The sequence below is a fragment of the Carcharhinus amblyrhynchos genome, chromosome 12 (assembly GCF_965287045.1).
Source record: "Carcharhinus amblyrhynchos chromosome 12, sCarAmb.v2.hapA, whole genome shotgun sequence".
Lineage (NCBI taxonomy): Eukaryota > Metazoa > Chordata > Chondrichthyes > Carcharhiniformes > Carcharhinidae > Carcharhinus > Carcharhinus amblyrhynchos.
The window spans coordinates 66,523,601-66,667,779 of record NC_137335.1 but is presented as its reverse complement, the minus strand read 5'-3'; the positions used below and the strand labels follow the sequence as shown (position 1 = coordinate 66,667,779).

Genomic DNA, 144,179 nt, shown 5'->3' with positions numbered 1-144,179 from the left:
TACTTTCCACATAATTAATTGGTCATGATTTTCCAGCCACATCGCGCCCAGCACAGATCACATTGGGGCAGCGTGGGATCAGAGAGTTGCAGACGAGAGACCTAGGAATGCCAGCACAAACCCCTGTTGACATTCTCCCAGCCACCACTCCCCAACATAATCTGGCTCCCACCCAGTGAGGGTGGGAACCAGATTAGTGTATTTAAATATGCTTAGTCAGCTTCAAGCAGGATACTCCCTGTTCCTCGGGTGCAGCGGGACCCCGGCAAGAATCACTGCTGGTCTCCACAAATGGACAGGAGGCATTCTGGCCATGCCGGTGGCTCAGAGGCCATTGAAATCCCCAGATGGTCTTGGACATGGCTGGGCAGTGCCCACTTGGCAGTGTTTATCTGACACCCTGGCAGTACCCACCTGGCAGTGACCACCTGGCAGCGCCCATCTGGCAGTGTCTACCTGACACCCTGGCAGCACTCACCTGGCAATGTCCACCTGACACCCTGGCAGCACTCACCTGGCAATGTCTACCCAGCACCCTGGCAGCGCCCAACTGGCAATGTCCACCTGACACCCTAGCAGTGGTCATCGGGCACTATCTACCTGACACCCTAGCGGTGGCCACCTGGTGGCATCCACCTGACAATGCCCACTTGGCACCCTGACAGTATCCACCTGGCGATGCCCACCTGGCCTGCCATTACATGAGAGGTAGTTGAGAGAAGGTTATTCGGTTGATTCCTGGGATGAAGGAGTTGGCGAATGAGGAAAGGTTAAACAGATGGAGCCAAAGCTCACTGGAATTTAGATGCAAGGAGATCTTTTTGTAATGTGTGATTCTGAGGGATCTTGCCAGGCTTATTGCTGAGAGAATGCTTCCCCTTGTGGGGGAATCTAGAACTCGGCAGAAGAGTTTTAAAATACAGGAGGTCCCATTTAAGACACAGTTAAGGAGGAATTTGTCCTCTCAGAGGGTCAATAATTTTTGGAATTCTGTTCCACACGGAGCAGTGGAAACTGGGCCATTGAATATATTGAAGGCTCTGATAGATTTTTGATGCACAGGAGAATCAAAGTTCTGTAGCCAGGCAGCAGAGTAGAACGGAGGCCACGATCAGATCAGCCATGTGCTTATTGAATGGTGGAGTAGGTTTGAGGAGCCAAATGGCCAACTCCACTTAATAGGTTGTCTCCCCAAAATCACCCTTATCGTTGGCATTTACGAGCTTTTAACCTGCATTTCACCCCAACAGCAGGATCAGGGCCCAGGCACGAAAAATGTGTCCCATGTCTCTCAAATGTGGGAGGCATGGTGGCACAATGGTTAGCACTGCTGCCTGACAGACCCAGCGATCTGGGTTCAATTCCTGGTTTGGGTCACTATCTGTGTACAGTTTACACATTCTCCCGTGTCTGTGTGGGTTTCCTCCGGGTGCCCCGGTTTCCTCCCACAGTCCAAAGATGTGTGGGTCAGGTGGACTGGCCATGCTAAACTGCTCCTTACTGTCAGTTGGACTAGCTAGGGTAAGTGCATGGCGTTATGGGGATAGAACCTGGGTGGGATTGCGGTCAGTGCAGAGTCAAATAGGCTGAATAGCCTCCTTCTGCACTGTAGGATTCTATGAAATCGAAAATGCTGGAAATATTCAACATGTCAGGCAGCACCTGTGATGAGAAGACTCTAAAATGTTAACCCTACCTCCTTCTCCTCATGATGTTCCTTGGCCTACTGAATGTTTCCTGTACTTTTTGTTTTTATTTCAGGTTTTCAGCATTTCTGTTATTTTGCGACTGGATTAGTGGATTTTACTAATTGAGCAGTAAAATGTACAAAAAAGCATGTTTAAGATTCATTTACTTTCTAATATGTATGATATATGCATGTCTTGAAAGATAATTTCTTGAGGTTCTGAGATTATACATCTTCAGTGATTCGTGGGATTTTTTTCGCTAGAGCACCAAAGGCAAATAAGGGAAAAACCCTTGCAGACTGAATAATTTCACGTATATAAGCACATTCTTCATTTCCCTGAAGATTTAAATATAAATTAATAACATTAACAACTTTTACAGGGAGCTTAATGAGAATAAAAATTTAAGGACAATACACAATGATGCTTTCAGGGGAGCAATTGGACCAGATGTATTGTAAGTAATTGCAACTTATCTACTTTTCACTTCATATAGATTGTAAGGAATATTCATTTTAAACTATGCATTTACAGTGTGTGTAATAACTTAATTTAAAAAGCCTTTTTGTAAAATTTACTCATCAAAACTACAAATTAAGCATTTGAATTGAAAATAAACTTAATGCTATACATATTTCCTCCATTTTTATGTAATTTATTTTCTCCATATTTCCTCTTTTATCATGTAGAATTCTTTAATTAAGAAAAGCACAGCTGTCTCACAACGCCAGGGACCCAGGTTCCATTCCCGGCTTGGGTCACTGTCTGTGGAGTTTGCACGTTCTCCCCATGTCTGCATGGGTTTCCTCCCACTGTCTAAAGATGTGCGGGTTAGGTGGACTGGCCATGCTAAATTGCCCCTTAGTGTTAAGGAGAGTAGTGAGGGTAAAAGGGGATAGGGGCCCAGTTGGGATTGTGGTTGGTGCAGACTCAATAGGCCGAATGGCCTCCTTCTGCACTGCAGTGGTTCTATGATTCTATTCTATGATCACTGACTGAATCTATTATATCAGAATTGGTGATATCCAATATAAGATACTTTAGAGCGATCATTACCCCAGTGGGAAAAGAAAAAAATGGACTGAAATTAACCTAATTGATATGGGCTCAGGCTACTGGTTGGAGAACTGGTGGGAAACACGTTTCGCTTCTGTGGGACAGTCCCAATCATAGAGTCATACACTGCAGAAAAGGCATTTCAGCCCATCGAGTCTGCAAGTCAGCCCATCAAGTCAGGCTTTCCCTGGGATTCAGGACGCCAGACCAATCAAAAGCCAGCAGCTCTTCACTACAGGCAATGCCACCAGGAGCAGCAGCTGCTGCAAGCCAGAGTGGGATGAGGGGATCACTGTAGCACCCAGGTTGTGAGTCAGGGTGGGATGAGGCCATGGAGGTATGGTCACTGGGTGTGGGGAGGCAGGGGTTGGAAGTAGTAGCGTTGGATGCAAATGATCTAATGCAGGGTCCCTCTTTGAAAGAAACACATCCTCCTCCCCAAAACATGCACTCCCTTTACTGCTGATGTACAGTGGCAGCTGTTTATACCATCCACAAGATGCACTGAAGGAACTCACCAAGGTTTCATAGACAGCCCCTTCTAAACCCATGACTATTACCACCTAGAAGGACAAAGGCTGAAAATACATGGAAACACCATCACCTGGAAGGCATTGCAAGCCACTCACCGTCCTGACTTGGAAATATATCACTGTTCCTTCACTGCTGCTGGGGCAAATTCTGGAACTCCCTCCCTAACAACACTGTGAGTGTAGCTGCAAAACAAGGACTGCAGCAGTTCAAGAAGGCAGCTCATCACCACCTTCTCAAGGGCAATTAAGAATGGGCAATAAATGCAGCTAAAATCAGTGACACCCATATACCATGGATTAAAAAAAAAATCACCATGATGGTATTAATAGCATAGGTAAAGATAAGAGAGGTTGGAAACTAAGGCAACATATTTTGTTTCTTGTACAGTTCCGATATAGGTCACCTGGGCTTTGATAAATGAAGCAATTTCACTAAACAAAGGGCAGTGAAAATCTGGAACTCTCTTTCATAAAATTGGAATTCCTTGGTCACCAGGGCTGGAAGAAAAGAATATCCCAACTTTTCTTTTTGTTATAGGGATGTTTCTTCAACTGCACTTGAGCATCTTCCGTCTTATGGGTTGGAATTCATTCAGAAACTTACTGCTCGCTTCACGTACTCCCTGAAAAGGTTCCCGTCACTGGAAAAGTTCGTCAATCTGATGGAAGCAAATTTGACATATCCCAGCCACTGCTGTGCATTCAAAAACTGGGAAAAGTCGAATGGGTAAGTTCTTGTGATTTTATCAAGTTCCTGATCTATGTGGTGCACTGAAGGACTAACAAAGCAGTTACAATCTTAGCAGTTAGCTGTTCTCCAGAAAAACAAGCAGAAATGAACGAAACTAAGAATGGCCATGAGTGAAGTCACTCGTATTTTAAATGTACACCACATTAGTACAGGAACAGTTATTCATTGGGCAAGAAATGTATGTTAATGCATTACGATTCTTTTCTCCTATCCTGAGCAGCACAGTGGCACAGTGGTTAGAATTGCTGCCTCACGGCGCCAGGGACCCGGGTTCAATTCTGGCCCATCTGTGTGGAGTTTGCACATTCTCCCTGTGCCTGCATGGGTTTCCTTCAGATGCTCCAGTTTCCTCCCACACTCCAAAGATGTGCAGCTTAGGTGGATTGGCCATGCTAAATTGCCCCTTACTGTCAGGGGGATTAGTAGGGTAAATATGTGGGGTTACAGGGATAGGGCCTGTGTGGGATTGTTGTTGGTTAAGGCTCAATGAACTGAAAAGCCTCCTGTAAGGATGCAATCATTCAAATCTTTTTCTTTTCAGTTCTCCTTTCCTGAAGGAAAAGGACCGTGGTGTAATGCCATTGGCAAAAGAGACATTTAGTGGGTATCATATTAGGGATGCTATGTAGCTAATCTAGCTGATGGGAAATGATATGATCCTAGCAGTCATCTATTATATGTCGCAACAAATATTACTTTGCATTGTGGTCAATGAATAGTAAAATTGAACAAGGCATATCATGAGTGGCCAACTTCGTCCCATCAATTTCCTGCTGGGCATGTTAGATTAAAATTAGCCCCTTTATCTTCTCCAGTAATTTTCCATATAGTCATTTGGTAGTACAGAATTTGAGTATTGCTAAAAAAGGACACGTTGTCAAAGTTTTATGTCTTGTACTCATCAGGACAATTCACAAGAGTAGCAAATTGTAAAGGGAACAAGCTATACTTCATGGGAAAAGAAAGCTCATTGCTTGGCAAGTAGATTCTGAACAATAGAGACATTGCTATGGAGAAAGCATTATTTAACTGATGACTGACAGTTAACTGCCAAGAAGAGGGCAAAACGAAAAACTTATCTTTTTTTGGCAATATTCAATTTCCCATATGATAAAGTGTGTCAGTAGCTTTCGGCAAGGTCATATACACCAAATATACTGCGTTTGTAGTCAACTCCTCAAAAAACTCCTACCAGATTTGTCAAGTAGCCTTCGTGTTTGAATTCTGTGTCAGCTGCTTCTACTTATTTTGTCTTCATCTAAGTATTTTGTAGCTTTAAATTTATCTAACAACCCTAAATTTTCCCTAGAACATAAGGCTAACTGTAGTTACCAAGATATTTATAACAGGGTTTTTGTGCTGAAGTCAATTAAACGCCATTTAAAACCTCCAACACGGCAAAGCTAAAAATATTCAAGGTGCCCTGCTGTAAGTTTAGTTTCCGATTCAATAAGTATTCCTTGATCATCAAGGACATGAGAATTTCAGGAAGCTTTTTTTGAAAATTTTGTCTGTTGGTTACCTCCCTTAGAACAGTGGGAATGGTGAGGAGTTCATGATAGGTTAGATTAATCCAACAGACAATAAGCATTTTCCACTTCTGAAATGTTATCCCTTCGCATTATAAAGTCTTATCTTCCCTAAACTAAAGCCAGAGAAGTAATTCTTGGTAAGCTCATCAATGTTTTGTGATCTTAGGTGGCAAATATAGCTGATGCCATGATATTACCAAGTTCTAAAGTTTATATCTTAGTGTCAGAAGTAGGCTTACATTAACACTGCAATCAAGTTACTATGAAAATCTTCTAGTCACTACACTTCGGGTACACTGAGGGAGAATTTAGCATGGCCAATGCACCTAACCAGTACATCTTTGGGACTGTGGGAGGAAACTGGAGCACTTGGAGGTAACCCACGCAGACACGGGGAGAATGTGTAGACATCACACGAACAGTGACCCAAGCTGGGAAGTGAACTCAGGTCCCTGGTGCTGTGAGACAGCAGTGCTAACCACTGTGCCGTTATAGTCTGTGCATTGATCTCCGACAGAGGGGCAATAGGGCTGTAAAATTGACTCCCTAATCAAGAACCAGGGAAAGAACATTAATCAGCATTCTCACTCCTCACCCTACATAGCAACACCTTGCAAAACATGTCCTGAGTGATTCTGGATGAATATGGGATTGGCTCAGCAATTAGACAGCTTGCTGGTGTTTACTATAAAGAATCACATGCAAGGACTGATCAGTGAGTCGGATAGCTGAGAATATTTGGCCCCTACTCTGCCAGGAACTTGTTGCCTTGAGGTGAGGAGGAGGAAAGAAAACAATTCTGGACACAGTTGATTGTTCCTTTCCCTTCAGACAGAATTCCACACCTATACTTTTATACAACTTTTCGAAGTCATGCGAAGTTGCAACAAGAAAAATAACTGCAGATCAGGATTTTGTCACCAGCAATGAACAGAATAAAATATAGTAAGTATCGTTCTAAACATCAAAACATAAAATATTGAATTAGACCATTTGTGACCTCCAGTAATTTATCTTTTTAGGGCCAATAACATCATTAAATGTATGACAACTTTTTTGATACATTATTGATTTTTCCTCATACTTGCTTCACATTCCAGCTATACAGATTGGGATCAGCTTTGTGTGGCAACATGCTTCAGGAATGCTGTCATTGCTATACTTGCAGTTCATTTTAGCTTTTTGTTAATCTTCCCTTCATTTCTCTGCTTTATAAGTATCTACTGGATGATAGATGAAAAAAAACATTCATTGTTCAGGAAAATCAAATTACCCAATTTAGAATCATAGAATCCCAACAATGCAGAAGGAAGCTATTCAGCCTATCGAGTCTGCAGCAACTCTCCGACAGAGTATCTTACGCAGGCCCAACCCATCCTCAGAACCCCATTTACCCTGCTAATCCTCCTAATACATTTTGGACACTAAGGGGCAATTTAGCATGGCCATTCCAACTAACTTGGGCATCTCTGGACTGTGGGAGCACCTGGAGGAAACCCACATAGACATGGTGAGAACATTAAAACTCCACACAGACAGTGACCTGAGACTGGGATTGAACCCGGGTCCCTGGCGCTGTATGCAAGTTGTTTTGGCTACTATAATGAAACAAAGTCCTAAGGAGGACAAACCTAAAAAACATATTGCACATGATGATTAAACTATGAGATGGGATAGAAGTGGCACAGAATACATACACTGCAGAAAGGGGCCATTCAGCCATCGAACCTGCACTGACAACATTCCCCTTCAGACGCTATCCCTGTAACCCCACATATTTACCCTGGCATCCCCCTTAACACTAAGAAGAAATTTAGCATGGCCAATCAACCTAACTTGCACATTTCTGGACTGTGGAAGGAATCCCAGAGGATCCCACGCAGACATGGGGAAAATGTGCAAACTCCACACAGACATTGACCCAAGCCAAGAATTGAACCTGGGTCCCTGGCACTGTGAGGCAGCAGTACCACCTACTGTGCCATAATGCTGCCCTGGCAAGAGGCCAAATGAAGGAGCGCAGTGATCTTAGAGGATCTTAGATCTGTGGAGCTGGATGTAGGAGGGCATAGAGAGATTGGAACCAAAGATGAGGTTTTTTAAAATGGAGACATTGCTGGACTGGGAGCCAATGCAATTAACCTGAGCAGGGCTAATGGGTTAAAAGGACTTGATGCAAGTCAGCATACAGGCAGCAGAGTTTTGGCTTAGCTCAAGTTTATGGAAGGTCTAATGGGAGACCTATCAGGAGAGTATTGGAATATTAAAGAGTAGAGGAGGTAACAATGAAGGTTTCAGTGGGAGATAAGCTGAGGCAGGTGTGGAATAAGACAACGTAACTGAGATGTAAGTGGGCAGTCATGGTGATGGCATGGGTATGTTGTTGGAAGCTTCTCTGGTGTCGGAAATGCTTCTGTCTTCTCAGTACTGAGATCATTGGAGTTCTGTAGAGATTTTCTGGATGGATAAATTAAAATGGGCCAAATGACTGTCATCATCTGTAAATACCTTATGATCCCCTGAGGTTAAATTAGGATAGTCAGTCGATATTTATTTGGGTGCACTTTGGCTCAGCATTTAGCACGAAGTTCACACTCAGAAGACATCTTAAGGGTGTTTTTCTGAGGAGAAAGTATCATGTTGATCAGAAAGGAATGCTTTTCAATGATTAAAGCACATTATTAGACCAGTTTTAATACATCTGATGCAGAGAACCAAGTTAAAGGCTGAAAAAAATCATTGCCTGACACTGATATTTTCATATTCATAAATATAAATGTTTCATCCCAAATGGTTTTAAATAATTATGGTTCTCTAAAAGAAAGATTAAGAACTACTAAAATTAATTTGCTTTACATTTATACTGGTTGAGAAATCTGCCATCTGGAAGCCTACCTTCACTGGTTATAAAACACTTTGGGATTCCCACAGTTCCACACACTAGGAAATTGACCTTATTGGCAACCTTAAGGATACATCCCAAGCCATTTGTTCACTGTGCAAGCTTATTGCTGAAATAGGATGATCAAAGCCATTCTGCAGGAAAACTGTTACCCTGATCAGATCATTGCTCTTGTTGTATATCACGCAAACACATAAATGAGCATAAGACTGCCATTTTTGGGCCTGATAGGTGTCCAGTCAATCTCAGGTTACTCTGGAAGGGTAAGGCACCTCAAAATATAAGCAACAGGTGAAGCTGGCCATTTCACACCGTCCTATGCAGTTGCAACTCGAGTAGTATTGGCCACTAACAGGATGCTGCTGTTAAACCAAATAAGCCTATCATGCAAATGAGTAATGTGATATTTGAATCTCAGTGCCAGTGTGATGCCAGGTATGTAGGCTGTACATCCCAAGGACTGGCAACAGATTGTATCAAAAGGATGTCCTTTGACCAAATTGACATAGGGAAGGACAAGGTATTAGAGGTGTTGGCAGCCTTAAAAGTGGACAAATCTCCAGGTCCAGATGAATTGTGGCCTAGGCTGCTATGGGAGGTAAGACAGGAGATTGCAGAGGCTCTGAACCAAATTTTCAATTCCTCTCTGGCCACGAGGGAGGTGTCAGACAACTGGAGAACAGCTAATGTGATTCTGCTATTTAAGAAGTTTTATAGAGATAAATCAGGGAGTTACAGATCAGTCAGTCTCGCATCAATGGAAGGGAAACTATTAGAGAAACTTCTGAAGGAGAACATCTATCTCTACTTGGAGAGGCAAAGCTTGATCAGGGGTAGTCAGCATGGCTTCATCAGAGGTCATGTCTAACAAATTTGAGTGAAGTTTTTGAGCAGGCGACCAACCATGTAGGGGGTAGGATTAGTAAGTTTGCGGATGACACGAAGATTGGGTGAGTGGATAACAGTGAAGCAAAGCATCTTGGGCTACAAGAAGACATGGATGAAATGGTCAAATGGGCAGATAAGTGGCAGATAGAATTTAACCCTGAAAAGTATGAGATGATACACTTTAGAAGTAATTTGACAAGGAAATATTCAATGAACGGTAGGACACTGGAAAGTTCTGTGGAACGAAGGGACGTCGGAGTGTTTGTTCACAAAACTTTGAAAGTGGAAGGGCAAGTTAATAGGGTGGTAAAAAAGCATATGGGACACTTGCCTTTATCAATCAAGGCACAGATTACAAAAGTAGGGAAGTCATGTTGGAGTTGTATAGAATTTTGGTGATGCCACAGCTAGAGTGCTGTGTGCAGCTCTGGTCACCACATTATCAGAAGGATGTGATTGCACTGGAGGGGGTGCAGACGAAATTCACCAAGATGCTGCCTGGGATGGAACATTTAAATTATAGAGAGGTTGTGTGGGCTTGGATTGCTTTTGTTGGAGCAAAGAAGACTGAGGGGTGACCTGATCAAGGTGTACAAGATTATGAGAGACATGGACAGAATGGATAAGGAGTAGCTATTCCCCTCAGTTGAAGGCTCAATTACGAGGAGGCATAGTTTCGAGGTGAGGGGCAGGAGGTATTGGGGGGATGTGAGGAAAGATCTCTTTACCCAGAGGGTGGTCACGGTCTGGAATGCACTGCCTGGGATGGTAGTGGAGGCGGGTTGCCTCACATCCTTTAAAAAGTATCTGGATGAATACTTGACGCATCATAACATTCAGGGCGATGGGTCAAGTGCTGGCAGATGGGATTAGGTGGGAGTTCAGGTGTTTCTAATGTGTCTACGGACTCGATGGGCTGAAGGGCCTCTTCTGCATTGTATGATACCATTCATCTGATCAGATGCAAAAGGCAAAGTGCCGCCAGTACTGAAACAAGTCTGTGCTCGCAGGATGCAAATCATAGGGCAGGATTTTCTGGCTACGCTCGCCCCAAAACCAGAAAATCCCACCCGAGGTCAATGGACCTTTGCATGGTTCATTGCCCCCTCCCCCAATGTCCGCCACAATTCCTGTGGCAGGTGAGATGGGAAAATTCTCCCCAAACTGTCCAACTTTAGATGTCATTCCACAATTTGAATTTGCTAAATAATCCCAATTGTGTGAAGAATTACACCGACAACCAATTTAAGAGCATCAGTTGGGCACGCAGTGTGGCTCACTTAATGTGTGTTAGAAGCTACATATATTCACACACAAGGCACTGTCCTTTGCAGACAGAAAGAACATGTCCACACATTGTGACTTTTGCAACTAAGAAAATAGTTGTTAGACAATCCCTGGTCATTCCTTCACCAATCAGAGTCAACCTGCCTGCTTTGAATTTGAACAAAACTTGGCAGTTAACTGTCAGTTTTCAGTTAACTGGCACATTCACCATGGCAACACCTCTAACAATCAGAATCCACTTGCCAACCAACCAGCTCTCTTCTCGTGCAGTATAAACAGTTGTTCCCTTCACATTTATCTATTCTTGTGATGAGTGCAGGATAAAAGTTTATTTATTTATTAGTGTCACAAGTAGCTCTATGTTAACACTGCAATGAAGTTCTGTGAAAATCCCCTCGTCACCACACTCCAGCACATTGAGGGAGAACTTAGCATGGCCAATACACCTGACCAGGAAACCAGAGCACCCAGTGGAAATCCAAGCAGGCACAGGGAGAACGTGCAAACTCTGCACAGTAACCCAAGCTGGGAATCGAACCCAGGTCCCTGGTACTGTGAGGCAGCAGTACTTTTTAGCACAGTGCCATCATACTGCCCCAAAGCAGCAGATGTCCTTTTTCAGCAATACATTATAATTTACCATTCCCTTAATTTATTTTTTTGCAAATAATGCTACCTTGCAGTTACAATGTGATGGATGAAGGAAACTCTGAAACTGTTTGGTGTTTTTGAAACCTGTAGTACCAGGATTATGATATGAAACTGCAAGCCTAAAGATGTGTGGATTAGGTTGATTGGCCATGATAAATTGCCCCTTAGTGTCAAGGGGATTAGTGGGGCAAACAAATGGGGTTACAGGGATAGGACCTGGGTGGGATTGTTGTCAGTGCAGGCTCAATGGGTCAAATGGCCTCCTTCTGCTCTGTAGATTCTATGACTTGTTTCTAAGCGGATTTTCCTTGCACAAGTTAAATAAAATCCACTGGTCCTAATAAACCATCTCTTCTCTGTGTCTGCTTATAGTCTCGGGAATGACTATCCTCATCTTGGTCTGCAGCCACTGCAACTCGGAGACAGGAGCTTACAGAATGTTTCTGCTGGAGTGAAAAGGCACCCTTCTTCACAGAATGATTCAAACTTTCCTGAAAGTACCCCTGATGATGACTATGAACCTTTAGAAGAAATATATGAAAATTCAGTGTCATTTGATTATGACTTTTGTCACTCAAAGGTAGACCTCATCTGTACTCCAGAACCAGATGCCTTCAACCCATGTGAAGATATAATGGGGTACAATGTCCTCAGAGTGCTGATATGGTTCATTAATGTCCTTGCTATTGTGGGTAACTTTGTTGTGTTTATTGTTCTGGTGGTTAGTCAGAATAAGCTGACGGTCCCCCGTTTCCTCATGTGCAACCTGGCTTTTGCCGATCTCTGTATGGGCCTCTATTTGCTGCTTATTGCATCAGTCGATTTGAGTACCAGAAGCCAGTATTACAACTATGCCATAGATTGGCAGACAGGTGCCGGGTGTGCCAGTGCTGGCTTCTTTACCGTTTTCGCCAGCGAGCTCTCTGTGTACACGCTGATGGTGATTACCTTCGAAAGATGGCACACGATCACCCATGCTATGCAAATGGACAGAAAGCTCCGATTAAGGCACGCTGTTGTGATTATGGCCGGAGGCTGGATATTCTCCCTTATTGTAGCAACACTGCCACTTGTAGGAATCAGCAATTACATGAAAGTTAGCATCTGTTTGCCCATGGATATAGAAACGCCCATCTCCCAAGCTTATGTTATATTCCTACTGATGCTGAATGTTATTGCCTTTATTATCATTTGTGTTTGCTATGTCAAAATATATTTAGCCGTGAAAAACCCTGATTTTGTTTCGAAAAACAGCGACACGAAGATTGCAAAACGAATGGCGATTCTGATCTTCACAGACTTCACGTGTATGGCTCCAATTTCATTCTTTGCTATTTCAGCGGCTTTCAAGTCACCTTTTATTACCGTGACCAATGCGAAAATCCTGCTGGTATTGTTTTACCCGCTCAACTCCTGTGCAAATCCGTTTCTCTACGCAATCTTCACAAAAGCGTTCAGGAGGGACTTCTTCATCCTGCTGAGCAAGTTTGGCTACTGCGAAATGCAGGCGCAAATTTACAAAACTGACAACTCGAGTTCCAAGAGCGGCACCAAGGAAAACTCGGGGGCAGCGGTCAAGCTGGCGACGTTCAATGTGCAGGATCTGCCAGTCAGTGCAGCCACTGAACTGTGTTGTAGGGAATGCTGAGAACATTCATGCTGCACATTTTCTCTCCTCCTCCGCCCCAAGGTGCTGACACGCGCTGGGCTGAACTTACAGGCCGCAACAGCAACCCCAGGACCTCAACAGCCCACTTTGCAAGTATGAACCCCCGGCAGTGGCTGTTGATGTGCCAACTAAGGGCACCAGCACTGATCCGGATGCAGCGCCCACCCTACATATCCAGGCAGAGGAAGGAACCCTGGTTAATTTATCACCTTTTAAGCCCAGGAAAGTAGAGGCTTAATGCTGTGGCATATCGTTGACCCCTGGCTGAGATTTGTTAAATCCAGCGATCATATCTGGAACATTCTGGTTTCAATGGCTTCTTTACCGCACCAAGAAGCAAATTTAGCAAATTGGCCATTCTGGGGAACGATGTAAAAAGTTTCAATTAAAATAAATGTATTCATTTTTCTAAAAATTAGAACAGAAGTTAGGAAATAAATGTTGTTCTTTCTGTAAAGTTTATTTATTAGTCATAAGCAAGCTTACACTCACACTGCAATGAAGTTACTGTGAAAATCCCCTAGTTGCCACAGTCCAGTGCTTGTTCAGGTACACTAAGAGAGAATTTAGCACCTAACTTGCGCATGTTTGGACTGTGGGAGGAAACCAGAGCACCCGGAAGAAACCCACACAGACACGGGAGAATGTGCAAATTCCACAAGACAGTGACTCAAGCCAAGATTCAAACCCAGGTCCCTGGCGCTGTAAGGCAGCAGTGCTAACCATTGTGCCACCATGCTGCCTCATAGGTTATAGTGCATTTACACTCCAGAAGGACTTTTGACCCTAGGATGGGCAATTAAACAACATAGCAAATAGCCAGCTCTGGCTGGAGTGCCAGCTGAAGGCCTGACCCATCTTATGTTACATAAGAACTAGGAGCAGGAGTAGCAATTCAGCACTGAGCCAGCTCTGCCATTCAATATAATCATGGCTGATTCTTGTTTTGGCCTCCTCCACCTTCCTGTCCAGTCCTCCTAACCCTTCATCCACTGCTAATTAGAAACCTATCTATCTCCTCCTTAAACTTATTTGGAATTCCGGCATCCCCTGAACTCTGGGATAGACAATTCCACAGGTTCACGACCCTTCGAGTGAAGTACTTCCTCCTCATTTCTGTTTTAAATCTGCAACCCCTTAGCCTAAAACTATGACATTTTGTTCTCGAACATCCAACACGGGGAAACGTCCACTTTATTTCAATCCCTTAAGCATCTTATGTATGTTAATTAGGTCTCTTTTCTCTCTTCTAAACTCCAGCAAGCATGGGCCTAAACTCCTCACTCTCTCTTCATAAGACAAGTCCTTCACCTTGGGATCAGGGTGGCATAGTGGCTAGCACTGCTGCCTCACAGCACCAAGGGGCCTGTGTTCGACGCCTGGCTTGGGTCACTGTACAGATTTTGCACATTCTCCCCATGTCTGCATGACTTGCCTCCGGGTACTCTGGTTTTCTCCCACTGTCCAAAGATGTGTGGGTTAGGTGGATTGGCTATGCTAAATTGACCTTTAGTGTAGAAGGGAATAGCTATGCTAAATGCATGGGATTATGGGGATAGGGCCTGGGTGAGATTGTGGTCAGTGCAGACTTGGTGAGCCGAATGGCCTCCTGCAGAATACTATGATTCTAAGAATCAATCTAGTGAACCTTCTCTGATCTGTCTCCAATGCATTTACATCCTTCCACAAGTAAGGGGATCAAAACTGCGTGCAGTACTTCAGTTGGGGGTCTCACCAATGCTGAATACAGTCGCAACAGCACCTCCCTACTTTTATACTCTATTCCATTGGCAATGAAGCCCAAAATTCCATTTGTCTTCTTTATTACCTGCTATACCTGTGTACCAACTTTCTGCAATTCATACATGAGGACACCCAGATTCCTCTGCACAGAAGCATTTGCAAGTTTCTCTCTATTTACATAATAAGTCGCCTTTTTATTGCTCTGTCCAAAATGGATAAATCCATAATTATCCACATTAAATTCCATATGCCAAATGTTGGTGTTCTCATCTATCCATATCCATTTGTAAACTTATTTCCACATTGCAACTTGCTTTCGTAGAACCATAGAATCCCTGCAGTGTAAAAGGAGGCCATTCAGCCTATCAACTCCGAAAGAACATCTTACTCAGGCCCACTCCACTGTCCTGTGCCCCCTTACACTTATCATGACTAATCCACCTAACCTACACACTTTTGGACAGAAAGGGGTAATTTACCATGGTCAATCCAGCTAATCTACACATCTTTGGAGTATGGGAGGAAAAAAGTTAAAATTTATTTATTAGTCACAAGTAAGGCTTACTTTAATACTGCAATGAAGTTACTATGAAATTCCCCTAAACTGGAGCACCGGATGAAACCCACGTATGTAGGAGGAGAACATGCAAACTCCACACAGTCACCCCAGGGTCTAATCAAACCCGGGTCTCTGGTGCTGTGAAGCAGCAGTGATAACATTGTGTCACCATGCCACCGGCTTTCCCGCCTACTTTAGCATCATCTGCAAATTTGGCTACGCTGCATTCTATGCCTGCATCCAAGTCATTATTATAAATTATAAATAGTTGGGGCCTGACAACCGAACTCTGCAGTATCCCACTCATTACAGCTCGTCAACCAGAAAAAGAACTATTTATCCAGTCAAGTGTTTTCTGTTGGTTAGCCAATCCTCTATTACCCCCAACCCCCTTGGATTTTACTTTGTATGTGTCACCTTATAAAATGCCTTCTGGAAGATCAGATACACCAAGTCTACAGGACCTCCATTGTTCACTTTTCTTGTTACATCTTCAGATAACTCTAGTAAGTTAGTTAAACATGATTTATCCTTCATAAAACCATGCTGACTCTGATCGACTGTGTTTTGACTTTCCAAATATCCTGTTACTCCTTCCTTAATTATGAATTCCAATAATTTTCCAATCACAGTGGTGAAACTAACTTCTCTATTATCTCCTACTTTCTCCCCTTTTGAACAGGAATGTTACATTAACCTTTTTCTAATCCACTGGAACCTTTCCAGAATTCAGGGAATTTTGGAATACTATAATCTCCATTATCTCTGCTGCCACTTCATTTATGACCCTAGGATGTTGGCCATCAGGCCCTGGGGACTTGTCTGCCTTTAATCACAAGAGTTTACTCAGTATTCTTCTCCGGGTGAAGACCATTATTTTAAGTTCCTCCTTTTCAACAACCTCTGCATTACCTGTTACTACTAGGATGGTTTAGTGTCTCTGCCATTTCTGTGTTCCCTGTTATTAACTCCCCAGGCTCATGTCTAAGGGATCAATACTGACTCGAGCTACTGTCTTCCTTTTCATATACTTATAGAATCTTTTGCTATCTTAACAGCAGGGCTTCATTACCATGCTACTGATTGATAAGCCATCTAAACAGGAAGAGCATCAGGCAGCCTGGAGGTCATCTGCCATGCCCAAGGTAGGTTAGTGGAGGGGTTTGGTGGGAGGGAGATGAGAGTCCTGCTGAGGTTAGCAGCTCAGGAAGGGGAGAGTGTCACAAATGATATCCTGTGTGACTGTGACAAAGGTAAAGTAACCTTCCTTATCTTTCTTGACCTGATTTCAGTTTTTGACATGCTTGTCCACAAAATTACTCTCCACCGTTGCTCAGCTGGGTGCAACCTCACTTCTGTCCCATCATAATCAAAGAATCACTGCTTCCTGCTCTCGCACCATTACCTCTGCAGTTTCCTAAGGATCTGTCCTTGACCCCTTCGTTTTTGCCATCAGCATTCTGTCCCTTGATTACACCATCTGAAAGCACAACACCATTTCCACATGTAGGACGACAATACTCAGCTCTGCCTCGCCTCCACCTCTCCTGACCCTTCAATGTCTCTGAACTGGCATCTGTCCAACAATCAATACTGGATGAGCAGAAATATCTTCCTACTAAATATTGGTAATACAGAAGACATTGACCCAAATTTTCACTGCATCAGTCTGGCTCGGGAGATCTTTAAAAATGGCAGGCAGGGCCCAATTTCTGGATTCTTACCCTCCATTCCCTCTTGCAGCAATTTTTACTGGTGCTGGATAAGCCAGCATTCCCTCTCTTGTCAGCTCCATTGCAGGTATAAGCTGTTCAATACCATCATCCCCCCTCCTCCAAAAAAACCTAGCCATCTGTTTTTCCAGTTTCGATCAGCATCACTGTTTGGAGCAGTAATGGTTTTGTTGGGCCAGCTAACCCCATTATAAATGCTAGACTGCACTCCAAAAGCTACAGAACCATTTACCTCATCAGATGGTTGTGTACACCACTTGAATGACAGTTTTAATAGACTATTCAGGGATTATCTGCCTTTTATGGGATTACTGAACAGATTTTCTCAATGACTGAATGATCACTTGAGGGAATTTAACTTTTTCATTGAGCCCGGAGATTTTTCTGTATGAAGTGTGCCTGAGTATTAAGTAATTACAAACATGATAGGAATCCCTCACTAAACCTCTCCAGTTTCTCTCTGGAATTCCCTCACTAAAATTCTCCGGTTTCCTTCTGGAATTCCCTCAATAAACTTCTTCGGTTTCCTTCTGGAATTCCCTCACTGAATCTCTGGTTTCTCTCTAATTCCCTCACTAAATCTGTCCATTTTCTCTCTGGAATTTCTTCACTAAACCTCTCCAGTTTCTTTCCGGAATTCCCTCACTAAACTTCTCCGTTTTCTCTCTGAAATTTTCTCACTAAACCCCTCCGGTTTATTTCTCCTTCTTTAGGGTGCTCCTGAAAAGTTATATGTTTGACAAAACTTTGATCACCTGTCCCAGTGTCTTGTTACGTGTGGTGAATTTTGGCTAGTAACAATTCTATGAAGCATTTTGGGATGTTTTACAAAATAAAAGGTGCTATAAAAATGAAAGTTGCTGGCGTTGATTTTGCCGGGTAAAGCGATGGCAGGGAGGTGGGTCAGAGACATTAAAATTCTCATATACTGATTCTATCACAAAAGAACATTCTGCACCACTTGCAAAAATGTTCTGTATTCACATTGATGCAGTAACTGCTTTAAAAAGAAGCTGGTGCTTTTTTCCATTCTGATCTTTGCCTCTGCATCATAAGGGAGGTCACTGATGGTGCTTGTAGTTTCTCTTTACCCACAGTGACAAGGCTGACTGAATATTCCCATGTTTGCAGCAACTGTCAGGGACATCCAGTCCTATGGTTTTCAAGTCATCTCCTTCAAAGGCAAAATCATTAAAGACAGTACATGGGCATTGCAGAGTGATAGATTGCAGATGTGATTCTTGGTCTATATTGACTTACCTGATCTACAATAAGGATGCTAGAATTTGCCCTTGAAATCTGTATCCTGGCATATTGAGAATGAGGTCAGGATTGGGCTAGGATAACCAGCCAACATTCACCCCCTAGCTCATACATGGAATGTATCCATTTGGATTAATGTCAGTGGGGAACTAATGTTTGTACAACCGTATTCTATTTAAATTATTTCTTAATGAAATGGGGAAGAAAATTAGAGGGGAAAGCATAAATAAGAAAAATATTTTAAATACATTGCATTATCATTATTATTTAATAAAGGAAATAAACTAAAACTGATGCTCAAACTCAAGAATCCAATTCTTCTCATTAAATTCTCTGTACAAATTGCCAAATCTCCACTATTTTTCTGTTTAGATCAGTGTGTTCAGAGCAGTAAGTGTACTTTTCATTTTTCTACAACCTCTGACAGGTTTCACATTGCTTCATGAAAATACTTTCATCTCACTTGCCATGGATACAAACAAGTACAGGTCGAGTATCCTTTATCTGAAAACCTGGTGGACGCTTTCATTTCAGATTTCAGATCATTTTGCCTTTTGGATATAAATTTACATGAGAATAAACTAAGCCTCATCTAGCGATAAGAGCAAAGAGCAAAGAAAATTACAGCACAGGCCCTCCAAGCCTGCACCAACTATGCTGCCCGACTGAACTAAAACACCTTATTCTTTCAAGGAACATATCCCTCTATTCCTATCCTATTCATGTATTTGTCAAAAACGCCCATCAAAAATAGTTTAATGTTAATAAAATGGATAGAAAAGTTGTATCAGTGAATAATAAATACAGGGTTACCTGCAATAATTTTCTTTTTGACATGTTGAGGGTTTGAGTTTAAGAGCCGTGGGGTTATGCTGCAATTATACTGGACATTGGTGAGACCACATTTCGAATATTGTGTTCAGTTCTGATCACCTCACTATAAGAAGGATGTGGAAGCATTGGAGAGAGTGCAGAGGAGATTTACCAGGATGCTGCCTGGTTTGGAGGGTAATTCTTATGAGGAAAGGTTGAGGGAGCAGAGGAGGATGAGAGGCGACTTAATAGAGGTTTATAAGATGATGAGGGGGATAGATAGAGTGGACGTTGAGAGATTATTTCCTCGGGTGGATGTAGCTGTTACTAGGGGGCATAACTTTAAGATTCATGGTGGGAGATATAGGAGGGATGGCCGATGTAGATTCTTCACTCAGGGAGTGGTTGGTATATGGAATACACTGCCTGCTGTGATAGTGGAGTCGGACACTTTAGGAACTTTCAAGCAATTATTGGATAGGCACATGGAGCACACCAGAATTATAGGGAGTGGGATAGCTTGATCTTGGGATTGGACATAGCTTGGTATAACATTGAGGGCTGAAGGGTCTGTACTGTGCTATACTGTTCTATGTTCACCACACTAAATGCAAGATAAACTGTGCAACCAAGCCATTGGACTTCCCACACTAAAGGTCGATGAGGTGAAAAAAGATGTAGTGTTTGAATATGTTCAATTTTTGGATTTACAGATAAAGGATACTTGTCCCCTTTAACTTTGAGATTCAAAGCCTCAACCTATCCCCTCCCTATGTATTGCTGTCTTGGAATTACCTTAATTTCAAACACTGTGGCTTTGAGCTGTTCAATTTACTTGCAGTGGATGTGGAGGGGCAGGAATTTGATGCAGAGCCCATTAATGAACCTTTCAGAGAAACAATATTCCAACAATCCCTCTTGTTGCGTTGTTTTCGGGAATGGAACTAAAGGGATGCCAAGTTCAAGCAGATATCATAAGGTAATTTGGATGGCACGGTGGTACAGTAGTTAGCATTGCTGCCTCCCAGTGCCAGGGACCCAGGTTCAATTCTAGCCTGAGGTCACTGCCTGTGTGGAATTTGCACATTCTCCCTATGTCTGCGTGGGTTTCCTCCTGGTGCACTGGTTTCCTCCCACAGTCCAAAAGATGTGCAGGTTAGGCTGATTGGCCATGATAAATTGTCCCTTACTGTCAAGGAGATTAGGAGGTAAATACGTGGGGTCATGGGCTTAGGGCCTAGGTGGGATTGTTGTCAGTGCAGGCTCGATGGACCAAATGGCCTCCTTCTGCACTGTATGATTCTATGAGATCTATCTGATTCACCCAATCTTAATCCACACAGCTAGAGAGATCGTAACATCCTACAGCTCTCACAAATTATTGTCATTGTTTCAGATGTTTTACCCCCACTAATCATCCTTATTTCCAAATCCATCCATGGCCTCTCCCCTCTCTTTCTGTACAATCTCTTCCAGCCCCACAAACCATCAAGGTGTCAGTGCGTTTACTGGAATGATATATAAGCCAAAATTCTCCAGCCATTCCAATGGCAAGGCATCCTTGCCCGAGGGTTTCCTGCCAGTATGGGATGACATCAATGGGAATTCCCATTAACAGTGACGGGACCAGAGAATCCCGCTGCTAGCAAACAATGCGCCACCTCCTGCCAGTGGGAAACGTGTGGCTGGGAGGCCAGAGAATCTCGCCCATAGACTCAAAAGGTTAAACTGGCCCTTCAGCATTCCTATTTTAACTGCTCCACAATCTATGACCAATCAATTGTAGAATAGTTCTCCAATCTTCATTTGCATACAGAAGGATTTCCTACCATCATTCCTCTTACCCCGGTAGCTTAACCCTTTGAGTCTATGTATCATTCTGGTAAACATAAAACATGTGCTGCTTCCATCCAAGGCCATTATACCTTTCCTAAGGTGTGGTCCCCTGAAGTGATACACACTTCAATGTGATCTCATCAGCTATAATATAGCCTTTATGATATTTTATTTCAGTCTTTAAATATAAAGACCAGTATTCCATTAGTCTTTTTGATGAGTGGTATGGTGACACAGTGGTTAGCACATAGTTGCCTCACAGTGCCAGGGACCTGGTTTGATTCTGGCTTCTGGTGACTATGTGGAGTTTGTACAATTTTTCTTGTGTCTGTGTGGGTTTCTTCTGGGTGCTCCAGTTTCCTCCTAAATTCCAAAGATGTGTGGTTTAGATTGATTGACCATGTTAATGTTAGTATTAGGCAGGTTTAGCAGGGTAAATATGTGTGTTTATGGGGATTGGGTCCTGGTGGGATTGTTGTCAGTGCAGGCTCAATGGGCCAAATGGCCTCCTTCTGCACTATAGGTGTGGAATGATTCTATGATTATTTGCTGCACTCATCCATGACACTTTAATCATGTATGTACCTGGACCCCCAGATCATGTTGGACCTCGACAGTTTCTAGCTTTTCAACATTTAGAAAGTACTCTGTTTTATTACTTCAGATGAAAAGTAGATGATTTCATATTTGCTTATTTTGAAATTTGCCAATTTTCTCCAATCACTGAATCTATCAAGATTTCTTTATATGTTCAGCTTCCATCTACACCGCTTACAATGCTGCCTCCCTTTATGTTTTTTGGCAAATTTGGGCTTTCTGACCCATTATCTAAGTTATATTAATAAATGCAGTGATAAAGTTGAGGCTTCAATATAAATGCCGGCCATTGTCTGCTAGATTCTGTTGACCTTGCACAGCACAGGAAGAGCAGAATCCCCAAGAATGGGCAGGGCATATCATGTTTTTGTTGGTATTTGTTGTTGGAAGAAACTACAAACAGCTTGGACATGTGGAGGATTTCCTGTTGCCCTTTCAATAGCACTGTGTGACCTTTAGCATCTAAGTGAACTTGCTGGAACAGCCAAATGAGCCTTTAGTTTGACATCTTATCTAAGAATTGCATCTCTGACAATAAAACATTTCTTTAGTATTGCACCAAACAGTGTCCATGTAGGGTATAAGCTCAGGTCCTGGGAATGAGGACCACCAACTGAACAGGCTAAATATGGCAAGGGGATGTGGGAAAACATATTAGCAGCTGCTTCTTATAAGATGCTTCTCATATCATGGAAGTCACTGACCAAATCTGAAATACTGCTCCAAATAGTCAGAAGGTACTATCAAGTGAATAAGAATCATCTTGGAATCCCTGGAGTGCAGAAGAGGCCATTTGGTCCATTAGGTCTGCACCAACTCTCTGACAGAGCAGCTTGCCCAAGCCCTCTCCCCTGCACTATCCCTGTGACCCCACACACATTTCTTATAGCTAATCTATCTAACCCACACATCTTTGGACACCAAAGGGCAATTTAGCATGGCCAATTCACCTAAGCTGCACATCTTCAGACTGTGGGAATAAACTGGAGCACCCAGAGGAAATCCATGCAGACACTGGAAGAATGTGCAAATTCCACATTTGAGTTTTGTAAAATTTACATTTCCATTTACCACTCAAGCATTAATTTGGAATATTGTGATCCAATTCCATTCTCCCGGTTCATGTCGAGGTTAAAGCAGATGAAATTTTCTTTGCCCAGGCTTGCAGCTGGGAGTGCTGGGGTTGGGCAAGGATCTTGGTGGGAAACCATGTCAGGACAGTTCCCTGATGCATTCCCCTTACTGGGGAACTATCCCCTGGGCAGGTGATGACCCAGGACTGCTGCCCATTGAACTGAGGCAGCAACCACTTCTATTTTGCCAGTGGCGAAGCAGCCCCATGTCGCATGCTAATGGAGGCAGCTTCCCTACAGCAGGCCAGGGCAACATCAGAGCCCCAAGGTTCCATCCCCCCAAGCAGAGAGGACCATGGGCATCAAAACATGCAACTACAGTCCCAATGATCCAAAGGGGTTTCCCATCCAATCCAAGATACCGATCAACTGGCCCCCTTCTCAATAAATATTCTCACTACTCTGAGGGAATCCTCCATTTTGAGGCATCTTTGCATTCTTGTGCCTACCTCAGCAGCACTCATCTTGCCCAGAGGGGCTGCCAAGGCTCTAGACCTGCCAACATTCTGACTGGATCATAGGAAATCACAGTGCAGAAGGAGGCCATTCGGCCCATCAGGTCTGCATCGACTCTCCGACAGTGCATCTTACCCAGGCCCTATCCCTGTAACCCCACATATTTATCCTACTAATCCCTCTAACCTACGCATCTTGGGACACTAAGGGGCAATTTAACATGGCCAATCCATCTAACCTGCACATCGCCAGCACTGGATTGCTAGCACGGCGCTGGTCAATTAGAAGGCCCCCAGGCTGGCATGGGCAAGTTTGGGTCCCCCATTTGATCTCAATGTTGGGAGTCTCAAAGCCTGAGGGCAATTCCTCTCGAACCATTCACCAATAGTAAGTAATTATTGCGTTCAGATTTCTGGCGGTGTGGATGCTGTATAGCTGCGATTTTGCAAACCGTGGTGTCATTTAATTCCTCAATCGTTCAGCAAGAACTGTTCTGAAAGCAGGCTTTACAACAGCAGGACCTGGATTTGCAATTTTATAATCTAAAAATTAAAGGTCCGATTTCTACTCCATAACTTTTTGATATCAGAACAGAGAATAGAGAGCCGTGTTTCACTAGAATACCCACAGAAAACCTCTTAGTCAGCAACAAACATTTGGACAGCAGTCTCTTATTGTTTAGACTGCAATAAAAACAACCCTGTCATTCACTGGAATTATCACAAGCAGGGTCCATTAGAAGGCAGATAGTGTTATGATGCAGATAGTGCTGAGGAATCTTTGAACACAACATTAAAATACAGATTTTACTCTGCAGTCTAAACAGTGGAGTTCTTTTCCCCCCATCTGGTTAAGATACTATTCTGAACGTCCACACAAAAGTTCCTTCAATCCCCATTTCAACAGATTTTAAAAGTTTCTGCTGCTGCCACCTTTGCCTGATCAGGGAGTGCTAAGTAATTGGTTTTATATTGACCTAGTGTTATATTGCAACACCATGTCCTAGCGCCAACAACAGGCAGGCTACAATCGATTTAACAATGAGTAATGAGCCAGATTTAGTTCATGACCCAATGATGCATGAGTGTTTATCTAATAGTGACCATGATATGAACGAATTTAATGTTGTACTTGAAAGGGAGAAAAGTTGGAACAACTGCTAAAGTTCACGATTCAGATAAGACCGATTTCAATGGGGAGGCAGAAACTGTCCACAGTAAACTGGGAAGATCTGTGTTGGTGGGCCAGGTATTGCTGAAATTTCACTCAATACAAGATTCCTGAAGCCAGTGTCTCCGTTTAAGGACATAGGGCGGGATTTTACCCACAAGTCCACCTGAGGTTCAGACGATCCTACCCGAGGCCAATGGGGAATGCCATTCTCCGAGCCTCGGGGTGGGCATGCTGGTAAAATTTCAGCCATAACCTTTGTTTTGATCTGCAGCTGCTTGGAGAAATTATCGAAGAGTCCTAGCCCCAGGCATAGAGCAGCCAGACATTTCTAATAAGTTCTGATGTATACTGTTCAAGATAGATCAATTATACACTCTTTTTTAGCAATTACTCTTGTCTTTCATTTAGCTTTAAATCAATCATCTTCAATATACAGAAATCAACAATAATACCTGTCATATACTTTACCCAATCACACTTATCTTCTGGCATAATGGTATTTCATTGGTCTATAAAGTCCGGACTTATCTTCCCATTTTGGCTAACTGAACATCCTCTGTTGCTTAGTAACTCAAGACTCTATCCACAAAGTTCAAAGTGAATGTCCCCATAAGTTCCCCTACAGGTTCCCCTGCCAAATCAGACTAACACATGATTCTAAGCATACATCCATCTTATCTGGACAGTGAATAACCCCTATTCATAAAGTTTGATTAAGTATCCTGAATGTTTTTGCCATTAGAAACTCTGCTGACAAAAGTTACATACTTACAAGGCTTTAATACTCTCTTAGAATATGGCTCTGTCCTAACACCCTTTACCATGATGCTTTCCTGCAATCTGCTTTGGCTAAAGTGAATAATGATTCTTAAAAATACATTAATACATTCAAAATATCAGCAAATGTCTTTTTAAATTATAGTCACTTGTTTAAACTTACTTTATTTTATATGTGTGTAAACTCCATTCTTGTTAGCTTATAATCTGTTTAATGTCATTTAATTCAATGCTGGTAGTTCTGTTAGTGTCTTAATGTCCAATGGCTTAAACATTTTTACTAACCAATTAGGATTTCTCACCTTGCAAACTGTTCATGGGTAAAATGACACAAGATCAATGGAAGGTGTTCAAACAATAATTTAATCTGACACAGAACTACTTTATCCCGCAACAGCTCTACTTGTCAAAAAATGCCACAGGTTTGGATTCTCCACCGCTGTTTTCAGTTGGCGAGAAAGCACTGGGGGCAGAGAATCCAACAGGAGTCTCCAAACCACACTTACGCTGGTGATATTTCCCATTCTGATTGTCCCCGCCAATGATGTAATGGTGTTCCTGCCATGAAAGGTCAAATGTCCCATTATCGTACATTCACATATCATTAGTGAGCTTCACCGCTGTATGATTCCCCCCATATTAGGATCACATCGTTGCGGTTTACAACAGGCCCTGACAAATGGGGACCTGGCGAAGACAACCCACGGGAAGGGAACGCATGGTTAAGTACAGCCCCCAGGGAGAGAGGCTCATGCCTGAGGAGTATCCTGGCACTGCCTACATGCCAGGAGGCAGCACCAGGTGCAATGCCAGGGGCACTTCCGGGGAGTGGGGGGCTTCCACTGAGGAGGTCCATGAGAGGGGTTCCCATGTCCTTTGTGTGTGTGTGTGTGTGTGTGTGTGTGTGTGTGTGAGGGGGGGTGGCATGTTGGTGAGGAGGAATTTTAAAAAACTTTTTCTTCAGTTCGGGGCATCTTTGCCCTTTGCGATCACTTGACAACCAAGGTTCCTGGTGGGATGGGTTTATTCAGAACCTGTCCCACTAGCGTAATGGTGTGGGACCTACCTCCAGCACTTTTTATAACTCAGGGCCAAAAGGATGGTGAGAAAAACCGTCAGTGGAGCCAGCAGGCTACACACCGCTTTTCCTGCCTGAGTTGACACTAAGGCAAAGAAAGAGAAAAATTCCACCCAGAGATAACTAAAGAGGCAAGAGGCAACATCAAACTAACGACAAAAGCAGACAAGAGATAAAAACTAGCTTAGATGAATTGGAGAGAAACAACAGCATAGGTGACAAAGAAAACAATCACAAAAAGCGAGTATGAAAAGAAGCTTTATAAAGTTTACTTATTTGTCACAAGTAGGCTTACATTAACACTGCAATGAAGTTACTATGAAAATCCTCTAGTCTCCACACTTCAGCACCTGTTCTGGTACACCGAGGAATAACTTAAGATGGCCAATGCACCTAACCAGTACGCCTTTCCCACACAGACAGTGACCCAAGCCAGGAATTGAACCTGAGCCTCTGGCGCTGTGAGGCAGCAGTGCTAACCACTGTGCCACCATTGGAATGGGAAAACTTGCAAAGGATGTTAAAAAAAAACACGAAACACTTCTACAATCATTAAGTTTCAGAGGGTGGTTAAGAGCAACGTGGGCCTCTTAAAAACAATGTTGATATAAGTAAAAAGGAAATGGTAGATATATTGGGTAACTACTTTGTGTCATATTTATAGTAGAAGAAGAGTGTTAGCGTCCCAAGAAAAGCAATATTAGTGCAAAGACGGGAACCCACCAAAATTAACATGAGCAACCAATGGTACTAACGATTGACCAATCCCTAGAACCAGATGGTTTTAATCCTCGGATTTTAAAGTAGGTGAAAATATTGTAGATGCCCAAACTATAATTTTCCAGTCTTCGGGATCAGTTTCTTGTACATCACTGCAGGAAGGAGGAAAAGTGAAACTAAGAAATTACAGAAGTTTTCCATCTCTGTCGCATCTGTTCTGATGGTGCAACTTCCTACAAGAGAACTTCTGATAAACCTTCATTATTCTCAATCATTCTCCACCACTGTGATTGACCGAGCTCGCAATCTGTCCCACCTGTTTCCTACAATTCTGCTCTCACTCTTTCCCATCCCTTCCAGAACCTTGATATGGTTACCTTGACCTCATCTTCCATCTTACTGACTTCCACAGCCAATGGATCACCCACCACCATTCCCACTCCCTTCAGTGTGAAGTCACCACCAAATCTTCCCCTCCCCCCCGCCCCCCATTCCCTCGGCAAAACTCTGATCCACTCCTCAATCACCCCAATCTCACACTCTCCCTCCCAAGGCACTTTCCCATATAATCACAGATGCCCTTTTATCTCCTCTCTCCTTACTACCCAAGGCCCCAAACATACCTTCTGGGTGGAGCAGCTGTTTAGATGTACTCCTTGTAGCTTAGTATATTGTCCTCGCTGCTCACAATGTGATCTCCTCTAGATTGGGGAGACCAAACAAAGATCGATTGATGCTTTGTGGAACACATCTTGTCAGTCTGCAAGCCTGACCCTGACCTGTCATTTTAATTCACCACTTTGCTCTGACATGGACATTCCTGTCCTTGGCATGCTGCACTATTCCAGTGCAACACAAGCTCAAGGAATAGCACCACATCTTTTGAGTAGACACTTTATAGCCTTCTGATGTGCAAACACCATATCGGATTCTTTAAGGCTAGCAGACAGGAAGACTAAGTAAAATTTAGGTTTTCTGGCATACTTGATTTACTGTAAGAGGTGTCTCTGCTGCACGTGGCCAATGATTCAAAAGCACAAAAGAACATCAACATGCAGTGATACTTTGATCAGCTGGATATCCGGTGTTGAGATAATAGCAGTCATATAGTGTTATCAACAGGGTACCTACCTGCTTCCCCACCCAGCCTCTCATTCAGGGTCATAGTGTATAACTTTGGAAAACGTTAGAAATTATCTTACAAAATACAGCACAAAAATCAAGGTTGAAAATCCAGTAGCAATACTGAAGGACTGCAGCAGTGTTGGAGGTGCTGTCTTTTGGGTGAGGTGTTAAACCGAGGCAACGTCTGCCCTTTCAGGGCATTATTTTAAAGAAGAGCAGGGAGTTACCTAGGCCAATATTCATTCCACAATTAATGTCACAGAAACAGAGGGCGGAATTTTCCTGTTCTGCCCATCAAGGGAATCATCGCGGATGGGGCAGAAAATCCAGAGGACCATGCAAATGTCCATTGACCTCGGGCACAAATTTCCAGCCTTGGGGTGAGTGCAGCTAGAAAATCCTACCCAGATTGTTTGGTGATTAGCAGATGGATGTTTGTGGAATCTTGCTGTATGCACATGGACTACCACGTTTCCTAATTAACAATAGTAGCTATAGTAGTTATGACTTTTATTTTTGAAGACGATTTGTGCAGTCCCTTTGCATCTCTGATATGCCCCAGCTATTCAATCAAAGGTTTGAAGAATTCACATTTATCTTTCTGTGCTCATAGTCTGTAATCTTCTTGTTTCTGGAGTGTGGCATCACAATGCCTCTACTTTCTCAGAAGACTAAAGAAACTTGGCATGTCAGCTATGACTCTCACCAATTTTTATAGATGCACCATAGACAGCATCCTTTCTGATTGTACCACAGCTTGGTACGGCTCCTGCTCTGCCCAAGAACGCAAGACCAGTTCATCACTCAAACCAACCTCCCACTCATTGACACTGTCTACATTTCCACTGCCTCAGAAAAGTTGCTAGCCTAATTAAGGACCCCACCCACCCCAGGCATACTCTCTTCCATCTTCTTTCGTCAGGAAAAAGATCCAAAAGTCTGATGACATGTACCTCAAAAGTACTTAATTAGCAGTAAAGCTCTTTGGGACATCTGGTGATCATGAAAGGGGCTATATAAACGCAAATCTTATTTCTTTTAGTGCTTTGCTGAATATGGAATTCTTGACTACTACACACATGTTAAATTTGTTGCTTTAGTCAAAATCATAAAATTAGGAAAATAATCTCGTATGGAATTGACAGTGTAGATATACAAGTCTGCCCCATGTTATATGGTTATTCTATTTCATAAATTGTTTGAGAAAGATGCAGTTTGTAAAGAGAGCAAGCCAGAATCATAGAATCTCTGCAGTATGAAAGGAAGCCATTCAGCCCATCAAGTCTGTACTGACCAGAATCCCACCTAGGCGTATTTTTGTAACTCCACACATTTACTCTGCTAATCCCCCTGACAGTAAGGAGCAATTTAGCATGGTCAATCAACCTAATCCGTACATCTCTGGACTGTGGAAGAAAACCGGAGCACCTGGAGAAAACCCACGCTGGCACGGGAGGAACATCCAAACTCCACACAGACAGTGACCGGAATTGAAATTGAGTCCCTGGCGCTGTCAGGCAGCAGTGCTAACCACTGTACAGCCTCAAAAGAACATGACTGAGTTACTCGCTTTAAGGAGCTGTGCACAGAAATCACCGCTGTCTCTTACAGGTTTAGTCTCAGTGCTTCATTCACTCTGCTATGATAGGAAAAAAAAGTTCAACATGAAAATTACATATTTGCAAGAAGGGGAAGTGGAAAATAAAACACTGGAAGAATTTATTAATATCAAATTAATAAAATATTTTGAGCTGGTCATATTGACTGAAGTTAAAATTGCTGCAAATACAATTGCCTTCAGAGCAAATGTGTTCAATGAGATGCGCCAATAGAGAATGTATAATTTACACAGGAAATGGCATTTCTTGAACAGCATCACAAAAAGAACATAAATGGCATTAGTCATTTAAATGTTTGCTGGTCTTTTATTACGAAAATTGTGTATGTTCTGACGTTTTTGTTGATCACAATGAGTATATAACAATTGAAAAAGAAACATCCATGCATATTGAGGAAACTCAAATTGTGGGAAGTCGTGTTTTGGAATTTGTGATTCTTTGCAGAATGGGTTATGTTGAAGTGTTGTGTGTTTAGACAGAACAATTTTGCAAAAATTTAAAAAGTGGAAGGTTTATGCATTATAAGGAAAGGGTTTTTGTGTTAAAAACAGAAGAGCCAAACTGTGGAGTATTGTGGCTAATAGATCATGTAAACTGAGCATTGAGGTTCAATTGTCCCACCGCAGTGCAATGAATTCAGGTAACCCCAGTTATTCTGGGATTTTGGGATTGATATTTTCATTATATATATGGAAAACAGTAGGTGGGCTGACCACTCTGCTGCCATCAGCATAGCAGGCCAAATCAATTTAAGTAGAACAGAAAACTAGACCAGTACAAATCAGGCTGGTTATAGTCAACTAGCTGTTTTCGGAGGATAGGATATGCCACTGGGCAGCTGTTCATTACCCTCCACTTCAGAGTGCCATCAGCACTCTGAAGTGGAGGATTGAAACATTCAAAGTGAAATAGAGCAGCAGAGAAAGGATGGCATGGTGGCAGAGTGGTTAACACTGCTGCCTCACAGCTCCAGGGACCTGGGTTTGATTCCCAGCTTGAGTCCCTGTGTAGAGTTTGCACGTTCTCCCCATGTCTGTGAGGGTTTCCTCCAGTTTCGTCCCACAGCCCAAAAATGTGTGGGTTAGGTTGATTGGCCATGCTAAGTTGACCCTAGTGTCAGGGGGATTAGAAGGTTAAATATGTGGGGGTTACGGGAATAGGGCCTGGGTGGGATTGAGGTTGGTGCAGACTCAATGGGCCAAATGGCCTCCTTCTGCACTGTGGGGATTGTGATTCTGCAGGGAAATTTTAGCAGCAAAACGTGCAGCCAGGAAACAGAATTACAGAAGGCTTTAAGGCTGACGATACTCCAGGGGACAAAAGGGTGCTAGTTTTTCCTGTTGGCAGTGAAAGAGACCTTTAGATTGCTGCTGTCAAACTCCCAATCTGCAACACCTACAGATAGCAGGTAGTTTAAGGGAGTTGCTGTTTCAGACAAAAATGGTGTTTGGGCCTGATGTTAACCAACTACCATTTTTGTTCATATTAACAAGACCTCCACACGCATCTGACAAATCATTGGCTACGAGCTACACCTGAAAACCAGAATGGGAAGTCCTCAAGTTGAAAGTCAGAGATAACTTTCTTCCCCAATTCTTCTTTCACTATGCGCCAGCCACCCCATAATTTATATATTGAATTGGCTGGTCACAAGTCTAAATGAGAAACCAGATGGGGGTAAGAATGTGGTCTGTTTCATTGGCTGGCAATCTGGCGAAGGACTGAATGAGGAAGGGGCTGGAGGAACTACCTTCCCACTGGCTGGGAAAACATGGAGTAGTCAATTGCTGGATCTAAGGAGAAAAATAAGCTTAGTGAAAGGAAACTTGCTGATTTAAAGCTCCCACTCAGTGAGAATGAAGAGGCTGACCAGGAAAAGTTGGTATAGCATATATTCTGTTATTTTCCTTGTCCCCGAGGGATCTATGGCTAAATGAACCAACAAGAGAATTGATTCCAACTCTGGCTCTGTACATGATACCTGTAAAATAAAGCAGTTTAACCCATTTGTTTCTGATCTTGTCTCAACTCTTATCTGCAAATTTCAGAAAGGTTGCGTGAAGTCAACCTGCAAAAGATGTGAAATGCATTTCCTTAGCGTTTCTCCCACCCCCGTAATGTATCTTCTGCAGGAACCATATCCACACGCATTCAAGGAGTTTTCAATTAAATTTGCTGGTGGGGAACTGCAAGGAAGTCCAAGAAAATTTGCTTTTATTTTATTCAGTTGTGGGCACCGCTGGCTGGCATTCTTTACCCATCTCTCGTTGCCCCAGAACAGTTGAGAGTCAACCGCAGATTGCTGTGACTCTGGAGTCACATGTAGGCCAAATCTGATAAGGACGGCAGACTTCCTTTCCTAAAGGACGTTCATAAGTTCATAAGATACAGAAGCAGAATTAGGCTATTCGGCCTATCGAGTCTGCTCCACCATTCAATCATGGCTTATATGCTCCTCATCCCCATTTGCCTTCTCCCCAAATGCCTTCAACTTGTTATCAATTAAAAATCTGTCTAACTCCTCCTTAAATTTACTCACTGTCCTAGCATCCACTGCACTTTGGGATAGCAAATTCATTATTGAAACAGATGAGTTTTTCAACAATCGACAATGGTTTCACAGTCATTAATAGATTCCTAATTCCAGCTATTTTTTATTGAATTCAAATTCCACCATCTGCCATGGCAAGATTTGAACCCAGGTCCCCAGAACATTAGCTGAGTTTCTGCATTAATAGTCGAGCAATAATTACAACCAGGTCATCGCCTCCCCACATAACATCCAATGCTGATGACAATGTTGTTATGTCTCTGGATTAATCTGTTGGACAATTAAATATTGGGCAGTATAACACAATTGCAAGATGCTTTGACATCTTATGGCAGTGACCATATTCTGATAGATTACTGAAGACCCAAAACTTGCAACAGGTGAGATTTTGCTTATAAACCAGTTACTAGGATCATTGCACATTTGCAGAGCTATCAACCAATGACATAGGTTTCAAAGAATTCGCAATCGTACCTGGATCAATTTATCATTTTATTCATGTTATAATTGCCTATCTCAGTCAATAGTTGTGAAACCATACAAAACCAAGAACACTATTACTTATATTTCCATTGGGTTCAATTTATGGAAAGCTTAAAGGGTGAAATTTAAACTTTGGAGTCTCAGTAAGAAATAAATGGTTAGGGCTTTTGTTTAATTAACATTTATTTCTTTTACTTTCTCTTATTGCAGGCTTTCCCTTTATTTGTATTTTTGTACCACATTGGACTCTAATTCACAATGACCAATTCAGTGGTTTTCTCAATTTCTTTCTTCTGTGGGACACCTACAGATCCTAACCCACTTGCTTACCAGCCCAAAAAAAGCTCATAAAGAATGATACTCCTTCTGATGAGACACTAAGCTGGAGAACTTCAGTCTCGTGCTGGACTCTAAGTTCAGCTGGTTCTTTGCCAGTCACCAGCCCCACGAGGTATCATATATCTTGTTTCTAAAACTATGTTGTCATTGTTCATAGAACATAGAACATAGAACATAGAACACTACAGCACAAACAGGCCCTTCGGCCCACAAGTTGCGCCGATCACATCATCACCTACCAACCTACAGACCTATCTATAACCCTCAATCTCATTAAACCCCATATACTCATCCAGAAGTCTTTTAAAAGACCCCAGCGAGTTCGCCTCCACCACCACTGACGGCAGCCGATTCCATTCACTCACCACCCTCTGAGTGAAAAACTTACCCCTAACATCACTTCTGAACCTCCCTCCCTGCACCTTAAATCTGTGTCCTCTCGTAGCGACCATTTCAAACCGGGGAAATAGCCTCTGAGAGTCCACCCTATCTATTCCTCTCAACATTTTGTAAACTTCTATCAGGTCGCCTCTCAACCTTCGTCTCTCCAGGGAAAAGAGTCCCAGCTCCCTCAACCTAACTTCATAAGGCATGCCTCCCAGTCCAGGCAACATCCTTGTAAATCTCCTCTGCACCCTTTCAATAGCTTCTACATCCTTCCTATAGTGAGGCGACCAGAACTGCGCACAATACTCCAAATGAGGCCTGACAAGGGTCTTATAAAGTTCCAGCATTACCTCCCGACTCCTAAACTCAATCCCTCGATTAATGAAGGCCAGTACACCATACGCCTTCTTGACCACCTCCTCCACCTGCGAGGCCGATTTAAGAGTCCTGTGGACCCGGACTCCAAGATCCTTCTGCTCCTCAACACTACTCAGACTTCTGCCCTTGATAGTGTACTCGTTCATCCCGTTGGTTCTGCCAAAATGGACGACTACACATTTATCCGCGTTGAAGTCCATCTGCCACTTCTCCGCCCAGTCCTGCATCCTATCTATGTCCTGCTGCAACTTTTGCCATCCTTCCAGATCATCCACAACACCACCGACCTTCGTGTCATCAGCGAACTTACTTACCCATCCCTCCACTTCCTCATCCAGGTCATTTATGAAAATGACAAACAACAAGGGTCCCAGAACAGATCCTTGAGGCACTCCGCTGGTGACTGACCTCCATTCAGAAAAAGCCCCATCCACAACCACTCTCTGCCTTCTGCAGGCAAGCCAGTTCTGGATCCACAAGGCCAAAGGCCCTTGGATCCCATGCCCTCTCACCTTCTCAAGAAGTCTTGCATGGGGGACCTTATCAAACGCCTTGCTGAAGTCCATGTACACTACGTCCACGGCACTTCCTTCGTCAATGTGTTCAGTCACATTATCGAAGAACTCAACTAGGCTTGTAAGGCACGACCTGCCCTTGACAAATCCATGCTGACTATTCCTGATCATGTCAAACCTCTCCAAATGTTCGTAAATCTTGTCCCTCAGAAGCCTCTCCATCAGCTTACCAACCACTGAGGTCAGACTCACCGGTCGGTAATTTCCCGGGCTATCTCTGTTCCCTTTCTTAAAAATAGGAACTACATCCGCAATCCTCCAATCCTCTGGAACCTCTCCCGTCTCCATTGACGACGCAAAGATCATCGCCAGGGGCTCTGCAATCTCTTCCCTCGCCTCCCACAGTATCCTGGGGTACATCCCATCTGGTCCCGGCGACTTATCTACCTTGATAGAATTCAAAAGTTCCAACACATCCTCCTCCTTAATATTCACGTACTCAATCCTTTCCATCTGCTGCAAATCCATAACAAAATCTCCCAGATCGGCTTCCACCGTGAATACTGAGGCGAAGTACTCGTTAAGCACCTCCGCCATTTCTTCTGGTTCCACACAAACCTTTCCCCCCTCACCTTTTATAGGTCCTATCCCTTCTCTTCTTATCCTTTTACCTTTCACATATTTATAGAAGGCCTTGGGATTCTCCTTAATCTTACCCGCCAAGGTCTTCTCATGACCCCTTCTGGCTCTCCTAATTTCCCTTTTAAGTTCCCTCCTACAGTCCTTATACTCCTCAAGATCTTTAACATCTCCTAATTCCCTGAACCTCTTGTACACCTTCCTTTTCTTCCTGACTAGGTTCAACACATCCTTTGTGCACCACGGTTCCCTCGACCCACCAAAACCCCCTCGTCTCATCGGAACGTTGTCATTCAGAGCTCCAGACACACATTCCTTGAATATCTGCCACCTTCCTTCGGTACTTTTCCCTAAGAACGCCTCCTTCCAGTTTATTTGTCCAAGTAACTTCCTGACTTCTTCGTATCTCCCCTTACCCCAGACAAACACCTTCCTAGCCTGCCTGATCCTATCTCGTTCCAACGCAATTGTGAAGGAGATAGAATTATGGTCACCATATCCAAGATGCTCTCCTACCAAAAGATCCATCACCTGCCCTGGTTCATTTGCCAGTACCAGGTCAAGTACAGCCTCTCCCCTCGTAGGCTTGTCCACATACTGCGTCAGGAAACCTTCCTGAACACACCTAACAAACTCCTCCCCATCTATACCCCTTACCCTAGGGATATTCCAGTCGATGTTTGGGAAATTGAAGTCTCCCATCACGACAACTCTGTTATTAAAACATCTCTCCAGAATCTGTTTCCCTATTTGCACTTCAACTTCCCTGTCACTATTGGGCGGCCTATAGATTACACCCAGCAAAGTTTTTGACCCTTTGCTGTTCCTAACTTCCACCCACAGAGATTCTGTAGACAATCCCTCCACGACATCCTCTTTCTCTGTAGCCATGACACTATCCCTGATCAACAGTGCCACGCCACCACCCCTTCTGCCACCCTCCCTGTCCTTCCTGAAGCACCTGAAGCCTGGCACCTGAAGTACCCAGTCCTGTCCCTGAGACATCCAAGTCTCCGTAATGGCCACCACATCACAATCCCAAACAGCTATCCACGCCCTAAGCTCATCTACCTTATTCACTATACTCCTTGCATTAAAATATATACACTTCAGCCCCTCAGTCTGGGCATTTCCCATCTCCACCACCTGTCTAACCTCCCTCCCATACTGCCTGCGGTCCTCCCCTACCTGGGAGCGAACCTCCTCCGTCCCAGTTTCCCCATCACAGTTCCCTCCCCCCATCCTTTCTAGTTTAAAGTCCCCCCGGTAGCCTTAGCCAGTCTTCCCGCCAAGATACTAGTCCCCCTGGTATTTAAGTGCCACCCGTCCCTACTATAGAGGTCCCACCTACTCCTAAAGAGGTCCCAGTGATCTAGGAACCGAAATCCCTGCCCTCTACACCAGTCCCTCAGCCACGCATTCACCCTCCACCTCATTTCATTTCTTCCCTCATTCTCCCTTGGCACAGGCAGCAATCCTGAGATCACTACCTTTGCTTTTCTCTTCCTCAGCTGCCTACCCAGTTCCCTATAGTCCCTTTTCACGAGTGCCTCCCTCTTCTTACCTACATCAGTAGTACCTATATGTACTACTACCTCCGGTTCCTCACCCTCCCCTTTCAGGATGTCTGGGACCCGCCCAGAGACATCCCGGATCCCAGCCCCAGGGAGACAAACCACCATCCGCGACTCCCTTCTACGTCCACAAAAACGCCTGTCCATGCCCCTCACTGTGGAGTCCCCTATTAATACTACCTTTCTGCTTCCCTTTTTGATTTTTTGGCTCACTGGCTCAGCTCCAGAGAGCTGGCCATCGCTTCCTCCCTCAGATGAGCTGTCCCCCCCAGTAGTACTCAGGCCGGAGTACTTATTTTGAAGGGGGACATCCACCGGAGTGCTCCCCATCACCCGCGTTTTCCCCTTCCTAATGGTAACCCAAGTGCCCTCATCCCGTTGCCCTGGTGTGACTACCTGCTGGTAGCTCCTTTCTATAACCTCCTCACTCTCCCTAACTAGCCGAAGGTCCTCGAGCTGCATTTGCAGCTCCTTAACCTGGTTTCGTAGGGCCTGCAACTCCACACACCGAGCACAGGTGTGGATGTCTGGCAGGCCAGGAGCCTCCAAGACCTCCCACATGTTGCATTGGCAACAACATACAGGTCTCACACTCATATTTACCCCTTATAGCAACCCAAAGGAAAAAGGAAAAAAAAACTTACAACTTACCTTATCCCTTTGGCCCTGTGAGCCAAAGCACTTACAGCACACACAAATACAAAAGCAGTCTTACCAGCTCTCAGACAGAGCCCCTCTCTCTCTCTCTCTTTTTTTTAGGTTAGGGGAGGGGGGAGGGCTGGGATACTCTACCCGTGTAGAGTATCGGGAAACCCCTCCGGTCTAATTTATAGTCGGGTGAAAAAAAAACATGTTTTGACTCGTGCTGCACACACAGAAACTGGTTTAGGAACATAAGAACTAAGAGCATAAGTAGGCTAATTCAGCCCTTCAAGCCTGCTCCGCCATTTAATCAGATCATGGCTGATCTTTCCCTGGTCTCAAATCCACCTCCCCACCTGTTCCCCATATCCCCTTATCCTCTTTTTTTATTAGAAATATATCTATCTCCTTCCTGAAACCATTCAATGATTCAGACTCCACCGCACTATGGGACAGCGAGTTTCACAAATTCATCACCCTCTGCGAGAAGTAGTTCCTCTCCATCACTCAATTCCTTCAAGAAGCAACTCAGTGTTCCCAGGGATGCCTGGATCAACGTTTTACATTGGTGGGAGGCCACTGTTCCCCCAAAACTCTCAATTCAGGAATTGCCTCCTTGGTTTGGAAAGCTGCCAATGCACTTCATTATTTAAGAATGATGGGAAAGATAAACTTGGAAATTATAGACCTATTAATGTAACATCTGTTGTTGAGTAGTTAACACAATCTGCCATTAGTCACAGAGGGAATGAACTCTTGGACAAATAACTTCTTTGGTGCAGTTTTCTGTACAACCACATGTCCTTAAAATCAACTCTGCTGGCTTGGACAATTATTTGCCAACCACATTGGTTGCATGTCATCTCTGGTGTGAAATCTGTTCCCTGAGCTTCTGCCAGACTTAGTTGGGTTAATATTCCCAGGTTAGTCATACCCTGGGTACGCCCTAATGAAGGAGATGATCTCCTGTTGCATATCACTGAATCACTGGGAGCAATTAACTGATACAGGAAACCCCCCTTAAGGTAGCAAAGGTGTCTTGGGAGCTTGGAAGGCACACACTACTGTTTCCCCTCTCCTGCAGTGAGCCACCTGGCTATTTTGATACTTTCTCAGGTAGGATAAACCTTTCAGGTCTGATGCTAAGGGAAAGTCATTAATTCTGTGATAGCAATACAGTCAAACAACTGAATACATGATGCAATCCTGTGGATACACTGATTGTGCCTTGAATCTCCTTCTGGATAATGTCCACTCATCTCATTTCTCATCCTGCACCTCTTGAAACTCAATTCCCTGGTAATCACTCACTTCCCTTATAAATCTTTTGGCCTCTATCACCTCAATTTCTCAGATCCATGGCTTTTCATATTAAATGTTATTATAGAACATATAATAGGGTACCTTGCAAAATTCCTTCCCTCACAGTCACCAAGGCCTCTGAAGCTTGAGGGACCACACAACTTTCTGAGTCATTTGAGTTAATCATTCAGACTGCTAGTCTGATAAAGCTTCTAACTACTTGCTGATAGCTTGTGGATCAATTGTTTCACATTAATCCATTCAATTCCTTAAAAGGTTGTGCATTTTTTCTTTTTAATCACAGCTTCCAAGAACTTAGCTTTTTTACTGCCACTTTATGCATGAGCTTTCAGTCTTTTAAATTTACACCAGTAAGACGCAGGCAATTCAGAATTCATACTCTACAATGTGATAACCAATTACATGGACCAAACATATCTGCAAAAGTACTGTTGCCTCACAGCACCGGGGACCTCAGTTCAACTCTGGCCATGGGTCTTTGTCTCCATGTCTCCGTGGGTTTCCTCCAGGTGCTCCAGTTTCCTCCCACAGTCCAAAAGACATACAAGTTAGGTGGATTGGTTATGGTAATTTGCCCCTTAGTGTCCCAAGATGTGTAAGTTGGGGTGATTGGGGGGGGTGGGGGGGGGGCGGTAGGTAAGTGCATGGAGTTGTCGGGATAGGACCTGAATGGGATGGTCTGTTGGAGAGTCGGTGCAGACTCGATGGGTCAAATGGCCTCCTTCTACACCACTGGGATTCTATCATTCTATTCATCAACATTTCTGCGTCACCACAGTTCCTATACTGGCAGATTTTTAATTGAACCATCCTCTACAATTACATTCATGCACCAATCTCCTCACCAAAAGTCCCCAAAAGCCCTTAGGCCTATTAGGCGAGTGTATTTCAGCCTAAGCTACAAGTTCACAGCTACCTGGATGGAGCACATTGCATTGCTCATCCCCAAAACCTACATGATCTGTGCTCCTATTGTGCGCTTTTCATTGGTTGACACAGCTCAGAATTGACCGCCAGATTCCCGGATTCCTCGGTCATACATAAGAACATAAGAAACAGGAGCAGGAGTAGGCCATCTAGCCCTTCGAGCCTGCCCCGCCATTCAATAAGATCATGGCTGATCTGTCGTGGCTCAGTTCCACATTCCCGCCCTCTCCCCATAACCCTTAATCCCCTCTCTTATCAAAAACCCATCAACCCGCGTCTTAAAAATATTTAGCGAGGCAGCCTCCACCACCTCAACGGGCAGAGAATTCCAGAGATTCACCACCCTTTGAGTGAAGAAGTTTCTCCTCAACTCTGTTCTAAACTGCCCCCCTTTTATCTTGAGGCTGTGTCCTCTAGTCCTACTGTCCTTTCTGAGCGGGAAGAGTCTCTCCACCTCTATCCTATCCATCCCATTCATCATCTTATACGTCTCAATGAGATCTCCCCTCATTCTTCTAAACTCTAACGAGTACAAGCCTAGTTTATTCAGCCTCTCCTCATAGCTCAACCCCCTCAACTCTGGCATCAGCCTAGTAAACCTCCTCTGCACTCCCTCCAAGGCCAAAATATCCTTGCGTAAGTACGGCGCCCAAAACTGCACACAGTACTCCAGCTGCGGCCTCACCAATGCCCTATACAGCCGCAGCAAGACCTCCCTACTTTTATATTCAATCCCCCTCGCTATGAAGGCCAGCATCCCATTCGCCTTCCTGACCACCTGCTGCACCTGCAGGCTGGGTTTTTGCGACTCATGCACAAGGACCCCGAGGTCCCTCTGCACCGTCGCCTGCTGCAGTTTTTCGCCATGTAAGTAATAGTCCTTCCTACCATTATTCCTACCAAAGTGGACCACCTCACACTTGCCAACATTAAATTCCATTTGCCATTTCCTGGCCCATTTGCCCAGCCTATCTAGATCCTTCTGCAGACTCTCCACACCCTCCACGCAATTTGCCGTCCCACCAATCTTGGTGTCATCAGCAAATTTCGACACCATACACTCGGTTCCCTCCTCCAGATCATCTATATAAATGGTAAATAGCTGAGGCCCCAGCACCGACCCCTGGGGCATCCACTAGTCACCAACCACCAAGTGGAGTGCCCCAGGCACTCAACATGAGTCATCAACATTGAATTATGCTGCTGGAATATCCACTACGATTTGGCTCCCATCGCTCTGCTATGTAGGATTGCCGACTCTGGTTGAACATATTATGGAGCTTTGATCATGTGATTTAACATCCAGTCATGTGACATTTTGTGCAGAACAAACATGAATAATGAAACCTTGCGGTGCTAACATACATCTGCTGATTGGGTAGATCCTGTTAGCATTTTCTTGACAGGTTTGAGGGGGATTCGATTACTGACACACCAGTCGAGAATATAAAAGACCAGAGGGCAGCCACCATCTGAGATACCCTGTACTGTTTGTAAATTAATCTTGCTTTTCTGATTCTCAAGAAAATTGGATTGAAGAAACAGTCTTCAAACAGGAAGCTGACATGTACTTTGCCTTGGCAGCAGTTTCTCAGAGTAACTCATTGTGTAAGAAAAGGATGCAGCCTATTAAACACTACAATCAAAGAAACTTTCTTCAGAATTTAGTACCCAACAACTTAGCCAACATGGGTGTAAGGAGACATTTAAACACAATGAGAGCTCCAGTCAGCAAGAAAGAATTGCACTATAAATACAACACCTGAAATTCATTTCAACTTTGAGTTTTGTGTCTCTTGTAGCTATTTTGCAAAGGGTAATTTAACATAGACCGGTGATAAGTTACTCCCACAATCTCTTGCTTAATGATTTAAATGTGGATCACTATCCTAATGGCCTGGCAGAATCTGATAGACTGGATAGAGAACAGGATGGGGTGGCATGGTAATTAGCACTGCTGCCTCACAGCGCCAGGGACCTGGGTTCAATTCCAGCCATGGGGGACTGTCTGTGTGGAGTCTGCACGTTCTCCCCTGTCTGCATGGGTTTCCTCCCATTGCTCCAGTTTCCTCCCACATTCCAAAGATGTGCAGTTTAGTTTGATCGCCTCTTAGTCAGAGGGACTAGCAGGATAAATAAGTGGAGTTACAAGGATTGGGCCTGATTAGGACTGTGATTAGTACAGACTCAACAGACCAAATGGCCTCCTTCTGCGCTGTAGAAATTCTATGATTCTACGAATTGAAATTCTGTGATGAGGAAATTCCGTGAGGCTGCTTCCACTCTACGCTGTAATGTTGCCGTGACAGCCACTTCGGCTCCTCAAAATAATGATTGGGCAAAAATTGGAAGTAAAAGTAAGAGCTGTTGTAGCCATGCAATGCAAACCTTGGCGACCGTCCTAGTTTATTGTTCAGTTAAATCCCATACACTGCAGCATCCAACAGTCCATTCAAACCGAACTTTCATCTCATTCCCAAAATCTACTCTCTATGTACAGCACTGTATAACAATCATTGGTCACATTATGAACAAATAGAAAGTATTTATCTGGTATTATTCTTATTTCATATCTCCCCGAGGTCACAAAGGAGATGAATACACCAGAGGCTGGAAGCCAGAATAAGAGCTGGGAAGGGAGGATTTGTGGCCCTACAGTTACTGAGGTTATGAGTGAAGGAGAAGCAGGACCTGGGGTCATAAAGGATAAAGTATAGCAAAATTTCAAATGAGTGGAAGTGCTATACAGCATAGAAAACAGGAGAAGAGTGCATTGGAATAATCAAACTTGGAAGTATTAACATGGAAAAAAAAGATTCAATCTTAATAGTGGCAGCACAGTGGTTAGTCCTGTTGCCTCACAAAGCCAGCGACCTGGGTTCAATTCCCGGCTTGGGTCACTGTCTGTGCGGAGTCTGCATGTTCTCCACGTGTCTGCATGTGTTTCCTCAGGTGCTCAGGTTTCCTGCCACAGTCCAAAAGATATGCTGGTTAGGTGCACTGGCTATGCTAAATTCTCCATCATTGTATCTGAATAGGCGCCGGAGTGTGGTGGCTAGGGGGTTTTCACTATAACTCCATTGCAGTGTTAATGCAAGCCTACTTATGACACTAATAAATAAACTTTAAATGAGGTAAATTTGGAAATTTTGAACTAGAAGTAGATAGATTTTTATGAAGAAATCGTTGAATTGGAAGCTGAGCTTGGGATTCAATAGGAAGCTATGACTGCAGACATAAAAAAATGATCAAGGAGATAGATAAAGTCATTGGTGAGGGTGTGAAATCTGTTGCAAGAGCCAATGATGATAGCTTCAGTTTTCCCAATATTTAGCTGGAGCAAACTGCAGCTCCATCCAGACAGAAAGTCCAACAATGCATCTAACATGATAAAGGCACTGGAGGAGGTCAAGAGAGATGGGTGAAAGGCAGATCTAGGTATCATCTGCATAGATTTGGAATCTGGATCCATATTTGCATTTGTTATTAAGGGGCAGCATGATAGTCAACATCTTTTCCCAAAGGTAGGGGAGTCTAAAACTAGTAGGCATAGGTTAAGATGAGGGTCCAGAGGGGCAACTTCTTCACTCAAAAGGTAGTGAGTATCTGGAACAAGCTGCCAGAGGTGGTAGTACAGACGGGTACAATTTTGCCTTTTAAAAAGCATTTAGACAGTTACATGGATAAGATGGGTATAGTAGGGTATGGGTCAAATGTGGGCAATTGGGAGTAGCTTAGTGATTAAAAAAAGGGCAACACGGACAAGTTGGATTAAAGAGCCAGTTTCCATGCTGTACATCTCTGACTCTATGACTATCACTCTACGTAGGTGAGAAGAGGAAGCAGCCCAAGCTTGGGAACTCCTGAAGTGATACTGTGGGGTGGAAAGAGATGATCTGGCAACAAAAAGAGTGAAATCAAGCAACGGTAGATTCACTGAGTTGGACAATGAAGAGAGGCAAGAATTGTCTGTTCAGGCATGTCAAATCCTGCAAATAGACAATGATGAGGAAGAGGAACAAGGTATCAGAGTTGCAGAAAATGCAGTTGGCAATTGTTAGTGACATTGCAGTGCTGTAGAAGGGGTGTAAATTTAATTGCAAGAATTCAAGGACGAAATTGCAGCTGAGCGGTCAAGGGGCCATAGAGGGATTAAGAGGGTAATCCTGATTTTACATGCCAGGAGAGTTTAGGGAGCTATGTTTTGGCTGCTGGCAACTAAACTTCAATACTAGTCTTAAAATAGCAGTTTATGTCCTTATAAACATACTCTCTCCAACCCCAGTTGTATGAAAAAGTGTTGAGAAGGGGTAAAGGCAGAATATTTGCATTGCAGCGACACATTTAATGGAGAAAGAATAAACGTGCATACACTTTGCTACTTTTGATACTAAAATAAATCATTTTTAATTTGATACAACAGGTACAACACTTTACTTTCTTTCCAATATAGTCATTCAGCATATTGGCCGAGTACGGTAGCACAGTGATTAGCACTGCAGCCTCACAGCTCCAGGGATGTTGGTTCGATTGCTGCTTGAGTCACCGTCTCTGTGGAGTTTGCACATTCTCCCTGTATCTGCTTGGGTTTCTTCTGGTGATCCAGTTTCCTCCCACAGTCCAAAGGTGTGCAGATTAGGTTGACTGGCTATGCCAAATTGCCCTTTAGTATCCTGGGATGTACATATTAGAGGGACTAGCAGGATAAATATGTGGGGTTTCGGGGATAGGGCTTGTTGTTAGCGCAAACTTAATGGGCTTTCTGCACTGTAGGGTTTCTATACTACTACTACTTTATTCAATATTTTCCTCCTATCCAGCATAAATCTTATTTTATAAGCTGCCTGATAGCCAAAGTTACTTAATTGCATTCCTGTGGCAGTATTTTGACTGCTAATAATTGGTAAAATCCACTTTAAGAATATATTTCCATGAGAAATCCATTTTTTTGTGCACAGGATTGGTGGAGGGAGTTCTGTAGCTCCTGAGCTTTCAAAATGTTTTGAACATATCTATTATTATCTGGATGGTGGTGTTAAAATGACAGCATTGTTTCCATGAGCATGAAATGTCAGTGAAATTGTACCCTGGTGTGAGTCACTACCTTCAGGAGAATAAAGAAACAGGAAACAAGCTGAAGATGGTAAATAAAAGTGTCTTTTGGTGAGAAGAGATTACTGACATGTGAAGTTTCACAAAAGCCAGTTTTGAAACCTCTGATTTTTTTTATACTGTTCTTAAATAATTTAGCTGAAGGTGTGTTTAGTATTAAAATTAATGATTAGCATAATCTATTTGGCCTCACGAATAAAGCAGAATAGCAACTTATTTTTAATTAAAAAGTACACTTCATTCTACATTTCATTGCAATGGCTCATTTTCAGTGCATTACTTCCAAAATGGTAAAGGAATGATGGGTGAAGGAGAATGCACATCGAACAGGGGAAAGCCTATATTACAATATGAGTCACATGGAATTTTCATATGGAACTAAGCTCAACCCCAAGAGAAAAACCAAGGAGAGGTATTAAATGTTCATGGAGGAGTGGCACAAAACTGATCTTAGATACAATCTTAGCACCCGTTTAGGCCACGCTCCCGTTGCAACAAGAATTTGGCTACCAGCCAAATCTCCGTTCACTGCTGCAGGATGGGAAAATCCCATTAGCATGAACAGTGTTAAGACTGCAGCCAACTTGCTTTCCAATCAGAGTCACTAATTAGGAAACCTAACAATGGATGAGAGCCTGCAGGAAAAATAATGAAAAGGAAAATGTCGATACACCAGCATTCATGTGAGTCCATTATCGATGAAATTCATCAAATCCTCTGTGCATTTCAATATCATTTGTCTGCAAGGTTACTTTAATCATGTGTAATTTATACACCATTTAGGGAGGAGTGAACTGAATGATTTTGGAATTCAATAGGAGAATAAAAGAAATGATCATTACAACTTTAAATTAAATTAACCAAAGAACAAAACACAATATTAACAAGATTTATCTAAGACTAAAGAATAGGAAAAAGGTCTTCCTCAGTGCAGTAGACATGTGGAATTAGCTACTTTTAAAATCTGATTTGAATTAAAAAAAAGACGCATGATTATTCAGGTAAGACTAGAATTGAACTTTAGATATAGACCATCAAGTGTGCAGAACATTATGACTTCAGCACTGCTGGCTGTAATATTAGATTGATTCACTGATGTTTCACAAGATTATTGAACAGGTTAGTGACAAATTACAGAACATTTTCTTCTTGGAGGTTTTACAAATGGTTAATCATCTCCTTCAGGAGGCTGAATAAATTGGATCAAGTCCCTAATAGTGCAAATGGTACATGGTCTGAAAGAACTGAATCAACTTAAGTGAGTCAAACAATCCTTTCTCGGTTGCTATGGACAGGAGAGGGGGGGGGGTGTGTGTGATTTGAACTGTCCTGAAAAGACCTCTTACCACTTGTCTGTTAACAAAAAGGTGTTTTGATTTTGATTTCCCCTTTTATAATTGGTGGTGTTTTTCCCAACCCCTCAGCTTAGGCGCGATCCAATTCTCTTAATAATTCCACACCAAACTCAAGATAGGAGGAACTGAAAGGGTTAGTTTATTTGCACACACTCAAATGATGGAGGAAGGTAACGAACGATGAGGTAATGCATTTTGGAAGGTCTAATACAGATAGGAAATATACAGCAAATGGCAGAACCCTTAGAAGTACTGATAGGCAGAGGGATCTGGGTGTACAGGTACACAGGTCACTGAAAGTGGCAACGCAGGTGGAGAAAGTAGTCAAGAAGGCATACAGCATGCTTGCCTTCATCGGCTGGGGCATGGAGTTTAAAAATTGGCAAGTCATGTTGCGGCTTTATAGAAACTTAGTTATGCCACACTTGGAACAGTATTCAATTCTGGTTGCCACACTACCAGAAGGATGTAGAGGCTTTGGAGAGGGTACAGAAATGATTTACCAGGGTGTTGCCTAGTATGGAGGACATTAGCTACGAGGAGAGTTTGGAGAAACTTTGCTTATGCTCACTGGAACAATGGAGGTTGATAGAGGGGCATGGACAGAGCAGAAAGTCAGAAGCTTTTTCCCAGGGTGGAAGAGTCAATTACAAGGGGGCATAGGTTAAGGTGCGAGGGCAAGGTTTAGAGGAGATGTACAAGGCAAGTTTTTTTTTACACAAAGGGTGGTGGGTGCCTGGAACACTGCTGGAGGAGATAGTGTATTCCCTGGAATTTAGAAAAGTGATGGGTGACTTTATTCAAACATAAGATCCTGAGGTAGCTTGACAGGATAGATGTGAGATGTTTTCACTAATGGGAGAGTCTTGAACAAGGGACCTTAGCTACCAGTCAAAGGGCCAGTCATTTAAAACTGAGGTGCGTAGAGGTTTCGTTTCAAAGAGACAGGTGGATCTCTGGAATTCTTTGCCTCAAAGGATGGTGGAGGATGGATCATTAGAAGCATTTAAAGTAGAGGTGGATAACTATTTGATAGATCAAGGAATAGAAGGCTATGGGGAAATGGCACAGAAAAGGATCAGCCATGACGACATTGAATTTCAGGCAGGCTTGAAGGGCCTGAGACCTATTCCTGCTTCCATATGTTGTGTGTATCCCCCATGAGTTCCCAAGATGGTTAAATGTTCCAACAACTAAGACACGGTCATTTTCTGGGGACTTGGGTTCAAATCCCATCACAGGTGGTGGAATTGGAATTCAAGCAAAAGGAAATCCGGAATTAAAAATCTAATGATGACCGTGAAACCATTGTCGATTGTTGTAAAAGCGCATCTGGTTCATTAATGTCCTTTAGGGAAGGAAATCTGCTGTCCTTAACTAAATGTCTTAAATGTGGCTCCAGGCCCACAGCAATATGGTTGACTCTTAATTATCCTCCAGCTGATCTAGGCACCAGAAATGACAAAGGCAAAAGCAGCCCCCTCAGCCCCAGAAAGCCCTCCATACTAAACAGCTGGAGGCTTGTGACAAAAATGGGAGAACAGATTCAGAGACTAGTCAAGCAACAGCCTGACATAGTCATATTGACGGAATCATACTTTGCAGATAACGTCCCAGACACCATCATCACCATTCCTGAGTATGTCCAGCTCCCCGGCAGGACACACCCAGCAAAGATGGCAGCACAATGTTATACAGTCAGGAGGGAGTTAACCTGGAAGTGTTCAGCATTGACTTTGGGACCAGTGAAATCATCATCACCAGGTCAAGCATGGACAAAGAAATCTCCTGCTAATTACCATGTACTGTCCTCCTTCAGCTAATAAATTAGTATTCCCCATGTTGAACACCACTTGATGGAAGCACCAAGAGTGACAAGGGCACAGAATGTACTCTGGGTGGGGGATTTCAATGTCCATCACCAAGAATTAGTAGCACCACTACTGACTAAGCTGATCAAGTCCTAAAGGACGTAGTTCCTAGACGGTCAGTGGCAGGTGGTGAGGGAACCAAGAGGAAAAAATAACTTGACCTCATCCCCACTACACTGCATGCCATAGATGCATCTGCCCATGGTAGTATCATTAGCAGTGACCGCCATACCGTCTTTGGGAATGAAGTCCACGTCTTCACGTGGAGGATACCCACCATTACATTGTGTGGCACTGCTATTGTGCTAATCATAGGAATGCCCATAGTGCCCATGCCACCATTTAATACAATCATGATTGACCAGACACTTCAATGCCTTTTACACGCACTACTGCCATAATACTTTACATTGATAGATATCTGATTAACAATCTCTGCTTTAAACATACTCAAGGCTGAGCTTCCAGAGCCCTCTGGGGTAGAGGATTCCAAAGGTTCACTACCCTCTGTGCAAAGAAATTTCTCTCTCACCCTAAGTGGCATCCTCTTATTTTGAAATTATGCCCCTTGGCTTTAGACTCCCCAATTATGGGAAACGTCTTACTTGCATCTACCCTGTCTATTCCTTTAATTATTTTGTAGGTTTCAATGAGATCACCTCTCATTCTTCAAAACTCTAGAAAATGCAGGCTCAGTCAGTCCCACCATCTCTGGAACAAGTCTGCTGAACCTCTGCTGCACTCTACATGGTCATTAATTTCCTGAAGGGGACCAAAACTGCACACACCACTCCAGTTATGGTTTATCTAAGCTCCTATGCAATTAAACCAGGTTCTCAAATCCTCCTGTGATAAAAGCTAATATTCTTAATAGCTTGCTGTATCTTAATGCTAGCCTTCGGTGACTAATGGAGAAGGACATCCAGGTCCCTTTGTACATGCACAATTGCTAAGTTCTTACCATTTAGGAAACATTCTGCACATCTGTTTCTTCTATCAAAATGGATTACCTCATTTTTTCACATCATTTTCCATCTGCCATGTTCTTGCTCACTCATTAAGTCTGTATGAATCCTCCTGTAGCCGCTTTATATCTTCCTCACAACACACATTCCTGCCTAGCATTGCATGATCCACAAACTTACCATTAGTACATTTGGTGGTCTTTTAAGGCAGCAAACAAGGAAACAAACTCAAATTAACTTAGGGACAAATTAAAAGGGGCAGCACCCCAAAAAGGAAGGGGGAACGGCCCGAACAAAATCAAAGTCTAAAGGAAACTTAAAACATTAAATCAAAATGTGATTGTCGGGGTCTATAATGCACCCCAGCCCCTGCACCGGGCACGGAAGGCTTTAACTGCGCCTGCAGACACCGAATGCTCCCTCTCCAGGCACACCTGGCCGCAAATGTATAACCACGGTAGAGGGGCAGGCAGTCGGGATGGAAGACCCTGTCGATAGCCCGCTGCCTGGACCTGTTGATGGCACGTCTCACCAGGCCCAGGAGCAGGTTCACGAGGAGACCAGTGTCCCAATACACCCCGCTCCACACCAGGTGCCTGAAGATCAGGAGCGTGGGACTGAAGTGCAAACAAAACATCAGTAAAAGGTGTTTCAGAAAACCAAAAAGGGTGTGCAAACTACAACATGGAACGTAGACGTGGTCCATGGACTCCACGAGGCCACAGAAAGGGCAGTCTCGGGAGCCTGTGTACCGGAAAAACCTACGGTTGTACAGCAGCCTCCACCCCAGGTCCCTGAGGTAAGTGGGGGAGATCCCTCCGTAAAGGGACCTCCGCCGGCCGGCGGCAACAAGGCCCGCCAAGGTGTGTCCGGGCAACAGGCGAGGATGTGGTAGTGAAAGGTGTGCAGCAGCATCAGCCCGTACAGGAACCACCTCCGCGCGGTGGAAAAGGGCACAGAGGACATTTCTGCCAGGCGGCTCATGCAGTGGGGCGCCTGAACTGGGCGGGGGGGGGATGCTCAGACGGGATCCCACCACACGCCTGTGCCGCCTCGAGCCCGTGTGCGCACTCGGGTCCGAGCACGACCGTCCTTTTTTTTCCTCTCATCCAAATCATTGACGTATGTTGTCGTCAGCTAGAGCCTAATTACTGATCCTTGAGGTACCCCACCAGCCACAGATTGGCAATGCAAGAATGACACATTTATTCCAACATTTGCATGTTAGCCAATCCTCAATCCATGACAGTATGTTGCCTCCTGTCCTATTTGCATTTATTTTGCTAATTAACCTCCAGTGGAAGACTTTATTTGAAGACTTATCAAACATCGAGTATACTTCATCCATCAACTCTGCTTTAGCAATTGTTAGTAACCACTTCAATAAAAATCAAGTTCAACAAACATGATTTTCCATTCGCAAATCCATGCTGACTATGCCTAATTAGATCATGATTGTCTAAATGTCTATTTATCCACATCCTTTATAATAGATTCCAGCATTTTTCCTACCGCTGATGTAAAGCTAACCAGTCTGTACTTCCCCATTTTCTCTCGTCCTCCCTTATTAAATAGTCGGGTGACATTTGCTACCTTGCTATATTCAGGAACCATTCCAGAATCTATAGAATTTTGGAAGATCACCGATGCACCCACTATATACTAATTTCTTTCAACACATTGATGCATAATATCAGGTCCTGGGGGCTTATCAATCTTCAGTCCCATTCATTTCACAAAAACAACCTTCTTAATTGTCTTATTTTTGATCAACTCTGCATTCTCCCTAGTGCCCTGGATCTCTATTTCTAGGGAGATTTATACCTTCCTTAATGAAACAGACACAAAAGTAATCACTTTGCTTTTCTGCCATTTCTCTATTCCCCATTATCAATTCTCCTAACTCTGCAGGTTAGATTTCAAACTGGTCTAGCAACTCAACTGGACAAGAATGAGACACTATGGCCCAGCAGCAGCAGAATTGTACTCAACCACAACCTGTAATCTCACGTTTTAGCACATACTCTATTATACCATTACCAAGTCAGGGGATCAATCCTGGTTCAAAGAAGAATGCAGGACAATATGCCAGGAGCGGAGCCAAGTTTACCTAAAAATGAGGCACCAACTTGGTAAAGCTATACCAGACAATTACCACTCCATTAATCTACTCTCAATCAATAATGTGATGATGCAAGAGATCAATAGCATCATCATACTGCACTTGCTTAGCAATAACCTCCTCACCGACACTCAGTTTGGATTCTGGTAGGTTACTCAGCCCTTGACTTCTTTACAGCCTTGGTTCAAACATGGACAAGAGAGCTGAATGCCAGAGTTGAGGCAAAAGTAACTACTCTTGACATCAAGGCCTCACTTGACCATGTTTGGCATGAAGGAGCCCCAAGCAAAACTGGAGTCAAGAGGAAATGGGGGGGAAAATTTTCCACTAGTTGGGAATCATATCAAGGAAGATGGGTGTGATTGTTGGAGGTCAATCATCTCAGTTCGAGAACATCATTGCAGACATGGATTCTGTCATTTTAAAAGGTTGTTATACAGCTTTTAAAATTTTAGAAACTTGCCATGAAGAAGTCTACTTTATTTTGTAAAACTCTATAGCGTGAGGTCTTAGTTCCTTGACAGAGTTGATATTTGTGTTCAAGATGCTATGGAGTCTTGGGTTGGGTTTGAACCAATGCTGCAGTAGAGCCAAGTCATTCTACACTGAACTCATATTTACTCATAAGCAAAGAGATAAGAAATACAATACCACAACTTCAAGTAAAGTTCATACACAAGTTTAGTCATGAGATTTTCCCTCTGCTTTTATTCTGTTCATTACAATGAACTATTACATTTGAATACATTGCTCACTAAAATGGAACAAAAAAGTATAACACAATCTTATCGTGAGTGCCTCTTTTCTCTTTTAAGGGCAATGATTTACAATTTTGCAACTAATAAGAAGAAAACCAGAACAGTGATAACAATGTTGTGAATTTTGAAAACAATATGACATATAAAATCAACGTGGATCTCAACTCTAAAGATATTTTAAATCTTTAATTCTGGCACTGTTCTTTTTTTCTAAATCATTTTTTTGAAAAAACAAAAATGCATTCTAAGCACCTTATGAACCACATATCACCCTGCATTCTGGAGTAATAATGTGTAGTGCTACAGAGTAATGGAACCAGGGGTTGATCGAGGATATTAAGATACCAATCTCAGCCACATCATCATGGAAATACTTAGAAAAAGCTACATGTCTCTCCAAATGAAAATGAAAAAGTTAGGTACAACAGACATTGACTACTAGCATTTGCTTTACTTCTGCAGCCATTTCAGAGTTTGGATTCATACATATTGCTGGCCACAGAACCCAGTGTTGGGAGGGTCAATTGGAGTGGACAAAAGAAAATAGCTTTTTTAAAAGGGAGGGTCTACACACTTACCAACGTCAAACATATACAGACGCTCAAAATTCTAAACGGAATATCTGAAAAATAGCATTATGCCAAAAGGTTTCAATAAACATTTGGTATATATTTAGTTCAGAAACCTACTTGATAGGTTGTGAATTTCCTGCAAAGTGTTTCATATGGCACAATAAATCAGTCTTCGATATAAAACAAAAATAAAATTATTTGAGTAGTTGTTGTACAAAGGATAGTAGTCTATCCTGATGGAGACATCCTGATAGTAAAATCTTGCAATTTATCACCATTAAACAAATGTGTCAAATTTGTGGGGAACAGAGCCCCACACAAATGCAAGTATTTAATCTCCACTATTGGAATACCAATTTATTGGGTACACTCAGTATTCAGGATTACATTAAATGCTGTTAATTATAGGCTATTAAATAATTTACTCAAGTTTTCCTCTCAATTTGGATCAAACTTTTACCTAGTAGGCAACATCTCTTCACTCGTGTTTTATCTTGTATGCCTTTTAATCTTACTTCCTTACAAGAAGCATTTTACATAATAATTTTATTTTCCAATACTCAAATACATTTTTTGCAACACAAATTATATTTGCCACTGAATGTGTCTCTTTGCTAAACATTCAAGTGTGCTTTTAAGTATCATTATTAGCCAATTAAATAACTTGCGTTTTGAACAAACTTGCATCATAACAGGTCCTGATCAAATTTTACCACAAGTATGTGAAACGTCAGCAGAAACAAAGAAAACTTGTACCAACATCTTTCACAAATTAGTTCATGGACAGTGGGGAGCTATAATATATACAAGTCATTTGAAAAGGTCTCCCACAATGGATTAGGCACTTTTGTTTAATTGAGCGTTTTCACTTCTACCATTCAGCGTCCCCGACAGCTTTAGAGAACACATAATCCCTCCCATTGAAGGTCATTATTCCATCCTTAAGATAGAATTTCCACTTGTTTTTACTCCTGTGAATCTAATACAAAAAGAAAACACTCACAATAATGCAGTCAAAAACAATATACCACACATCAACGGTGGCAATAATCACTCCCATAAAATTGACTTTCAAAACTAAAGGTAAACAAAGTAACAATGCCAATTTCATACAGTCACCATTGCAGTATCAGAGTTACGTTATAATAGAATGAATAGAAAGAAAGAAATGCCTGAGAATAAACAAAAAAAATGAAAGCACACAATCCTCAGGACAGCATGGTGGCACAGTGGTTAGCACTGCCAGGTTCAATTCCCGGCTTGGCACACTGTGCAGAGTCTGTACATTCCCCCTGACTCTGCATGGGTTTCCTCCGGGTGCTCTGGTTTCCCTCCACAGTCCAAAAGACATTGGCCACGCTAAATTCTCCCTCAGTGTAGCCGACCAGGCGCCAGAGTGTGGAGATTTCCACAGTAACTTTATTGCAGTGTTAATAAAAAAAAACCAAAGAACAAAGAAAATTACAGCACAGGAACAGGCCCTTCAGCCCTCCAAACCGGCACCGACCTTGCTGCTCGACTTAACTAAAACCCCTCACACTTCTGGGGACCATATCCCTCTATTCCCATCTCATTCATGTACCTGTCAAAACGCCCCTTAAAAGTCACTACTGTATCCGCTTCCACTACATCCCCCAGCAACGAGTTCCAGGCACCCACTACTCTGTAAAAAATCTGCCTGTATCTCTCTTTTAAAACTTGCCCCTTGCACCTTAAACCTACGTTCCCCTCGTAATTGACTCTTCTACTCTGGGAAAAAGCTTCTGACTATCCACTCTATGTCTCTCATAATCTTGTAGATTTCTATCAGGTCTCTCCTCAACCTCCGTCGCTCCAGTGAGAACAAACCAAGTTTCTCCAACCTCTCCTCATAGCTAATGCCCTCCATACCAAGCAACATCCTGGTAAATCTTTTCTGAACCCTCTCCAAAGCCTCCACATTCTTCTGGTAGTGTGGTAACCAGAATTGAACACTATATTCCAAGTGCGGCCTCACTAAGGTTCTATAAAGCTTCAACATGACTTGCCAATTTTTAAACTCAATAACCCGACTGATGAAGGCAAGCATGCCGAATGCCTTCTTGACTACCTTCTCCACCTGCATTGCCACTTTCAGTGACCTGTGTACCTGTACACCCAGATTCCTTGGCCTATCAATATTCCTAAGGGTTCTACCATTTACTGTATATTTCCTATCTGTATTAGACGTTCCAAAGTGCATTATCTCACATTTGTCCAGATTGAACTCCATCTACCATCTCTCCACCCAAGTCTCCAACCGACCTATATCCTGCTGTATCCTCGAATAGTCCTCATTGCTATGCGCAAATCCACCAACCTGTGTGTCGTCCACAAACTTACTAATCAATCCAGTTACACTTTCCTCCAAATCATTTATATATATTACAAAGAGCAAAGGTCCCAGCATTGATCCCTGAGGAACACCACTTGTCACAGCTCTCCCTTCCACTGCTATCCGCCGTTTTCTTTGAGCTAGTTTCGTATCCATCTTGCGAGCTCACCATGCGCCTTCATCTTCTGCACCAGACTGCCAGGAGGGACCTTGTCAAAGGCCTTACTGAAGTCTGTGAAGGCAACATCCACTGCCCTACCCTCAATCATCTTCATCACTTCCTTGAAAAACTCGATCAAGTTAGTGGGACATGACCTCCCCTTCACAAAACCATGTTGCCTCTCGCTAATACGTCCACTTATTTCCAAGTGGGAATAAATCCTGTCTCAAAGAATCCTCTCCAATAATTTCCCTACCACTGATGTAAAGTTCACTGGCCTGTAATTACCTGGATTATTCTTGCTCCCCTTCTTAAACAAAGGAACAACATTGGCTATTCTCCTATGGGACCGCCCTTGTAGCCAGTGAGGATACAAAGATTTCTCTCAAGGCCCCAGCAATTTCCTTTCTTGCCTCGCTCAGTATTCTGGGGTATACCCCATCTGGCCCTAGACACTTGTCTACTTTGATGTTTCTCAAAAACCCCAATGTCTCCTCTCTTTTGATCTCAACATGACTGAAACTATCTACAAATCCTTTCCCGACTCATCTTCCACAAGTCCTTCTCTTTGGTGAATACTGATGCAAAGTACCCGTTTAATACCTCACCCATTTCCTCTGGTTCCAGACATAGATTCCTTCCCTCGTCTTTGAATGGGCCAACTCTCTCCCTGGCTTCCCTCGTGCTCTTTATATATGTGTAAAAATCCTTGGGATTTTCCTTAATCCTGCTGGCCAATGCTTTTCCATGACCCATTTTTGCTCTTCTTACTCCTTGCTTAAGTTTCTTTCTACTTTCCTTGTATCACACACTTGCTTCTAATGTTCCTTTTTCTCTTTGACTAGGCTCACAATATCTCTTGTTATCCAAGGTTTCCAAAACTTGCCATGCTTATCCTTCATCCTTACAGGAATATGCCAATCCTGAATCCCTATCAATTTACACTTGAAAGCCTCCCACATGCCAGATGTTAATTTGCCCCCAAACATCTGCCCCCAATCTATATTCTTCAGTTCCTGCCCAATATTGTTGTAATTAGCCTTCCTCCAATTTAGCACTTTAACTTGAGGACTACACTTACCTTTTTCCATCAGTACCTTAAAGCTTACTGAATTGTGGTCACTGTTCCTGAACTGCTCTCCTACTGAAAACATTGACCACCTGGCCGGGCTCATTCCCCAATACCAGGTCCAGTATGGCCCCTTCCCTAGTTGGGCTATCTACATACTGTTTCAGGAAGCCCTCCTGGGTGCTCCTTACAAACTCTGCCCCACCCATGCCCCTAGCGCTAAGCCAGTCCCAATCAATATAGGGGAAAATCAAAATCTCCCACCACTTTTACACCTTGCCAAAATCTGCCTACATATCTGTTCCTCAGTCTCCCACTGGCAGCTAGGTGGCCTATAGTAAACCCTCAACGTGACTACACCCTTCCTATTCCTGAGCTCTATCCATATTGCCTTGCTGTATGAGCCCTCTGAGGTGTCACCCCGGAGTACAGCTATTCTCCTTAACCAGTACTGCAGCTCCCCCACCCTTTTTATATCCCCTATCACACCTGAAACATCTATACCCTGAAATGTTAAGCTGCCAATCCTGTCCTTCCCTTAACCAAGTCTCTGTAATGGCAACTACATCGTAGAGCTTGGATTAGTACTAGAAACTAAGTTCATCTGCCTTACCTGTTACACTTCTCGCATTGAAACAAATGCACTTCAGTCCACCAGATCCTCTCTGATTTGCAATCCATCCTGCCTGCTGTTTCTGAGTCTTACTGGCCCTACGCTCTCATTCCCCTTCAGCTAATTCACCTTTGCTTTGGGTCCCACCCCCTGCCAAACAGATTAAATCCTCCCGTGTGACACTAGCAAACCTCCCGGCCAGAATATTTGTGCCCCTTCAATTTAGATGCAACCCGTCCTTGTAACATAAGCCTACTTACATTAGCACCTGGAGGAAACCCATGCAGACACAGGGAGAATGTGCAGACTGTATAGAGACCCAAGCCAGGAATTGAACCCGAGTCCCTGCGCTGTGAGGCAGCAGTGCCACCCTCTGACATCCATCTGAACAGGCAGATGAGACTTTGGTTTGGTAACTAGTTATCACCCTATCGATGCAGCATCAAAGTGTCAGTGTAGATAATGCATTGAAGTGCTAGAAAACCACTTGAAATTCGTATCTCCTGACTCAGGCAAGGCCTACCACTGAACTGGTGGTGGGATTCATTCTTAATATTTTTATCCAATTTAGTTTTTATGTACTTTAAAAAGCAAGCTAATAATGGTACACTCTCTATTCAAGGACAGCAAGGACAAGGCAATTGTGATAACATTGAAAAGCACACTGCTAGCTGTACATCATATGATTGGCCTTTCCAGTTAAGACAGACAGTTTTACCTTCAAACAGAATCATAGTAATTTGCTGTACAGGAAGCCATTTGGTTCATCATACCTATGCCAATTAAGCCTAGCCCACTTTCCTACTCTTGGTTTGTTGTGTTGATGGTTACAGCACTTCAACTGTATATTCAGGTACTTTTTAAATGCCTTTACCACCTGCCTTTACCAAGCAGCAAGTTCCAGATCTCACCACCCACTGGGTGGAAAGAATTCTCAACTTTCTTCTGATCCTTCTACAAATGGCCAAGTCATCTGGCTCAGCGAAGCAGATTCGTATTTCTGCAGATGTTCTTAACACAATAGGTGGCTCTTTCCTCCTCACCTCTTTAGATTTTTCTTCCCTCACTCTCTTCTCTGCTCATTATCCCCCTCCCTTCCTTTCTCCCCAGCTCACTATCTCTCCTCCAACCTTTCAGGAGTGGACAGCAAAGTTGCAGGGGAGCCTTCATTAGAGGACCCGCAGGTTTAACTTTTTTTTCTATGAAGAAACAGCAGCATGATTTTACTTCCGGAACCAGTTTGAACAGAATTAAATTATTGCTTTCATTTGGGATAAAGAAAAACAATTGAAAGAGACACCAAGCAAAATCACACTGCCCAAAAAGATGGTCAACACACCATACTGTGTTAAAATCTGTCTAACAAGAGATAAGTTGTGGCATAGAAGAAAAGCTCAAAAATGCACTGCATATCTAAGAAAAAGTTCTAATTGTACTGAAAACTTGCCACTGGCTGGTACTGGAGGATTTGTGTTTGAATAAGATGATTTATTTAGTTGTAATTATAAATAACTTATAATTTGGCTGTGCTTTTGTTAATATAGGCAGCATTCCTAACTCGCAAAGGAAAATTAGATTTAAAGCCAAAAATGCAGAGCAGAAAATATCACTACGTTACAACAGAAGAGTGTGTAAAGACTACATTTAGTGGACATTAATGGACGCGTAGTAAACATTACATTTAAAATATATATCTATGCAGGGCAATAAGTGGCATAGTAGCACTGTCACTGGACTAGTAATCCAGACACCCAGGATAATCATCTGAGGAGTGGGTTCAAATCCCACAAGGCAGATGGTGAAGTTTGAATTCAATAAAAATCTGGATGCTGACTGTGAAACCATTGTCAACCTGAGCACTCATCTATAAGGATAACCCATTAAGGAAGGAAAATCTGCCATCCTTACCTGGTCTGGCCTACGTGTGACTCCAAACCCACAGCAATGCTATTTGGAAATATACTCAATTCAAGGGCAATTAGGAATAGGCAACACATGCTTGTCCAGCCAGTAATGGCCACGGATAAACAAAAATAGCCTTCCACTTTCATCTTTTAAGGCTGTGCAGTCGTTTCAAAATTCAGATCTGAAGCTTATTGTAATGAACGTTAAATGACCTAGCTTATCTCCATTTTGATATATGAAGATAAAGTAAAATAACTGTAAGCACTCAGAGAACTCGACTCTTGACAGAGTAACAATGTAGTATCAAAATTTAGAGTCTCTTTAGATAGGATGAATATTTCAGAATGATATTCTTCAGTCAAAGGTACAACAAATTTCTATCTAATATGCAAGAAATATCTGTAGCCCTTCACACTGGTGGGGAAACAGGGAAATGGTCATTCCCATTCTCCAGTCTGCCTTACATGGAAGAGATCAAATGCAGGTTGGAAGAACAATATGGAATCAGTTACCATCAAGACCTGGAGCTTCTGATCGTTTGTCATGTTAATCTTCTATCCACTCCCACATGACCTCTCTGTTCTGGGTCTCCATCAGTGTTCTACTGAAGCTTAAATGAATGCTGAAGAACAGTCCTCATCTTTTGATTATCCAACGCACAACCTTCCAGATTTAATACTGAGTTTAACTATTTCAAATCACACCATTTCCACTTTTTCCAGATAGCAGCTTCTGGTAATAATTTTACTGTTGTCTTTACATCTCCTCTGGATCCATTTTTTAATTTCCAGTCCCTTTACTATCCCTTCTTGCCTTACACCAACAATCATTTTGTCATGTAATCATTCTTCTCTTCCATCCTATTCCAGATCTTTCCTTTAGTCCATACCTAGCCCAGCCCTACCCCTGCCTTTTGCTGCCTCTGTACCTGCTTAAAATTGGTTATGTTACTGACTTTTTCCAGTTTTGCTGAAAGATCATGGGCCTATATTTCTCTTCATAGATATTGCCTGACCTGCTGGACTTTTCCAGTATTTTCTCTTTTTATTACTGTAAACAATTGTCTTTGTAACAGAGGAAGGAACATTAATCAAATAGTTAAGAGAGTCCAGTGCTTTATTGAGATACTTGCTTTAAGCCAACTGCAAGAGTTAACTAGACCATTTAAAAGTCAGATGGAAGTGAGAAATGTGGTCAATGAGATTCTCCAGATAGCAACCATTGTTTATAGCCAATGTTGTCTGTTATTTAAGAAGAGTAGCAAGGATAACCCGGGTAATTATAGGCCGGTGAGCTTGATGTCAGCGACAATTAAATTGTTGGAGAAGATTCTTAGGGATCTATACATATTTGGAACTGAATGGTCTTAATAGTGACAGACTGCATGGTTTTGTATGAGGGAGGTCATGTCTCACTAATTTGATTGAGTTTTTTATAAAACTAAGATAGGAGCAGAACCAGGCCACTCAGCCCATCGAGTCTACTCCGCCATTCAATCACGGCTGATAATTTTCTCGTCCCCATTCTCCTGCCCTTTTCCCCATAACCCCTGATCCCCTTATTAAATCAAGAACCTATCTTAAAGACATTCAATGACCTGGCCTCCACAGCCTTCTATGGCAAAGAGTTTCACAGATTCATCACTCTCTAGCTGAAGAAATTCCTCCTATCCCTGTTTTAAAGGATCATCCCTTTCGCCTAAGGTTGTGCGCTCTGGTTTTAGTTTTTGCTACTAGTGGAAACATCCTCTCTACATCCACCCTATCCAGGCCTTGCAGTATCCTGCAAGTTTCAATAAGATCCCCTCTCATCCTTCTAAACTCCAAGTACAGACCCAGAGTGCTCAACCATTCCTAATACAACAAGCTCTTCTTTCCAGGGATCATCCTTGTGAATCTCCACTGGACATTTTCCAAGGCCAGCACATCCTTCCTTAGATATGGGGTCCAAAACTGCTGACAATATTCTAAATAGAGTCTGACCAGAGCCTATACCCTTTTGAGGGGGTGACAAGAATGATTGATGAGGGATGAGCCGTGGGCGTTGTCTACATGGACTTTAGTAAATCATCTGACATGGCAGGCTAGTGCAAAAAATTAAATCTCACAGGATCAAGAGCAAACTAGCTAGATGGGTTCAGAACTGGTTTAGCCATAGAAGACAGAGGACAGCAGTGAAGGGTGTTTTTCTGAATGGAGGTCTGTAACTAGTCGTGCTCTGCAGGGATCAGTGCTGGAACCTCTGTTGTTTATGACTTGGAAGAAAACATAGCTGATCTGATTATCAAGTTTGCGGATGATACAAAGATTGTCTATCATTAGCCCCATTAACTTGCCCAACACTATCTCTTTCGTGATAAATAATAGTTTTTAGATCCTCACCTGCCATAGCCATCCTGTCATCAATTTTTGGCATGTTATTTGTGAAAACCGACACAAAATATCTGTTCAATGCCTCAGCTATTTCCTCACTTCCAGTTATTACATCCCCTTCTCATCCTCTAAAAGGACCAATGTTTACTTTTGCCACTCTTTTTCATTTTATATATTTGTAGAAACTTTTGTTATCTGTTTTTATATTCTGAGCTAGTTCACTCTCATAATCCATCTTACTTTATAGCCGCTTTCTGTTAACCTTTAAAGATTTCCCCATCCTCTAGGTTCCCACTAATCTATGCCACTTTGTATGCATTTTCTTTCAATTTGATACCCTCCTTTATTTCCTTAGATATCCATGGCTGATTATCTCATTCTATGGTCCTTCCTTATCACTGGTATATAAAAATTTGCTGAGCACTGAGAAAGATCGCTTTGAAAGTCCTCCACTGTTCCTCATTTGTCCCACCATAAAGTTTTTGCTCCCAGTCCACCTTAGCCAATGCCTCCCTCAGCCCTTTGTAGTCTGAATGCTGGTGTTGGCAATTGAAGGCATCAGCTGTTTATCTAATTTTTACAGTTCATTTCTCCCAAATTTCGTAACTGTCACATTGAGCTATTTCCCAAAACCTTTTCCTTGAAAAAGAATCTTTCTACACCATCCAATTCTCTTTCACCTCGTTACAGTTCTTTTAAAAATGTGTTTTCTCTGAATCCATCAACTAATTTTTTGTATATTTTGATCTTTTTGTTCATTGTTTGCCCTTTTTCATTTGGTTTACTCTCTTAAAAGGAGCTCACTTATCATTCAGTTCTAATGAATGGTTAATATGTCCTCTCTAATTTTGTTTTCCTTTTCATCTTTAGTTGCACTACTTAAAAGTTTTGACTTTATGTTGTATGATGCTTAACTGGAAAAATATTAGAACATTGTCCAACATCACAGAGCTGTTTCTGACAATTTCTCTTAAATAACAAAAGTATCTATTAAACAATAGAAGATCCTGAGGGATAAAATCTTCCATTTGCTCAAGAATCTTACCAAAATAGAAAAGGAGAAAGCTCATTGCCAGAGCGATCTAAAGTTACAAAAAATCTAATTTTCTGAACAAGTATAAAACAACATTATGACACTCTTCCAACCCTCAAAATTAATTAATTAATTAAGAGAATTAAACAAAGGAGTTATATTTTCACGACAATAGAGCCAATTAAGTGCTAAAGTGCCACAATCTCCAGTGTCGAAGGAGAATTGGTGCAACGTACTGTGACAAAATGACACATATTGGCAGGATGTTTCTTCCATCTATTGCAGATCAAGCCTACCACCATGTTCTGTCATGCTAATTCTTATTGAAAATGTCAACCATTACTTTACAAATTAACTAGATGTTGAAAAATCAGCATGGCTGTGACACATTGAATCAAAGTATCACCCTCCATGTATCCTAGGCAGAAAATTCTATATCATATGGTTCCTTTATTAATTTGTACAACTATCTTACACTTTTACAATACAAGTAACAAGCATAATGTAGCATAATGGTAGCATCCTTGCCTCTGAGCCAGAAGCTCTTGGCTCAAGTCCCACACCAAGATTTGATGGCCTAGTAAGGTGCATTCATACTGGAGGCCAAACAGGTAGAATATCGACTTCTACATCCTAACTTATGCAAATTGAAGGCAGTAAAAAGGGGAGATATTCAAGTCAGTCATGTGATGGAAATAAATTGGGGCCTTCACTATCACAATCCATGGCTCCAGGCTATAACACGTGTGTAAGTGTGCAGCCATAGCAACTCAAGACTCCTTGGGAGGTCAGTTGGCAGGATAGCCAACAGGACAGCCTGTTGGTGTAGATCAGACCGGTGTCAACAACAAGTTGGAATGGATTCTGGACCTGCCACCTTGCCCTACCTCATGGCATTATGAATCAAACCTGTGTTTGGGTAGACTACTTGAGGGAAAGAATACAAGTTCCATTCTAATCTCAGCAGTACTGCTTTGAGTTTTAACCCAATTTGCTCACTGAACTATCTTGTAGAGCAAATGAGAGAATTTCAATCTGCCTCAAAAGTATTAATGACTTAAAAAAAATCCAGTTTGAAAGTTACAATTTATGAGAACAAGATTTTATTATTTACAAAGTGCAGACAGATCTGTAGTTACGAGAATAATGATACTGTTGTCGCACTATCCAATTACAATAAGACTAGAATTCATGTTATGTAATAAGAATAAATTCCATTCCTTTCATTGCTATTCATCGCATTATCCAAATCCTATGAACTTGACAGATTTACCGTCACTTGGTAGAATTTCAAGACGTAGGCACTTTATTGATTTTCTGGAAAGCAAGCTTAAAATTGATTTACTCAAACACAAATGTCATACTTTCCTCTGGAACCTCCTCAAAGCCTTTGCCTTCCTTCATCCTTCTGCAGTTAAGAACACTCTGAGGATCCATCTTTGCAACCACACATTTGATCATATCTTGTAATTATACACCTACTCTGCTTGGGTCTGACTCCCAACTATGAATCACTTTCTTTGCTACACTAACAGAGCTAAATAAGTCTACATTTCAGGTGGTGTTGTGGGGGTAGGGGGAGGACCTTAATTGACAAGCAGGGTGGGTGGAAGAGAAGGTAAAGAATCTTCAATTGCCTTTGGGGAATGATGTTTCAAAATTAGCCTAAAATGGAGGCAATAAGCAAAAAAAAGGAACTTGTTCATTTTGAAACCCAAAGCTTCAAACACTAAAAAAAACTAGCACAAAGAGCACCAAAAGCACACACCAAACTCTGAGCTGCCATCTTTTCTACATTCTTGTTTTCTAGGTGATCAACCACCAGACAGACATCAGAGCTTCTAAATGGGAGTTAAGAGAGTCATAAGTATATCACAAATCTAGTTATAAATTGTCACTGCAATAGAATAAATAAGTTCCAATCATATGCCACTTTGTTTTCTAATATCCCCAATTGATGCTCTTTCCTGGAGATGTCTCTATCTCGTCTCAACATGTAGAAGAACAGATATATATTTCCTTCCAATTTTATCTCTCGCCTTATGGGTAAATATCCAGTGTCTTCTACCACCTTCCCAAAAATGCTAGAACTGACAATGTATTACAACCAAGCAACAAACACCATGAGTTATTGCTTAAGACAAAGATCTTTGTCTTTGAACCACATGGTCATAAATCACTTTTAAAATAAAAGCACAAACTTTGAAACAGAAACATATAAATACATATTTACTTGAATGTAATAACACAAATGCACTTACCTTGTCATATTGGCAAACAATTACATTTTCTGTATCAAACAAATCAGGTACCTCCTGTTCACTTACATCATCTCCTGAATTCAAAGGATCCTGTAAAACACAGCATGTGCAGATTAATCTATGCTAATTCATGGAGGATAAATTAATGAAAAATACATTTCTGCAAGCTTTATGGAAAAGTGAAGAACCAATCCCGACAGATTAGAATCGAGGATGAAAAAAGTGAAGAAAGAATTAGCATTTATTAAAATGGGAATGGAATATTAAAGGAGGGGGATTTTACACTTTTGGTCTCCTTATTTGAAAAGGATATAATTGCATTACAAGCAGTTCAGAAAAGGTTCACTCGACTCATTCCTGGGATAAAGGGCATACCTCAAAAAGAAAGATTGAACAAATTTGGGCTCCACCCACTGGAGTTTAGGAGTGGTGACCTCATTGAAACATGCAAGATCCTGAGGGGACTTAATAAGGTAGATACTGGAAGGATATTTCCTCTCCTTTGGGGAGACTAAAACAAGGCAATATTGTTTAAGAATAAGAGGTTTCTTTTTAAGACAGATGAGAAAAAATTGTTTCTCTCAAAGGGACTTTAGTATAAGGAATTCTCTTCTGCAGAAAAGGGGAGGCTGGGTCATTGAATTTTTTCAAAGATGAGTTGGTTTTTGATAGGCAAGGCATCAAAAGTTATAGGGAGAAAACAGGAAAGTGGAGTTCAGACCACAATCAGATCAGCCATCGCTTCATTGAATGATGGGGCAGGTTTGAAGGGCTAAATGGCCTACCTCATTAATATTGTGCCTGTCACACCCATAGTGGTTTATTGCTAATGAAAAACTTACTAAGTGTGTTCACTGTTGTAATACAGGAACAAGAAAGGAAAAGGAGGTGGTGGCACAGCGGGATTGTCGCTTGGATTAGTAAATCACGTGGGGTAATCCTCTTGGGACTTGGATTTGAATCCCACTAGGGCAGGTTTGCCTCAATATTTAAAAAGGTATTTACACGAACATTTGAATTGCCATAATATTACATGGCTATGAGGCAAGTGCTGGAAAATGGGATTAGAATAGATAGGTGCTTGATGGCCGGTGTCGACACAATGGGCCAAAAGGCCTCTTTCCATGCTGTAAAACTTTATGACTCTGAGGTAAAACAATAAGTGTCTGTGTGTTACAAGGCTTTGAAGTAATAAAAGCAAGCCATCTAAACAACACATAAAATATCATTGACCCATATCAAAGCTTTTTCTTCCTCTCTTCTAGTCACATAATCCTATATCTGAAGTGGTAGGACCCAAGGACATCAACACAAACTTTTCTGCAACAATTCACCAAAGTTTATGTGACCATGAAAAAGAATTATCCAGATGATCTAGCCTACATTTAGTGTGCTTTACTAAAATGGGAACTTTCAAGAATAGTACTCAGTGATATTTAAATTCCAGCTTCTTAGTTAAGACACCAACACCTCATGACTGTCATTAACAATACTCTTCCTTGTTTGCTTTCAGCCTCTCCAATTTTTGCAATAGCTACTTTCACCAAATAATTCTATGCAATTGCTGCTATAACCCAAATGCAACAAATAGCTTCAAAAGAAAGATACAGAATTAGAAATTATATGCACAGAATATGTTTTACAAAAATTCTGGCTATGGGAGATCAAGACCCACAGCTTTTCTACAACCTGTTTATAAACTTGAGAAACATAACAGAATGACTATAACCGCAGGTTAGACAACCGACAGTGACTGAATAAAGATAAAAGCCGTAGAAGGGATCAGCTAACTCCAAGCTTTTTTAAAAGCCCAAAGATTGTAGGAGAAAGAAAAGCTCGAGGAAAATACAGCATTCTACAATATTGAAGCCCTGAAAATAAAATAGAGTAAGTATCCAATGAGTCTGATGTCAACATATTGATGAAGTAGAAAGGCAGAACATTTTGTGGGATAAATTAATGACAGTTTGAGAAACAAAAAAGCAATACTATCTATACTAAATGTGAGTATAATGAAAGTTTAGGATTTTATAAAGTAGATGCAATATTGGCAATATTGCATTCTTCTATTTTTCATCTGAGCCCAATAAGTTAGAAATCTGGAAGCCCCTTTAGTAATTTGTAAGGAAGTGGGAGGGCAAATACTTCAAACTTTAATGGCACAAAAAGGCTCAGATCACCCACAAGACCTTTTAAAATCATAACAATTTCAATATTTAAATAAAAGTCTCTTTCCCTTCAAGAAAAATTTTTGAAGGTACAGAGAACAGATTCTGCTTCCTGGGTAAGGAATGCAACATAAGAATCTGGAAAAGTAATGTTCTCCTTACAATCACTGGCCATATAGATAATTGGCATGAGATTTGATTCCACTTATTTAGGCAAAACAGATCAAGTTGTCCTTTTGTGTCACTCTTGTTTAGCAACTAAACTCAAACCACCACTGGGCTGCTTCCTAGCAATCTCAGTGGCAAATAATAAGCGCTTATTCATTCATATCCTTTCTAGCACTGTCAATGGGCTACAAAGCTGGAATGACAGCAAACTGGTACGAATAATCCTGCACTGACAAATTCCACATGTTAAAAAACTTAGTGCAATAGCACCAACTTGCCTTTGAATTTTTCAGCCTGCCATTTTTTTAAATCAACAGGCAAAATTGAACTTGTTAACGAGCCAAACAACAGAGTTTATACTGCCCATGCTATAATGTAGTTGGTGTGGGCAAGCCAACCAATTAAAAGACTTCTTTGGGAGTGCCTATGAAATTCAAGGACAGCACCCACATACACCCCCCCAAGAGATAATACCACTCTTGGTCAGGCAGGAAAGAGACATTCAAAAACCCAGCTCACCCCACCCCCCACCCTCCTCATCATCTTCCTAGGTTTGCAAATCACTCCCCATCTAAAACTTCAGATTTACCCCATTCCAGGCCCATGTTCATCTCAGGGAATACTTACAGTCGTAACAACGCCTATTACTCAGTTTCAGCACTGCTGGCAGTGCAAGAGCTGTCAGCCAATTAAACTGACTGACAGCTATTAAGGGTGGGGATTCCTTCGACTGAGGACTGCAAATTCAACCTTCAATCACGTCAGGCTATCAGGACTGTATCCTTGCTGCAGAGCACCCGTCCTTTTTGTTTCAAAAGAATTGATTGGTTTGGAACCTACTTCCAGATGGCAAGGGCAAACAGTACGCCGGCCTGGAAAAATCCAGTCCACAGTGTTGAGCCAGTTTTAAAACTGCTATGGATAGCAGTTTGATACATTTGATGTAAACCCATCACTTACACATTATTGCTTCTCTAACTGTGACATAACTACACCTCCAATTGTAATACAGCAGAACACAGAGCAAAAAAAGATAAAGCAGTCACAACAGAAAAATGTAAATGAACACAACGCTATGCCCACAGAAAAGGAACGAGATACAACACAGCTTAGCTGCAGACCCAAAGGTGATGCCATGATAATCACAAATGTCTGCTATCTGCCCTCTTGGACAGCGACTATCATTAATAGGATAATTTCATAAGAACATAAGAACATAAGAACATAAGAAATAGGAGCAGGAGTAGGCCATCTAGCCCTTCGAGCCTGCCCCGCCATTCAATAAGATCATGGCTGATCTGTCGTGGCTCAGTTCCACTTTCCCGCCCTCTCCCCATAACCCTTAATCCCCTCTCTTATCAAGAACCCATCAACCCGCTTCTTAAAAATATTTAGCGAGGCAGCCTCCACCACTTCAACGGGCAGAGAATTCCAGAGATTCACCACCCTTTGAGTGAAGAAGTTCCTCCTCAACTCCGTTCTAAACCGCCTCCCCTTTATCTTGAGGCTGTGCCCCCTAGTCCTACTGTCTTTTTTGAGCGGGAAGAGTCTCTCCACCTCTATCCTATCCATCCCATTCATCATCTTATACGTCTCAATGAGATCTCCCCTCATTCTTCTAAACTCTAACGAGTACAAGCCTAGTTTATTCAGCCTCTCCTCATAGCTCAATCCCCTCAACTCCGGTATCAGCCTAGTAAACCTCCTCTGCACTCCCTCCAGGGCCAAAATATCCTTGCGCAGGTGCGGCGCCCAAAACTGCACACAGTACTCCAGCTGCGGCCTCACCAATGCCCTATACAGCTGCAGCAAGACCTCCCTACTTTTATATTCAATCCCCCTCGCTATGAAGGCCAGCATCCCATTCGCCTTCCTGACCACCTGCTCGACTGCTAAAGAATTTCTCCAGGTAAGCTGCTCATCCATCATCATTGAGCCAAATATTTACATGTAACTGTTAGATCAGTGTAATGTTAAAGCACTTTTGGAAAAGTTTTCAAAAGATTATATTACAATTGGAAATAGTTTTTCAGAAGTGGACACTCCTGGCTCTGCTCCACGTATTGCATCAACTGTTACTGAAAGTTGGTCAGGACCAACCTCTTATTATCTTTGTCTGGAAACAGACTTTACATTTACTTAAACCGTACTGGACTATTAGTTCAAGTGTGCAGTCAGCCTGTCTCTTCAGATTCATTCCAGTAACAGATAAAAACAGCCTCTTTTAGTTTTGGCTGATAATTCCAAGTACATCTAACAGGGGTTACATTTTGTTTTGACCAAGAGGTCCTATGAAGGCAAATGAAACAGTGTTTCAATTCTGAAGACTTGTAACTCATGAAAACAACAATATGGACTAAATGTTGTATTGTGTGCGCGGGGGGAGGAGGGGGAACAGAGCAACGTATTCACTGAGGAGCTTTGCTCATGTAAAATGAGCAGATTTGACTTAATGCTGACAAGCAACTTATGCAATGATGTATAGAATAAACTGTGTGGAGTTTGCACATTCTCCCCGCATCTGCATGGGTTTCCTCCTGTGTTCCGGTTTCTTCCCATAGCCCAAAGATCTGTGGATTAGGTGGATTGGCCATGCTAAATTGACCCTCGTGTCAGGGGGATTAGCAGGATAAATACATGGGGTTACAGGCATAGGGCATGGGTGAGATTGTGGCCCGTGCAGACTTGATGGACTGAATGGTCTCCTTCTGCCCTGTGGGAATGCTATGAAAGACAAAAAACTTGAGCAATGTTATAAAAAATTATGAAATATTTTTCTGATTCTTGGTTTCTCTCAACTGCAAAATACTATTTTTGTAATCCCATTATTTGTAGGTCTTCTACTTTAACTCATTTTCCCCTCAGGGACATAACAATGATGTAACAATCTTACCTACGATCTTCCTCTCTCCCCAACTCTATCCATACTTTCCCCTAGAACCTTCAGCTTTTTAACGAGACCCTGACACTCAATTTCCGATGTACCTTGTCCTCTTTTATTCCTTGCCAACTATCTGACAATCTGCATTAAGTTTTGATACCACACACACAGTTCTCAACAAATAGATTATGCACCAAATGTCAAACCAAGCGTCCAGAGTCATTTCTTGTCACACTCCAAAGCATTATGTTATCTGTAGTTTGAATTAATTGATTTACCCAAGTTCATAATTTATGGGCATAATTCTTTTTAACTACGGGGATGACAGCCTTTGCTCGTAGCTCTAATTAACCAAAGTAAATATTTTTCTTATGTTATCAAAACAGACTAGTAAATTAGGAGGGGTAGGAAGAACTCTAAAAAAATTGAGACAAAATGTGGTTAGAAACATTTAAAAGAGAATTCACACCACATATTCTGAATCGTTATCACGAAGTGACAGATCGTTATTTCTTAAGATCAACAAAACCAGATCCGTAGGGTTTTACCCGAGGCCAGCACCTGCAGAATTTTCCCAGCTAATTTTCCCAAAGCTCCAGCTAATGCTTAATTCTCCAGAATACATATTCTGTGTGACCTGCATATGTTGCTCTGTGTCATCCATTATTTTAAAACACAATGGAATCTATTCAACAGAGTTACAATGCTAAACTGAGGGGGTTGGATGTGGAGAGACATAGAATATTTGTTTACAAAACAACTGCAGAATCGAATAAATTTATATAATATATTATGTAGTAAAATGTCACAGGGAATCAAAACCCATCAACACCAAGACTCTGAAATAAAGACAAGATGGTCTGGATAATTGCCAAAAGTCAATATAGCACTTACAAAGCAAAAACTGACATTTTAGGCTAAGAATGCTTTTTAATTTCCTACTTGCGAGCACAAATCAATTCTTCTAAATTACCATTTCAACAGTACAAAATATATAAAGCACTAGCCAGCAGCAACTCAGTTATTATCACCCATCAAAGGATTTATAAATTCACACATTAAAGATTCAAAAGTCTGCCTGTATTTGACATTGACTGATAACAGGATAACTAACCAATTTAAATGAAGTCACGTAACAGATTTTAATTTGAACTGACTATGACTGCTATTACCAACAGGCCAGGATTTTCTGGCCCTAGTGTGCCGGCTTCACCAAACATGGCGAGCCAGCCAAATGTCCATTTTCTTTGATGGGAATGGAAGATCCCACTGGGGGAAGGGCCAGAAAATTATGGGATGAATTAGCATTGAACAGTCTGGAAAATCTGCTCAATCATAAAATATATCTCAGACGTTGAAGTACAATTCATAGAATTCTACAGTGCAGAAAGAGGCCATTCAGCCTGTCAAATCTGCACTGACCACAATCCCACCCAGGCCCTATTCCCATAACCTCATGTATTTACCTTGCTAATCCCCTGACACTAGGGTTAATTTAGCATGGCCAATCAACCTAAACCCGCACATCTTTGGACTGTGGGAGGAAACCAGAGCACCTGAAGGAAATCCATGTAAACATGGGACGAATGCGCAAACTCCACACAGGTGGAGGCCAGAATTGAATCTGGGTCCCTGGGCGCTATGAGGCAACAGTGCTTGCTACTGTGCCACCCCTTGTTAAAACCTTCTGTGCCTACATTAACTGTGAGCTTATCCTTTTAACCTTGTAGAAAATATGACATGTACGCTAGAAGAAAAGGCAACAAAACTCAAAGAGATATCCATACCGTACTTCTATTTCCAAAAGTTGGTAGTTAAAGTTTAACTATTAGTCACAAGTAGGCTTACGTTAACACTGCAGTGAAGTTACTGTGAAAATCTCCCAGTCGCCACACTTTGGCACCTGTTTGGGTACACAGAGGGTGAATTTAGCATGACCAATGCACTTAATCAGCATGTCTTTAGGACTGGAGGAGGAAACCAGAGCACTTGGAGGACACCCACACAGACATGGGGAGAATATGCAAACTCCACACGGTGACCCAAGCCTGGAATCAAATCCAGGTCCCTGGCTCTGAGAGGCAGCTAACCATTGAGCCACTCTGCCACCCTGTACTATCCGGTATGGATGGTACATGTAGATTTGCACAATTAAGTCCAAATCAGTGAGAAAAATGAGACAAAAGAACTTGCATATTTTAATGCAAGATTTACAAGGTAAAATTAGACGTACTGAAATAGCATGTCCAGATTGGGCATTGAACCCTAGAAATCACCCCATCGGAGGAAAAATGAGGATACCTGAGGCAATATTTAGTCTCAAGTAAAAAGAGAAATTAGGCCACAGAAAATCCTGCTTACACTAATTATGGAAATGTTTATAAGATAGATGTGATAAAACATGCTATAATCATGTAACATAAGAAGCAACTGAGTGATTTATTTTACTATTATGATCATCTGTGGTTGAGCGTGAAGCACATCCTTCACTGATAGATGAAACAGATTTCTGGCCATACATATCAGCTTAAACAGTTTTATCTTAATAAGGATTTCTATAAGCAGCACAGTGGAAGTTGAGATTTGTAAACAGAATTGGGCTAAGGGACAAAGTAGAATAGTAATAAGCACCAACCAAATGTACCTCTAACTGCACACATAATTGTCATTACTATTATTGACTTTTGAATTCTCACTCAGCAGGTGTGGTTTTACATTAGGCTTTAGGGTACCAAAACCATGGAAGAACTTGGTCTTTTTTTCATAAGACCAATATGTTTCATTCTGTAACATTTAATCTGACATATTATTACATTTTATCATTTTCCAATTCTTCTGGTCCCAAACAAGATAGATTTGAATGCAAGATGGAACCTAAAATCTTGCAAGTTCTTCAGATGGTTCATCACATTAAAGCTGCACAGATGATTACGATAGTAAATTGTAAAGAGGATATGGAGTCTGCAAAAAGCCATAGATAGATGGAGTATAATGTGGGAAACTGAGATATTCCATATTGGCAGAAAGAACAGAATATTATTTAAATGGAGAAACTGCAGAACGCTGCAAGTCCAGAGGATCTGAGCATCTGAGCAAAATGTTGGTACATATATGCAGCAAGTTATTAGGAAAGCTAATGGAAAGTTGGCCTTTATTGCAAAAGGAATGGAAAATAAACGTAAGGAAATCTTTTTACAAGTGTACGGGGCATTGGTGAAACCATGCCTGTGTACAGTTTTGGTCTCCTTACTGAAGGATATGCTTGCTTTGCAAAACGTTCAGAGATTCACTAGATGGATTCTTGGGATGAAGGTGCTGCCTTATTAAGGAAGGTTGAGCAACCCTATATACTCAATGGCGTTTAGAAGAAAAGGTGTTATCAAAACAAAAGATTGAGGGTGCTTGACAGGGTAGTGCTGCCGATGTCACTTCCCATGGGGAAATATAGAACTAAGAGTCACAGTTTAAAAATGAGTTTCCCCATTTAAGACATAAATGAGGAAGAACTTTATCGCCGAGGTTGTTACTCTTTGGAATTCGCATCCATAGTCAGCAGTAAAGGCTGAGTCATAGAACATATTTAAGCCCAATTTAAACAGATTTTTTAATGGACAAGAGAGTCAAGGGTTATGGGGACAGGCAAGAAAGTATCATTAAGGCCAGAATCAGAGCAGCCATGATCGTACTGAACAACAGAGCAGGAATAATGTGTTGAATGGCCTACTCACCCCTAATTCTCATTATGTAATGATCTTACACAGACCAAAAAATTCCCAGGTTCAATGATCAGCCTGTGTCAATTGCTCAGGCAGTGAAAGAGGTGTTACAATTGACCTCTCCTTATCTAGCTTAGAAGGATGAAAATTTCCAACTTATGCATACTCAGTAATTCCTGTAGTACATGTGCATACATGAGCATCAATAAATGACAGGACTAGCACCTTCCACAGTCAAATACTCTTTTGGTACTAATAGCCAAGATTAAACATGAATAATAATGGCTTGTACTCTGTAAAGAGTCAATTCCATCAAGGTAGAAGGAGGGATAAAATTTGCAAGGTGTCATGTTCCAGTATATTCTGAACATCAAGCTAATTTTCATCTGATGGATTGAACCAACTCCTGTCAAGGGGGAGAGAACAAAAGGAACCTCTCATATTGATAATGATTCAATGTCCTTTCTGGAAAGGTATCATCAATTGAATAGATCTTTCAAATACAAGATACTGGCTGTCTCAAACCCTCAAGGTGTGAAATCCATAACACAGGCCAAAACTGACTTAACCACCCACCTTATTTGGAAAATAACTTTGGAATTATAAAAGGCCATGTGATCAGACAGCCATGTTTTTGTTTGCTTTTAGTATTCAGCAAGAAGCTGTTTGCAGATACAGTTCCATCTGGAAGCCATAAACTAGCTGCAAGTCATCTAAGCAGTCATGGTAAAAAAAAAGCAATATATTGAAAGCAGAAGAAAAACACCACCAACCTATCCCAACTTTGAGTTTACCTGAGAACCAACCTCCTGGAAGTTTGACTACAAGAAATCTTGCTGCCGAGAATCATCTACTCCACAAGGCAGATCTTCGCTTCAACTAAGGCATCAACTCAGCTAAGAAACTATAGTCCTACCATGAAAGGGGCTGATGTTTTATCTTTATCTGCATCTAACCTTTGTATGTGTGATAATCTGGGTAAGACCAGTGAGTGAGACATCGCATTTTAAATATTTGGGGTTAAGTATCTGATATTAAACTTCCTTTAGTTTAGAATTCAAAAAAAAACTTGCTGCTGGAATTATTTAATTTGAACAATCACTGAGGGTATGAAAACACATCCCTATTACACAAAACATATTGGTCACGGAAAGTGAAAGGCAACACAAATTCTGTCCATGACAATAAAAACCTAGGAAGGGTAGAAGAAATAGACAGATCTTCCACTAAGACTGATCAACAAAAAGAATATTGGCTTTTTGTTTTGTAAGTTCATAGTTTTGCATGCAAAAGCCATTTTCATTCTGGAACCTGTTTACACCAGACAGTGAAAGAATGGTGAAGTGAAAGAATAGTTACCACAAGAACTAGATGTAGTTTGCAAGGAATTATGCAATTTCCATGGCTTTAACTTTATCCATAACCACCTTTATCCATAACCTACTGAATCATGCAAAACATTCATGATAAATTTAAGTTTTGCAGTAGAACAGCAGACATGGAATCCATATAGAAGTACATGAAAGGTTTGAAATAACATAGCCTGGAAGTATTTGTGGCACAGTACTTGTGCATGTCACAATGTTACAATTTCACAAGACAGGCGGTAGTTGCTGAACCCAGCAACATGAAGGTTAAAACGTGTCATTTTTAAAAAGGTACAATACATTACCAAGGTACCTGAGAAATTAGGAAGGGAGGCTCATGTCCCAGAAATTTTAGCTTGCATATTCCAGTATAAAATCAGACCAAGATGAAAAAATAGATTGATCTCTTTGGCCAAATGGTCAATCTACATCATGTGGAATTGACTGAGCTGGGAAAGCTGATGCAACACATGCCTACCTCAGATAGATCTTAATGATTATTTTGAGTGTAAGGAGGTCATGTATGTCATTTCTCCTGACATGCGGACATTATATTGTGAAAAGACATTATATGTAAATGACAACCATTAAATGAGTACCCAAAATTCCAAGGCTAAAATAAATATATTAAAAGTATTACGGACACAATAAAGTTCAGGGAAATGTAACTGTCATTCCAAAATCATTTCTCCTTTTTTGAATTGTGTGTTTTTTCAAACCTGCTGATATCTAGATTCACCCATGCCATTTTGGAAAATGTTTTAATTTCTCCCCCAGCATCATCACTATCATCAATAGTAATTCATTTGAAGGGATATGCAAGAGAAAGATCTTCAGAGATGCAGGCAAGTCTGGTTGCATTATACTCATCCACTGGAACCTGCATTTATGGGCAAAAAAGTGATATATATCCCATCATCCGCTGATTAGCACATGTAGAATTCCCAAAGTAGGAATGCCCCACTAGCCATATTATGGGACATCTTCTCGGGGTAATTATATCAGTGGTACTGCATAAAAAGAGGAATAGCAGGGTCATCAACAGCTAGCACATCCCGGTTAGACAAACCATCAGCAAGCCAACAATGTGGTTTGAAACGCTAGCACAGTCCATGGGAAAACTGTATTCAGCTAATCCTTCTCCGACTGTTAATGTGGTGTGGGGAGGAGAGGAGAGAGAAATAAAAGAGGGAGAACAAGAGGCCTTGAAAACAGAAAGGCTGCAAGGGCAGGTGTGTTAAAGGAAAAGTAGGCATTTTATTGAGGTGAAGGAATTAGAAGTACTGTAAAGTAGAAGTAATCTGATTTAACCCAATCTCACTAGTGTGATGAGCTCTTTGCACCATTACAAAAGGTAAGTTGTAATATTTACATTTTTTAAAAGTCGAATTATAATTGCTCTATGTTTACCGATTGTGAAATAGAATTGTCACCATTAGTTTTATCAGTGATTAAGCACTTTATGTTATAGCCACTAGGAGATGATACAGGACACAAAGTCAACTCCAAAAAGGCAAGGCTACTTGAGGGAACAACTGCTGTACCACAGAAGGTACCCATCAATAACAGGAATTGTAACAAGTGCATGAATCTGGAGATAGCTAGGTGTTTGCTTGTATCAGCACTGCATATGATGTAATTTATCATCTTAACAGGAACCAAAAAGAGGATCAAAATATTTTACATATTTACTTCTTCTATAATTTCTTCTTTAGGTTCTTCATCAGAGCCATCACTGGCAGTGTCAGCGCTAGAACTATCTTCATCATAACCTTCAAGAGCTTTAAGGTCTTCGGCATCAATAATTCCAAGTATATCATTTTCTTCCACTTCCCTCAAGTTACCCATTTCTTCATCAGAAGAAGTGTCATTAGTCCCATCCAGCTGTGGGATAGTTGATGTCTCAATCTTGGATCGTTGTTCCTCTGAAGCTGCGGCAACCATTAACAATGTCTCATTTACCTAAATAATAAAATCAGATTTTAATTCATCAAAACAAATAATAACCAACTTGTAAAGCAATAAAATCTTGGTTAAACTTGAGATCTCCAACCTGGTTTAAGATAGCCTGAATAGGTCCTTGAGAGTTTGAAAACATTGACCTGACTGTAAATATTACTAAACTGACATATTCAATAACCTATTTTTTGGGCATAAGAGAGAAATTGTCTTCATGGATGTTTGGTCATTTCTAAAGATACATTTTGTGGGAATTTGAGAGAGAAAAACGCAAAACCCCAAAGAGAAAATCCTCCAGGAAAAAAAAATCAGCAAAATACCAACTTAGAAACATGCAGAAATCGTTGAAGACTGCTGCTGATCATTTATTCCTGAAACCCTATTGTTTGGCAAACAGACCTTCATTTTGCAGAGGCCAAACACCAACTCTGTGACCTCCTCTCCTTGAGGAGAACCCCATCATTGCTCAATAAGCCAAACAACACTGACTCATTCTTTGGATATCTCCTCCCTCCCCTTCCCATACATCCCCAACAGACTCCAAACAAAGCCCCACAGCCTGCATCTTCTCAAGATCCACATTCAGGACACCCCAGATAGTACCATTATTTTAACCCCACAGAACCTATTTCCTTCTATCTCAACTACTTTTTCTAACTTGGCCAGTTTCTTCTGACTTACTTTTCTGCACCATCTTTCATTTAAACAGTTTCTTGGCACTAACCATCTCCTTTTTGGAGTGGACAGCCAGTCCCACTGCAACTTCATCCCTCACCAGGTGGTTTCTTCTTTGAACAGAGGATCAATCAGACCATAACCAACACCACCTAGAGCTGGCTGAATTTGTTCTTTTGACTATTTTCATTTCCTTCAAATAAAAAATGAAGCTATAGGAATCTGTGCAAGCTCTGGCAATGTCTGTCTTTCGTTGGATAGATGGAACAGCAACATCGCTGGGAATGGTGGCCTCTGCTGAGGCTACACCTCGTCCCACATGTCTAAGTGCTGGACACTCAGTACAAATGTAAGCACGTGGCAAGGTCATGAGGGAAGATCCTAGAGAAGAAGTGAGTGGGTTTAAATTGGAAAGTTTGCACAGGTTGGGAAACTGCACCAGGGGCGCATACCTTGGGAGACAGGGTCCAATCAAAAAAGGGAACGAGTTTTGGACGTATACCCCATTCAACCTATCCCATCTGAAGCCCAGAGCAGACTAACCTGCTAGGCTCCTCTCTATTCCTCCCTCCAGCCTCAGTGTTCTGGCAGGGTGGGAAACCACCCATAAGTCATAATGGCTTCAGCTGGGGCTAGATTAGAATGGGGGAGGCAGTGGGGAAACCACCCAGTGAATTTTTACAGGCCGCCTGCCTACAAATTCATGGATTCCTGAATGCACTCTTCAATCTCTCCCAAAACCTGTTCCTCTTCTCACATTACATTCCTTTGCAAGCACAAGAGATATAACCTCTGCCCTTATCATCCAGGGCTCCAAACATCCCTTTCAGATGAAACTGCAAGTTACTTGTACTTTTTTCATTTTTTGGAATCGGCTGCCATCGGTGGTGGTGGAGGCAAATTCAGTAGGGTCTTTCAAGAGATTTCTAGATGAGTACATGGGACTTAACAGAATTGAGGGTTATAGATAAGCTAGTAGGTATGGATATCATCACCGCAACTTGTGGGTCAAAGGGCCTGTTTGTGCTGTAGTTTTTCTATGTTCTAATATACTGCAATTGCTTTTCACACCGCTGTCCCTTCTACATTCAGGAGACAGAATGCAAATTGGGTAACTGTTTTGCCGAATATATCCACTCAATCCACAAGTGCGACCCTGAGCTTCTAATTGCTTTCTATTTTAAGTCTCAGTTCCATTCTCATTCTGATCTCAGCCTCCTATATTGTGCCAAAGCTCAACAAGTACATTAGCAAACAAAACTTGGCACTGAGCCACTTAAGGAGGTGTCAAGGTAAATTACCCAAGTTTAATTAAAATGTTATATTTTAAAAGCATCTTAAATCTCAGTTGCTCAACCAGGAATCAATGCAGATCAGTCAGCAAAGAGGATATGGATGAATCAGAATAGCTGCAAGTTGGCACATGGCAGGTATTGGAGAACTTCAAGTTTAAGGACGGTAAAATGTAGGATGCCAGATAAAAGTGTATTGCAATAGTTAAGTTTAAAGGTAACAAGGAAATGTAAAAGCCTTGCGTTGCGTCTTGTGTTAGATTCACAAAAGTGAGAGTGGGAGACAGATATGCAAGTGAGAGCTTGAATAACATCTTTCTGCATTCAAACAGTTCATCACCACCTTCTTTTGCCTTGCACACATCTCTTTCGGTCAAAAGCTAAGCCAGACTGTTTGCAATCTACAGGTCACGTTTGAACCCCAAGATAAGCTCCCAACTTCAGTGTCCAGGATTAATGCGAAACAATTAGTTACCTCTTTTTTGCTGAGAGTATTTTTAAGTAGGTAGAAACATACATAGTCTACAACAGAACACTGCCTTTACATTTTCAAGTCTTTCAGTATTCATTTTTCTCGGCACTCTTACCTGAGGTGCAAACTGTTGACTTACACACTGCTCAGAAACACAATGCGGTATGCTTGCTCCTTCGTTTTGTTCAGAAGCTTGATTTTGTGCAATGAGCGTATGTGCCAAAGGAACTCTATCTGTATCTTGAATTAACAGATGTGGAGTCTGCCCCGCGGCTGCTTGTTCTTCTGCAGACTGCTCTAGCTGAGTTGGCTGTGTGGATACTACATGCTGCTGTGTTAATACTCCTGTATTTGCTACGGGCTGTCTTTGAATAACAATAGGTGGCCCTGACTGTGCCCCCATCTCAGAGTGTTGTACCCCCAACCCAGAGTGTTCTAAAACTACCTGTTTCACTGGACCCTGTTGTTGAATGTATATATGCCTTGACATACCAGGCTGCTGCAGAACAGACTGATTAGCTATGTCAAAAGATTGGTTTGTCAGCAACTGATGTGAGGAAACTTGACCAGAATTGGATTGTTGAAGTGTAGGTGCTTGGTCTTGGGAAGACTGGCTTGGAATGGCTCGTGCCTGACTAGAAACTGAGTTTTGCTGGATAAGAGCTGTCTGCCCTGTAACTGTATTTACTTGGTGAATGAAATGATGAACAGGCTGCTGGAAATATTTTTGGCCTGCAGCAGTCTGGGTTACCATTACTGGTACATTGACCTTATACATATGACCTAGAAAGGACAAAGATTGAAGAGAATCAACGACAACATTTGGAGGGCAGAATAGGAATAGACAATACAGTAGCAACAACAGCACAACAGGCTGGATACAATTCTGACAGCAAAAGCAATCTCTCAAAAGTATGCAAAATAGTATAACATTATCTCAGCATTTTACCCAAGGCATGTCAATCTACTGATCATTGCCTTCCTAGAGCAACAGGGTAGATTGTGAAAGCTTTCAATAGTAGGAATAAAGCAAGAATAATATTCATAACTAGATGAATAAAAGCACTACACAATGATAATAAAATTGGTCAAATAAATAAGGAGTAACAGCTATGATAAAAATGAGTTTTCATTCTATTGAAAAATAAGATTTAAAAAGGAGAAAACTGCATTCTACTGAATGCATTGGTATAAAAATTATGGCCAAATAGCAAAATTCAGTCCAAAGATTCCCAAACATACTGTCCGCCAACACCACCCCACTAAATCCACCCCCCACTCTTTCAGAGATTCAAATCCTATCTGCCCCTCTTTAAGAAACAGTAGGATGAAATCAGTCTTTGCCAATTGCATGAAACAGACATTAGCAAAATCAGCTGTATAGTAACTGATTATTCTGCACCAGAAACAGCTCTGGTTATTCAACATTCACTTCTAAAAATCTACAGGAATTCAAGCACTGCATGCAATGCTGAGAACACTTAAAGAGATCAGACCTTTTGATGCATTTTTAGCACTTAGTGACACTCTTTCGCAGTTAGCCTTTTTCTTCACACTGCCCTTTGATATTGTCGTCAGGTCTACCAGTTTTGGATACCTCTGATAATTAATATGTAGACTTGGATAATCACAATTTAATCAGGGATAATCAGCATGGATGTGTTAAGAAAAGATCCTGTTCCACAAATTTAATTAAGTTTTGAGGTAACCAGGAATGTTGATAAGGTTAACACATTTGATATATGAATCTTAGCAAGGATTTTGATAAGGTCCCTCATAGCATTCTGGTCAAGAAAGCAAGGGCCCATGAAATCCATGGCAAAGTGGCACATTGGATCCAAAACTAGATGAGAGACAGGAAGCCAAGGGTGATGGTACAGGGGTGTGTGTGTGACTGGAAGTCTGTTTCTAATGAGGTTCCACATGACCTGGTGCTGAGTACCTTGTTATTTGCCACTTTAATGATTTGGACTTAAATGTAAGGTGTATGATCAAGAAGTTCATGGATGACATTAAATTGGTGATGTAATAAATAGTAAGGATGACCTCAGACTGCAGGAAGATATCAATGGACCAGTCAGGGGGGCACAGCAGTGGGAAATGAAATTCAACCCAGAAGAGTGTGAGGTGATGTACTTTGAGAGGCCTCAAGGTAAAGGCTTCCACTATGAATGATGGGACCCTGGAAAGTACTTAAGATTAGCGGGACCTTAGAGTGCATATCCACAGATAGCCTGAAGGTGGCAGGGAAGGTAGGTAAGGTGGTTAAAACATATGGGTACTTGCCTTTATTTGATGTGATTTATTGTCACAAGTGAAAAATATTGTTTCTTGTGTGCTGTACAGACAAAATGTACCATTCATAGAGAAGGAAAGGAGATAGTGCAGAATGTAGTACTACAGTCATAGCTAGGGTGTAGAGAAAGATAAACTTAGTGGAGGTAGGCCCATTCAAAAGTCTGGTAGCAGCAGGGAAGAAGCTGTTCTTGAGTCGGTTGGGTCATGACCTCATCATTTTCCCGATGGAAGAATGTGGAAGAGAGAATGACTGGGGTGCACAGGGTCCTTAATTATGCTTGCTGCTTTTCTAAGGCAGCAGGAAGTATAGACAGAGTCAATGGTTGGGAGGCTGGTTTGCATGATGGACTGGGCTTCAATCATGACCCTTTGTAGTTTCTTGTAGTCTTGGGCAGAGCAGGAGCCATACTGCGCCGTGATACAATCAGAAATAATGCTTTCTATGGTGCGTCTGTAAAGGTTCTTAGCCAAGGCATAGAATATTAGGGCAGAGAGGTCATACTGAGACTGTAGAAAATGCTGCTTAGGCTACAACTACACTACTGCATGCTATTCTGATCACTACAGTTTGGAAGGATTGGATTGCATAGAACAGCATGCAGAGGAGATTCACCAGGATACTCCCTGGGCTGGAGAGTCTGAACAAGGAACAAAGATTGGATAGGCAGGGGCTGTTTTTCTTAGAGCACCTAAGATTGAGATGGGACCTTATAGAGGTGTGAGAGATTATGAGAGGCATAGACAAAGGTGGCTAGGAAGGCACTTCTTCCATCAGTAGAGGGGGCAATAACCAGGAAGCATAGATTTAAGGTAAGGGGTAGGAGGCTAAAAGGGGAGTTGAGGAGAAACTTTTACCCAGCAAGTGGTGGGAGTCTGGAACACTGCCTGAAAGGGTGATTGGTTGAGTCAGAAACTCTCGGAACACTTTAGTAGTATTTAGATATAAACCTGTGCTGCCATAACTCTGGAGCTAGAGGACAAGCACTGGAAATTGGGATTAGCATAGTCAGATATTTGTTGACTGGACACAACAGGCCCGATTTTACCATCAAGTTGCACCCATTTGCAGTTACTCTCCATGATGCTGCAACTAAATTATCAAATTGCCAATATTTGTTTTCCTAACTTCACAAAAGTAAGGACCAAAGAATTTACTACCCTAGAAATCCAATTACATTTCTTTATTTAAGAAGTGTGTTTTAAAAGTTAAAGTTTATTTATTAGTCACAAGTAAGGCTTGCAAAGTCTTAAATGAAGTTGCTGTGAAATTCCCCTAGTCACCACACTCCAGCACCTGTTCGGGACAGTGCACCTAACCAGCACATCCTTCAGACTGTGGGAGGAAACCAGAGCACCCGGAGGGAACCCATTCAGACACAGGGAGAACATGCAAACTCCCACACTCTGACCCAAGCCCAGAATCGAATCCTAGTCCCTGGCGCTGTGAGGTAACAGTACTAACCACTGTGCCACCATGCTGCCCCTAAAGAATGATTTGAATGGTTATATTGTTTTGGAACTACATTTTGTGCCAGCAATAACTATCTGTGTTGAATGAGTTTGACTCATGAACTTGTATAGGCAGATAAATAGCTCCTACATCTCATTACAACTGCTTTACCCACAACGTACAGCTGAGGAAAACTCGAAAGAAAAAAGTGCAATTATACAAAAGCAAGACAGACAATCCAATTAACACTGGAAAAACAATTTACATAGTAGATTTGCTAGAGCAAAGAGGAATACAAAATACCTACCTGAAGCAGTCTGTAAGGTAACTCCAGCAGGAACCTGGATTGGAAGACCAACACCAGAAGGTAATGCAAGAGTAGTTGTAGTTCCTGAAGCATTCTATGAGAATACAGTATAACTATTTACTACAAAGAAAGTCTAACAGTTAAAAACAGTAATGTTTGTTAACATAACTTTCTGACTGGCCTTCAGATCCAAAGCACCAATTTCTATGTCCCATACACAAACTATGTCAGTATGGCAACTTCAGATCTGAGTGGACTCCTGGCGGCAGGTCTCCGGGAAGAAAGTTTGAGGGCCATCACCATAGGAAAGTAATATTGCAGAAGGCCACCTTATCCTGTGGGAGATTAAATATATAATCTATATATTTTTATGTGATGGTTTAATTATAGGTACGAGTGTGCTTTGCACTGGAAACATTCTCCTTCCAGTTAATTAACTGGAAACGCAGATTTGAAACGTGATGCTTTAACTGGAATTGTAGAAATTTATATTCCATTTTTCCCTTCTTAATCAATCCCATGGTCTTCCTTTACTGAATTTTAAATCACTTCCAATCCTCAGGCCTATTGCTTTTTCTTGCCAATTTGTATGCTTCTTCCTTGAATCTGATTATAAGCCACAATTCCCTCACCATTCTTGCACTAAACAGGAGTAAACAACTTCTGAAATTCATCTATTCGTTCTTTAAATGCCTGCCATTGCCTTTCCTTTCAGTAATCTTCCCCAGTCCATCATGGCCAAGTCATGCCTCATGCCATCATAGTTACCTTTATTGAGATTCAGGGCCCTGGTCTCAGAGTCAACTACATCATTATCCATCTTGACAAAGAATTCTACCATATTATGGTCACTCGTTCAAAAGTTCTCAACTAGATTGCCAACTAATCCTTTCTCATTGCACAATGCCCAATCCAGGATGGCCTGCTCCTTTGTTAGTTCCTCAACATATTGCTCCAGAAAACCATCCTGTATGCACTCCAGAAAAAAATTCCTCCTCTATTGTACCTGTGACTAATTTGGCTCTCCCAATTTATACGCAGATTAAAGTTACCCATAATCACAGATGTTCCTTTAACACATGCATCTCTGATTTCCTGTCTAATGTCTTTCCCAACATTATCATTACAGTTTGGTGGTCTGTATACCACCCCACCAATTTTTTTTGCCCCTTGTTTTTCTTAATTCGACCCATACAGATTCCACATCATCTATACTGATATCTTTCATCAATATCGTATCAATATCATCTTTAATCAACAATGCAACTCCACCACCTTTTTCTTTGCATCTGTTCTTTCTAAAACACTGAATAGCCCTCAATGTTTAGTTCCCATCCTTGCTCCCCTTGGAGCCATATCTTTGTAATGCCAGCTATATTATACCCCTTTACATCTATCTGCGCAACTATTTCAACCATTTTGTTGTTTCGAATGCTCTGGGCATTCAGGTACAAAACCTTAAGGGGGTCAATTTTAACATTTCTTTTCCCTTTCCTACTATTTTCTTTTTTTACTCAATCCTTATCTGACTCTGGTTCTTGATTTCTCTGCCCATCACTTTCCTTATTCTCCTTACTGTCTTTTTCTCTTCTTCTTAATTCCCCCTGCTCTGAATCTTTACAAATGTTCCCCATCCCCCTGCCATATTTGTTTAAACCCTCCCCAACCACTTCAGCAACTACCTCCCAAGAATACCTGTCCTGATCCTGCCCAGATATAACCCATCTAGTTTGATCAGGTCCCACCTCCCCCAGAACTGGTCCTAATGCCCTCGGAATCTGAAACTCTTCCCCCTCACACCATCTTTTTAGTCACCTATCTATCTTATGTATCCTGCTGTTTCTATTGACTAGCACACGGCGCAGATGGTAATCCCAAGACCTTTGCGGTCCTACTTTTCAGCTTGCTTCCTAGCTCCCTATATTCTTTTAGGACCTCTTCCCTATTTTACCAATGTCGTTTGTACCAACGTGTCCTATGACCACTGGCTATTCACCCTCCCCTTCAGAATGTTCTGCAGCTGCTCTGAGACATCCTTGACTCTAGCACCAGGGAGGCAACATACTATTCTGGAGTCTCATCTGCAGCCACAGAAACACCCATCTATTCCGCTTAGAATTGATTTCCCTATAACTATTGCATTCCCACATTTTTACTCCTCTCTATTGCAGCAGAACCAACTGTGATATGACAGATTTGGCTGTTGCAGTTTTCTCCTGAAAGACCATTCCCCTCAACAATATCCACAACGGTACAGCTGTTTTGCAGGGGAATAACCACAGGATGTTTCTGCACTGCCTGCCGAACTCTCTTGCTCTCCTTGATTGTCATCCATTCTCTTCCTGCCTGTGGAGTCTCAGCCTGCGACCACCTCTTTATACGTACCATCCATGATAGTCTCCACCTTGCAGATATTCCACAGTGTCCCCAGCTGCCACTCCAGCTCCAAAACATGGGCTTCCAGGAGGTGCAGCTGGAGACACTTCCTGCACATACAATGGCCCAGGCACTGTAAGTGTTCTCGGCCTCCCACATGGAGGATGAAGTGCAGACCATGGCTTGGAGCTTTCTTGGCATGTTTTACCCTTCAATTTAAGCTTTTGAAAATGTTTTGTTTCAGATTATATCCAATTCCCTAGGGTCCTTCTTTCCTGCTCCTCATTCTACTGAAAACAACTTTTACAAACCTTTTAAACTAAAATAAAAGTCCTCAAAAGAACTAATAAATTTATCAAACACTATTTTCTTTTTAGAAAACTAATCTGCCTGATTATCTAATTTTCTAAATGCCCTGCTACTATCTCCTTAATAATGGATTCTAGCATTTTCCCAATGACGGTTGTTAAGCTGACAGCCTTTGTTTCCTGCTTTCCGTCTCCTTCCATTCTTGAATAGAGATTTTATAGTTACACATTGTGCATTTTGACCAGAGTGGAAACTTTTAAGAGTCAAGTCAGGAAAGAGTATTATTAATGGATGGAGTTCCAAATCAGGATTGAGAGACTTGGACGGGAATTTCCGGGTGGTGATGTTCTAGAAGGTAGAGGTCACAGGTTTGGAAGTTACTTTCAAAGAAGTTTTGGCAAGTTGTAATGCATCTTGTAGATAGTGCACATTCACTCTGTGACCAGTGCACAGTGGCAACATTAATGTTTAAAATGGTGGCTAGAGTGCAATTCAAGTGGGCTCCATTGCATTGGATGGTGTTGAATTTCTTGTATGTTGTTGGAACTGCACTCATCCAGCGAAGTAATCCATCACATTCCTGACCTGTGCCTTGTAGGTGATAAGCAGACTTTGGAAAGTCAGAAGGAAAATATACTCATCAAGGAATGCCCAGTATTTGAACTGCTCTTCTAGCCACCGTGGTTATGAGTGTTTCAGAGAAGTTCTCTAGTCAACAGTAACCCCCTGGATGTTGATGATGGAGGATTCCGAGATGGCACCTCCATTGAACATCAATGGTGGACAGTTACAGATAGTGAACTGCTGGGTGACTTTTTGTTTAAAAATCTACTGAATATTTCCAGCAGCCACAGTATTTTGCTGGTAGGTTTGTTTAGAATACTTTAAGACAGTCCTTCAGATTGTGTCACGCCAGTCCCTGCAGACTTTAGCAACTTTAGAAGTCCTAGGAACTGCTAAACACTTCTCTAATCACAGCAACTAACATGCATTTATTAATGTGACACTTACCAGTTCTGCAGATGTAAAATTCTGGACACATCTACCAGCAGGAATCACAATAGAAGCTGCAACAGAAGTGAAAGTTTTGACTATTGTGAGGAAAATTGGAACTTCAAACATTTTCTAAAATGTAGCAGTCAATAAATCTAGCAAAATTGCTAATCTGCAATTTTAGCACTGTGGCAAAGAGGATAACTAACCACAGCAGGTTAAATTAATCTGAAATGGATTACTGAAAGACAGGTTCTGCTGATATTATTAGACCATCTGCTAGGATCTTGAAAAGGAAGGAAGCTTGTTTTAGAGGATCTAAAGGCTTAATTACCCAATTGATTTCACAAGCATGATCACACCAAAGCATGTAGCTCTCATATGCAAGACAGTGCATAAATATAGACAGGAAGATGCTGCTACTCAACCCAAGGTAATTCAGACACTCGAAGGATGTACAATTGTTAAGGAGGCATCAGACAGACTATCCATACTTAAAGTTGACCAGACGAGATTCATCAAAGAATACTGAGAGGTATGACAGGGGAGGCACTGGCAGTCTTAGACATGGGACATGCCAGAGGACAACAGAATTGCAAATATCGCACCCTTTTTCAAAAATAACAAACCTAGAAACTGCAAGCAAAGCAGTAACGTTGGTACAAAAACAGAAAATTTTGGAAAATCTTGGCAGGTTTGACAGAATCTGTGGAGAGGGAATAGAGCTAACGTTTCAGGTCTGGATGACCCTTCAGAGTTTCAGATTCCAGCACCCACAGTAATTTGCTTTTATATGTTTAAATTTGGTGGGGGGAATTTCTAGAAATAATAATTCAGGACAAAATTAATAGTCACATGGACAAATGTGGGTTAATTAAAAGTCAGTGCAGATTTCTTTACAGAAAATCACGTTTAGTGAACTTGGAGCTTTTTGAGGAGGTAAAAGAGGGGGTTGATGAGAGCAATGCTGTTGACATGGTGTTCATGGGCTCCCAAGAGTGCAACACAACAGATGTAAGCAAAGTTATAGCACATGGAATAAAAGAGAAAATGGAAACATTGAATAGATAATTAACTGAGTGACAGGAAAGAGAATAAGGGTTAATGGATGTTTTCCAGGCTGGAGGAGGTTTGTACACGGGGTCAGTGTTAGGATCCTTGCTTTTCCTGATGTGTATATGAATCACCTAAACACAATATGCAGATGATATGAAACTTGCAAGCATTGTAAACTGTGAGGAAAATAGTGTAGAGCTACAGAAGGACAAGAGCAAGTTGGTGGAATAGTTAAACAGGTGGCAGATGAAATTCAATGTGGTCAAATTTAAGGTGATACAGTTTGGTTGCAAGAACGCAGAGACAATATGAAATAAAAAGTACAGCACTAAAAGCGTGCAGGAACAGATAAATCTGGGTGAACGTGTACATAAAGGTGACAGGACAGATTGAGGGAGTGGCTAATAAAGCATACAGTATCCTAGGTTTCATCAGTAGGGACATGGAATGCAACTGAGATGGTGTTATAGTGGTAATGTCAATGAACCAGCATTCCAGAGGCCCATGTGAATTCTCTGGGGACATGGGTTCAAATCCTACCATAGCAACTGGTGGAATTTAAATTCAGTAAGTGAAAATATCTGAATCGCAAACCTAGTCCCAGCAATGCTGACCATGAAACCATCAGCGATTGTCATAAAACCACATCTAGTTCACTCATGTCTTTTATGGAACGAAATCTAATGTCCTTACCCGACCTGGCCTACATGTTGACTCTTACCTGCTCTCTACAATGGCCTAATAGGCCACAAAATTCAAAGGTGAGCAACAAATGCTGGCCTTGCCAGCAATGCCACATCCCATGAATAATAACTTACTTGCTTACTGAAAAAAAGCACGCTGAACGTGTATAAGACACTAGGTTGGCCAGAGCTGGAGCATTGCATTGCATCTAGTTCAGGAAGGATGTGAAGACACTGAAGAGAACTGAAAATATTCATGAGAATGGTTCAAAGGATAAGGAATTTTAGTTATACAACCAGATTGGAGAGGTTAAGCTGTTTTTTTTTGGAAAAGAGAGGGCTGAGAGGAGATTTGATAGAGGCGTTAGTACGGAATAGGTAGGGAGAAACTGTTCCCACTTGAGGAAGGATTAAGAATAAGGTGCTAAAGATATAAAGAATTGGCAAAAGAAGCAGCATGAGAAAAAAAATGCAGTGTGTGGTTAAGGTCTGGAATGTATTGTCAGAGTGTGTGGCGGGGGCAGATCCAATCAACGCATTCAAGAAGAAATGCAACTGTCATTTGAAAAGGAACAATGCATTGGTTAAAGGGAGATGGCAGGAGAATGCCACTAAGTGAAATCCTTATTCGGAAAGCCGGTGTAGACATGATGAGCCAAACAGCATCCTTCTTCACTGGAACAATTCTCTTATTCTGTGCATTGTTTACACGCATGAAGTCTTCATTTGAATATTAGCAAAGTCACATGCAATAAAAAAATTCAAAGATAAATGGACAAGGATTCAAGTCTGCTTTGATTATTTATTAAAGCTCTTCCATTTCAACAGCTCTGCAGTAAGCCTTATAATGTGAAGATGCTGACACTGTACTGGGGTAAACACAGTAAGAAGTCTCACAACATTAGGTTAAAGTCCAACTTTAACCTGGTGTTGTGAGATTTCTTACTGTAACTCTTATAAACAGGACTTGTAATTTGCTACATATATCTGTGAAAGCTATACATTTTACATGCCCTGTTTTTGCAAAGGTTACTTGATCCATGACTAATTACATAAATGACATAGAATTGCTTGATAGAAGATAGACTTGTCCAATACTTTTAGAAGGGTAGATAGAATACTACCCTAAAGATTATAACAATAACAGACTAAAATATTGATTTACCATTTATGAAACATAAGCAGAAATAAGAAATAAAATTATGATTAGACAGCATAATTATCATAAATTTCCTCTTCCGTTTGAAGGAAGCAGTTATACTTTAGATCTTCAGACAAAGTAGTAATATATGGTCTGCTTTGCTATGTCACTTGATCAAAGTACTAGACTGCCTCCAGTAGTAAGCTTTCAGAGGAAGTGACAAGAAACCAAAGAGTGAGAACATAAAAGTTTGCTCCGAAAAGGGACTGAACCTTCAATAATTTGGTCAATCCTCTTGAGATTCAAGTAGTGTTTTTATGTAGACACCCTGATTCTATTAGTTAAATAACAAGCTCTGAGGCAGTAGTTCATTGTTCAGCAAAACAGAATTATGAAGTTTCTCAGGGTGAAAGTCTTATATGACAGTAGCTAAGAACATGTTGCGAAAGACTGATCAAAAAATTAAAGCAAATCCACTATTAATATAATCACATTTTAATGACCTATGGTGTGCCATACAGATACTTTTTAAACAAACCTTCACACCTCCAGAACAAGATGCCTCATTAGGCTAATGCCTCTGACATTTTCTTTACAGCAGGACTCTCTTACACTGTGTAAGGGACAATCAATCTATTTTGTCCTGACAGGGGACTGCCTACACAAATAGAAAGCAACCTAACCTTTCTCCCTTTAAAATAAGCACTGACAGTCTAGACAACAGTTTTTCTTACCCTCCACTCTGCGCAAAGGGCAAAACAATTCAGATTGCTGCTAAATAACTCTAATTTAAATTTCTTTGATTATTTTACGTAGCTACAAATTCCAATTAATGGAAAAAAGAAATCCTCGTGTGGCACTTCACACTCCAAAAAAATCAAGGAGTGCAAACTTGAGTGCATCTCTCTGATAACTGGCACTATGATCCAATGGGAGACCTGATCTGACCACTTCAAACACCTGACGAAGGGGCAGCCAGTGCTCTGAAAGCTAGTGACTTTTGCTACCAAATAAACCTGTTGGACTTTAACCTGTCGTGAGACTTCTTACTGCACTTCAAACACAAACATGCTTTGCTTTTCTTCTGCCAAAATCATAGAAACATAGAAATTTGGCTAGTAGTTCGACCCTTTGAGCCTGCTCCACCATTCAATTTAATCATCGAATTCAATATCCTGATCCCCTCCATATCCCTTGATCCCTTTGGCCCCTAGAGTTTTATTTAATTTCTTCTTAGAATCAGATGTTTTAGCCTCAACTACATTCAACGATAGCAAATTCCATATAGTCACCACCCTCTGGGTGAAGAAATTTCTCAGTTCTAAAAGATTTACCGCTTATCCTCAAACTATGATCCCACTATTGGGAATATTCTTTCTGAATCCTGTCTAACCCTATTAGAATTTTATAAGTTTCTATGAGACCCCCTCTCACTCTTCTAAACTCCAGTGAATATAATCCTAACCAACTTGGTCTCTCCTCATATGATAGATCTACCATCCCAGGAATCAGCCTGGTAAACCTTCGTTGTTTTGCCTCAATAGCAAGGGCATCCTTCCTCAGAAAAGGACACCAAAACTGCACACAATACTCCAGGTGTGGCCTCACCAACACCCTATACAACTACAGCAAAACACCTCCATCCCTAAACTCAAATCCTCACGCTATGAAGGCCAACATACCATTTGCCTTCTTTACTGCCTGCTGTACTTGCTGCTTACTTTCAGCAACTGATGCACAAGGACTCCAAGGTCTCAATAAATATCCACCTCACTCAATTTACACCCATTCAAGTAATAATCTGTCTTCCTATTGTCATCCTTGTAGCTGGCTTCATCGTATCCTTCCCTTCATCTTAGAAAGAAGTTTCACAACACCAGCTTTCAGAGTGCTGCTCCAGTTAAGACTCACCTGATAAAGGAGCAGTGCTCCAAAGCTTGTGATTCCAAATAAACCTGTTGGACTTTTGCCTAATGATGTGAGACTTCTTACTTTTTCCCCGCCCCGCCCCAATCCAATGCTGGCACCTCCACATCATCCCTTCACCCTGTCACAGTCTCCCTGGAGCACTACTCACTCTAGCCCTGAATCACTGACTCCTTCCCTTCAAAATAGCCATCATGAGCCCTCCACAAAATGCATACTTTGGACACCACCATAATCAATTTTTACTCATCAGCAAACCCCTATCCTTCCTGTGTCACTCTTACCCATTTCTCTTATAATTCACTGTGTTTCCAAAATTAGCTGCTTTACTTCATCACTTTCAATGTAGCAAATCAATTAAAATGGGGTTGAGCAGTTATGCTGAGGCGTTATAACGTGGCAGCTACACTATGTTTGGAGTTTGTGTTTAATATCGATTACACAACAAGCAAGGGTGAGACTACAGAGCAAAATGTATACAAAAATAATAAACTACAATTAGACTACACACTAGAACCTAGAAAGTAAGTAGTTGGGACAAGAGGGTGAGAAAATCACTGAGACACACAAGGTATTTTGTGGTATACAAATGGCAAAGAGCAACAAAACCTGTGACATTTTTTGGAGTATGTTGGTGCATCGATTTGTTTCATGGTGTTTCTGTTTTGCATGGCCACACATTGGCTGCAACCTAATGGAGCCAACTTGTGCAGGGCCAGCATGGGAAGTTTCAGGAGCTGCAATTACACAGCTTAAAGGGAACAATGGTAATGAGTTGGAGGAGTGGAATATATATGGTAGGTCCATTCAAAAGTCTGACGACAGCAGGGAAGAAGCTGTTCTTGAGGTGGTTGATACGTGTTCTCAGACTTTTGTATCTTTTTCCCGATGGAAGAGAGCATGTGCAGGGTGCGTGGGGTCTTTGATTATACTAGCTGATTTTCCAAGGCAGCGAGAAGTGTAGACAGAGTAAATGAATGGGAGAGTGGTTTGTGTGACGAACTGGCCTTTGATTACAACCCTTTGTAGTTTCTTGCAGTTTTGGTCAGATCAGGAGCCATGATACATCTGGGAAGGATGCTTTCTGTGGTGCATCTGTAAAAATTGGTGAGAGCAATAGCAAATTTCTTTAGTCTCGTGAGAAAGAAGAGGCATTGGCAGGGTTTCTTAACTGTTGTCAACATGGAGGGACCAGGACAAGTTGGTGATCTGGACATGTACAAACTTGGAGCTCTCATCACCACTGATGTAGACAGGGTCATGACTTCCACTAGGCTTTCTGAAGTTGATGACTGTATCCTTTGTTTTACTGATACTGAGGAAGAGGTTATTGTCATTGCACCATTTCACCAGATTCTTTATTTCTTTCCTATACTCTGTCTCATCTTGTTTGAGATCTAATATTAAGTTAATTGACTTCATTTACAGTCAACACTACTCCATCACCCTCGTGTCCCAGCTTTCCCCATTTATAATCTTTTAAATACATTTTTAAAAACGGGGACAACTTAACAAAAGATCAAATGTATTAATAAAAGAGATAACCCTTTACAGGGCACTGTAACTAAAAAAAAACTACAAAAAGAAACTTACAAACATTAAATTAAAATGTGACTTTGGGGGTCAATAATGCAACCCAGTCCCCACAGTGCACACCAGTCATGGAAGACCTCAAATTGTGCCAGCGGACAGCTCCCTTATAAGGGCACCTGGCTGTGAACACAGCTATGGAAAAGGGGCAGTCAGATAAGAGAACCCCCCATTCGCTTGCTACCTGGATCTGTTGATAGCCTGTTTGACTAGACACAGAAACTGGCTCTTGTAAACTGCATTCGCGTGCCAGTGGGAAGAGGACAGGATTAGAAACAGTCCCTCTAGATCAACAGTTCACTAACACAGTGACTGTTCTCAGACACAAAGAACCGGTAACAGAAGCGAGCCACGCTCGTGAAATTCAAACCTGGGCATATCAACATAATTGGTACTATGAAGAAAATTGCAGAAGGGAAAATCTTATTACATAAATTTTCAGCCCTTTTCATTATTTAATGAACTTTCAACGATACACATTACGTTTAAGGAGTTTGGCCAAATGATCAATTGTGTATGACTACTGCCATCTACAGCTAGCAACTCTCTTATTCTGATATTTCCTTTTTCAGGCAGGTCAGGAGTGCCCTCAAACACCACTGTGGAGATTCCCAGGTAAGGTGCACATGGCAATTGCCTGGGAAGTTCAAGCCTCCTTTGTCTCAATTGCCCTGCTCTGACAACTATCTGAAAATGCAATTTAAATTAAAAACTTCCAACGACAAAGGGATTACCCACCCCATGGGATTCTCTTTAGCAGACTTTAACACCCAATGTGGTGTTCCCACCCCACTTCCATGGCATTCACCCACTCCCTCCAAAACTGGGTTTCCCCTCCACCAACTTCTGGCTTTAATTCCTGTCAAGATCTTTTAAACTCAGCTGGACCTTCAACTTTCCTAGCTAGTGCCATAGGAAAATGGGATATGGCTTCCTTACATCCGATTGAGATGTACTTGATATTAGGCCCTGGGGTTATGCAGTACTGCTTTGAATCTTACCCAGCCCAAGTTGGAAGGTCAGGCAAGATAGGATTGCAAGAGGTTTAAGGTAAAGAACTAGGGGCAAAATAGCAATCCTGGCTCAATTAAATTGTTCTTGGGCAGCAAGTAAATAGACCTGCTGATTCTGAGTATTAAACAATGCTACAGAATTGAATTGATTTATTATTGTCACATGTATTGGGATGCAGTGAAAAGTATTGTTTCTTGCAGGCTATACAGAAAAAACATACCATTCCTAAAGTACATAATGGAAAAGATGAGAACGTAGCAGAATGTATTGTTGCAGTTACTGATAGGGTGAAGAGAAAGATCAGCTTAATGTGTGATAGCTACATTTAGCCAAAAACAATAATATAATATTTTAATTCAGTGCTTGGGGCAGCACAGTGGTTAGTATTGTTGCCTCAGCACCAGGAACCCAGGTTCGATTCCCAGCTTAGGTCACTGTCTGTGCAGAATCCACACGTTCTCCCCGTATCTGCATGGGTTTCCTCCAGGTGCTCTGTTTTCCTCCCACAGTCTGAAAGACTTGCTGGTTAGGTGCATTGATCATGCTAAAATCTCCCTCAGTGTACCCGAACAGGTGCCAGAATGAGACGACTGGGGGATTTTCACAGTAACTTCATTACAGTGCTAATGTAAGCCTACTTGTGACACTAATAAATTAAAAAATTTTAGAACATCATGCCTTCATATGAACTCATGTCTCAGACCACTTCTACAAGTCTGGGTCAATCAACGAACGTGCAGCAGGAAACTACTTAGAAATTGTGGCCAGAGATCAGAAATGTCCTCAATGAAGTTTAAACCAGGATAAGGGAGATCTCAGAAGAAGCTATTTTGTAAAACAAGTGGACAATAATCTACCTTCCTTGTAAACTTCAACATTGGAGATTGTGATTCCAGGAACTGGCTTCTAGCTGGTCATCATTCCTTTCAAGGGGCAAGGTTAAACTGAACAAGCCCAATGAAACAATAAGCTGAATATACTTCCCACAGAGCAACTAAACTAAGATGATAATTACCAATCCCATAGTCAGCCAACAGCTGAATAATTTTAAGTGTCCTTCCTGCCTTATCACCATTACAGTAAGGAGCTGGAGATTACTCCAGTTTCCACCCACAGTCCAAAGATGTGCGGGTTAGGTTGATTGGCCATGCTAAGAAATTGCCCCTTAGTGTCCAGGGATGCGTAGGTTAGAGGGATTAGTGGGTATAATATGTAGGGGATATGGGGGTAGGGCCTGGGTGGGATTGTGTTTGGTGCAGACTCAATGGGCCAAAGGGCCTCTTTCTGCACTGTAGGGTTCTAATGATTCTACAATTACAGTCACAATGAAGCACCAAAAATCGCAAAACAATGTCAAGGTAGAGACCCAGTGAAACAGCTCTCTATCTCCTTATCCTAATTTTTATCCCAAGAAATTAGCATTTACTGAGAAATAAGATCAAGAAAATAACTCCCCCCACCCTACTCACTGCTGATTTAACCTTAAATATTGGGACTTCATAAAAAAGGACGAAACACTCAATTTTGTCATATTCTATCTTTGTATTTAGATTTAAATGTTACATTTTTGCAGTTTTTTCATCCCAATTTAAATGCTTTACCTATTGTACCTGCATTCTTCTTCACTCCTTTGTATTTATTTCTCATTTGTGCAATCGAGTCACTGCTATAAGTTTTGTGTTTTATTAAAAGGATGCTGAGGTTCCTGAACCATTGATGTTATTTCTCAAACACTCCACTCTACTTTTCTTTTTTAACCCATCTCACTCCCGGACCACAAGACTGGTTAGAAGAAATTTTGCTTCTCTACTAATGAAAAAGAACAGAAGATCCACTAGTCCTGTAATAGTCTTTCCAGATGATACAGTAGAAGGGACACTACTAAAATACATTTTTTTAAAAAATCTATCCTGCAGTTTGAACAAACCTGATGACGTGTGTACAGCTTGATGGGTCTTCTGCTGCTGGAGCTCCAAGATGATCTGCTGGTGATTATTCTCCCTGAAAAAGCTTTCCACAGCTCTGGATTGCAGAAGTTTGCTCTCCCAAAGCTGAATGCATAAAGAACAAGAGATTTAAAAACAATTACAAAAATTGATTTGAGAGATTCAAGAATATGTGATAAGCTACTGAATATTAAGAGCACACAGCTCATTGGTGATGGACAATCCAAAAGTAATATCATAACTATCAAAATATTATTCGAATCAATTTGATGAATGCTCTACTATCTAAATGGTGAAGAGGCAGAAACAGCGGAGATCGGAAGAGATTTAGGGTTTCATGTACATTGATCATAAAGGTATCATGGATAATTACAGAAAATAATCAAAAAAGCAAATAGAATTGAGTAATGGGTCTCATCCACCGGCTTGAGAACCAGCAGGAGGCCCTCATCACTGTTGGGGAAGACCCAGCGGAAGTATATACTATCAGGTCCCCGACAGTGGAAATCATGATTCTTAAATACATCACGCCCCTCCACTAAGGAGGGCTCTCCATTGCCTGTCAACCCCAGGACAGTGGCTGCTGCTGGTAATGTACTCAACAGAGGCTGAGGATCAACAAAGGATCGAAGCCTCAGGTGAGTGAGGGCAGGAGTGAGGAAGAAAGGGCAGGTGGGTGACTCTCAGCAGGGCTTCTATTTCCAATGAACATAAGAACATAATAGGAGCAGGAGTAGGCCATCTAGCCCTTCGAGTCTGCCCTGCCATTCAATAAGATCATGGCTGATCTGAAGTGGATCAATTCCACTTTCCCACTTTCTCCCCATAACCCTTAATTCCCCTGTCTATCAGAAACCTATCTACACGTGACTTAAATATATTCAGCGAGGTAGCCTCCACCACTTCAACGGGCAGAGAATTCCAGAGGTTCACCACCCTTTGAGTGAAGAAGTTCCCCCTCAACTCTGATCTAAACTGCCCCCCCCTTATCTTGAGGCTGTGCCCTCTAGTTCTGCTATCCTTTTTAAGCGGGAAGAATCTCTCTACCTCTACCCTATCTATCCCCTTCATTATCTTATATGTCTCTATAATATTCCCCCCTCAGCCTTCTAAACTCCAACGAGTACAGACCCAGTCTATTTAGTCTCTCTTCATAGGCTAACGCCCTCATCTCCGGTATCAGCCTAGTGAACCTTCTCTGCACTCCCTCCAAGGCCAATGTAACCTTCTGCAAGTGCATCGACCAAAACTGCACACAGTACTCCAGCTGTGGCCTCACTAGTGCCCTGTACAGTTGCAGCAAGACCTCCCTGCTTTTATATTCTATCCCCCTCGCTATAAAGGCCAACATTCCATTCGCCTTCTTGATCACCTGCTGCACCTGCAGACTAGGTTTCTGCGACTCGTGCACAAGAACCCCCAGGTCCTTCTGCACCGTAGTATGCTGCAGTTTTTTGCCCTTTAAATAATAATCCCTCCTACTATTATTCCTGCCAAAGCAGATAACCTCACACTTGCTAACATTATATTCCAACTGCCAGGTCCTTGCCCACTCGCTCAGCCTATCCAGATCTCTCTGCAGACCTTCCACGCCCTCCATGCAATTTGCTTTTCCACTCATCTTCGTGTCATCAGCAAAATTTCGTCACCCTACACTCAGCCCCCTCCTCCAGATCATCTATATAAATGGTAAACAGTTCAGGCCCCAGCACTGATCCCTGCAGCACCCCACTAGTCACCAACTGCCAACCAGAATAGCACCCATTGATACCAACTCTCTGCTTCTTATTAGACAATCAATCCACGCTAACACCTTACCCCCAACTCCATGCACCCTAACCTTCTGTCACAACCTTTTGAGGCGCCTTATCAAACGCCTTTTGGAAATCTAAAAACACCACATCCACCGGTTCCCCTCTGTCTACCGCACTAGTCACATCCTCATAGAAATCCAACAAATTCGTCAAACACGACGTCCCCTTAACGAATCCGTGCTGCGTCTGCCAGTTCCAAGACCAGACACTAAGAGCCTTTAAACCAAGGACCTAACAGGGTTTGCTTTTTGGGCTCCTCACATGGCCACTCTAATGTTGGTTGCCAGTTAAATAACAGCAGTGGCTGGCTGAGGTGCTTAAGTGGGCCTTAATTAGCTTCTGGGGCTCTGGGCTAGAAACATATCCATAAGCCTTTACGCTCCAGACTTCAAAAAGGGAAGGAAAGAAAAGCAGGAAACTATGGGCCAGTTAGCCTAATATCTGTCACGGGGAAAATGTCAGAAGCCATTATCAAAGATGGTATAGCAGGGCACTTGGAAAAATTCAAGGGTAGAGTCAACACAGTTTTATGAAAGGGAAATCATGTTTAACCAATTTATTGGCGTTCTTTAAAGAAGTTAAATGTGTTGTGGATAAAAGAGGTACCAGTGAATGTACTGTACTTAGATTTTAAAAAGCCATTTGAAAAGGTGCCACATCAAAGGTTATTGCATAAAAGCGCATGATGTAAGGGGCAACATATTGGCACAGACTAAAGATTGTCTAATAGGAACACATGGAAAATCAGGGAATGTGGAAATCAGGCAGGAAAGTAGAGTTGAGTTTAAGGATCAGCCATGATTTTATTTAGTGGGAGAGTAGACCTATTTATTCCAACTCCTATTTCTTATATTCAAATATTTTTATGTCCAGGTCAAGCAGCCTTATTGCCATACATATGTTTCTAAACTTAGAGTGGTTATATGTTTAGAGCAGGAAACTAAAACTTTTGTGGTACCAAAAGAACCATGTACCTGCTTTAGATCCTTAAGAACATGATCATCAATGCCCTCTTCGAGGAAAAAATCATTTACATTGTTGATGACATCCTCAATAACAGATTTATAGAGTCTAGGCTGAAAAGAAATGAGTATGTTATGAACAGTCAGATCATTTTTGTAGTTTCAACTTTTATAAAGCTCACATTCTTTCTCTCTTTTTCATATATAGGTGGCATAACACTGCGAGATAAAAAGGATACATGACTTACAAAACTGGTCATGTGATTGCTGAAAGCACAAATCTTGTTCTGGCGTGCAATCTCTTTTCTCTCCGAATTGCTGCTTTGTCTAGTCCTCTCCAGCACACCACCTTAAATCCAAAGGTTTCATTTTTTAATGTCTTCCTTTTGCCATCTGGAATAACCAATCTTCGGCTCAGACTCGAGTTATTCTTTATTCCACTGCATCAACTTTCACAATCCAGTTTATCCATTTCTGAGTTTCTTCAAGAAGTGAATCCATCTTTCCCTTCTTGTGCTTTGCATGGTTTCAGACAACTGCCATTTTACTTTTGTTGTAGTTGCATCAAATCCTACTTCTACATCCAACATTTCTTCCTTCTTGTTATATTTATTAAACAATTTTCCTGAATTGCTAACTTGTTCCAAGACTGGTGTTCTCTCTTGGGATTTTCCATTGCCAAGTCCTCCTCAGCATCCTCAAACACCAGACAGTTTCTGCCTCTGCAGAATGCCAATTTATCGAGCTCATTTGTATTTTCCACATGACTGGTAACTCGATCATTCAGTTCTTAAGGATGACAAAACTGATTGCTCTTCGAGTTCCATGCTATGACCTCAGTGGCTGAGTTCTGCTTGTGCTTTCTTCTTTCAACCCTTTTTATCTTTTATTCATATCTTCATGCTCTTACTCCAGTTCTGTCACCGTTTGCTGGTGAATGTCACACTATTTTTCTTTAAAAATAAGACTGGTCGGCGCAACATTGTGGGCCGAAGGGCCTGTTCCGCGCTGTAATGTTCTATGTTCTATGTTCTATTTCTTACTGGTCCGAATAGTTTTCCTAGCTACATTTTCATAGTGCTTGTCCAGCCATATCAAAGCTAACAAAAAAGGACTGCTTCTCATTTAAATTACAGGTTGTTACGGGGCTGTCACAATGTTTTTTTGGTGCATTTAAAACTATTGTTTCCTCAAAGCCAGATAAAGTCACAGAGTGGTTTCAAGATGATTCATTGACAAACTGCAGAACTACAGGTCTCCGACTAAGTCATTCAGACCAGTTACAGTGCAGAATTCAAAAATACACAAGCAATTAGAGTTACAAATTTGATTACAGTTAGCATACACCAATAAAAGTATAGGAGTTATTCTCTATCCATTCTCAGTTAAAGATTACACATCATGTGTACGTAACGGTATAGTGTCCAATTATAACTAGCGCATGTTATATCATGAAGAAATTATAGCTGTATCTCTGACCAATGGTATACCAACCTCCCCTTCCATTGTCCCTTGTTCTAATGGGCCAACGTGAACTTCAGCTGCAGATCGTTCAATTAAATGGTCCTTGACTCTTACCTGAGTCTATTTTAATTGGGACCTGTGGTTTTAACATATTTTTTCCTGAGATACAGCTTGCAGCTCAGGATTTCTAATTTGAGAGATTACTAACCCTTTCAGTCACAAACTCTTATCCTCATTTTCTATTTGCTAGAGTTCCCAGTTGAGTTCAAACTTTTTTAGAAGGATGAATTCTCTTCTAAAAACTTCAGAATCTCTCTACTAAACGTCCCTCAGGGCAGGACACCCTGCAGATTCTATTGCGATCAGATCTGCAGACCTCAACATTTCACTTTCCCATGCTTTTGGGGTAAGCTTTGTTTTCATTTGATGATGAGTGATGAGCCTCTTCTTCCACCTCCAGCTGCATACAGTGATCTTACCATAGCACATCAGTCATGATATTCAGCGTCTTTCTCTTTTGACATGATACCATATACATCTAATATGTGTCCTGTCCTGACCTGACCTTGTCAATTTGAAGTTCACAGAAGTTGGAAAACAAAAGCTAAGTCCACACAAGTAGACGCTACAAGTACCAGATGTTAGCCAGAGGAACGAGACAGCAAGTACAACGAGATCTTTTTCAGATGGGAAAACCCCCACTAGACTGTTGCTCAAACTCATCACCGTTTCCCTGGTCAGTTTTACAAACTCCAGGAAATCTACACTGCTAAGTAAAATTTGGAGCCAAGTTAAAAACAATTTTAACAGAATCCAATAAAGTCTCCTTAGAGATTTAGTAGACACCCCACATCCAATTAGCAAATCTCCAACATGGCAAATAGATTTTTTGCCAGCAGCCTTTACTAAATCTGCTAGTGGATGAGTATAAACTGGGTTGCACTGTTACTCAAAACTCACCCCCACCCATTCTCAATCAACCAGTTCTTGGTGGTCCTACTGCAGAAAACGGCAGAAAGCTGCAGAAATCTGAGGCAAGGGGCACAATCTCCTGATAGATATCCCAGCAAATTTGAGTATTGACATCATTGGAAAACAATTTTAATTTCTTTAAGGAGACCTAGAACTGCTCGATGTGAGGTGGGCATTACTTTTGAATTATAAACCAATAGTTAAAACACAAATACATCAGGAAAACAGCAGGGGACATCCAGGTGCCATTTTAACACCTGCTACCAGGATTAAAATCAGCTCAACTAGAAAGAAAATGCTGGAAAATCTCAGCAGATCAGACAGCATCTGTGGAGAGAGAAGAGCCAACGTTTCAAGGCTGGACGACCCTTCATCAGTTTCAAAACATAAAAGTTATTTTTTAAAAAGGGACCTTTTGACTAATTGCTTCAGCATCGTAACAAAAATTCCAAAAGAAAAGTTAACCAGAAGGGTGTGATTTCTCAGCTTTTGGCTCGGGTCTCAAATCAAATTGTTGCTGATATACAAAGAACTCTTTCCTCCACTGAGCTGGGATTCCTGGAGTTTGTAGGTGGTGGGGGGGGGGGCAGAAGAGAACAAAGTGGTGGTGCAATGTGATAGTAGCGGGATACGAGCTTGGAATATTATCTAGTCTGTGCTGGGAGGCTGCGGGAAAGGAACATGTGTTAGTCTGTCCCGCCCAAGCAGAATGTTGGGGTCTAATGGCTCTTTTTCAACCTCACTGGCTTTACACAGAGGGGTGGGTCCCAGTTCAGTGGCTGTCCGCTGCGAGTACTGTTGGGAGGGTGACTCACCACAAGGTTGGCGTTCCCCGAGCAGGCCATGATGCTGAGAGCAAGCGCCTCCCGCCTCGGTCAAAAGACCCGGTTGCTAGGTTCGTGACGTCATAAATCCGTGACGTTTCGCTGAGCGTGACGCCATAAAGCAATGACGTTGCGTCTTCTTTCATTGTGACGTCATAAACAATGACGTGTCATCGCCCTGGGTAAAGACGTCAGCAGGGCCCAGGGTCTCCCTCTTGTCTGAGGCGGCCTAATGTCCCGTCTGCACCTACTAAAACTCTGCAATATTTCTGTCTCAGCAATGTCCTTCTGTGCCCACCATCACTTCGGAAGAGCACCCAAATATCCTATCTGTGACTTTTGTTTCCCCATCAACTATCCTTATTACCAAGGGACCGAACCACCGCCTGCCCATCTTATGTATCCTGCTCCTATGAACTCCCACCCTCACAGTTGTGCTATCACCAAATTTCGCCATTTAAATGATTGCAAGGTCGTAAACTGTTGTCAATGCCAATTGGAACTTCTGTGAGTATCGTGGAATTTGCTGGCCCATAGTGTGGCGGAGTCTGAATCATTGAATGGTTTCAGGAAGGAGATTGATGCATTTTAATTTGAAAAAAGGATAAGGGAATATGGGAAACAGGTGGGGAGGTGGATTTGAGAGCAGGGAGATATCATGATCCAATTAAGTGGCAGAGCAGGTTCAAAGGGCTGAATTTGCGTACTTCTGCTCCCAACTCCTACATTCCTAAGTATATCTGTGATTCTATTTTGAAGGCAAACTCAGCTTCAAGGATATGGCAATCCTCCTCTAGTTCCCTCTTCCAGAAGCAATTGTGTGCTCCTCCTTTCTCTCTAAGCTGGCTAGCTTTGTGCAGGGAGTCTGGTTTCACTGAGAGCAGCAGCTTCAATGCTATATCTTGCAAGTCCTGAGATTCTATGGAGGTTCTCCTTCCAGGCCATTGCAGAATGATGGATAATCACCCTTATGATTATCCATAAGGGTGTGCACATTCCAGGTTAGGGTTGGAAATGCATGTTTTTTTCTTGGCTTGTGAATTTTCAACCACAAGGGTATTGGTCCCAATGGGTGCAGTTTCCTGGCCAGGACAATTTGCGACAGCGTTGCTTCTGTTCTCTGATGTGTCTGCTCTGATTGAACTGGGGAGAGAAGACCTGCTTTGGGAGTGTGGTAACTGACATCTGAACTAAATGACCAAGTCAATGAAGCTGATGGCAGAAGATTATAGCCTCAATTTTTGTCATGCCTACTTGTGAGAGAATACTGAAACTGGTTTGTCTATCCTTCCCATTTAATATTAAGGACCTCTGCTGACGAAGGAGGATGTTTGTGATGGTGAGCTCATGTTGAATGTATTTGATGAGAAGGAGGAGACCATTGCTATTTGATTTCCCCACTCCTTCTTTTCCAATGGTGCCCTTCCAGATGGTGCAGTTGCATCCAACTCTGACATCAAAATCCCACAGAAGAATCAATTTATTTTGTTTTGGGATAGCTGACAGAGCAGAATCCAGCTCTTCATAAGAAAGCCCTTTGGTTTGCTCAATACAGTCAAGCGTTGGAGTGTAAATACTAATGATTATGGCATTGGTTGCCATTAAACTGAAGGTGAAAGCACTTCACAGGCAATGGAGTACTTCTGAAGTGCAGTGGCTAATGTAGAGATGGCTGGCACAGTAGTTAGTACTACTGCCTCACACCGCCAGGGACCTGGGTTTAGTTCCCATCTTGGGTGACTGCTGTGTGGAGTTTTCACGTTCTCCCCGTGCCTACATGGGTTTCCTCTCATAGTCCAAAGATATGAAGATTAGGTGAATTTCCCATGCTAAATTGTCGCTCAGTGTCCCAAAATGTGTCAATTAACCATGGGAAATGGATGGGGTTACAGGATAGGGCAATGGAGAGGGCATGGGCAAGATACTCTGTCAGGAAGTTGGTGCAGACTTGAATGGCCTTTGTGAACCAGGTGGCACATGAACCAAAGATTGGTCTGTCTGTCTGCTGTTAGATGACCTCACCTTTGTTAATACCCATTCCATTGTTTTCCAAAATGCACAAAAACAGGATTTGAGGGAGATTAAAAAGACCTACTAAATGTGGCTAGTGATCCAATATCTCTCATTGCTCCATTGATTTGTGAATTATAAAAGGATGTGCCCTGTCTGGAACAGTTAAAGTTATTTCCAGTGGAGAGCAGCTGAACAATATTGAGTATTAAACAGTATTGAATTCATGCCTATTGCCTGTGGAAATCAATGAATGATATTGAGTGAATTCTGCACATTCTCGGTTTAATTTAGGACATCAATGGTCCAATTATTTTCTTTGCTTAGAGGAACCAGCTCATGATGGTACTGATTCACTGCATTACTGTGATATTAAAATAACATTATTGAAATAGCCAAAGAGCTTGCGGCAAAGCAAGGCACAAAATGCTGTACAATATAGTCACTTAATATTAATTTAGAAGACAGAGTAATAACAGAATTGGCATTTCTATAAGGAATCATTTATTTAATGAGATTCCCAATTAGAATGTAAATAAAAAAGGATGCACCGCATCTATTGCAGAGAAACCACGTGTTGTTCTTTCTTTCAAACTTAGGTTTATTTTATGAAATTGAAACTTGAGCATTGACTGTGGCGGGATCCAACCGTCGAGCCCTAGAGCAATGCCCTGGGTTTGTGGATTATCAGTTCAATAACATCTAACACTAGGTCATAGGGGAACCCTTGGATTGGAAACTTCTTTACAGTCAATCAAGCAATCTCGTAGTGTTATCACTTTTGTAAAGTAGGGGACACAACAGCCAATTTTCCCACAGCAAGCAGCAATGTCCCAGTAACCAGATAATCTAATTTGATGATATTAAGAGATTATGTGTTGGCCAGGACAAAAGGGACAAATCTTCTGCACTCCTTTGAAATTATACTACAGAATCTCCTTGCATCCAGCTGAGAGGGAGGACATTTAACATACATCCATTCTAGGAGAGCTAATGACAGATTGTATAATGGTAATGATGCAAAATACCAAGGATGGATTCAAGGTCTTGTTCAAGGGGGTCAAGTCTGAGTAATGATGTGGAGATGCTGGTGTTGGACTGGGGCGGGGGGGGGGGGGGGGGGGCGGCGGCACAGTAGGAAGTCTCACGACACCAGGTTGAAGTCCAACAGGTTTATTTGGTAGCACGAGCTTTCGGAACGCTGCTCCTTCATCAGGTGAGCTGCACTCCAAAAGCTTAAGCTACCAAATAAACCTTTTGGACTTTCACTTGGTATTATGAGACTTTTTACTAATCCTGAGCAATACCTTGCTGCTAACTTATATCCAGAAATGTGATATTTTGATGCTTTTTTGTTATCTATATGAGCCACTTGGCAGTACAGAACTTGAATATTGTTGGAGAGAGAAGCATGTTGCTGAAGCTTTTCATCTTGCACTCATTAGGACAAATGCAAAAACGCCAAATTTCAAATGATTACAACAATTTATGTTAAAGGAGAAAAGAATACTGACAGATTAGTAAGTCAGTTCTGTCTACTAGCTCAGTCAATTCTAATTGGGCAAATGTTTGCCCTGGAGAATACATCAGGTTCCCCAAGCTGCAAAAAGGCACAAGGCTTGAACATATTTCTTTTGTTTGTAGCAACTTGCCAAGCCTCCTTTGACAGCATCCTCCAAGCCCATGCTTGCGCCACCTTGGAGAGGACCAGCCGATGAATGGGAGCACCACCATCTGGAGGTTTCCATCCAAGCAACATACGATCCTGACTTGGAAGTATATGGAACTATACCTCCACCAGATGGAGTGCTACAGTTCAAAAAAGTGGCACACCATCACCTTCTCAAGGGCATTTAGGAATAGACAACAAATGATAGCCTTTCCAGCTACGTCCACATACTACGAAAGTGTAAAAGAAATCTGCATATATTACCATGAAGTTTATTCAAAAATATGTGCCTGATTTAAAGTCTTCCCCAGATTTGGCATTTTTTTCACCAGTAGAGTGGATTCCAAACTTTGTTCCTTCCATCCATTATGTGTCCATGTCAGGTTTCAGACTTTTGCTCAGCTTTTTTGAACCAGTTCCTGATCCTGACCAGCTCATTCTGCTGTGCTTGATACCTGTGCTGTCAATGTCAAAACTCCCTTTATGCTGCCATATGCGTAGCCCTGATATTTAGAGGGGAACCTTCACCCCATAAAATGGATTGGTTTGGACTGGGTGGGAGGTTTAAGTTTTAAAAATCTGAACTCCAATCCAAACTCACCTCCAACCTGTAGCCAGGAGGAGGCCAATCAGCACATTTAATATCATAGTGTTTTGAAAACAGGTTAATATTACTGATTTTCAATTTGTCAGTGGATAGCAACAACTTTTCCCAAGTGGGATACCCAGAAGTAAATCAAATGAGGACTTTCACATCAAGGAAGCCTTTCCACTTACCTGCTGGATCTGGTGTGCCGGCTAGACAACCCCTGTGATCAGTCACACCTACTTGCAGGTTAGTTGCTGGATTATATCTTCTGGTTGTTGCTACAATTCTGCATGTTTTTTGAGTGCTTTCCATAGTTAATTACATTTTAAAATTGTCGACAAGGTAGGATATGGTTAGCTTAATGGCTTCTGCAGAAATGAGTTATTCCCAGAAATGGGTGGATTAATAGCCCTTCTGTGGTGACATTGCATATAGCTGGGAAAATAAATGGAAGCCATTGTGAAGAAATCTGCTGTATGTGATACAAAGTTGGCATCCTGACTTCATTTCAATCGATGGCCATGATTAATCACGCACTGAAATCGCTGTACCTGTCCTTAAGGTTAATGCAATTTATCCCTAAGTTTCTTTTTTACTGCCAGAAATTAGACACAAAATCATTGTACAAGAGCTTAATGTACTTGCATCAAACAGTATCTGCCATCATTAATTTTAACTTCTAAAGAACTTGCTGCAACACTACAAGGGACTCAAAGATATCCCACTTTGTTTTCAGACCACCAGATGGGGCTCTTTACCAGAGGAGTCATCAACTGCAGATGAACTAGCTCAGGGCAAACGTCATCAAGAAGTCGCGTACCAATGATACATGGATAGCCTGAAAAAGCCTTACTAACTTCCACTCTTGGGAAAACACTACACCAAACCTGGAAGCAAGCACTGAAATGCTTTGGGGACCATCGAGGCCAAAATCACAGTTTCCACCATCCGAGAGGCAGGCCCCACCAAGCACCAACAATAATGACAAGAACTGCCAGTTCTGCACACATCCATATCAATTTCAGATCACACATTTGTGTCATGAGAGGACCCACAGAAGATGATAATGTCATTTACAGCTTGCATGTGCTCAAATAATGAGGAGTAGACATACCATCATTGCCTGCAGGTAAACAAAATAAAACTATGCTACTCAAGATTTTATGAGTCTATGGACTCTTTTTATTGGAGTTGAGTCAGAATCTACCACAAACTGATGTGTTGAATGTTTCATTTGTTTGGTTGGTGCGATATGAAATGGGGAGTAGTAGGGTAAATATATGGAGTTGCAGGGATAGGGCCTGTGTGAGATACTCTGTTGGAGACTCAGTGCCAACTCAATGGGCTGAATGGCCTCCTGCAATGCAGGGATTCTATTCTATGATCTTCAGTGAAACTAATTTGTTTTAGAGCAACAGAGCGATTGGAAGCAATGTCCCTGGCACTCTTTAATATTTGCTGCTCCAAAGACAGTGGAAGAAAAAGGAAAAAGGAAACCTTACATTTATTTATCTATCTTTCATGACCCCAGGACATCCCTAAGTGCTTCAGAGCTCACAAAGGGCTATTGAAATACAGTCACTGTTATAATCAGTAGGAAACTGGCTGGAATCTAGAGTTATGGGAGAAAACTTCAGGTGAAAAGGAGAGAAAAAAAATATGAAAAGGAAAATCTGATAGCGAGCACTGAACATTATACAAGCAGATGTTAGGGGTTTCATATATGCCAGGTCTCCCAGATTTAGCATTACCTTTCAAGTCTAAGGTTTGCATACTTTATTCTCTTGCAATTTGAATCAAAACATTCATATCAAATCTAAGTTTAACAGTATTCAATGTCATACATACTAATCTACTTTCCTTTCCACTTGATGGGTACCTTGATGTTAATTCTTGATCATGCACAGTTTAAAGTGGCTCAGAAATCAAAATGTGAGATATTATCATTGTCTTCTCGACAACATGTATATTACTGTTGGTGGTGTCCTTCCACAGTGAGAGATTTTATTTCCTCATTTTAAATGCTATGGGGAGTACAACTAAAGATACAATGGTCCTAAATGGCCACTTAAAGATATATGTTAACAGGGCTTAGAGAAGGTTGCATGCTGTTTTGCAAGAGACATTGATAGGAACTGCTCAGGAATGCTCCCGTGCATTGAGAAGGAAGGATTGACGACATGTTGCAAATTGCAAAATGAAAACAAAGAGTAACACCTTACAGTGCTTTAAGTGTTGCCAATATGGCTGTCTGCCTATGTACATTCTCCTCTAAGGTTGAACTATCCTTCCCTATTTTTGGTTCCTGCACAGGTGCTTCATTGACTGCTGCCACCACTGCAAACCCCGAGGATCGCACACTAACCTCTGAGGAGGAACAGGCTGCCTCAAGTATGCAGCAACACATACTTACTCCGCACCCAGCACCAGTGCAGATAATAGCACCTTGGTGAGGAGTCATGCCTCAGAACAAAGGGAATCACAGACTGCTGAAGATGAATGAGACTGAGTTGGAAACATAGATACATAGAAAATTGAAGCAAGAGAAAGCCATTTGGCCTTTTCAGCCTGTTCTGCCATTCATTCTGATCATAGCTGATCATCTAACTTGATAACCTGCTCCCACCTTCCCTTCATTTCCTTTAATCCGCAAGAGCTATATCTAACTCCTTCTTGAAAACACTCAATGTTTTTGCCTTAGCTGTTTTCTGTGAATTCCACAAGCCCAGCACTCTCTGGGTGAAGAAATTTCTCCTCATCTCAGTCCTAAAATGTTTACTTCGTATCCTTAGACTATGACCCATGGTTCTAGTCTCCCCCACCATGACGAACATCCTTTCTGCATCTACCGTATAATCCTGTTAGAATTTCGTAGGTTTCTATGAGATTCTCCCCTCATTCTTCTCAAGTCCAGTGAATACAATCCTAGACAACTTAATTTCTCCTCGTATGTCAGTCCCGCTATCTCAGGAATCAGTCTAGTAAACCTTCACTGCACTCTCTCTCTACAGCACGAACATCCTTCCTCAGATAAGGAGATCAAAACTGCACACAATATCCAGCTTTGGCCTTACTAAGGCCCTGTATAATTGCAATTAGTGAAGCAGGCCTTTGGCAGTTAGCGGCGTGCTGGAGGAGAGCCAAATGCTGAGTCCCAGTCGGATGACGAGCTTCTGGAGTTGTCAGGTGGCAGATGCTGAAAGTCCAGTGTGAGGTACATGGAGATGTGACAGAGATATGCAAGGGCTGCATGGTTGGACATGGACTTTGGAGTGCACAGGCCATGTACTCTGTGGTCACCCTCTCAACAGAATCTATGGATTCCTCCATTGACAAACTGGTGACTATCTCAGCAGATTATAGAAGCAATCATGGGTACAACATTCCACTGCCCTGTCACTATGCTCAGGGACCCAGAGTCCAGGGAATGGGGGGACATGGAGCTTGGAGTCACATCCAGCTCCTTGTCCCTTTCAGGAAAGCTTGGAGGGCCAAACATATCGCATGGTGGAGAATGGACACCAGCTGATGCCACCTGGGGTACCTCTAAGGGCTCTCCAGATGGGGCAGCCTCTTCGTCACCCTTCTGGCAGATACCTTTGAGTGCCACAGTGATTGACAGGCTTCTTGTCACAGTGCAGGAGACTGCCACCACACAGGGGCCCTCACGGTCTCAGGTGACCAGAGGATCAATCATTGCAAAGGGGCTTGAGAGCAAGCTTTACTCTTCTATTCTATTGACAATAACACATATCAAAACCGCTCCGGATTTGAGTGAATTCAGTCCAAACTCATGATTTCATCGTGTCAGTTATGGAAATGGAAAACAAACACTGTTCAGAGGGGTCATTCAGAAATGGCAATTTAATATATATCATAATGCAAGTGAAGCATCAAAAATATTTTACTTGGTGCTGAAATTTAATTCAAAAAAATGAAGCATGCATTTCCAAAGCTCACCCAAATCTGCCAAGGGAAATGTATAATTAATTCACGTTGTTTGTTAAATAGGAGAGCTAGGTATAAGTTTACTTTTAACATTTTAAACTTTTAAAAAATCAAATCATAAATGATTCAGTCATATAGCATTATCAACACCGAGGACTTAGAATAACGAATAAACAGCATTATTCTGTGGTTGTATTAGACAATGTCATATTCACTTTTGTGGTATACTGTACTGCATATACATGTAACAGCACTACTAAATGTAAATCTATCTCCTTGAAAAGCAGGAGAAATTCAACACCTTAATGCAATTACACATATCCATGCGTATTTCTACAAGGGCATGAATCAATTTTATTTCTTCCTTCCTCTGTTTTTCCCAGCACCTAATTATCTGTACATTTACCACTGGCTGGAGGCCAGATAGGTGAAACTATTTGACAAGATCCCGCCCAGCATGTTTCCAGTGCGGGGATATACAAGTAGGACAGGTGGCCACCACACCATCTTCCCATCTGCCCCCAACTCACCCCCATAACACATTGGCTGCTTTTTCTGTAACCCCCCGACTCCCAAGCTCAAAATTGTTGCTTCTTCCTAACCTCCTTCCTAGCCAGGACCGCAGACTCACCAGCTTTAGCACAGAACCCCCCACAGTGCACAAGGAGGCCATTCAATCCATCAAGTCTGCACTGACAACAATTCCACCCACACCCTGTCCCTGTAATCCCACCCTGCACACTAATGGGCTATTTAACATGGCCAATCAACCTAATCTGCACATCTATGGAGTATGGGAGAAAACAAGAGCACCCAGAGGAACCCCCATGCAAACATAGGGGGGGGGGGGGGGGGGTAGAGGGTGGGGGTGTGGCAACATATGAACTTCACACACACAGTCACCCAAGGCCGGAATCAAACCTGGGTCCCTGGCACTGAGGCACCGCTGTTAACCACTGTACTGCCTTTCACGTGAGCCCTGGGCATTTTCCATCTTCCTTGCTGCAATCCCAGCAGCAGCCATTTATGCCCATGGTACTGGCAGGACAGATGGAGCCACCAGCCAATTGGATTGCCAGGCAGTGTCAGAAAGCTGAACGTCCTCCCCAGTGTGGGACAAAAACCCTATGTTAACCTTGTTAAACCCACCTGCAGCATATCATGGCTGCTGGGCAGGCCAGTGTGAAGCAAGCTGACTCAATATCAATTTTATTTCCAGGGATGGCGGATATTAAATCCTGAACCGCCCCCCCGCCCCCCCCCTCCCCTTCCACCACCCGCTCCCACAAAATCTACCATTCCCATGGTATCATGCATGCTCTAACAGCAGCACATCAAATTATTTGAGGAATGGTTATGAGTTAAATGCACACCACATCATGAAAGATGTTCATTTGAGCTGTGTGTTTTGGTAAGCAAATAGCAAAACATGTCAGTCATATTGAATTACATCATTTTCATGTGATGTGCCATTTGCATCTGGATGATAGAATCTCAATCTTCTCAATCACAGAGCACAAAAGGTCTTATGAATAAGGGTGGCACAATGGTTAGCACTGCTGCCTCAGAGCTCCAGGGACCTGGGTTCAGTTCCCAGCTTGGGTCACTGTCTGTGTGGAGTTTGCATGTTCTCCCCGTGTCTGTGTGGGTTTTCTTTGGGTGCTCCAGTTTCCTCCCACAGTCCAGAGATGTGCTGGTTAGGTGAATTGGCCATGCTAAATTGCCCCTTTGTGTCGGGGAATACTAGGATAAATGCATTAGGTTGTAGGGATAGGACCTGGGTGGAATTGCAGTCAGTGTACTCGATGAGCCAAATGGCCTCCTTCTGCATTGTAAGATTCTATGATATCTATGTAAGATCATCTTCAAACACTAACTCGTTAAGAATGCCCTTTCTGTAAATTTAGTTAAATACACATGGTGACATTCAAATTCAGACTGTTTGCCTTTGCAAATCTCATAAGAAATAAAAGATTTGCATTTGGAAATAATTTTTTATTGTATTGGTACAAGGTCTCTGAATCGGTGACTCGGGACTGAAAAAAAAATTCATTCAATTAATTGGAGACACACAAAATCAAATGATTAAGTTTCTTTTTATTAAAGTTTGAAAAGAAATACATTGTACTGAAGAATTAATGTTTGAAAAAAATCCCCAGTCGGGTGAGGTCAAGGATTGCTTCGAGTCCTTGGAGCATGAGAAAAGACCAGCACACACAGCCAATAACTAGTTTTGTGTACCAATGTAGCACACCTAGCAAAATTGTCCCATTAGTTATCTGACTTATTTAGTAAAAATGTACAGTTTTTGGAAACCTCTGTTTTTTGCATAGCCGGGTTAGAGACACTGCATCTGCACTGTATTGTCTTACAATAATCCAAGGACTAAAGAAATAAAGTTTGTCCAGGTTACTCATTTGAATTTCTATTCACCTTTGAAAATAAGTGGGGCAGGATTCTCTAGCTGCACACACCCCAAAAACAGAAATACCCACCCGAGCTCAATGGCCCATCAAATTTTCTGTCTCGCCTGCTACAGTTCCCACAGTGGGCAAGTTGGGAGACTTTTGGCCATGATGTTTCTTGTGTACGTCCTTGTATTAATCAAGATGAGTTACCTTAGTGCTGGGCACCTGGGGCTGGATTTTGACATTTGAAACTGATAGATTGAGTCAGGAGATATCCCAAGACCTGCCTCAGTAAGAAATACCCCAATACGTGTGATTTTCGCTCTGCAAACAGCATTCAGTCAGATCCGGTCAGCCAAAAGGGATCAGCAGCCATGGGGGCAGTGAGAGCTGAGGCAGAAACAGTTTAATTCTAAAGCAATTTATCACTTGATTTGGGGAAATATTAACTTTTACTAGAAGTACTACAAGTATTCAAATTGAACACAATTAAAAGGCTCACTTCGGTTTGCTGGAACTGTCTCCCAGTTTTAGAAGCTGCTAGGCCCTCTAATCCTCACACCGCCCCCCCCCCCGCCCCCATGGACCCTCATTCTACGTCACCTCCATATTGTTTCCACCAATGGGTTGACCTCAGCAACCATATGGTAATGAAAAGAATAATCTTTTTGCTATCCAATACAGGGGTCTCCCTCTGACAAACTTGATAGTGGAAAAAACTTGCATTTATAGAACCCATTTAAAGATCTTAAATCTCCTCAAGTAGTTATTCCCTTTTTAAAAACAAACAAAACTCCTATTTGGACCCCACATCAAAGACAGTTAATTATTTAATAGATTGTTTAAACTGTCAATGTGTGAACTCAGAATCTAGCTCTCAGTATCAATATCAAGAACTCCGATTTGGTACATCACAGTTACAGATTCAAGCTTCCCATTGCAGCACTCATTATACCTACTGACAGGGAACGAAGGGTTGCGAAGAGGTGCAAATCTATTGCTGGGTCTAGGTATATATAATGCAACTAACAAAATCATTACCTAATAGTGTGTGCTGTTTACATCAAACAATGTTGCTGACTTTGTGAATATTTAAACATTTATTGAAACTAGCATTGTTTCTATTCTCCCCACAATTCTATAGTATTTGCTTTCAATTGAACAAAAATCAGTTTTCAATATAGAGATTTGCATCATGACACAAGGCACTAGTGAGGAATGAAATTAGCTAACAGTGCAATGGATTGATGATTAAGAGTAGTTATTAGTATTCTGCATCCAAAAAATAGAAATATTGATCAAATAAAGCATTTTTTTTGCAGTAATAGTTTAATTCTAAAGCAAATGATCACTTAAGATTTGGGAAATAATTTTTATTTGAACTGCTACCAGTATTCAAACTGAAGACAATTATTATTAAGTTCTTGGTGGACAATAGATCTATAGAATTGACCATAATCTTGAATGTTATAAAGAAATATAGCTGTACGCTTACTAATGTCTCTTAGCCCTTGCTTAATGCTTAAAACTGTTGGCTGGAATCAGTCTGGGAGCAAAGGTTTGAAGTAGGGCTCCAACTCCTGTAACACATTCCACTATACTAATTCACAATATCACAAAAGGGAAAGCTTGAAGCAACGTACCTCTTCCGAGGCTCTCTGTACAGGCTATAGCTTAACAGGACAACAAGAACTAACTGACAGATGCCACTTAGTGCAAAGGAATCTATCTCCCTTCATGATAGGGTACCCTTTTCTAAGGTTTAACATCACGGGCTGGATTTTACAGTGGCAATCCTGTCCACATACGGTAGGCTGCCACTCTGCAATTTAATGATGAGAATAATGTTAATTGCTCTACGGCAAGACTTCCTCCCCTATCTCAGGAGGAAGCACTACTACCTTGGAGAGCTGCCAGCCATTCAAATGGCTTAAAGCTCTATGGTCCAAACATTGCCAGGCATGAGTGCCACTGCTGAGTGTTCAGGTAGTCCTTAGAAAGTGGAGCCCAGACTTAAGCCAGAGTCAGGCTAGCAGGCCCTGGCAAGGGGAGTGAGAGACATGAGGGGTCAGGTTTGAGAAGCAAGGTGGGGAGGCTAAAGTATGACAGTAGGGGAGGATATCTCTCCCATAGATACAGAGGACTGACTTTTAAGGAGAACAACCCCAGCTTCTCTAGTCTTTCCCTATAACTGAAGTCCTTCATTACTGGGACTATTCCAGTAAAGCTCCTCACCACCCTCACTAAAACCTTCATATCCACTCTAAAACGTGATACCCAGAACTGGATACAACACTCTAACTTGAGCTAACCAATGATTTATAAAGGTTTAGTGTCATTTTCTTGCTCTCGTACTCTGTCTCCATTTGTTTTTCAACAGCCACCTCAACTTGTCCTACCGCGTTCAAAGTTTTATATATATACGTCCCTAGGTTTGTCTGTTCCTGCATCCCCATTAAAATTGTAGACTTAGTTTATATTCTTCTTGACAATCCTATCAAAATACACCACTGCGTACTCTAGGTTAAAGTTCATCTGCCATGCGTCTGCCCGTTTTGCCATGTCCTCCTAAAGTCTGATTCTCACTATTGACTACATTTCTGGGTTGTGTGTTATCTGCAGACTTCAAAACTACACCATGACCAAGTCACTAATATCAAAAAGATCAGAATGCTATTTAGTAAACCAATTCCTTCATAGATTACTGAATTCTCTCACTACAGACAATGATGGAGAAACAAGGCATGGTACTATGCATTGTACTGACTTTCCAAGCTGAGTCACACAGCTGCAGTTGAGGACTCTGGGTCTGCACCCGATGGAGTTTAGAAGAATGACAGGAATCTCACTGAAACTTACAGAATACTGAAAAGCCTGAATACAGTGGATGTAGGAAAGATGTTTCCATCTGTAGGAGAGACTAAAATCCGAGGGCACAGCCACACAACAAAGGGACAACCCTTTAGAACCGAGATGAGGAGGAATTTCTGTAGGTGGTTATTCAGTGTATTTAAGACGGAGATAGATAGGTTCTCCATTGCTAAAGGGATCAAAGGTTACAGGTAAAAAGCAGGAGGATGGGGTTGAGAAACTTATCAGCCAATGATCGAATGGTGGAGCCAACTTGATGGGCTGAATGGCCTAATCCTGCTCCAATATCTTATGGCACCAGGCAGAGTAAGATAACTTCCCATTGGAGGTGGGAAACATCAGATGAAGGGTCTACACTGGGCTACCTCTGCATGACAGCAGTTACAAATGGCACTGATGATGGTCAGAAACATAGGCAGATACTTGAGGGCCACAAAGGGCTAGTGGGAAAGTCCGGGGGGGAGAGCGCTGAGAAAATACATAGTCATACAGAAAGTTCAAAGAATAATATCCTCAACTTTGGATATCACTACACACTCCACATCACTTTTCAAACAATGAGGCCGTAATCTTAAAATTATAGTCAATAATTGTTACAATATAATGTTGGTGATTATGTACACTGCAAGGTTCATTGGGTTGCACAATCTCCGGGTTTGTCTGGATCTTCTCCTTCAATTCTAATCCATTTCTTTTCAATTTCAACCTGCAATAAGAAACATTCCAAAATAAGATATTTCAGAGAATCATAGAATCCCTACAGTGCAGAAGGAGGCCATTTGGCCCAGCATGCCTGCACCGACAACAATCCCGCCCAGGCCCTATCCCCTGTATTTAACTTGCTAATCCCCCTGACACTTAGGGGCAATTTAGTGCGGCCAATCAACATAATCCACACATCCTTGGAGTTGGGAGCAAATTGGAGCACCTGGAGAAAATCTTCGCAGACACAGGAGACCATTTTGTAAATTTTTTGAGAATATCTTCGTACACACTTTTCCCCTTTTGGAGAGTAGTGGATGCAATCCCAGGCTGATTATTGTCCTTTTGAACTGCATCATGAATGCATCTTCCATGGCCAACAAGTCCTGGTGTGGGACTTGAACCCAGAGTTTCTGGACCAGCAATAGGGACACTACCACTGTCCAGAACTTCCCATTCAGGATAAGTAAGGAGAAATTGCACCTACTATACGAAAAAAGGAGATAGAGTTAAACTAATAACTAAACAAATGTGGTTCAATTTGTAGCGTGTGACTGGCTTTGTTCAATCAGACGTAAGGCATCAACAATTTAACCAAAAATAAGCCACTCATTAACATCTGGCATAAAACACCAACACTCCTGGCCTATTGTGTCTAAATGGCTTATCTTCATAAAATCACAGATTTGTAAACTTATTTATTAGAACATTTTCTAAGGTATACATCAGTGATGTGTTTCATGATGGAACATGAATTTGGATTTGCTGGATAAACACTGAGGTCTTAGCGTGGAATTATTGTTGGTGTCCAACCCATAATAAAACTGGATAAATTAAAATGCACTTTCTGTGGGTTACAGTTCCACTGAGGATGAGAGAAATTTTGTTCTGATCATTAATTTGGAATCCAAATCCTCCTCCTCCTCCAGGAACAGGGAATGTGAAGAAGCATTGCAGGAAATTGTTTGCTGGAGCAGACGAGTGAAGGAGCAGAGAGACAGATAAGAAATTACCTGTTAAAAACCTGTTTAAATAAGTTTAAAGCACTTTCGTAGTAAGAACTTACCTTGTAGAACTGTTTAAATCATTTAAAAGCATTTTTGCGGGCTTTTTGTATCTACCGCTTTAAGAATTCTAAGGGAGTGGATAGCAGGGAGTTGTGGGGGACCAGGCTTTAATACAGCGCCAGGTTTAAAAGGAGGCCTGGTGTAGACAGCGGGCAGCGGAGTGAGAGGGAAGCAGAGTGAGCTATTAGGGCTTAGGAGCAAAAGGGCTGGGGAGAAGAAGGGCCAGGTAAGTTCGTGTTGAAATTTTCAATACCATTACAGTGAATAATGGAGGGGCATGTGATGTGTTGTTTCCGTATGATGTGGGAGCTGGTGGATCCCAGGGTCCTTCCCAGTGACCATGTCTGCAGTAAGTGCAGGTTGCTGGAGGAGCTCCAGCTCAAGGTAGATGAGCTGGCCTCTGAGCTACAGACACTGAGGCTCATCAGAGGGGGAGAGGGTGCCATTGTCAATGGGGTGCAAGTGACATCCACCCCCCCCCAGACTGGCTAACTCTAAGGGTCAGGAACAAGAGGGGCCTGCTGAGAGGAGGAAGGAGGGTGGGGAGCGGAGGAAGGAGGGTGGGGAGCGGAGGCCTCAGCCTCTCAATCTGCATAACAGGTTTGAGGTTCTTGCTTCCAGTCTGGACGAGAACGAGGGAGATGAGGTTGGTGAGCAAACTGCACACAGTACAGTGATGCAGACGCAGGACATAGGCAAAGAGAAGGTGAAAAGGAACGTAGTAGTAATTGGGGATAGTGGGGTTAAGGGTATTGACACTGTCCTTTGTCACAATGACAAAGTGCACAGAAGGGTGTGTTGTCTGCCTGGTGCTCGGGTACGGGATGTCGCATCTGGGCTGCAGAGGAACCTGGAGTGGGAGGGTGAGAATCCGGTCGTTGTGGTACATGTGGGTGCCAAAGACGTAGGCAAAATGCCAATTGAGGATCTGGGGAGGGAGTATGAAAAGCTGGGAATGGAATTAAAAAGTAGAACCGACAAGGTGGTTATCTCTGGGCTACTGCCGGAACCAAGTGCAGACGGGCGTAAGGTTGATAAGATTAAGGAAGTGAATGGATGGCTCAGGGATTGGTGTGGGAGGAATGGGTTTGAATTTATGGGGCATTGGCATCAGTATTGGGGTAGGTGGGACCTGTTCAGGTGGGATGGGGTTGGTCTGAACCGTGCTGGGACCAGAGTCCTGGCAAATCGTGTAAATAGGACTGTAGACAGGGCTTTAAACTAATTAGGGGGGGGAGGGTGCGAGGGTAGGTGACATTACGGGGTCTAAAGTTAAGGAGAGGGTACAGGTAAGGGTAGAGGCCGAGGATGTCCCAATAATAAAGGGAGTAGGGGGCGTGAGTATGGTTGGTGGCGTTCTGGCAAATAGGGTCCAGGTGAAGGCTGGGATGAAGGCACTTTATCCGAATGCACGAAGCATTCGGAATAAAGTGGATGAGCTGGTGGCGCAGATCAGCACAAATGGATATGATCTGGTGGCCGTTACAGAGACGTGGCTGCAAGGTGACAGGGACTGGGAGCTGAATGTCCAGGGGTATCAAGTGTTTAGGAAGGATAGGCGGGAGGAAAAAGCGGGGGGCGTAGCTCTGCTGATTAAGGATAGCATCAGGGTGGTAGCAAGGGATGATATAGGAACCAAAGAGCAGAAAGTGGAATCGTTGTGGGTGGAGATTAGGAACAGCAAAGGGAGGAAGACGCTGGTGGGTGTCGTCTATAGGCCCCCGAATAATAATCTGGAGGTGGGGCGGGCTGTTAACGCGCAAATAAGTGCGGCGTGCAGGAATGGGACGGCGATAATTATGGGGGATTTCAATCTTCATATTGATTGGTCGACCCATGTTGGACGCGGTGGGCTTGAGGAGGAGTTCTTGGAATGCTGCCGGGATAGTTTCCTTGAACAGTGTGTGTTGGAGCCGACGAGGGAGCGAGCTATCTTGGATCTGGTGTTATGTAATGAGGCGGGTAGAATTAGGGACCTTGTGGTGAAGGATCCTCTTGGGGAGAGTGATCATTGTATGGTGGAGTTTCTGGTGCAGATGGAGGAGGAGAAAGTGGGTTCCCGGACACGCGTCCTTTGTTTGAACAGAGGGGAGTACGGTAGGATGAGAGAAGAATTGGTGAATGTTGACTGGGGGAGCGCGTTGGAAGGTAGGTCTGCTGAGGAGCCGTGGAGGATCTTTAAGGAGATCTTTCTTGGTGCTCAGCAGAAATTTATTCTGATGGTTAAAAAAGACCGTAGGAGGAGAGGTAATAAGCCGTGGATAACGAAGGAGGTGAAGGAAAGTGTTAAAAGCGGAGGCGTTTAGAGTAGCTAAGAGTAGTGGGCGAGAAGAGGATTGGGAGAGGTTTAAATGTCAACAAAGATTGACAAAGAAGTTGATAAAGAAGGGTAGAAGAAACTATGAAGCTGGGCTAGCGCTTAATATAAAAAAGGATAGCAAGAGTTTTTATAAATATATAAAAAGGAAGAGGCTGGCTAGAGTGAACGTTGGACCCTTAGAGGATGAGAGGGGGGACTTAGTGGTAGGGGATGGGGAAATGGCTGAGGTCTTGAATAACTTTTTTGTTTTAGTCTTCACGGAGGAGGACGTGAATAATTTGCCGGGTGTTAGCAATGGAAAGGTGGTAGGACTGGAGGGTCTCAATGACATTATTGTTACTAGAGAGGCAGTGCTCGACAGACTGGAGGGACTGATTGTGGACAAGTCCCCAGGACCGGATGGAATGCATCCGAGGGCTCTGAAAGAAATGGCGGAGGTGATGGTGGATGCCTTGGTGGTTATTTTCCAAACGTCGCTGGATTCCAGGGAAGTGCCAGAAGATTGGAAAACGGCTAATGTTACGCCGTTGTTTAAGAAGGGTGCCAGGCAAAAGGCAGGGAATTATAGGCCAGTTAGTTTAACATCTGTTGTAGGTAAAATGTTAGAATCCGTCATCAAGGAGGAAATAGCGAGGCATCTTGAGGGGAATTGCTTGATAGAGCAGATGCAGCATGGTTTCGTTAAGGGGAAGTCGTGTCTGACAAATTTATTGGAGTTCTATGAGGATGTGTCTAGGGCGGTGGATAGAGGAGAGCCGCTGGATGTGGTCTTTCTTGATTTTCAGAAGGCGTTTGACAAGGTACCTCACAAGAGGTTATTGTAGAAGGTAAGGGGGCATGGAGTTGGGGGTAGGGTGTTAGCGTGGATAGAGGACTGGTTGTCAAATAGGAGGCAGAGAGTGGGGGTTAATGGGTGCTATTTGGATTGGCGGTTGGTGACTAGTGGAGTGCCCCAGGGGTCGGTGCTGGGGCCTCAGCTATTTACCATTTATATAGATGATCTGGAGGAGGGAACCGAGTGTATGGTGTCGAAATTTGCTGATGACACCAAGATTGGTGGAACGGCAAATTGTGCGGAGGGTGTGGAGAGTCTGCAGAAGGATCTAGATAGGCTGGGTGAATGGGCCAGGAACTGGCAAATGGAATTTAATGTTGGCAAGTGCGAGGTGGTCCACTTTGGTAGGAATAATGGTAGGAAGGACTATTACTTACATGGCAAAAAACTGCAGCAGGTGACGGTGCAGAGGGACCTCGGGGTCCTTGTGCATGAGTCGCAAAAACCCAGCCTGCAGGTGCAGCAGGTGGTCAGGAAGGCTAATGGGATGCTGGCCTTCATAGAGAGGGGGATTGAATATAAAAGTAGGGAGGTCTTGCTGCAGCTGTATAGGGCACTGGTGAGGCCGCAGCTGGAGTACTGTGTGCAGTTTTGGTCGCCGCACTTGCGCAAGGATATTTTGGCCTTGGAGGGAGTGCAGAGGAGGTTTACTAGGCTGATACCAGAGTTGAGGGGGTTGAACTATGAGGAGAGGCTGAATAAACTAGGCTTGTACTCGTTAGAGTTTAGAAGAATGAGGGGAGATCTCATTGAGACATATAAGATGATGAATGGGATGGATAGGATAGAGGTGGAGAGGCTCTTCCCGCTCAGAAAGGACTAGAGGGCACAGCCTCAAGATAAAGGGGGGGCGGTTTAGTATGGAGTTGAGGAGGAACTTCTTCGCTCAAAGGGTGGTGAATCTCTGGAATTCTCTGCCCGTTGAAGTGGTGGAGGCTGCCTCGCTAAATATTTTAAGACGCGGGTTGATGGGTTTTTGATAAGCGAGGGGATTAAGGGTTATGGGGAGAGGCCGGGAATGTGGAACTGAGCCACGACAGATCAGCCATGATCTTTTTGAATGGCGGGGCAGGCTCGAAGGGCTAGATAGCCTACTCCTGCTCCTATTTCTTATGTTCTTATGAAATCCTAGGCCCTTCCAGAAACAGAATAGAGCATATTTATTTTACTTCTTTCATTTTAGTTTTCTTTTTTGCTTGTTAATTTGCATTGAACAACATCAAAGAATATAATTAGCATAAGCTTAGTACATTTGGAACAATTTTTGTGGAACTGGCGCTATGTTGGACTATAAATAGCAGGATGAAATTCATACAGTAGCGAATGACTTAAAGTAAAATCTAAAATGTTTACTAAAATCAGCTTCTCTAATATTCTATGGAACTGTCTGAAAACCTCATAATTATGGGCAACAAATACTGCATGCTAACGTTTGTATGTTGAAATTACTTTGATATTAGTAACAAATACATTAATATGTTCATCTAAAAGTTTTTATCTCCATTCATTTAATGTTTTATTTTAAATGGGTGTACACTGTTAAAATATAGACAGAAGAATTTTGAACAAGAAGTTTTATAATGGCCTGATTATGTTAGGGGTTTCATGTGAATTCAAACTAACAACAGGTTTATTCTAGGAGACCTTGCCTGAACAGAGTACAAACTGAAAGTAAAACTGCAACCTGTGGCAACACCCAAATGACATCACCATCAAATCATGTGATCAGCTCTCAAAATAAACATGCAGCCTTTAAACTATATACCAAGTTTATTCTTGGTATCACACAATATGACATAAACCTTTTTGAATCTTTGAATATGAATAGCTAAATGGAAAATGCAGTGGGCAGATAGCCAGCTGATGTTGACATATTTTCCCTGTTTCCTTCTGCTTTTTTTCAGTCATCATTCTCCAAGCAGAGAGAAGGAAAGATACCAAAATACCGCTACCCACTTGGGTTTTCCTTTATGCAAAAATCAATTTAACGGGGTAGTGAATTTTCAACTGAAGTTTTCAGCTGAAAAACAACCAACAAGCAGTATGATAACCGCCATGAGGTCCATGGGAATCACTGATTGTTCTCCCTGTAGGGCTTGTTCCCCTGGTAACAGGCAATGGCCTGCCCAGCTGGAACTGGGCCTGCTGAACTGTAGACCTAAACAGGGACTGGTTTTATTTGGCATTCTGTAAATAAGCTATGTTCCTTTCCTGCATCATTGCAGGCAGAGAAAAATCTGCTGAAATTGGAGTCCTTTGACTAATGGAAAAATGGACAGAGCTTGCAGTGTCTGACAGTCCTATTTTCTGTATACCCATGGAAAGGTCTAAAGGAACCCATAAAATGCTTCTCTAAAAAGGTAATCTATCTGTTTGGTGTACTTTAAATTCCTGTGGGCCATGAGGATCTGATGTTCTCTTCCAGACCCCATAAAAATCTTTTGGCCTGCTGCCAGTCCATCCTGATTCCATCTCTCTGCCCACACCACCACTACCCATCAGAATCTGCTCCCCCACACAAAATAAATCTTAGTCACAAACTAACTGCATGCTTCAGTTAGCTAATTTTCCATCACAGGAAACAAGCTATTGCAGCAGAGCACCAGGGAAAATGTTGCCAACAAAAAAGTTATTAGACTATGTGTGAGGTTCCTGATTGTTGCGTTGAGTAGTTACATGTGAGCACACCACTGGTATCATGCTTTTTGACATCTAAGTAAAAAATCCTTCCTTCAAATGTCTGCTTCCAGGATTATTCCAATTCGCAAGTTTAGAGCAGTTACCCAACATAAAATGCTCTATTTGTGCAGTTGGTGTCTTAGTCACATTTTGTTAACCAATCTTAAATGTATTTACTCGTGTCACAAGTAGGCTTGCATTAACACTGCAATGAAATTACTGTGAAAAATCCCCTAGTCGCCACACTCCAGCGCCTGTTCAGGTACACTGAGGGAGAATTTTAGCATGGCCAAAGCACCTAACCAGCACATCTTTTGGACTGTGGGAGGTAACCGGAGCACCTGGAGGAAATCCATGCACTCAATGCTAGGGACCCGGGTTTGATTCCAGATTGGGTCACCATCCACACAGACAGTGACCCAATCTGGAATCGAACCCAGGTCCCTAGTATTGTAAGGTAATAGTGCTAACCATTGTGCTACCATGCTTTCCCCCGCAGAATTGCAAAATCTAACTGAGAGATACCAGTAACTGTGCCGACAGAGACTTCAAAGCTATTTAGGATTGGTGGGAGATGGTATATACGTTTCCTTCAATTTTGGTATTCAGAATCCACTTCCTAATCAGTACTAAATCCACAGTAGAAATTTTTCATAATTAGACTGAATTTGTCAGCATACACTTTGTTTGGATTAGCAAGACTCCTTGCCGAGAACTAAGATCAAGCTTATGAACTGAGTTTTTAAATCTCATCCATGTTATACCTAGTCCTGGGAGTAATTGGAGCTCATACTAGACAGAAAAACTTGAAAATACTTCATGTCCCAACATTTAAGGTTCCTTACTTCAATAAACAAAAGATTCCCTTACAAAGAAATAAATCATTGGAAACTGTAACTTTTTTTTACATTTCCAGTGGACCTTGTTACAACTGAAACCACATCATTCCATTTTACAGACATTAACAGGAAACATTTTCATGAGGAATAGTTATCATTCTTTCCAATGGTAGGTTTCTACATTCCATTGACAATGAGGGGAAGTCTTAACGAGCATAAATAAATTAATTCCAAATTTATAACATTGTGCTGTGTCAGACTGAAAGGTCCTGCCAATTTGTGCTAAGGTTTCCACTGTGGATTTGGTACTGACAAGGGATTGGATTATGAATACTATGCTTTCCTTTGGTGTAGACCCAAAGTTCATTCCTCTGCACAATCAAAGCTGCAATATTACATTAGTGTGATATATATGATATATATCATTCATAACATTTTATGTATAAATAGTTGTTTTTTCAGTACAGAACTTAAGTATTATTGAAAAAAGATATGCTGTTGAAGCTTTTCATCTTCATCAGGACAATTTGCAAGAATACCCTCTAGAACAATTTCCTCTAATTGTTGTAGAGGGAACAACAATTTATACTTCATGAGAAGAGAGTGCTGATTAGTTGGCAAGTGGACTCTGATAGGTAGGGCCATGATGTGGAGATACCGACTGGGGTAAACACAGTAAGAAGTCTCACAACACCAGGTTAAAGTCCATCAGGTTTATTTGGTAACAAAAGCCACTAACTTTTGGAGCACTGCCTGTTCGTAAGGTGAGTGGTTCTGTTCACAAACAGGGCATATAGAGACACAAACTCAATTTACAAAATAATGATTGGCATGCGAGTCTTTACAGGTAATCAAGTTTTAAAGATACAGACAGTGTGACTGGAGAGAGTATTAAGCACAGCTTAAAGAGATGTGTATTGTCTCCAGACAGGACAGTTAGTGAGATTTTGCAAGCCCAGGCAAGTTGTGGGGCTTACAGATAGTGTGACATGAACCCAAGATCCCATTTGAGGCCGTCCTCATGTGTGTGGAACTTGGCTATCAGTTTCCGCTCAGTGCTTCTGCATTGTTGTATGCCTTGGAGAGGGCCATCACCATAGAGAGGGCCCCTTGGTAGGGCCATCGCCATAGAGAATGCACAGGTTAACTGATGATTGACAATAAATATATGTACACTGGTATGTGTCATCTCAGGTAGCTTAAGATGGATAATGGTGATATCTAAAGGGCTTTATGACTAATTAATGAAATATAGTAAATTTGTTGAAATATCCAAGATAAAAACACTGTTGTGTTTTGTACTTAGGAAGGCCTTTACTGCAACTTTTCATTTCAGGTTTTTGAAGAAGTAGCCCATGGAAAGTGTCAAAAGGAGAGATCCCTAATTGATAACATCTTTCACTGCACTTTAGCCATCAAACTTCCAATGTCACTGTTTGGTCACATTTCAGAATCACACATATATACACTAATGGTTGTTTCATGAATCAGCAAAAGGAACTCACAGCAACAATCATGAAGTTCAAAGCAGTGGCACAGCGGTATAGTTGCTGGACTAGTAATCACGAGACCTGGGGGAATGATCTGAAAACCCAGGTTTGAATCTCAACAAGGCAGATGGTGAAATTTGAATTCAATAAAAATATGGAATTAAATGTCAAACGATGACCATGAAACCATTGTTGATTATCATAAAAACCCATCTGGTTCACTAATGTCCTCTAGGGAAGGAAATATGCCACCTTACCTGGTCTGGCTTACATGACTACAGACCAGGGCAATGTGGTTGATTCTTAAATGCCCTCTGAAATGGGATTCAGCAATCAGTTCGAGGGCAGTTAGGGATAGGCAGTAAATGCTGACCCAGTCAGCGGTGCCAACATCCCCTGAACGAATAAATAACAAAGAAAGACTTGCATTTATATAACATCTTTCACAACTACTGCACATCTCAAAGGAAAAAAGCTGGAATGTTGAGAACTCTTCAAGACCCACTGGTGGGTTTTTAGATTGAACAGCCTTAGCTGCTAATAGCATCACAAATTGAATTAACAGAAAATTCTGGGCTGACTGAAAATCTGCAAATCCTTTCAGGCTACAGTGGAACAGAGTTTAAAAGGTTAGCAGGTTCAAAATACACTTTTCAATCCCTTTTTTATTGGAAAGGCCTAAATGTTGACTACAAATCAGAATCTTTTGCAAGCAAGATGAGTGTATAAAAAGTAACCTGGTAATGGTATCGAGCCTTCAGGTGAATGCGCTTCTCCGGCTGGATATCTCTTTCTGTCCCAAATGATTTCACTCTCACTTTGGAAGCTGACGTGTCAGGAACTTCAAACTCCACAGCGATGAATGGTTTCCACTCCGAGGGTATTTCTTGATCTGAACCCAGCTCAAGTTTGCACGAAAAACAGTGTGGATGGTCAGAAGCTACAAAGTGAAAGGAGGAGTAGTATTTCACAGAGGCATGAGGAGCAATAAGTTGAGTGCAACTAAATCTGCTTGGCAATTTCTTTCAAGCAGGGATTAAATGATTGATATTCATTACGGATAACAAATAACAAAAATGTTATGCACTAACAGTACTGGAATATGAAGAAGATCCAATATTAAAATGATAGATAACTGCCACTGTAAGAAATATTACTTTTTGCTGCTATTTCAGTTTTCAAAGGGTAGATTTATTAACAATGTTTTATTAATCTCTGCATGTTTAGTGGATTCAGTTTTCAACAGTACCAGTGGTGGATTTTCATTTCTTTGTTTCTTTTCTCTGAGAAATCATAGAGTTTTACAGCACAAGAATAGGCCCTTCAGCCCCTCATGTCTGTGCCAGCCATCAGGCACCTATCTATTTTAATTGCATTTTCCAATACTTGGTCTGTAGCCTTGTATGCTATGGCACTTCAAGCACTCATCTAAACAGTTCTTAAGTGTTGTGAGGGTTCCCACCTCTACCACTCATTCAGGTAGTGTGTCCCAGACTCCACCACCTTCTGGGTGAAAACGATTTCCTCAAATCCCCTGTCCCTTACTTTAAATCTATGCCTTCTGGTTATTGACCTTGCTAACTTTCACTATTTCCATCTAAATGAGAAGGCGGGTAAATGTGCTCCCAAGTTTCTACTGGTGCCACTCTGAATGAAGGGAATACCTATGAGTTGAAGCCAAAGTGAAATGTGTTTCAATTACTTTTTCTTCTGTTAGGTAAAGTGACTTGCCCTGGCTCAGCCCAGTAGCTGACCAGATGAGAACCCAAGGTGAAGTAATATTATATCTATTCATTTACACCCTGGCAGCATTCTTACTGGCTCAGGGAAGGGTCTGCGCTCCTAATCAGGCAGCAAGAACAGCCCCACTCAAACACCCTGCCACTGCCAAATACCACCGCACCCCCCCAGCCCCAACTCTTCACTGGACATTAGCGCTTAAATGCTACCAGCTAGTCCCACAAACCAGCCTCCCATCCACTGACTCTTGTCTACACTTCCTGCTGCCTTGGCAAAGCAGCCAGCATAGTCAAGGACCCCACACACCCCAGACATTCTCTCTTCCACCTTCTTCCATTGGGAAAAAGATTCAAAAATCTGAGATCATATAACAACCAACTCAAGAACAGTTTCTTCCCTGCTGCTGTCAGACTTTTGAATGGACTTACTTTGTATTAAGTTGATCTTTCTCTACACCCTAGCTATGACTGTAACACTACATTCTGCACTCTCTTTCCATCTCAATGAACAGTATGCTTTGTCTGCATACTGCGGAAGAAGCAATACTTTTCACTGTAAATACATGCGACAGTAATAAATCAAACCAAATCAAACCAAAAACTCTTCTTAATCTTTGGCCCTCCTCCATGATGGCTGACCTGGCCTGCTGCAGTCCCAGCAGTGGCCACAACTCCTGGTGGCTCTGCAGGGGCTGAAGGTTTACCAGCTCTCTAATTGGCTAGCAGTTCTTGGTGGGGGGGAGGGAACATCCTCCCTTAAACAGATGGAAACCCGACTACAGGCAATTAATTGCCTTAGGATGCAACCAGAGTTGCCATGGCCAGCTGACGTGGTTTGCCCCAGATTTTTCAGGTGGTGGACATAAAGTCCCAGCCCTTATTTTATGACTGGATATCAGTTCTTATATGTACATCATTAGCTTAATGTTCATCAGATGACCAAATTTCCACATTCTGACGCTTCCACAGTTATATGATGGAATATACCTGCATTCTTGTCAGGTAGACTATCAATCCTCCAGACAATTGCCCTGAAAGCATGCTCGTACTTAGCAGTGCCGATGGTGACTTGCATTACTGGTTCACCGCCTGCCGTGCTAACAGAGCCAAGTCGAGCGTTCCGATTCATTTTAGCCTTCAAGGATTTCTGTCTGAAGAGATTTACAGTGCGAAATATTTTGAACCAAGCCGTGGGAAGAGGAAACCGGATCATCACGTTTTCACAATGCTTGGAAGACAGCATGTTTTGGAGATTGGAGTAGGCAGAGGACATGATTAGAAATGCCTGTAATTCTGTGTAGGCTCCATGAACTGTGACCAAACCCTTTAACAAGAAGGGAAGTTCAGGATTGTCACAGATGGTTTTGAAGCGCATCAGTTCTAATCTGCAGGCATCAGGAGGTGTGAATTTAATGACTCTAGATTTCTCAAACTCATTTTCTTTCACACACTTATGAAAACGGTAATCACAGATCTGAATCCACGTGCCATCAATGTCATTGTTCAAGTAGCTGCGGTCTCTTCTTTGAAGCTGTAGATCGTTAAGAGTCAGGAAACATTCAACATTGCCATTAATGAAGCACAAACAATAAATGTGGGTCACCACTGAAGCATCAAACAATTTTCCTTCTCTTGTAAATTTTCCCCGGAAGTGATCAGTTATTTCAAGCACCATTTCTTGCTCTTCGTAGGTCTTTCTGCGTTGTGTAGGGAGAGGCAGTTTCATAAATTCCTCTTCGATCGCAGAAAGGAAGTCTGTGAAATCCCTGTAGTCGGTTGTTCCAAACTTTAAGACCTGCTCAGTTTCCGCTTCGTGCAAGACTTCGGTTTTTGGGTGATACTTGCGTTTTTCTGTGTACGACACGTGTTCAATCTTCACGGTGTGGATCTTTCCTGATTCCTTGTAGCTCTCCAGCTTGGGTTCCGAGAGCCTGCAATAAGGTTGCAACTGAAATTCTTTAAATGGTTTCTCCAGGCCTCGCTCATAATATAGCTGTAAGATTCCACCAGCCAGAAGATTCAGATAGATTGGTCCCCATTGACGAGACGACATCATGTTCTTCTTCTCAGGGATCCTCATCATTAAAGACCAGCCGTTTTTGCATTCGACTCTGAAGAGATTCCTAATGGATGAAGACATTTGAGCATTAAGCTGTTTGCTTTCTGAAGATGTCGGTGGCAGTTGGAAGTCCTCTGTTTGTACCTTTTCAAGTTTTTGACAAAGAACAATTAGAGGGGAATTCCTCTCACTTTTATGATGTCCTTTCATTTGCTTGGGAGGGTGGTTATTGTGAAAAAAGGTGTTTGTGGCATTTGTGGTGTCAGTGACTTGGTCATTGTCCTTTTCATACTGAGAAGCACCAATGCTTGAAATACATCTCTGACCCCAAAATGGGTTAGTGTATCCATTCTCATTATTGTGCACCTTAAACTGATCGGTTTGTGACAGATCCTCTATCTTAAAGAAGTAGTTATCCCTAAATGGACTCGGTGTAATCGGGCTCTGAAGTCCAGGTGTTGAGGTGCAAGAAAAGCTTGGAAATGGTGAAGAAAGAGGTGTGCTACTTCCAGAGGCAGATCTCCTGGATGTGTCCTGCTGAGAAGAAAGATTCAGCACCAAGCCATTGGATTTGCACCCATTATCTGAGGAGAAGGACTGTTTTGGTGACTGGAAGCCATAATCATCATCAAAAGTGACCCAGTTTGGATAACTGACTGAAGACATGTTTAACTTGATGGATTTAATTCATAAGTAACTCCTTCTTTGACTGTTGGAGTTGATTGGTGGCAACATACCCTGCTGAAAGAACAAAGTAATAAATAAATAGGTATTTTTCTTACTTTAACTTGATAATCTATTGGTATTAAGGAACAAAACTTTCTTTGTTAAACAGTAGTGGTCTGAAAGTTTCATCATATGGGCAAAATAATACGTGATGCACTGTGTAGTAATTTGCTGCTGTCCTTAGATATAGGACAGGTTGCCATGAGTAACAGCAGAGGAGATTCATTTGCACAGAAAACATTTTGCACCAGACCACACATATCAAAGTGTTATATTTATATGAAGGTACAAAAAAACTTTATGAAAAAGAACACAAAATCCAACAATCTCAGTAACTTTCCCAGCAGTTTACAGTCAGTTCCAATTATCCTGAGTTGTCTATTTTTAGCTTAAAGAGTCAGGCTGCTTAAACAGCTGAACTTCATGATGCTTTTGATGTTGGACTATTATCCCCTCAGGCAATGTCATGAGAGGTCTGCTAGCATAGATATGTATACATTTCAAATTAATGGACAGAATATTGTGGATTGTGCACACATGTGCAACTCCTCATATAAACCCAATATAGGAGGGTCTGTATTGGACACGCAAGCAGAAATTTTATCTACTATTTGTGCTTGGAATAACCTGAATACTTCTACCAAATTTATCTCATTTGGTAAATTATTTCAAATAATTACCTGTTGTTGGTAAAAGTGTTTTTGATATCTAGCTTCATTTACCTTGAACCAATTTGCACATGTGATGAGGAACTTAATGCCCTCCTCTGATGTGAGTTTAGTGCTGGGAGGGGCATTTAATCAAGAGGAAGGATGGCAGATGAAAGAGACTCCACTGCCTTCCCATCTCCACCTCGCTTATGTCCATGGCAGGAGGGCACTTGGATGTCTTTGGGCGTCATGGTGCCACAATGGTTAGCACTGCTGCCTCACAGTGCCAGGGTCCCAGGTTCAATTCCAGCCTCAAGTCACTGACTGTGTGAAACGAGTTTTCTCTAGGTGCTCCGGTTTTCTCTCATAGTCCAAACATATGCAGGTTAAGTTGACTGGCCATGTTAAATTGGCCCTAGTGTCAGGGGGTTAGCAGGGTAAATATACAGGGTCACAGGAATAAGGTCTGGGTGGGATTGTGGGTGGTACAAACTCAGTGGGCTGAATGGCCTCCTCCTGTAATTACGGATTCTTCGCCCCATTGCCAAATGAGCCCCTTAAGGGGCAATTAATGCCCACTCTCTCGGATCTGCTGGGACTGTCCTTCCCCTTGGGCTGTGCTGGACCCAATCCCCAGACTTGGCCTTAAGTGCCATCCCAACCAGCCTGGACCCTCAATGACTTCCCTCTCACTTGCCAGACTCCACTCCTCACTCCAGCGGCTGGACAACAGCCCCCCTCTCCCCCAATCCCCCTGATCACCCAATCCCAAACATCATTTATTGATGCTCAACAGATCTCAGTGGGGAGAGTGCCAGGCTGGTGCTCCCTCTGCTCTTTTGTGGCTTTGGGGGCTTGTACCTGAGCAAGTGCACTCTGCTGACTCAGGAATGTGCTTGGGCAGCAGCACTGGTGTACACATTCAGACATCAAAGATGCTCAGGCAACGGCAAGCAGACACTCTCAGCAGTCTCCTCAGTGGCAGGAGGAGTCTGGAACAAGGCACATGAGAGCCCACACATGAGACACGGGTCAAAATTCTGGGTCAGTCCCAGAAAATCCATGACGGCTGGTCATCATGTGTGTCTCCCACCCGTCCCCTCCCTCCATCTATCAGCTGCTGCAGACTGGGTTATAACAGCTTAAGTGGCTGTTGTGTCCTACTGACAGTGCCCATCCTAGTGATGCTGCTGCTCAATTTCTGATTAGCCAGCAACTCTCAGTGGGTGGGACTCCCACCCCATATCCCTGCTCCCAGGTCCTCGGTCGCAAGGAAGGCCTGCTGCTGTCCAATCACATCCTTGAGTGGCACTGAACTTGGAGACCTTCCCCAAAGGAGGCTGACGGACAATACCCCCTTCACTTCCATTAAATCAGCCTTTGTCCTATCTTTTGGCTACATTTTAAAGAAACAATCTGATTTTATCCTGACAATATTTCATGTGACAGACATTCCAAATAATTCACCAGTCAATTGTATTGTCTCTCCAGACCGTTCACCTTAGCTGATGCCCACCCCTCCAAAGTCATTTCCCATTCATATCACATTACCATCTCAGCCTTAAATCAGCGCAAGTCCTCCAATTTTATTGGGATTATCATCTGTCAGAAATAATTAATATGCCGAGCATTAGAAGAGAGTCATTTACAGATGATGGCACAAATAATAATAAGGTAATTAGAGATGTAATATATGTTACAAACAGAGAATGCAGGAAAAACTCAGCAGGTTTGGCAGCATCTGTCAGGGGAGAAGAGAATTAATGCTTTAAGTCTATTTGGCTGTTCATCAGAACTGAGAGGGAATATTTGTTAGGTACTACACTGTAGCTGGAACAGATTGCAACCAAAGTATAATAAACTTAAGAACAAGAGATAAATGACCATGTGTGTATGTGTGTGGTGGTGGTGGTTTGCAGGGAAGGAGTGTTTTTGCATTGAAACAAAATTGTATGGTATATAAAGATGGAGAAGGGTCACAATCTAAGCTCATTAAGTCCTGAGGGCTGTAACATGCCTCACCAGAAGAACTACTCTCTAACTTCTGATGAAAAGTCAAACAGACTTGAAGCATTAACTCTGTTCTCTCTCCTTACAGCTGAGTTCTTCCAGAATGCTGTTTGTGTCACATTCCTGCATCCACAGTATTTTGCTTATTGTAATATATGCTGGTAGCTATTTCCAGGTACAATTACTGCAAGAAGCCAGGTTGAGAGGTTAGTGATTCTGAAATAAAGACTGCAGGTCTATTAAGAGATAATCAACATTTAGAGGAAAGTAAGTAACAGTAATACCGTTCTGTAATATCTACTAATATTCCCAAGGTTCTGAAAACTGTATATTGCCTTAAGCCATCTGGCATTGGCAGTGGCATGATATAAAGTCATCAGTCTCTTTCATGTTTTCAAGAATGGCACTTGACAGAGGAATAGGGAAAAAAAATAAAGTGGGGAAATGGGAAGGGCTGTCGGGAGCAATCAACTGGGACTCATAGTTAAATATTATCATTGCATTATAAGGAATAGTGTTAATGGTACAGTTGCCCCTATTTGAAGAATAATTCCAGCTCCAAAATATTTCTGTAAAAATTCATGATGTGATACCTTCATCTTAGCTTTCTTGCTAAACATACAACCTAACAACTGAAAAACATAGGATTTGTTTTTGCCAAAATTCAAGTTGTCTTTTTTTAAACAGTCTGAATTCTGTCTAACTTGGAGTATTTCTAATTTCTGCCATTGCTCTTGGTACAGTTACTGTTTTTAGTCTGATCATTGACTAACATCACCTGATTCCACCCCAATTTCAGCTCATCTTCTGTGGAAAGCCTCACACCAAGCCTTTGTTACCTCGAGATTTATTATACCAAAGCTCCTTCGGGCTGGCATTCTATCTTCCATTAAATTGAGGTCATCCAAATGTTCTTTCTCGCACCAAGTTCTGTTCACTCATCACTCTGTGTTCACTGACCTACACTGACTCCTGATCAAGCAACCCCTCCATTATAAAATTCATAGAATCATAACAGTGCAGGAGGCCATTCAGCCCATTGAGTCCATACTGACTTTCAGACACAGCATCTTAGTCAGGCCCTATCCCCATGACCCCACATACTTACCCTGCTAATTCCCCTAACCTTTACATTTTGGGACACTAAGGAACACACATGGCCAATCCACCTAACTTCACATTTTTGGATTGTGGGAGGAAACTGGAGTACCCTCGAGGAAGCCCACACAGACATGGGGGTAAAGTGCAAATTCCACACAGTCACCCAAGGCTGGAATTGAACCTGATGCTGTGAGGCAGCAGTGCTAACCACTGTGCCACCGTGCTGCCCATTCATTCTCATCCTTGGTTTCAAAGTCATCCTTGTCCCCTCCCTATCTCTGCAACCCTATCTAGTCCTATAGTCCTCAGATATTTCATTCATTCCAGCCTTCCACCATTCGATTTCTCCACAATTGATATCTGTGCTTTCAGCTGCCGAGGCTCCGAGTTCTGAAATTCCCTTGCTAAACCTTCTGTCTTCCTACATCAATTTCCTCCTTTGGTAGGCTTCCTAAAACTTATTCCTTTGGCGAAGCATTTATTGTTTTGTCATTTAGTGTCAACTGTTGCTTTAGAACACTTCCATAAAGGTTGGGTTATTACATTAAAGGCACTACATAAGAACAATTGTTGATTATGAGCCACTTCTTCATCATTTTCCACCCTTAGTCCTAGGAAAAGCTTTCACTTTGATCTTATGCAGAATATATAGCATTCCACTGTGTAACATCATAAACATAAATATACTTATTATTTAAAATGCATCAAAAATATTAAAAATCACATCTAGCTGGTTCAGCATTCAGGTACAATGTCTTTTTACACCTTTGGGATCTAAGTTCAAAATCAGTTCAGAGAACGGGCAGAGAATTCCAGGGATTCACCATCCTCTGAGTGAAGAAGTTCCTCCTCAACTTGGGGCTGTTCAGAATGGAGTTGAGGAGGAACTTCTTCACTCAAAGGGTGGTGAATCTCTGGAATTCTCTGCCTGTTGAAGTGGTGGAGGCTACCTCGCTAAATATATTTAAGTCACGGGTAGATAGGTTTTTGATGGACAGGGGAATTAAGGGTTATAGGGAGAAAGCGGGAAAGTGGAACTGATCCACTTCAGATCAGCCATGATCTTATTGAATGGCAGGGCAGGCTCGAAGGGCTAGATGGCCTACTCCTGCTCCTATTTCTTATGTTCTTATGTTCTTAGATGGATGGGATGGCTAATTCCTCTCTTGATAAATGAGCTTGGATAGTTTTAATCAAGTACCTGGGGCCCGAGGGTGAAGAAATGCAAATCTGGGGCAGCTGACATGAGTAGAGGCAACATCACTCTGATACAATAAAGGCTATTCAGATTAGACAAACTGCTGGGAGAGAGTATCAGGAATTTTTAGGGTCAATTTACTTATGCACACTGCAGGCAGGAAACATTGCCTGTCAGCCTCGTGTTTTAGGAATTTACTGTAGTACGGCCCACAATTTGGCATCACCTATTTGTAAAGTTCACCCATTTACTCCTATCTGCTTCATGCCATACTTGATCTTGGAGTATTCAATGTAGATACCAGACGAACAAAAAAAAAATGATTTCATAGAATTTCTACAGTACAGAAGGAGGCCATTCAGCCCATTGAATCTGCATCAACAACAATTTCATCCAGCTCCTATCCCCTTAACCCCATGTATTTATCCTGCTAATTCCCCTGACACTAAGGGTTAATCCAACTAACCTGCACATCTTTCCCAACATTGATCCTTCTAAATTCACTAAGTGCCACAGCAAAGACAGAGCATTACCTGAGCATTACCCAAGATAAAGCAAACATTTATCAAATTACCTTTTACCTTAAAATGTGGAAGGTATAGTTTTAAGTTTGTTGCTTAAAAAAACAGTAAACTGTCTGTTCTAGTCTTTAAAGTAACACTTTAATGAACTGAGTAGCTCATTATCTTATTCTAAAGCAAGTGTAGTCTAGCCAGTTTGGAGGCTTGTTCTGCTTCCGAACCCTCAAGCTGCCTTATTTGTGGTTAAGTACAAAGAATATTTGTGTGAAACTGAGCCACACAAACCATGTAGTCCTTTTGAAGGATTTTTGAGACTTTTACAGGAAATTAAAAAGATGGGACTGTGAACTCTGGATTAATCAAAGAGCAGAATTTTGTTATAATATTAACAACAAAAGGATAAAACACATATTGTTAGCGTTTGAAAAGTACACTGGGAAGACTGACCAAGTTCAAAATTTATTTTAAATTGTTTAGGAAGCTAACAATATGCTTCTGCGGAAATATGAGGAAAGTTTAAAGATAAGACAGCTGTTATATATGAAAATTTGCCAAAACATAGGAACACAAGAATATTAGGAATAAATCAAATGGAATGCATTTTGAGAAGTGTTACAAAATATATCCTTACCTGCATTATTTGGCAATTGTTCCAAATGGTGCTAAAGCCATACAGAATGTACATTAACCAAAAGTACAGAACACAATTAGATGAGGGGATTAAAAAAAGGACCCTATTTTTTCAGTAATAATGGCAAAACTGTGAGCAGTTGTTAAAATATTTCTCTGAAATTCACAGCAACTGCCGGAGCCTGTGGTGGTAGGCTATTGAATACAGAATAGCCTATTCAATACAGGGTAACAGGATGTAGTAGAAGTTTTTTTTCAATGTATGCATTAAGGTATGGGTGGCATGATGGCACAGTGGTTAGCACTGCTGCCTCACAGCACCAGGGACCTGAGTTTGATTCCCAGCGTGGGTCACTGTCTGTGCAAAGTCTGCACATTCTCCCCATGTCTGCGTGGATTTCCTCTGGTTTCCTCCCACAGTCCACAGTATTGATTAGGTACAATGGCCATGCTAAATTATCCCTCAGTGTACCCACACAGATGCCAGAATATGGCAACTAGGAGATTTTCACAGTAACTTCATTGCAGTGTTAATGTAAGCCCACTTGTGACACTAATAAATAACTTTAAACTTACACTTAGGAGTAGGAGTAGACCATTCAGCTGCTTGAACCTGTTCTACATTCAAATAGATGACAGTCGACCTGCTACTTCAAAGCTATCTTTGTGCACTATGCCTGAATTCCTTGATGTCACTGTATCCAGAAAGCTGTTGTCCTCTGCTTTGAATATACTCAATGACTGAGCCTCCACAACTCTCTCGGGCAGCAAATTCCAAAAATTCACCACTCTCTGACGAGGAAATTCCTCCTCAACTCAATCTTAAAAGGCATACCTCTTATTCTGAAACTGTAATCCCTGGTTCTGGACTACTCCCACCCCAATTAGGGGAAACATTGTTCCTCATTCTGTTAAGTTCTGTAAGAATTTTATACACCTTAATTAGGTCACTTCTCATTCTTCTAAAGAATACAGGCCCAGCCTATTCAATCATAGAGAAATCCCACCATCCCAGGGATTAGTTTGGTGAACTTTTGATGCACTCCCTCTATGGTTAGTGTATTTTTCCTTAGATAAGGAGACAAAAGGTATACACAATACTCCAGGTGTGGTCCCACCAAGGCTCTATACAACTGCAGCAACACTTCTTTATTCTTATACTCAAATTCCCTTGCAATGAAGACAAACAATTTGCCTTCCTAATTTTATGCTGCACCTACATGTTAGTTTCAGTAACTTATAAACAAAAACACACTTTGGACATCAACACTTCCCAATCTCTCACTATTTTTGTCTACTCTCTTATTTCTCCATCAGGGCAATTTTCTGCCCGTGTTTGACACCAACAAGAATGGTGATGATTCTCTGATTTTACATGCCCTTCACCAGTGATGTAATGAGGTTGACATCCGGAAAGGGTGGGAACCTCATTTAAATATATTTTAATAAATTTTAAGATTACTTACCAAGCACCCTCCTCCCACCACTTCCCCATGCCTCACTGAATATTCACAAAGGCAAGGTTTACAGCAGCTTTTTAAACATAAGATTCAGTCCGGGGAGAGGGACATGCCCAGGCAATGCCCTGGCACTGCCCTTTGGCACAGGTTGCAGGGGCAGCTGCATGTGGGAGCTGCATTGGGGAGGGGGTTCCAATTATGTGTCGCTAGGGAAAATTTCACAGTAACTTCCTTGCAGTGTTAATGTAAGCCTTACTTATGACTAGTAAAATAAATTTTAACTTTACTTTTGATGGAGTGGGGGAAGCAGGCAGTATGGGGGAACTTGCAGGCATTGGGGAGAGCAGACAGTGAGGGGGAACTTGCAGGCACTGGGGAGAGCAGACAGGGAGGGGGAACTTGCAGGCATTGGGGAGAGCAGACAGTGAGGGGGAACTTGCAGGCACTGGGGAGAGCAGACAGGGAGGGGGAACTTGCAGGCATTGGGGAGAGCAGACAGTGAAGCGGGAGGGGGAGGGATAGATGCTGGCAATACTTCCACAGTGCCGGTGGGGGGGAAAGCCATTGTTATGAGATACCTCTGTGGTGATGGGGGGGCAGTGTGTTGATCTTGGAGCGCCCTTAAAGATGGTGTCCTGCTCTCTATGAAGATGAGTGGAAAAGCAAATTGCATGAAGGGTGTGGAAAGTCTGCAGAGAGATGTGGATAGGCTGAGCGAGTGGGCGAGGACCTGGCAGGTGGAGTATAATGTTAGCAAGTGTGAGGTTATCCACTTTGGCAGGAATAATAGTAGGAGGGATTATTATTTAAAAGGCAAAAAGCTGCAGCATGCTACGGTGCAGAGGGACCTGGGGTGCCTTGTGCATGAGTTGCAAAAACCCAGTCTGCAGGTGCAGCAGGTGATCAAGAAGGCGAATGGAATGTTGGCCTTTATAGCGAGGGGGATAGAATATAAAAGCAGGGAAGTCTTGCTGCAACTGTACAGGGCACTGGTGAGGCCACAGCTGGAGTACTGTGTGCAGTTTTGGTCGCCGCACTTGCGGAAGGATATATTGGCCTTGGAGGGAGTGCAGAGGAGGTTCACTAGGCTGATTCCGGAGATGAGGGGGGTGGCCTATGAAGAGAGATTGAATAGACTGGGTCTGTACTCATTGGAGTTTAGAAGGATGAGGAATGATCTTATAGAGACGTATAAGATAATGAAAGGGATGGATAGGGTAGAGGTAGAGAGATTCTTCCCACTTAGAAAGGATAGCAGGACTAGAGGACACAGCCTCAAGATAAGGGGGGGGGGGGGCAGTTTAGATCAGAGTTGAGGAGGAACTTCTTCACTCAAAGGGTGGTGAATCTCTGGAATTCTCTGCCCGTTGAAGTGGCGGAGGCTACCTCGCTAAATATATTTAAGTCATAGGTAGATAGGTTTCTGATAGACAGGGGAATTAAGGGTTATGGGGAGAAAGCGGGAAAGTGGAACTGATCCACTTCAGGTCAGCCATGGTCTTATTGAATGGCAGGGCAGGCTCGAGGGGCTAGATGGCCTACTCCTGCTCCTATTTCTTATGTTCTTATGTTATGTTCTATGAAGCCGGCCAATCAAACCCCACCCCGCCAGATTAATGGTGTAAACTCCACCCAATTTTTTAGTAAGAAAGACACAGATCTGGTATGAAAACTGGGCTGTGCAACTGAAGAGCCGGTTTCAGTCAGCCTGACACTTCGAAAAATATAACTACATTCCATCTCATATGCCATCTGCCACATTTTGTCCATTCACTTAGCCTGTCTAAATCCCCTGAAGCCTCTTTGCATCCTCCTCATAACTCACATTCCCACCTTTTCCTTTTTGACTATCCTTCCTAATTGTCAAATACTCTCAAACTTCCAGTTCCCAACCTTGGTCACCCCGTAGCCACATCTCTGCATTGGCAATCAGGTCATTTCTATTCATTTCTATTTGTGCCGTCGGTTCATCTATCTTCTTGCAAATGTTGTGTGCATTCAGATAGAGTGGCTTTTATTCTGCCTTATTATTATCGCAATCTTAACTGCTGGGGCACCGCGCAGTCCCTTCCTATCACTCTTTGAAACCATTTCTCTTATTGCTAACCTGCTCTCTTATCTTGTCCTCCCTCTATAGTTTATCACATCCTCCCTCACCCCCTTTATTTCATTTAAAGCTCTCACAACTGCCCCAGTTATATAACTCACCAGAACACTGGTCCCAGCATTGTCTCTCAAAACAGAATACTTTAACCATCCTCAACCTGAAGTTGAACTTCTAAAGATGTAAGCATCTCTATCTCTGATTACCCTAAAGAGTACAGAGAGTTTTAAAAAAAGCCCTACACTGTATTAATGTACTGATCTGTGCTGAGATGGCAGTTTTCAGCCAGGGAGGCAATGGCACTGCTCCAATTGACCTTAGTGTGTCTGTTTAATAAGCTGTTTTTATTTTTATTTCAGATTTCCAGCATCCACAATTTTCTGCTTTTTGAGCTGTTAATAGCTGCCTGAGTCACTACAGTGGGTATACTAAAACCAATTTTATGTCAAAGCTGTCTCCAAATAATTATTGCTATTATTTTAGTCTCAAATCAACATGAAGTTTGAAGTCTACCATTTTTGAAGTGTTGTTGCAAATTGCCTTCCAGATTCTTTCATTGATTGGACATTCTTTGAGACTGAGGAATCCACATATTATTTGTGCTATGGAAGGCATCACAACTAAACTGAAGAAAAAAACAAATTGCTGGAAATGATCAGCGAGTGAGAGAGAAAGAATTAACATTTCAGAACTCTGAAGGATTATTGACTGGAAACAATGGTCCATAAGTTTTGGTGGAGGGGCAATTGAGCCACTACCAAAGAGGGGGTGGAAGTTAGTGAACAAGGAACAGTACACTACAGGAACAGGATCTACAGCCCACCAAGCTTGTGCTTACACATGATGCCTTTCCAAACTAAAGACCTTTTGCCTTTATGCCCTGCCTATTCATGTGTCTGTCAAGCTGTCTCTTACATATTGCTATTGCATCTGCTTCTACTACCTCCTCTGGCAGCACATTCCAGACATTCACTACCTGCTTGGAAGGTACAATTGACACCTTGGGCAGGATTTTACAGCCTCACTTGGGCAAGATCAACGGAGATCTCCATTGTTGGACCTTCGCCCGCTCCAATTCAGTGGTAGATGAAGTGGTAGAGTTCCAGCCTATGTCTCTCTCCACAGATGCTGCCTGACCTGCTGAGTTATTTCCAGCATTCTCTAGTTTCACTTCAGCTTTCCAGCAGCTGCAGTATTTGCTGCTTTTGAATGATCAAAACTGACCTTGCTTCTCCTCCAAAATCCACACAGCATACGTTTTCCAGCAGGGGTTACTTACGCTGTATACAGTGATGTGGAGCCTGGTTGCTTTCCCTCTCCCTAAACCAGGGGACCCTGAAGCAAATTGCAATGCACTAATCTCTGTTTTGGCTAAGATCAGCTGTCACAGATGAAAGATGGTTGAAGAGTTCAGCGTCAGCAATCTTACCTACTTCAAACTCATAATTAGAACTTTTGACTACTATAACTCTCTGATGCAGCAGCATTACAAGACAGTTATGTTTAAGGTAATTATAGTTTGAAACCCAGACATAACATTTAAATTAGAGCCATCCTTGACTGCAGTTCCATTATCATAGCAACAAGAATTTTTTTTAGGCTTCCATCTATCAGAACAACACTTTCATTACTTCTCTCCAACCCCGGTCGCTGTTAGCATCAAGCAGAGCAGCACAGCGAAACTCTGTTACTTAATTACAGTCATGTGTAATATCAGGTTCAAAGATGAGACAGGAAATACAACTTTTGTCCAACAGCAACAAGTCCGTTTACATATTTACTACAATCCCTGTTTCCACATCCTCCCCTCAAACTCCTGACTAAAAGTTAATTTCGGTGCAGAAAGCGAGGCCAAAAAGTATGCTCTAGAGAACAGAAGTTTGCAAATTAAGTATTATTGCAGCAAAATAAACCGCTCAATAGAAACAAGTTTCCGATTGTTGACTCCGTTACGCTATTAAAGACTTACTTAGCCATAGAATAACAAACATTTTCTCGGGGAGACACGAAATGTGCTAGGGCTGTTTCTTTTAATGATGATCAGACGAAGGCTAAGGTTAATGTGCCGTGACCGAAAAGCAGAATATCATTTCTTATAAATAAAATTTTAAAAATAGATAAACGTTCCCGGCGACTCATCGGGTTAATATAACTTGATACAACAGAATATAACTTGAACTAATTGAGGGGAAGTTCACAGTAACTTCATTGCAGTATTGATGTAAGCCTTACAAGTAACTAATAAATAAACTTTACTTTTCACACCAGCAAGTCCCGGGTTCGATCCCTGGTCTGTACTGAACTGAATCGGGGGGGGGGGTGGAGGAAAACAAGTGTGTTCCATTGTCCTGATCTAGGCAGATTACAACTTCCTGCTGTTTAACCCCAATTCCATTTGGAAAGTGTGTAAATTAGGGCAAGATTGAGCTAGGGAGCGATGCCTCCCACAGTCGAATAGCCCGCTAACGTCCACCGTCTCTATTCCCACATACGATGAACACTCTGGGACACTCTGGGGCTGCCATGAGAACCAGACCCTGGGTAAGAATCCTCGCCTTGGCGAAAGGGGGAGAGGATATTGCTTTAATGAAAGCTGGAATTAGGATTCCAGTTGAAATGCTACTCTACGATTCTCAACGATCTTCAGATTTTCAACATTTCTTATTTGTCTTCTTATCTGTATTCACCCCCCTCATATAACGCCCTTACGGAATGTACCCTTAACACATAACGTGGCTCCTGAAGGTCCTGAACTCCGAATAGACTTTTATAAAGAGTATTGTAAACAGTCGGGAAAGTATATGGCACATACCAGCGGTGCTTACAATCAGATGGCAGTACCCAATATTAGTCGCAGGAGTTTCCCACCCCTCTCCCCCCCCCCAGCTTTGAAGCTTACCTTCATACAGTTTAAACCATCCAAAAGCTTCCAGGGTGCTGCAGCTCCCTCCGGTTCCTATCCCTTGGTGAAAAGCTGTGAATCGCACAGAGAAAATAAAGCCTGGGGTTTCTCAAAATGGCACAGAACAGCTGCATACTCCAGTGTGGAGCTGAACAGCAGAAAAGGTCATTCCCCCTGCTCCAGGCTGCACAGACTGAGAAAATCTAACAGTGCCTTCCCAACCTTTGCAGCGGGTCTGGCGTGTTTACAGAGGTCTGCGGAGAATATATATTTTAACATATTTAATGATTCCCCCCGTGGGCAGAACTCAAAACATTTTAATTAACTCGTCTGTTCTCTCTTCTTGCCCACCCCAGTCTGGAATACTTTTGGTAACTCTGACACGCAGCATAAATATAGACATACACTTTCTCTGCTTACAATCGAAATATCTTACTGTTATACTTTAGATGACTTCTTCATGATCATCTCCCGTAATTATCCGAGTCTGCCTGCAGTCCATAGGCTACAATCTCTGATACAAACTTATCTCTCAGCCAGAAAAGGGGGAGTTTTGGAAAACAAAACTGTGCTGAAAAGGTTTGCTTCTATCAGAAATCCGAGGATGTCTCCTGCGTTTTCTTCCAGGAGAGAGACACAAACACAGAGATGGATTGTGGGAAGCATACAGCGAAGGAAGTGTGCAGACTCCAAAAAAAAAGTCAAGTCATGTTAAGCCTCCAGAGACTCGAGTCCAGAACATGAACAGGAAGGGTAGCTGGATGTGGCGGCGTGGACTGGAGTCAGTGCAGTTCATATGCAGCAGGATGAACATCAGGGGTCTTCCCCTTGGCTGACAGGCTCACTGAGGCAGACAGGCGGAGACTAATGAGCAATGGGTATTTCAAAGTGATCTGTCTCCTCCCCCTTCAAACTATCCAGTTTAAACATGACCACCAATAAAATGAATATTCTTCAAAATAATTCTCAGAGGCATTAATTGATAGAACGATTCATAGAATCAAACTTGTATTCCTCCAAGTATCTAACAGGTGTGGCACGGTGGCTAGCACTGCTGCCTCACAGCACCAGGGACCTGGGTTCGATTGCTGGCTTGAGTCGCTATCTGTGTGGAGTCTGTACATTATCCCCATGTCTGCATGGTTTCCTCTGGGTGCTCTGGTTTCCACCCATAGTTTGAAAGATGTGCCGGTTAGGAGCAATGGCCATGCTAAATTCTCCCTCAGTGTTCCCGAACAGGTGCTGGACTGTGGCCACTAGGGGATTTTTCACAGTAACTTCATTGCAGTGTTAATGTAAGCATTGTTTTGACAAATAAATTAACTTTAATTTTAAAATCTCTTTTCAGCCCATGTAGCCTTCAACCAGGCCTAAGTACATAGAAAATAATTCACTTGGAAACTATCTCCAAATCAACTTTCAAAGAGTACAGCAGCGGGGAATTACAGGCCGGTTAGTTTAACGTCTGTGGTAGGTAAAATGTTAGAATCCGTCATTAAGGAGGAAATTGCGAGGCATCTTGAAGGGAATTGCTTGATAGGGCAGACGCAACACGGTTTCATTAAAGGGAAGTCGTGTCTGACAAATTTACTGGAGTTCTATGAGGATGTGTCTAGGGCGGTGGATAGAGGAGAGCCGGTGGATGTGGTCTTTCTGGATTTTCAGAAGGCGTTTGATAAGGTACCTCACAAGAGGTTACTGCAGAAGGTCAGAGGACATGGAGTTGGGGGTAGGGTGTTAGCGTGGATAGAGGATTGGTTGTCAAATAGGAGGCAGAGAGTGGGGGTCAATGGGTGCTATTCGGATTGGCGGTTGGTGACTAGTGGGGTGCCCCAGGGGTCGGTGCTGGGGCCTCAGCTATTTACCATTTATATAGATGATCTGGAGGAGGGAACCGAGTGTAGGGTGTCGAAATTTGCTGATGACACTAAGATTGGGGGAAAGGCAAATTGTGCGGAGGGTGTGGAG

The 144,179-nt window shown here is 42.1% G+C and overlaps 2 protein-coding genes across 3 annotated transcripts in view; one reads left to right on the top strand and one right to left on the bottom strand.

Annotated features, from left to right (window-relative positions):
• The window catches only part of LOC145351060 (lutropin-choriogonadotropic hormone receptor-like), a 24,836-nt gene extending 11,568 nt beyond the window's left edge, over positions 1 to 13,268 (top strand). Inside the window, exons 3-6 of one of the 2 annotated variants that reach the window (XM_080200658.1) lie at positions 2,071 to 2,145; positions 3,816 to 4,004; positions 6,392 to 6,505; positions 11,661 to 13,268. In XM_080200658.1, coding sequence (XP_080056784.1) covers positions 2,071 to 2,145; positions 3,816 to 4,004; positions 6,392 to 6,505; positions 11,661 to 12,936 — 1,654 coding nt within the window. In that variant the 3' untranslated portion in view covers positions 12,937 to 13,268. The remainder of the gene's footprint in view (positions 1 to 2,070; positions 2,146 to 3,815; positions 4,005 to 6,391; positions 6,506 to 11,660) is intronic. The other variant, XM_080200659.1, reaches the window with a different exon arrangement.
• A 39,698-nt stretch (positions 13,269 to 52,966) lies between these two features.
• Positions 52,967 to 143,026, bottom strand: LOC145350468 (stonin-1-like). The gene is made up of 12 exons (XM_080199667.1): positions 142,648 to 143,026; positions 142,209 to 142,283; positions 127,838 to 129,650; positions 125,849 to 126,051; positions 98,437 to 98,538; positions 95,630 to 95,753; positions 86,311 to 86,366; positions 82,615 to 82,708; positions 78,675 to 79,342; positions 75,854 to 76,123; positions 63,862 to 63,951; positions 52,967 to 53,074 (listed from the first exon to the last, which is right to left on the bottom strand). The coding sequence occupies exons 3-12, from the start codon at positions 129,573 to 129,575 to the stop codon at positions 52,967 to 52,969; spliced, it is 3,453 nt and encodes a 1,150-aa protein (XP_080055793.1). The 5' UTR covers positions 129,576 to 129,650; positions 142,209 to 142,283; positions 142,648 to 143,026.
• Positions 143,027 to 144,179: the final 1,153 nt, after the last annotated feature.

Bases quoted from the DNA above. Each gene is read 5' to 3' on its own strand.
- LOC145350468 (XM_080199667.1), bottom strand. From the start codon at position 129,575: ATGTCTTCAGTCAGTTATCCAAACTGGGTCACTTTTGATGATGATTAT. The intron at 95,754-98,436 runs GTACATGGTTCT...TTATGCATTCAG, and splicing joins TTCTTAAGGATCTAAAGCAG to CTTTGGGAGAGCAAACTTCT. The intron at 63,952-75,853 runs GTAAATATGTAA...TGTGTTTTACAG, and splicing joins AAGAAGAAATTATAGAAGAA to GATCCTTTGAATTCAGGAGA.